The following is a 106011-nucleotide window of genomic DNA, read 5'->3' as shown; positions in this document are numbered from 1 at the left end:
TCAAGAGTATTTTCTCTTGAGTAGCAAGCAGCTCAGCTACCATGAGCAAGGCCCTGAGTTTGAACCCCAGCACCACAAATAACTGGCCTAGTGGCACATACCTATAATTCAGCATTCGGGAGGTAGAAGCGGGAGGATCAGAAGTTCAAGGTCATCCTCAGCTACATAGAGAGTTCAAAGCCAGTCTAGGCCATGAGCAGGGTCAAAGAAGAAGAAGGAGAAGAAAGAAAAGAAATGAAGCTAAATATTTAAAAAAAAAAAAAAAAAAATCTACGGGTTGGAAAGATGGCTCAGTGGTTAAGAACACTGACTGCTCTGCCAGAGGTCCTGAGTTCAAGTCCCAGCAATCACATGGTGTCTCACAGTCGTCTTTAATGGGGTCTGATGTCCTAAATAAATAAATCTTTAGAAAGGAAGGAAGGAAGGAAGGAAGGAAGGAAGGAAGGAAGGAAGGAAGGAAGAAAATCTACAAGTTCAAGGCCAGCCTAAGTTCAAAGCCAGCTCTGGCAATTTAGTGAGACCCTGTCCCAACCTTTAAAAGTAGAAATTAAAGAAAAGGCAGGGGAGGAGGGATCTAGGGGTAGAGCTCAGGGGTAGAGCACTCGCCAAGCAAGCATGCAAACCCCTGAGTTCAGTTCCCAGTCCTGCAACAACAAAGGCACAGCCCACAGGAGGCCGAAGTCCTCACTAAGAACTGGTCTCACTGTTCCTGCCACTGCTCTGCGCAGTCCTTGCCCTTCAAGCCAGAGCCTCGCTTGGCAGTGTCATCTTCAGCTCTGACTCTCTGTGCCAGGTAGAAGGAAGCAGCCCTGGTGCTGTGGTACCCAAGGAAAGTGCTAACGATTGCTTTCGTGTGCATATTCATATTCTCATTCTCTCTCTCTCTCTCTCTCTCTCTCTCTCTCTCTCTCACACACACACACACACACACACACACACACACACCACATCGTTCTTCACAGATGCGTGGTTGAGGTGGAGGCAGAGAACCTAGCATCCATCCTTCCCTCTGTTTATCATTCACATACTCGGGGTGCACTGGCTGAACACACTCACTACTCCAGGCCAGCAACTCTGGTCCATGCAATTAAAACGAGTGGGTGTTAGAGGGCCACAGTGAACATGTGTGAGGAATTAGCACCCCACTGACCAGATGGGTCACAAGGCTCTGTTGGGCTTGCAGAAAGGTTTTCAGGTTTTGCTGACTCGGCACCAACATCTCGAAACCAGAACTTTGTACGGAACATCTAAGTTTTCGCTTTCTTGGGTGTTTTCAAAATCGGGGGCTAACAGCTGCAGCTAAGGGGTTGTCAGGCCCAGTCCATCTTGGGCAGGCAGACAAGCCCCTGGCACTTGGCTCTAGGCTTCTCTGCTCCTAGTCACACTAGGATGTCCTTTGCATTTCTGTCTGCTGCCTGCTAGGCTCCTCATTTCTCTAGGGCGTGCAGTCCTTAATTTTCAACTCTTCCTGGTTTGATGAGCGAAGCCTGTGGCCCCCACAGATCTCACACCCTAGTAGAGAGTTCTATGAAGAAAAAAAATGCAAAGAGATAAGAGAATAACAAAAAAAATTTTTTTATATATTATGGGATTGTGGTAGATCGGAATTCACAGCCTGGAGGAGGTGTGGTCTGCCGTGCACACACAGTGTTTGCCAGAGAACCGGCTGTCCCTGTGGGTCATGGAAAGGGGACCCTGGCTTGCATAACTGCTTACTTCCTGGGAAGGACCCGAGGTGAGGTGGGGGATGGGGCAGGAAGCCACTCTCCTTGAGAAGACCTCCGCAGGTCATATGGGAGGATCCTGCTGCTCCTGGGAGATTCAGTCAAGAGTGACTGGTTCAAGTTCGGAGACCCTGGGATTCCAGATTCTTATCAAAATAAAGCTGAGTTGAGCTGACTGAGTCCACGCTGCAAAGCTCGCCCTGGTTAATTCTCATCTTCCTTACACAGCCCATCCCCCTGTCCGACTTGACGTCCCCATCTGTGTGTGGCCATCAGCCCCTCTGCCCCGTGGGGTGGGGTGGGGTTATGCCCGGAAACTGTTCAGCCTGAGAACAATGCCTGCCCTTGGACTGAGTCTGCAGAATCCTGCCTTAATCTCTACAACCCGTGAGACCTGCGCAAGATTCCATCACTTGGGATTTTACACTCTTGACCCCAGCCTGGAAGTGGGGGGGGCCCAAGGAAGCAAGAAGGACATACACAGCGTGTCCCACTGTCCAGAGCCGGAGACACCCATCAGTCCTTTCGGTTATAACCCGACTCACCCAGCCTGGCCCATCCTGCCTGCTTATCTCCCTGCCTGCTGTGCTTGCAGTTCCAGAGTTTCAGCATCTCCTCAGAGAGGCAGTTCACAGGGTGGTCAGCAGCTGGACCAGCCTGCCCCACCCTAGCTTGAGGCCCCAGCAGGAAACATCTCTCTGTGCTGCAGAGCCTCCCCCCCCACCCCCCACCCCCACCCCCGTGTAAAATGAGCCACCGCTGGCATCCGCCTATGACAATGTTCGTAAAACATCACATACAGTGGCCTCTATGTGAGAAGAACTTTCTAAGTGTGCCACATGCTTCTGAAATTGGATGTCACTTTGTCATGCCTCCTGCAACCATCACAGCTGCCGTAAACCCATTTACCGCATACTTGACTTTAAACCGGACACCGCGAGGGCGCTTTGCTTACAGGCTCTCATTTGCTCCTCCAAATCCAACAGGGTAGATGCTAGCACTCAAACTCAGAGAGGTTAAGTAATTTGCCCAAGGTCACACAGCTAGTTATAACAAGGCCAAATTTTTCATTTGTTCTGGACACTTTGCATGTGACTCTTTGTAAGTAGCCGACGCTCATGATCTTGGCATGTCCTTCTTTCTCTTAGACCCCCTATCTCCTTTCCTCTGTGTTCCAAGCTTGTATTAAAACATCACCAACAAAATTTCCAGGTATGGGCCAGTGTGGTGGATCAGTGGGTAAAGGCACTTGCCGCCAAAGACTGGAGACCTCAGTTTGACCCCCAGAAACCACAGAAGAGTATGAAAACTGACTACAGAGGGATTCTCTGACTGCCACTCTGACTGACACATACCCACATGGACACCCACAATCGAGATAAACTGAAACAGCAAATCCCCAACTCTCCTTTAGGGTAGGGTAAACTTTTCAGAAACAAATCCTGGTCTGGCCCCTGACCTCTTGAGAAAGCCCTGGGAACTCCTCGGGCCTCTGAGGGTGGCAGGCGGAGCTGCCTAGACCCTTCGCTGCGAACAGAACAATGGGAGACCACATGTACTCTTGGGGTGGCGATCGCTCTTCCTGGATGGGTTCGATTTGGGTGGGGTAGCATCCTCAACTCAGTGGGGAACAAAGATGATAGTGACTGGAAGATGGCCCAGAAACAATGCCATAGATTCCTCAAAGGGACTTGAAAAAAATGTACTGCAGGTCCCCCCTGCAACTGGCTCAAGTTCTCCTTGATGTCTAAGTCTTGATTCTTCGTTTGCTTTGACAGCTGAAGAAATATATACAGGGGTCAGGAGGGCAGACTCCATAGAGGATTCCAGATGCTGGCTCTGCCACTTGACAGCTGTGCAGCTTTGAACGAATTACTTCTCTGTCCTGAAAAAGACTCATCTGCAAAATGGGGCAATAGAGGTGCCAAACCCTGCTCAGTTGGCTGGCTGGAGACACACCGTGGCCTCCGTGACCCATTCTGCCCCGTGTGAGCTGTAGTGGCATTACCTTAGGGCAGGGCTGTGAGGAGCAGAAAGAACAATGCAGAAAGGGTAATGAGACAAAAGATGGGAAAGGTGCACTCGTCAGATACAATCATTAAAAAGCCTATTTTGGGGCAGGCAAGATGGATGGGCCAGTAAAGGTGCTTGCTGCCCAGCCTGGCCTAAATCAACCCTCAGTCTGTGTCTCTCTCCTCTTCCTCTCTCCTGCACCCTCTCCCCCTCTCTCATCGGATTGGCCCTTTGAAGCCTGTCAGAGACTAGGCAAGGCCCTATACCAGGTCTGACGCCTGTGACAACCTGCAGCCACTTCTGAGAGCCTCAGGGCTGCTTTTCCTAGGGTGCAGGAAAAACCTGCAGAGGTGGCAGTAGGGTCCTCTACTTCTGCTGTGGGCCCCCGCAGATCTCCCTCCAGCATGCAGTCTTGACAAGAGTGTGTGGCCCCAGGCGTTTGCCCCAGCTGTTTCCTAGCAAGGTCTGGGGTTGCACTGGGGGTTGCAGAGCTATGTGGGTAGCGGAGGACCGGCTGGCTGGGGTAAAGCTGAAGTTCTGTTCAGAAAGAGGAAGGGAGGACTGCAGGGGAGGCAGAGGAGGCCCAGGAGGGAGTCCCACACACCCCACTCTTCCTCCCAGTTACTTCCCAGAGTCTCCAAGCCTTCACCAAACAAGCCTGGGAAGCAACTGTGAACAGAGAGGGGGCAGTTTCTGCACCAAAGGGCGGGGCAGCCGACTGCTGAACAGTCAGCATCCTGCCAGACAGGGAGTTCACTTCCATGGGCTCTACAGGAAAGTGGTCACTGAAATTGCTCTCGGGGGACGATGGGTGGCAGCAGTTCAGCTGTGGTCTTGGGAACAAAGCTATTGAATGACTTCCGGGGCCGGGGCAGGACTGGGTCTGAGGCTTCTCTCTGGCCTTCACACTTTTGTTGCTCATATCCCCAAGTCTGCCTTTTTTTTCTTTTTAAGATGGGATCTCTGGAAACAGGATGGTATCTGAAGTGTAAATGAAAGATCTAATAAAAAAAAAAAAAAAAAAAGATGGGATCTCACCGGTTCCAAGTTGGCTTGGAACTTCCTGTGTGGCTGAGAAGGACGGTCCTAAGGGCACAGGTCTGGGAGCACGGTGATCAGTTCGTGCAATGTTGGGGATAAGACACCTCGGGCCTTCTGTGTGCCAGGGAAGCAGTGTGCCAACTGAACTTTATCCCAGGCTGCCCTCTGCCAGTCTGCACGGCTAGGCTGGAAAAGGAGGAAAAGTTAATGCAAGATTATCCCACATGTGGTGCAAGGCATGCTGGGAAGCTTTTCTGCTGCCCAACAAAACTAGAGCTAGGCCTCCTTGGGAAGTCAAGAGAGAGCTCTCATCCCTGTATCTGACCCCTGGGTGACTCAAGTGCCATGCCAGTCCCTGCAGATCGACAGTAGAAAGAGCCTTGTCTAGGCTCATCAACAGACAGTCACAGTGGCTGATGTCTTAGTCTGTGTTTAATTGCTGTGACAAGACACCATGACCAAGGCAACTCTTGTGAAAGAAAGCACTTAACTGGGCCTGGCTTACAGTTTCAGAGGTTTAGTCCATCATCCTCATGGTAAGGAGCATGGCAGCAGGCAGGCAGACACGGTAGCTGAGAGTCGGAGCTACATCCCTAGCAGCAGGAAGAGAGAGCACTGGGGCCTGGCTTAGGCTCTTGAAATCTCAAAGGTGGTGGCACACGCCTTTAATCCCAGCACTTGGGAGGCAGAGGCAGGCAGATTTCTGAATTCAAGGCCAGCCTGGTCTACAGAGTGAGTTCCAGGATAGCCAGGACTACACAGAGAAACCCTGTCTCGAAAAAACAGAAACAACAAAAAAAAGAAATCTCAAAGCCCACCCCCCAGTGACACACTTTCTCCAGCAAGGCCACACCCACCCCAAAAGCCACACCTCCTAATCCTTCCAAGTAGTGCCATTCCCTGGTGGCCAAGCATTCAAATAGATGAGCCTATGGGGGCCATTCTTTTTTTTGGGGGGGGGGTGGGTTTTGGGTTTTGGGTTTTGGGTTTTGGGTTTTGGGTTTTGGAGACAGAGTTTCTCTATATAGCCTTGGCTGTCCTGGAACTCACTCTGTAGACCAGGCTGGCCTCAAACTCAGAAATCCACCTGCCTCTGCCTCCCAAGTGCTGGGATCAAAGGCGTGCGCCACCACTGCCTGGCGAGGGGCCATTCTTATTCATCCCAGCGGAGCTGATTAGAGATGTCTACTATGAGTACAAGAATGTATGTTTCAAGAATTCCTTCTCCCGGGAGACATAATACCTCCCCTGCCCTCATGAGGTCCCAGAGACAAGTATGATTCCATGAAAGATCTTTCTGCCCTAGTGTGTTTATTGGTCTCACATACAGAGCATGGTAAAGGGATACTGGAAGGAACTTGAAATGACCCCAAAGCAGCCACATGGAAAAGTCTTTACCCAGCATGAATGGCAGCTTTCCCCTAGCTACATAGATGGGAGGTCCCTTCCCATAACCTTCTCCAGCCTGTATATCAGCACCCAAGGCTGTCGGCAATGAGGACAGAACTGCATACCAATGACTAAAAGGAGCAGCTAGCATCTGAGGTGAGAAGCAGTGACTGACATCCTCATCACCTCCTAGGAGGGGACATTGACAATCAGGGCACTTGGCTATGAGGAGCATATGCCATAGGCAGTCTGAGGAAGACGGTGGCCATTTTGCTCAGAGGGCTTCCTTCCATTCTGCAATAGAGGTGCGTGGGGGTAGGAGAGGGGTGGGAGACAGACACTGCACCTGCTGTCCATGTCTCCCAGGCCCCTGGTGTTCCCTTTCACCTGGACCGTCTGGAAATGTTTGTGCCTGAAGAGATCATGACAGATGTGAGCTGTGGTGCACTAAGATGTTTAACAACTGGTTTGTGGGGGTGGAAGGATGCTTTGTCACGTTTACCAATTTCTATAGAGTAAACTCGTTCTGAGGCCAGTTTTCAGCTGTCAACGCATGTGGTTATAAAGTGCCAAGCTAAGGAGAGCGTGCATGTGGGTGGGCTCACGGGAAACCTAATGTGCTGATTTGAACAGGTGTTGGATTTTCTAAAGCCTCCTGCCACTCCCCTAGAGCTCTTCCAGGTCTGAGGGGTTCCAAAGTAGGGTTCAGGCTCCTTCTCCATCTGTGAACATTTGGCCACAGCCAGAGGTTTGTTCATCCATAGACTGGGGTTTACTGTGTCAGACATAAAGCATGGTTTGCCCAGTGTGTTCCTAGGGCAACTGATTCACATGCTTTAACCAGAAATTGACCTCAGTCCTTCCTAACAAGGTCCCCATGGTGTCTCTAGACATGGCCAACTGTCCCTGGAAAGTAAAGACACCCCCAGTTGAGATGGCCCAGCTCTGCAGACAGAGTAGGACATATTATAAATAATTTAAGGTCTCTGGAGAGTCTGGGGTACCCAGTGTCTGTCCTGGTAGAGAGGGGCAGGCAGTGGGAGCAGGAAACAGGATTCAGATTTTAGTTTCTTGGCGCCCAACAGTCAAGCAGGCTCAGAACATGGCTTGGGTAACCTTGAATTCAGAACACTGTGACTCTGTACTAGCTCTGCCCAGGACCAGGACCAGATCTGGAGAGGGCAGACCCTTCCACCCTTAAGGACCTCCTGATTCCAGCATGGAAAACACAAGATTCATAGAGGCCAGGTTGAAAGCCAGGCTAGGCAATATAGAGTTAAAGCTTAAAAAGTAAGACTCCCTAAGATTTTGTATGCCTTTAAACCCAGCACTCTCGAGGCAGAAGCAGGTGGATCTCCAAGCTAGAGGCTAGCCTGCTCTATAGAGAAAGGTCCAGGACAGCCAGGGCTACATGGAAAGACCCTGTCTTAAAAGAAGAACAAAAACAAAAGGAGCCTAGGTGCTGTCTAAGGTGTCTAAGGTGACAAGTCACCATTGCCTTCAGTGGCTGGCTTTGAATGCAGCCCAAGTTTCTCCCAACATCATGAGACTTTTATTTCAGCTTAAGTGTTTCGTAACTTGATTGCCTAGTGCTCCCTTCTAATGATGTCAACATTGTGATGTGCTCTCAGGGGAGTAAACAAAAGGTTTGGAGGCTCAGATACCACCTCAGTGAAAAGGTCTAAGCCTGCCACTCCCACCCGAGGCTTGCCCTAAGCGTGGATGTGATGTCACAGAAGTCTAATTAGTGCTATGCCTTGTGCACCCTGTGTAATGTTGATTAGAATAATTAGTGATTTGGTGAATGAATGAAGGGCCCTGAGAACTTGCTAAGTGTTGATGGAATGAATGAATGAATAAATGAATGTCTTTTCCTACCACAGGCATCTTCCCAAGCTCCTCCCGGTCCAAGGCTCTTTGGATCTTCCCCAGCTTTCTCACATCGTATACTTTAACTTCTCAGCAAGAGGGAAGGAGCTATTCATCTCTAAGTCAGTCAGCAGAGATTAGCATCAGGCATCTAGATAACACATAGGTCTGGGTCTTGTTGCTGTTTTTGTTTAATGCAATTTTCCCTCCAAGGGCCTGTCTGTGTGTTCTTCATCTTTATATAGCCATAGCCTGGTAAGAATTTATGGAAAAAAGGCCACTCAGAATTCTGGCTGCCCCAGGTTTCTTCACAGGGTCTGGTTCTGCTTGTCTATTTAGAAGAGGCAAGACTGCCTTGTTCAAAGAAGCCCAGGTGACAGGTGACAAATATGAGGAGCACTGTCTTAGGTTTCTACTCTGGATGTCTGCTGTGGACCATCCCTGAGCGTCCTGTTACAGGCCACTCCATCCTTCCTGGGTGACCTAGAACAATCTACATCATTCTCCCATCAGTGTACTGTCCTCATGGCCTGCAGTAGGCACAGGTGCCTTCTTCCTTCTTCAGATGGAGTGAGTGGATAGTCGATCACAGAGTCCTCACCCAACCTCCTAGGCCCTTTTGTCCCTAGTCTGTCTAAAGTGGAGTTGATGACCCTTTGAAGTAGCTGTCCTCTGAGTTCCTGGATGGAGACATGGCCCAGTCGTGAGTCACGTGACAGACTGAGCACAGACACGCGACATGGCAGCCCTAGCACACTTTGCAAAAGGATCAGCTGCCCATGCACTGTTCAATGAGGACAGCCCCAGTCAGGGGCTCTGCTGTAAAATCCAGGGGTCCCCACTGCAGGCCTGGGCAGTGGTAGGGGGCAGGAGGTAGGAGGGCAACTGTTAGATTCTCCCTTGACTTTCCAGAAGGATCCATCGGAATGATGGCAATCTTCCCCACTGACAGAAAAGTGTTTGTCGAGAACAAAGCCTCATCTGTCAGCTTTTCTGAGTCTATTCCACGCCAGTTCTCTCCAGCCACTGTACGCATCCCAGAAATCAAACTCAGGTTATCAGCATTTACCCACTGAGCCACCCTATCCTCCCACGAAGTGCTAGTTACTTTCCTTGGTGCTGTGACAAGAACCCTGAGCTAGCAACCTCAGGAAGGAAAAACTTGATTTTGGCTCACGGTTTTGGGTCATCATTCATTGGGGGGGGGGGGGGGGGGCAGACATGGCAGCAAGAGTTTCCTGTCAGTGGTAACACGGTGTCTGTGATCGGGATGCGGAAGCAGAGGATGAATCCTGAAACCTTCTCCTAGACATGCTCGGAGAGGTGTGTCTCCTAGGTGATTCTAGATTCTGTCAGTACTAACCCCGCCCCCCAAGGTCCCCATTCTCTTACCACACAGCAGCACCTTAGGGGCTTCCCCCTCACTCAAGTCCCTGTGAGTGACAGGTTGGGAGATGGTGAGAGCTTGGCAAAGCAGGGTCCCCTGGGAGCTGTAGAGAAGCCCTACAGAGAGCTAGCTACAGGTGGCCCTGCAGGAGGTTAAGCGCAATCTACTTGAGAGGTACATCATGGAGATGAGTCAGAGGCATTCCTGGTTTACTAGTACCAGGCAAGGTCCCCCACCAGAGCTTGTCACCCTGTATCATGAGGGGCATCCTCCAATCTTGTGAACTGGGAGTCAGGGCCCTGTCAGACCTGATAGGCTCAGCATAGCTGCCCTCCATATGGCCAAACCATCGGAAAATTCCCAGAGCTCTCTTCTGTCATTGTTGAATACTTGTCCCCCAACTGGGAGATGCAGACTACCCAGGCAGTCTATGTTTTTTGAGATAGTTGCAGGTTCTGGATGACATTCCCCTGTCCCTCGGCCTGATAGGTCCCAGATGCTCTCCTTCCCTGACCCACACTGCCCCCAGCCTGATCTGGAACCCTGCCATCTGGCACAGGGTTTCCCAGCCTGCCACTAAACTTTTTTTTGTTGTTGTTGTTGTTTTGTTTTGTTCACTGGAACATGATGGCTTGACAGAAGCCAGCATGAGATGGGCTGGTTCTTCCTGGATGGGGACCAGAACATAAAATGATACTGGTAGAGGAGAGAAGAGACAAGAACATGGCTTTGGGGTCATAGGAACTGGGGGGTCGGGGGGGGGAGAACATCAGGCAACCATCTTGGCAGAACATGAAAGACAACAAAGTAGCTTCTAAGCTGATATGGTCAGGTCAGCAGGGGCTGAGGGAACACACAGCTGGGCCCCCTCCCCTTGGGGCTGTGGGGCTTCTACAGAAATTCTACAGAAATGCCATTTAGACTGCCTCCCTTTTCTGCCCTCTTGGCTCCCACCTTCATGCTGCTTGGACTTGTTACTAATGAGACAGGGCTGTTGAAGTCCCAGTGCAGGAGGAGGGAAAGTGGACGGGGGAGGGGGGCGGGGAGTCCCGTGGAAACAGAGAAGTGGGAGTCAGGAAAGCAGCAGTGGGCGGCAGACTCAGGAGGGCAAGACATCTGACTCAATGCCTAACAGAAACCAGGCCAGGCTGATAGACATCAGGCTGGGAGGGGGGAGCTGGAGTGCCCCCACCCCATCCCCCTTGTTCCTTCTGCCAGTTTTTCCATTGCATGTCCTGGGAAAGCCTGCAGGAGTAGTGAGCAGGCAACACTGTCCACCCCTTTCTCCAACACCTCCTCTGGCCTCTCCAAAATGCTGGCAAGTCCCCAAGAATGCAATTTGACAGGCAGGAAGGTAAGGGGTGGCAACCAGTTAGACCCCTCTCAGGGCTTGGCCTGGGGTCCAGACCCCTGCGTTTCTCATCCAATAATAAAAATACGGAGAGAAAATAAAGAGGAAGTGGATTACGCCGGCAAGAGAGAGAGCCAGGAAAAGACAAACTTTGAAGACCAGATGGAGACCTCTTTGCCAGAAAAATTCTTGGATGTTGTTTCTAAGGTGACCTCCCCACCCCCTCCCTCTGGCAGCAGTGACACTGACCAGCCCTTTTCTCTCTCTTTCAGGACCTCCTGTAAGTACAGGCTGCAGCTGGTCCCCGTGTGTGCGCCTCAAAGGCCTGTGTCGTCTCTGGTAACAGGGCCCTGGGTGGAGAGCTGACAGCCAGCCCCCTGCTGTCCTCCAGGGGAGTACCTCTACACTCAATCAAGGATGCCCTGAGGGATGTCTGTCTGTCTGTCTGTCCATCATGTCATTCTAGAAGGCTGGCTTGCCCCTTATTGGCCTGGCTATTTTGTCTCCCCTCCCCCCCCAAATACACACACACACACACACACACACACACACACACACCACCACCACCACCACCACCACCACAAAAACAACAGTCAAAGACATGACTGAGATCAGAAAGAGGAAAGATCACCCTGCTAGGTTCTACCTTCCTACCCCAATGTCTTTGTCCCATACAGAAAGCAGGTCAGGGCACAGGTCCAAGCTGGGGAGACTCAGCAATGCCATCCACACCCCTGCGTGGGCAGCTCCATTCTGGCCTGGCCCCAAGGGGGCAGCTGAGGCTGGTGGTGGCAATGGCACTAGAGGCCACATGTCCTGCTTTCTGGGCCTTAGTCCCAGGGTGGGCAGGGAGCTGGACCTTTTCCAGTCCTGGAAAAGAACCCAAGGAAACACCTCCCTAAGGTAAAGGACCCAACCCCAGAATCACATGCTCTTTGAGGGACAGCATTTGATAGTTCTACAAAAGACACGAGGATACTGGGGGGACCTGGGGACTGGCTCTGAAAGGGCCCAGCCCCTTCACATCAGATCTTTCTCAAGGTTACTGAAATCTACCCTACCTCCCCATTTTCACCCTCCCTCCTGAGTTACTAGGAGGTTGCTTTGGGGCTGTGAGGACCCAGAGGAAGCCGGAAGAAGAGAGTCTCCTGCTTGTGAAAGCAGTGCACCTGACTCTTAAAGAGACAGTTATTTAATATTCTGTGGTTACCCTGAAGTTCCAACCCCTACCCCCCAAGAATCCTGCCACCGCCTCATCTGGTAGGACTTGGATAGCAGAGCAGCCAGGGAGGAAGGTCATTGTCATGGTAACATCATGGGGACATCAAATGGCTATTTCTGTCACCCATCTTCCAAAATAAGTGGCATTGCCTGTGGATATGGCTGAGTTGGTAGTGGGCTCACCTAGCATTCACGGAGCTCTGGGTTCAATCCCCGAGTCAACTCCAGCACTTTGGAAGTGGAAGGGACAGGAAGATCCAGAATTCAAGGTCGCCCTCAGCAACACGGGGTTCAAGGCCAGCCTGGAGCTACCTAAGACTTTGTCTTTTTTTTTTTTTTTTTAAAGGAACTATGACAGGCCACCTGTTGGAATGGGGCCATGTGTCCACTTTTTGAAGGCAAAAATCCATACCTGCCCTATCCTGAGGACACTCCAGAGGTGTTGTTAACTCTGTATCCCTCAACAGAACTTTAGCATGTGTCTTAGTCAGGGTTTTATTGCTGTGACAAACCACCAGGACCAGAACGCACGCTGGGGAGGAACAGGCTTACATTTACAGATCACAGGCCGTCACTGGAGGAAGTCGGGACAGGAACTCACACAGGGCAGGAACCTGGAGGCAGGAGCTGATGCAGAGGCCATGGAGGGGTGCTGCTTACTGGCTTGCTCCCCCTGGCTTGCTCAGCCTGCTTTCTTATAGAACCCAGGACCATTTTCTTATACAGCCCAGGGATGGCCCCACCCACAATGAGCTGGGCTTCCCCCATTAATCACTAATTGAGAAAATGCCTTATAGCTGGATCTCATGGAGGCGTTTCCTCATCTGAGGCTCCTCCCTCGCTGATGACTCAGCCAGTGCAGCATCCTGAGAATCGGGCCAGTTTGCCTGTTCCCAGCCAGAGTAGTTCTCTTTGCTTTCTGTAAAGTAAGGATGTTGGTGGCCAGAGGTGAGGGCTGGACAGAAGACCATCTGCTGCCCTGTGGGCAGTCTCTCAGGGGCTAGCTCCATATTCCAGTGGGAATACCCAGGTTCCTGTGGCCACAGGGTTGTCACTCACTGTGGAGGATACATGGATGTGGTAGAAGGAATCAGCAAAGAGGAGCGGATTGTCCTTTCCCACTGTCCCCACCCTAGTGTCTGCCCCGCCCTCCCCACCCATTCCCATCATTTGAGTTATAAGAACACACAACACCCTCTGGTTGTTTTGTGTTTGTTTGTTTAACTCTGTGATTCTCGTTGATTAATTTATTCATTTATTTCTATCCTACCTCATTTTGGGGGAAAGGGATTTAAAGCTATGTCCTAGTTAAGTTTTTGTCAATTTGACACAAGCTAGGGTCATCTGGGAAGAGGCTCCTCTGTTGAAAAAAATACCTCCATCAGCTTGACCTGTAGGCAGGTTATTGCCTTGGTTAGTGGTTGGCGTGGGAGAGAACCCAGCCCACTGTGGGCGGTGCTACCCGTGGACAGGAGACAAACCGAGCAAGCCAGTCGGCAGTGCCCTCCTGTGGCCTCTGCCTCAGTTCCTACCTTGAGTTCCTGCCCTGATTTCATGATGGACTGAGATCTCCATGTGTAAGCAAATAAACCCTCTCCACTTGGTCACGTGTTCACGACAGCAACAGAAAGCAAACCAGCACAAAGTAGGTATGGATATAGGAGTGAGAAATAGAACAGAGGAGGTAGAAAAACAGACTGGCTCCCCCTGTTGGTTGGAGCGAAAAATGCAAAACTCAGTCTACAGTTAGGTAGGCAAGCATTGGCAAGTTCAGTGAAGCAAGTTCAGTGAGGCAAGTTCAGTGAAGCATGGCTCTTCCTGGTCCTGTGCCCCTCCCCGCCCGCCCCCCAACTTGTTCCCTTCTAATAGTGGCTCATACCAGTGTACGCTTAGCACTTGCTGTATCTGGGTCCCTAAGCTCAGTGCTTGTGATACACTAATTTCGTCATAAAAGACAGGTGTTACTCGGTTCCTGCTCTCCCATTTTCAAGCTGAGGAAACTGAGGCACAAGGGCACCAAGGCCTCTTACTTACCATCACCCTTACTACTCACGAAGTGCAGAGCCAAGGTTATGCACAGATAGGCTGGCTACACAGTGCTTGCCTTCTCATCCAGAAGATTCCATCTCTGCTGCTGAAACACCTCCCCATGTACCATGGCTCAGGCTCAGCTCTCTTTGTTGTAACTTAAAAAACTGTTTTCACATACTATATCTTAATCATGTTTCCCGTAATTCCTCCCAGATCCACCCCTCCTCCACCATCTACCCACACAACTTTATGTTCTTTTCTCTCTCGCTTGCTCTCAAAAACAGACGAGAAACAAAAATAAAAACAAGCAAGAAACACATACAAAAAACCCACAAAAATGAAAGTCAAACAAGCAGAAGACCCACAAGACAAAAGAGAAATGCCAGAAAAAAGCGAGACAAAACAAAAGAGCCACAAACAATGCCACTGAGTTTGTTTTGCGTGGGCCAACTACTCCTGGGCACGAGGCCTGTGCTGAAGTGTGCTTCATACAACCAGTGACGCTCCAGTGGAGAAAAACTGATTTTCCCTTTGCCACTGGGTATAATAAATATTTAAAATCCTGGTACAGGGTTTCTTCCCTGCTGTAGACCATTTATGTTCCCAGATGAAAGACACACACACACACATACACACACACACACACACACACACACACGGCCTTAATATGTCAATAAGCCTTATATTTTAATATGCCTTTATATTTTAATATGCCTTAGGCAGTACACTGGCTGGGCAGCTGCCTACCCTCCATGCTGTTAGAATCCACTTTCCTATGAACAATCCCAAATTACCACTTTTTATTTACTATCTTCCATCTGGGCTGCTCTTAACTTCAATTGGGCAGCTCTTTGGGCCCTGTTCTCTGGGCCCTTAGCCTATGGCAGCTCTTCATCTCCCTCCTGCAAGTTCTCCCATGGTGGCTTCTTCCTCTTCCCGGCCCTCCTCTCTCTCTCCAAGCCTGAGAAACCTAAGCTCCACCTATGTCTCTTCTGCCCAGCTAATGGCTGCCAGCATCTTTATTTATCCATCACAATTAACCGTGGGGGGGGGGGGCGCTGGAGGGGGGGAGGGTTCCTCAGTGTCTCACCAGTGTGCGACTCTCCTGCAGACAGTTTTGGAGGATCCAAATTAGCATTCGAACACAAGCATCATTGAGCCAACCCACTACAATTGGGTATCAATTGCAGACAGCTTCTTGGTTGGGACTCTGAGTGGGACTCTGAATCTACTTCCCTTCCCAGTTCCGGGACCCCATCTCATCTGGCTTGAGCCTGTGCAGATTCTGTGAATGTTGCCACAGTCTCAGAGAGTCTGTATACATTGGTGCTGTTTTATCTAGGAGACTGTTTCCTTGGAGTCAGCCATTACCTGTGGCTTAAGAGTCTTTGTCTCCTCTTGTGTATAGATTCCCAAGCCCTGAGGGGAAGAGTTTGATAGATGTTCCAGAGTCTCTCAGTCTATGCAAGTTGTCCAGTTGGGGGTCTCTGTGTTAGTTACAAACTCCTGCAAGAGGAAGCTTCTCTGACGTGGGCTGAGCTGATCTATGGCTATAGCTGTGTGATATTTTATTGCTGTATTCCTTTATATCAGAATAACAGTAGTAGGGTTTTGTCTCAGGCCCATGACCTATCTACTCTCAGGTTCTGGGTCACCTGAGCAGTGTCAGGTGTCCCATCTCATGGGGTGGGTCTTAAATCCAGTAAAAAAAAAAAAAAAAAAAAAAAAGTGGTTGGTTACTCCCATAGCCTTTATACCACTGTTGCTCAAGTATATCTTGCAGGCAGGGTGTTGTGGGTGTCAGGGTTTCTAGCTGGGTTGATGTTTACCTTTCTCCTCTGGTAATGTGCCTTCCAGTATTGTGAACACTAGTCAGTAGGGTGAAGAGTCTAGTTAGGAACCAGCTTGACTTCTCTGTTTTTAATGGTATAAGTAAGTGTTGTCCTCAGCAGCCGGTTCTTACCATCAGGTTGGGGAGAGCAACTGAGCCTTGGCTGCCCCTCCCCCCAGAGGCTCTTCTCTGTATAATCCAGACATTTTGATCTCTCCCTCTCTTCTCCTTCTCCTCTTCCTCCTCCTCCCTTCCCCTCCCTCTCCCCCCTCTCTCTGAGCACCCCTTCTCTCTTTCTCTTCTCCTCTCTCCCCTCTCTCCCCAAAGCAACTACCCAGCCTCAATCCTTGGGACCAGTGAACTCTCACCCAAGAGCAACTTCCCAATAAACTCTCATTTAATATAATCTAATCTGGCTTGAAATGGCTCAGTTCACCAGTGGAGAAATAACCTATCATATGGCAGCAGGCTTCCGGATGGCTTTTCAAATAGTCTTTAGTATCCCCCACCCATCCCCTTCCTATCTAATTTCCCTATTCCAGTTTTCCTTTTGCCCTCTCCGCATGACACTATATTCTGTCTCCCCTCTCTTGAGAGATCCTCGCTTCCCTGCTGGTTCCTTACAAGGTACCTAACCTCTGTGGTTATTCAGATTAAATCACACATATTGAACACGAAAAAGCTAACATCCACATATAAGAGAAATCATTCAATATTTGTCTTTGGGGGTCTGGGTTACTTTACTCAGGATGACTGTTTTTTGTTTTATCCAGTCACCTGTAAATTTGATAATTTTATTTTTCTTAACAGCTGAGCAGTAGTCCATTGTGTAAATATGCCATATATTATTTGGTGACTACACCACAGTTTCATTATCCGTTCATCAGCTGATGAACATCTAGGCTGTTTCCAATTTCTGGGTGTTATGACTAGAGCGACAGTGAGCCTGGATGAGCAAGTGTCTCTGTAGTAGGATGTCGAGCCCTTTGGGTAGATGCCCAAGAGTGGTCTCGCTGGATCTTGGAGGAGATCAATTCCCATATTCCCCAGGAACTGCCACATTGATCTCCATAGTGACTGTACAAGTCTGTACTACTACCCACAATGAATGGATGGATGTTCCCTTTACCCCACATCCTCACCAGCATAAACGGCCATTTGTTTTATTGATCATGGCCATTTTGACTGGGATAAGATGAAATCTCAAAGTAATTTTAATTTGCATTTCCCTGATGACTAATGGTGTCTAATATTTCTTTGTTTCTTAGACATTTGTGTTTCATCTTTTGAGATTTTAAAAAAAGTTTATCTATTTATTTATTTATTTATTTATTTATTTATTTAATGTATGTGAGTACATTGTCACTGTCTTCAGACACACCAGAAGAGGACATCAGATCCCATTACAGATGGTTGTGAGCTACCATGTGGTTGCTGGGACTTGAATTCAGGACCTCTGGAAGAGCAGTCAGTGAGTGCTCTTAACCACTGAGCCATCTCTCTAGCTTTTGAGATCATTTTTTTTAAAGTGGGTTGTTTCCTGATGTTTAGGTTGTTTTGTTTGTTTTTAGTTCTTTATATATTTCAGACAGTAGCCCTCTATCAGGTATACAGTTGGTAAGGGCCTTTTCCCTACTCTAGGCTTCCCACTTTTCTCAACTGAAGGTATCCTTTGCCATATAAAAATGTATCCGCCTTATAAGGTCCTATTCATTAACTGTTGGTCTTACTCTTGTGTCAGACTCAGGGTGTCTGGTCCTATGTTAAGGTCCTAGATGCATTTGGAGCTGAGTTTTGTGGTGGGGTGATAGGTGTGGATCTATTTGAATTCTTCTACAAGGACGTATCCAGTTTGACCAGCACCATTTGTTGAGGATACTATCTTCTTCAATGTGTATTTCTGAGATTTTTGTGAAGAATCAAGTGTCCATAGGTGTGTGAAATTGTGTCTGGATATTCAGTTCAATTCCATTGATCAACTCAATTCCATTGTCAACCTGTCTGTTTTTATGCCAGTAACATACTAGTTTTATTTCTATAGCTTTGTAATATAGTTTGAAATCTATGATAGGGATACCTCCAGCAGTTCTTTTATCGTTTGGAATTGTCTTAGCTATCCTGGGTTTTGTTGTTGTTGGTGGTGATGGTGTGGGGTGTGTTTTGGGGGGATTGTTTTAGCTATCCTGGATTTTTGGTGGTGGTGGTGGTATGTGTGTATGTGTGGACACTCACATGCATGCTTGCATGCACATATCTTTTCGTAGGAAGTAGATGGTTTGTTTGTTTTTTGCAATGTCTATATTATATTGGTATTCTGATAGGGATTGCATTAAATCTATAGATTGCTTTTGGTAGGATGGCCATTTTTACAATATTCGTTTGACTGATCCATGCAAGCTCAGCTCCTAAGAGTATCCCAGAAGTCTCTCCCTTCTTGGCATCTGTCAGTGTAGAAGCTAAGCATCCTTCTTGGGTCAGACCCATCTGAGGTCAGGGTCCAGATGTAGAAAGACACCCTCTCAGGATTTTGCAGGTTCCTAAGGGGTTTCCAGGATGTGTTGCTATGACGGAAAACATAATTGATAGAATAGTCACTGGATATTTCTATTTATTTATGCATTCACTTATTTTGTGACCGTCTTCCTCTGCAGCCCCTGTTAGCCTAGACTTCATTTTCCTCATGCCTCAGCCTCCCAAGTACCAGGATGAATCCAGGCTGATGCACGCCTAGCTGGTGTGCTTGGAGACTTTCATCTGTTAGGTTCTAGGAAGCAGGAAGGCAAGACAGCCTCCACCCCCACCCCAGTGCTGTGACTCGTCAAGGACTGGTTGGTCAAGGACTGGGTGATCTTACGAGTTCTTATGCCCCCAAGTAATTCCCACTGTCTCCCTCAGAATCCTCTGTGGGTTTTCCCCTTCTCTGCTCCCATGCTATCAGTATAGATGGAGTCTGTGCACCAGGGGCATCATAGCCAATTGCAGGCTCTGCCCTACCTGTCTTCTCTTCTGTGATGGAATAAGTAACACAGGTTCTGGCTGCCTCTCATCCCTGCCCTTTCCCAGTCAGGTCCAGTAGGCAGAAGTGGTACACAGGAGCTGAAGGGCTCAGAAATGGAGTGGGGTGGGGGAGGGAGCTGCGCTAATGAGATCCCAAGGCCTAGTGACCCTTGAGTCATGGGAGGGGACATATCAGCTTTCTGTCTCCTGTTCCTATTCCTGGGCCTGGCATATAGGAGATCCTACTTCCATGATTTTATGGATAGATGGCTGACCGAAAGGAAGCTCCCATCCCTGTTTAGTTATTAAAATAACGAGCTCCTACAGTGCAGAAGAATTCCCTGAGGTCACAGCTAACAGGGGAATGTTACCCCATTAACTGTTTATAACTCTGACCCAGAGAAATTAACTCTGGGTTAATTTCTCTCTCTGTCTCTTTGTTTCAGGGTCCCACTGGAAGACCTGGACTCCCAGTAAGTAACTCATTTCTTCTCTCTCTGCTCCCCTTTCAGTGAGCACTGATCCCAGGACCCATGGGCATTTCAAGTGCTCTCCCGCTGACCACACCCCAGTCCCCATTACCTACTCTTTCTCAGTCCATTGGCTGTCTAGGTTGAGTAGCCAGTTCTCACAGTTCTCCGCGCATGACCTTTCTCTGGAGTCTCTAATCCGTGGTTGAGCGTGAAATCACACCTGTGTCTCCACAGTAGAACACTGGAGAGTATCTGGGGTCTGTGGCTGTAGCTCTTGGCATCTCTCCTGGGGTATTGTACATGCAGACTCAGCAGCAGACCCTCCCAACATAGGAGCTGCTGTTCAGATAGCTCTGTAATGAAAGACTGGAGCAACTAGCCAGTCCTTGGGTCATTCCCAGCCTTCTTCATGGCAGATGACATTCAAACTACTTTTTCTAGTCTTCCTGTGCCTTCTAGGAAATGGTGGATTCAAAAACCTTTGTTTCTCCCCAGTAACCACAGGGACTTTGGGCAAAAGTGGGTAGAAGTCATGTGACTAGCCATCTTGTCACCTGATGACTAGTCACTTGAAGCTTTAACAGGTGCCGGGCATTCTGGGTATCCCCAGCCTTGATTTCTTGATAACTCAGAGGAAAAATAGTAATTGCTTAGAGAAGAGGGTATTCTCAGCTTCATTTTAGTGATGGGGAAAAAAGGGCTCAGCCTTAGCAGGATAAAATGCATACCCGTCTGAGTTTTAGTAGTGTATCTATCCCACCCCACTGAGCACAACAGCTTCTGTGGCCCATGACTGGCATTTATTTGAGTGCCATCTTTAAAGTCTTCTAAGACATTGTTCTGTGGGGTCCAGCTTCAATAAATAAGATGAAAATTGATTATAAATTCTGTGGGCTTTGGAGCAGGGCGTGGCTCAGGCAAGATGTTATAGCCAACTAGGGGGTTAAGATCACAGATGGTGTTTTGAGGTAGGGCACAGAGAAATCATCGAGGTAGGGTGTGGAAGAGATGCAGGAATTGAGGTGGCAGCTTTCAGGGGACACCTGTTGATACCTGTCTTCTCTTGGCTAAAGGCCACTTTGCACTGGATTCTAGAACCTTCTGAGGGTGCATTATACTTTAACTTTTGACCAGTCCAACAGCTTTTCAAATCAATGGCCAGTGACTTTTTTAGTAAAATACACATGCAAGAAGGCTCAGCCCCGAAAGCAGAGATTTTTTTTCCCAGTGCTGCACTCAGGAGAACGGTGACTGGGTCCGTGAAATCTAAGCAGGGGGATAGTCAGATGACCGAGAAGAATGTGGGCAGGTTTTTGTTTGTTTTTTTTTTTTTTCTTATAGCCTCCACCTTTAAAAGGCATTTAGGGGGCAATTCACAGAGCGGGGATGCGGCTGAGATTCCAGCTGCTGGCCTTTCCATGCTTGTCCCCAACATGAGCATTTTATGGTTAGGGCTGCAAAGAACATTACTTTCCAAGTGAAAGGAAAAATAATCCAACCAACACACACACACACACACACACAGAGAGAGAGAGAGAGAGAGAGAGAGACAGACACCCTGGAATATCATTCAGAAGCTCAAGCGTGAGTGGACAGTGAGGTTGCTGGAGCCAGGGCTGACAACAGGCATGGGCCTGGCACACCCATGATGGGAGGGGCAGATCCACTCTCTGAGGGTCTGAGCTTCCATGTGAAGGGTCGGGAGGTGACCCATGGCAGGTGCATGAGTGTTGGCTGGCCCTTTGTTAGGATCTAAAGGACGAGAAGTGTAAACATGTACATAGAACCAAGGTGCTGTGGGTTCCAGCTCTAGTCAATACCATTTTGCTTAACATTTACTAAATGCCAGGTTCTTGGCGTGAAACAGAAGCATCCCACGGGGAACTCGGCAACCTCAAAGCTCTCTTCCTGCATCTTCCATTCAATAGGCTGGTGTTCAGGGAGGACAGGGAAGCAGTCGGTGCTTACCACCAGCACTGCGCCATTCTTAGCAAAGGCACAGTGCTCTGCTCAAAGATGCCCTGGATCTTGACAATGCGAGCCTAACAGAAACTGACGGCGTTTCTCCTGCATCCCACATATGTCTTGGGACACCATTTGTTCCTTGATGCTTTTGGCCTCTTCGGGATCAGCAGATCCAGAGTCATCCCCAGGACTCCCCCCACCCCATACACATCCCAGGGGGATGTCACTGCAGCCAGGCATCACCTTACCTTCTACAGCCTGTTGTTCCCCATCCACTGCGGCTCCACCCCAGATTTTTATGATGCCTGCATGTCTATGATTACAAAAAAATATTTTCTGCTGAATGCGGAACGAGTGAAACTTTGTAAGCAGATTTCCAGAGCTAGAGGATGTAACCCTGGCTACAAAACAAAGTATCCAAATCCACATGCTGGAGCAGCCTGGGGTGGGGAGGGGGCAGGGCGGGACACCAGAGCAGGAGAGGGAGGAGCCGGGGAGCATGGGCATTACTTCCCTGGCTCTGGCAGACAGACCTCAGGCAGTCATTGGCCCTTCTGTCTTGCTCTGTGTCTTAAAGCAAGGATAATGACTCCTAGGTCCCTCCTGGCTATCACTGATGGGCCGAACAAAACAAGCCTAAGAGAGAAAGGGCCTCGGAGACAACTCCAGATTGAGATTGAGGTCCAGAATAACAACCTCCACCTACTGCAACTGTTTTCCCACAGCACTACACTTGAGTGCAGAAAACATAGGTGAAAGATGAAAGTCTGACTGGGCATTGAAGTCCTGGCTGGCCTTAGTGATGTCTCCTGGCAGGTCCATCAGTCACATCCACGTGACACTTGGTGCCACTCTAAATGTTACCCTACCTGCTCCAACAAAGCTGGCTAGCCATGTCCTCGAGTTAGGTATGCACAAGTTCGAGGGACACTCTGCCAGGTGGCAACCAGACTGACTATTTACACCTTCTTCATCAGGGGGACAAAGGTGCCATCGGGATGCCTGGGCGCGTGGTGAGTTGCCTCACATGTCCCTGCTTGGGGCGCCATCACTTGCTTCTCCAAGCTGGCTTGTCCTCCATGCATGGTGAAGTGCTGCATAGAGCTACTTCAGGAGAGCCAAGGAAGGGAAAGGGAAAACATCTTATTCCAGTCTCCAGACTAAAACACACCAGCATCTTGCAGTTCATCTGCACACACAGCTTCAGTTACTGTGGTCAGATATTTCAAAAGAGACCAACCACATCTTAAATTAAAATTTGTCATAGGTACAGATAGGAAAGACAGGTAGTACACATAGGGTCCCATACAAACCAGTGTTTCTGGCACCTACTGGGGGCTTAAGAGTGTGTTCTCCTTGGAGACACAGGAACTAAGTAAGTACTCTGTAGAAATTCACCGGATGTACAGGGGGATGGAGTAAGGCCTGAGTATCTCAAGGCATCAGCTGCCTCTGCAACCATCACCAGAGCAGCCACTGTCTCCTGTGGCTGTCCTCTATGGGTGGACACTAAACTAGAGACAATGAAGGCAAGGCTTGGTCCCAGGCAGTTCCTCCAGGTCTTCATAAGGATGAATTGCAGTTAATATTTCCTTTTGTGAAAGAGATGAGAGTGCTTGGTCGGAAGCTATGAGAAGGCTAGCTCCAGGCATTGAGTCCCTGGCACCTGGGCTGTCCTGTTAGCCTCAGGTTGAAGGGTGTCAGGGTTTGGACCAGTGGTTCTCAACCTGTGGGTCGCGACCCCCTCGTGGGTTGAATGACCTTTTCAGGGGTCACTTAAGACCCTGCACATCAGATATTTGCATCACAATTTATAATGGTAGCAAAATTATAGTTATGAAGCAGCAATGAAAGCAATTATTCGCCATCACCGCAACATGAACGGTATAAAAGTTCAGAGCATTAGGAAGGTTGAGAACCACTGGTCTAGACAGACAGAAGGCTGAGTTAGCAAAGAGCATCCGTACTTAGGATGGATATGGACATAGCGCTGCCCTCCCCGCATTACCGCTAACTTCCCACCTCCAGCATGAGCCCACCACCGTCTTTGCTAGCTTTGCCTGACCCTCACCGCTGTGCTGGCATTGGCCTTAAGCATGACTCTGACATCTGTGTATAAATCTGCGTGGCTGGAGCAAGCATGGAGTTGGGGTATGCAAAGTTCAGTTAGGCAGCACTTGCTAGTGCCGACATCTGCTGGGCAGTGAACCACAGGGCCTTCACGTCCCAGCTCATTCAGTCCTCCAGCGACTGCCTGGGCAGAGGCACGACCTCCATCCCACCCCCCAGCCCTCCAGGTGAGAAAGCCAAGGCTGGGAAGGTAAATGTCTTTCTCAAGGCTCCCCACTAGGAAATGAGTAGGCAGACACTTGGGCACAGGAAACCAGGCTGCAAACTTGTATCCTTGACCCCGGAAGTCCACCCCTAGCATCAGAGCTGAAAGTAGGAGCTGACCTTAAACGGATGCCTCAGAGGCCTAGAGTTTGGTCCAAGAGCTACGTGCAACCTGTGAGTTGTGAGGCCACCTGTGTGGTGCTGGAGGGTGGTGGTGGCGTGTTTCACACTAGTTGATGTCATTTTGCCCAACAGTTACCAGATTGGCATAGGCTTTCTCTAAGTGGTATCTCACAGGCACCTCAGCAACCTCAAGGCTCTTGTCCCCTGCCCTCATCTGCCCCTCCATACACACACTCAGCAAGGCTTGGTACCCAGGGAAACTAGTCAGTACACACAGCCAGCAGTGTGCCAGTCTTCAGTAAGACCTAACAGAGTGTGGGAGTCCTGATCCCCTCCACAGAGTCTCCACACTGATTCCATACGAGGACACTGGGCACTTTGCCTCCCGTATCTGCTCCATCAGTCTACCCGTTAGACCCTGGGTCTGTATATGTTGTCACTGGGTCCCACCCAGAGATTGCAACGTTACCTTAACCATCCTTCCTGGAGCCATCCTTTTGAATGCACTTAAGTCTTTGCTATTGCCTTAATGATCCCGTTTAGTGGGCAAAATCTACCCAGGAAGAGGGTGGAGTTGCTTTTGTACCCAAGCCAACTGGCCCTCCGACCTTGCTCCCTAGGTGACTGTTGGGAGCTTTTCCCTGCTGGGTGCAGCAGCTGGCCTGCAGGAAGTTCTGCTGAGTGCAAAATGTACTTCCGGCTCCTCCTTCCTGCCCTCCCCCATCAGAGCTTCCTGTGTGGTGGCAACCAGGATAGGTAGGGGGGCCACCGGAAGCCTCCCACCTCCTGTGTAGAGCTCTGCTCCAGCCACTTTGGAACTTCTCACTTTTGGTGCTATTTTAAACTTGGGATGGCCCATTTGGCTGCTCACTAGGGAGCCTGGCATAAGCCACTTGATAAGGATTGTAGTGTTCAATGACCAGGTGTGAAATTCCTGAGTCATTCCCATACATCACCAGAGGTGGCGCCACTGGCCTGTTGGGAGCTGCATAGAGTGAGGCTGCCTACCACTGGCCACCGTACTGATAAAGGATCCAGCTTTCTTCGTACTCTTGACTTATCCAGCATCCTTGCATCTCCCACCTCCTACCACCTCTGCCCCCTTTTTTTTATTTCATAGTTCTGGTGACTCAGTGTAAGAGTTTGAGCATAGGAGGCAAGCATCCTACCCCTGACTTTGGTCCTCAGCCCTCTTTAGACTTTATCTTTGAGACAGGATCTCACTGAGTTGTCCCTAGCTGGCCTTGAACTCAGCCTCTAGCTCAGACAGGCCTTGAACTTGTATCCTTCCTGCTTCAGTCTCCCAAGCCGCTGGGATTACATGCCTGAGCCATCCAAGCCCAGTAACCTCTTTCCGGTTGTCCCGTGTCATCCTGTGTCATGTCCCCCAATCGGCCTCCCCCGCCCCATGCCTCAAGCTTTCTCTCTACCAGGAATGGGTACCCTTAATGGTTCCAGTCTCACCTCATTTCACAAGTCTCTGTACTTGGGACATAGAGGGACCTTCAGAGCTCCTGGGGTTCATGATCACTGACCTTGGGGACTTCTTTCCAACCCCACCCATGGCCCTTTGGATGTGGCTACTCAGGAAGATTTTTCTAACTGAGTTAGGAATCTCCCTCCCTCTCTTCTTCCCTCCCTCCCTTCCTTCCTCTCTTCTTCCCTTCCCCTCCCCTCACACACGCACCACTTGGACAGGGTCCCTTGTTTCTCTCCTAATGATGGAGAACAGCTGGCGGTGCTTGCTGGCCGAGATGGTTGTCGCGTGTCTGCATCCCTGTCTTGTGCTGTGTTTCTTATTTCACAGTGATTTCTTTTGTTCAGTTGCTGTGCCATTAACATGGATCCTTGTGTCTGTGTCTGTCTCTCATCCTCTTTTTTCTCTCCCTGTCTCTCTTTTCCCTGTGCCCTGTGTTTCACGGGGCTGCCTGCCCAGGGTGTCAAAGGTCAACCAGGCGAGAAGGTGAGTCTTTGCTGCCCCCTCCACCTTTAAACCAGCCTTCTCTCTCTCTCTGGGAGGCTTTTAAGCTAACATTCTCTGAGCCCTGGGATGGAGCCCTGGGATTCCTAGACAAGGCCTCAGCTGTCCCAGCTCAGTAAGTCTGTCCTCCTTACCTTAACCGCATGCAAAGGGCCCCACCGCTCTGATTCCTAGTTGTGGGCTGTCACCCACTCCCATGAAAAAGAAACTGGCTTATCACTGCTATGTAGCTGGGACTACCTAGGGGGAAGCCCAGAGTCACAGAGAGGTCTCTCTACCCTGTCTGGGAAGCCAGAAGCCAGGTTGGGGGAGGAGACATCCTGAAAGAGCAACCTGGTGAGTTCTGGAGATTTCAGAGCCTATCCAATCAGAAGAGAAAGTATGGGGTTTGTCTGGAGTCCCCAGTAGTAACATGAGCAGGTTCCTAGTCCTCAGCTTTTCTTCCCTCCTCAAAGACACTGGCCATGTCAGTGTTGTCACTGTTGTGGATTTTTTTGTTCTGCCTTTAAAAAAAAAATGGGAAAGGGTTTTGGTTTGTAACCTAGGCTAGCCTAGGAGCCATTGCGTAGCCAAAACTGACATTAAATTAACAAAGATCTTCCCACCTCTATGAGCTGAGAGCTGGAATTTTCGGCAGGAACCCCCACCCCAAAACACACACACACACACACACACACACACACACACACACACACACACACACAGAGTTACTGCCCAGATATTGCAACTGAGTATCCTGTCTTTAAAGTAGCAAATGCTGACAGTAGTGGCAGCTCCCCAGCGGTGGGCAGGCTGTGAGCATTCTTTTCTATAGGCTCAGGTAATGCTGACGGCCCTTCCTGGAAGCTTTACTGTTCCTCTGTGCATTAGGCCCAGAGAAGGAAAGTCACATGGGCATGGTCACACAGAAGGTGGCAGAGCTGGAGAGGAGCCCTGAGTGCCAAGGCTGAAACTACTGATCATAGGACAGGGCGATTTTCCAAGTGGATATTTGTCCCATCCTATAGGGTGAGACACATCACTTTCCTCAGACCACACGTGATTTTAAGCACCCAAGTCTTATCCCATGAAATTTCCATATGATAGGAATGTTTTCCCTGCCATAGTTTAAGAAATGAACAAAGAAATTAGTAAGCTTGTCCCAACTCATGCAGTTGCTAAGGAGCAGGGTTTCCCTTCAAAGTATCCATTTGCCTTCAGCCATGTCTACTTCACAGTGCTACAGTTACTAGTTCCAGATTACAGCTACCTGTATATGAGGCAGGACATTTTGAAGGACTGCAGACATTCCAAGCTCCAGCTCTCTCGGGCAGGCTGTGTGAGCTCAGAAAGCTGCCATGACTTTAACTCAGGGCCCTGGGCTTTTTCATTCCCTGCCTGCCTGCCTGCCTCTGCCCCAGATTCTTACACATCCACACCCTTCACTTATCCAGCTGGCTCAGCCACCTGTTATAGCCCCCAGGGCTTCCAGCCAACTAGCTCCAGGCCATGCTATATGGGCGCAGCATAGGCTCAGCCTTCATCCTTTTGGAGCGTTCCTTAGGGCATCCAAGAGTATCCGCCTTTGGCCTCAAGGCTGCTGGCCCCATATAGCCAGGATGTTGTATGTCCTGATCATTCATTCATTCGTAAGGCGAGCTGCCAGGTGAACTGGCTGGAATGTCACTACTGAGCCTGCCTTTCCTTGCTTCTCAATGTCATGGATGCTGCTCTCTTGGACTTCCAAAGCCCACTGTCCTTTCCCGTCTGCAACTCTTCTCAGCTCCCCTGTGATGTTCCAATGACTGTCTTTGTGTTCCCCACTTCCTGCTGATCTCTGGCCTCCCTTTGGTCTATGGGGGTTGGCATCCCTCTTCCTGACTGCCAGCTCCCCCACCCCCTTTTACATCAGTCCACCCCCCTCTATCTACCCTTCCACACATTCTCTGTCTCCCCACAGGGTGCCCCTGGAGATGCGGGGATGTCCATCATCGGGCCTCGAGGCCCCCCTGTAAGTTGCTGATGTTATGGGGCTGGAGGGGGCGGGTATAGAGGTTGGAAGAGTTAATGAAAAGAGCTTTGGGGGAATAAGGGTGAGCCTTGGCAGGGGCCTCTGGGTGTGGCCATCCCATGTCCTGTGGTCATTCTTGTTGGTTCTCAGCATTGCTGTTGATGTTAAGAATTGGGCTGACTAAATAGACCTAAATTATTGCCTCCCCCGCGGGCTCCAGAACCTAGCCTTTAGCCACAAAGCTCCGGCAGCTGGGAGGCAGGAAGGTGGTTGCTTCTGTTTACAAGAGGGAAAAGTGCCGCCTGCTTTGAGCAAGCACCCCGGCTTTTCTTTGGAACTAATCTTGGCCTCCCGAAACCAGGAGCAGATGGCAAAGTCCAGGTTCACTGACCCCAGCACCCACTCCTGGTTCTGGTGAAGCCCCAACCCACCCTCCCCATCCTCACTGTCAGTACCAGGTCCTCTGAGTTACCTAGCACACCTCCTGACTTCCCTCTGGCTTGCTTCCTTAGGGACTGCCTGGGATGTGGGTGATGGATCCAGCAAGATAGTGCAGCTTTGCATAGGAGGACAAGTGGGGTCCCCAGGTACCTGGTCACACAGCTTCAGTGAAGCCAGTGCCAGCAAGGGAGCTAGAATTATTCAGCATAGCCTAGCTGGTCTCTCCCCATAGAGGAGAAGGGGTTTGGACAGGCTCCTGTGTGGCCGTGGACCTCTCTTGTTCTGATGAGGACTATGTGGAACCTGTCACAGGGAGCACAGTGAAACAGTGGGATGCTGGGAGAGTGTAGTAAGGTATCATCTACATCGGTGGCTCTCAACCTTCCTAACGCTGCGACCCTTTAATACAGTTCCTCATGCTGGGCTGACCCCCCAACCATAACATTAATTCCGTTGTTACTTGATAACTGCAGTTTTGCTACTGTTATGAAGAGTAATGTGAATATATGATATGCAAGATACCTATATGTGACCCCCAAGAGTTCGCAACCCACCGGTTGAGAATAGTTGGCGTAGAGGACCAGGAGGTCACGGTGACAGGCACTAACTACATGCTAGGCCTCCAGCACAGGCAGGAGGTGTCCTCCCCCAACTCCAGAGCACATCATAGGAGGAACCTGGGACTCTCATGACTGTTTTGATTACCAGGCTCTTAAGTGAGAAGTGCAATTTTGTCCCAGTAGCCCCTTTCAACTTGAAGTATCACAGTATATAAAGGGTATATACATCTTTAGGGGGAGATGATGGTCCTTGTTGGTGTCTCCAATGATTCATGACACTTGGTGTCCTCGCCATGCCCAGAGTCCTCTGACATTGGCCACTGATCATCAGGCATATGGTCAAACCACCCTAGCTGAGTGACACCAAGCTACCCCTCAGTTGCCCCTGCTGCCGCAGCCTGGTGGGAGTGGGAGATAGACAAAAGGTCTGCTTGACACGGTAAGAGCTGAGGTCAAGTAGGCAAGCCCTCCGTGGCAGCCAGACACGTCTTCTGTAGCAGCCGGACACACGGGAATGTGTAGCCTGGCTGAGAATAAACATTGCTCACCAGAGCCAGCCTTGTTGTCCTCAAGGGCCACCTGCCCACCACTCTTCTGGAGCCTGATCAATAGTCCAAGCAACAGGGGCCATCCAGGTACCTGGAGAAGGATAACTCCCATTCCAGTGGCACAGGGCGTTGGGACCCAGTGTCTGGGTGTCCTCATGGGAGCCCCATGAAGCAGAGTGGGAGGCTGGACCCCCAAGGGGCACTAGGCAGGTCATGGCTAAACAAGGGATACCTGCATGTCGAGCTGCCCCGCCCCCAGCTGCTCTTCAGAGACTGATAGGAGGAATCTGAACTCCCTCCCTTCAGGTAGCTACACCTGCTGAGTGTGTCAGGAACCTAGAGCCTGCCAGGCACAAGGGAGATGATAGAAACCTGACTGTTTGCCCTCCAGGCTCACGATGGCAATCTCATTGGCCCTGACAGTACAGATAATGGGTGCTGTGACAAGGAGTAGTGGGGACATGGGGGAAGGGAACCACTGGGCTCAGACCATGTTCGGATGGAGAGGCTGCAGGAAGAAGGGATAACTGGCCTGCTTTCAAGGTTGGAGCCCACCCAAGAAAGGAGGATGGGGGTGGGGTGCCAAGCTCCTTAATTGGGAGAAGCACCTGGAAAGGACTGGACCAGAAAGAAAGGGTAAGGCTGGAAAGGCCAGGGAGGGCTTTGTGTGATGGACTCGACAAGATATCCAGAACCGTATCCCTAGGTGTGCAGGCCTTAGGGTTGTGTTGAGTCGATGAGGGACATAAGGATGTGCAGCTTAGGGAGAGGCTGCCCCCTGTGCTCAGCCAGGAGCACATTGAAGGGACGTGACTGGTGGGTGCTCTTTAAATGCCCAGGGCCACAAAATATACGTTACTGTGTTCATGTTAGCACATGCATGCACACATGCATGTGTGTGTGTAGGTGTGTATACGAGTGCAAGTATGCAGGTGTGCGTGTGTGTGTGTGTGTGTTTGTGTGCATGCACACCATTTGGAGGTGACCACGGGTGAGTTTTGGTGACGATAAAGATAAACTTTAGAAGAGAGAAGTCATCATAGACACCCCACACTCGTGAGTCACATAGTACATGGCGGTGCCCTGCCCAGGAGGAGGAGCAGGTGCTGCCAGGGGAGGGAGGTGCCTTAGAACAAGATGAATTTCAGAAATGGGTGGATGAAGTTTATTTTCCCTTTTCATATATAGATCCTTTATCCATCAATGTAATGTGTGTCTCATCCTGGTGAACGCTAGTGGGTTGTCCATCAAATACTGAACTTCATTCAGGAAAGAAGTAAGTTCATGACTAAAGGACAGGGCAGTGGAGACAAACAGCTAGATCAGGAGAGAAGGACCAGGAACAAAGCCAGGGGCCGTGGGAAGATGGTTTGTGAGAATAAGCTTCATTTAAGAGTAGAAAGAAAACCAGGTAGCGGTGGTACACGCCTTTAATCCCAGCACTCAAGAGGCAGAGGCAGTCAGATCTCTGGGTTTGAGGGGTTTGAGGCCAGCCTGGTCTACAGAGCCAGTTTGAGGATAGTCAGGGCTACATGAAGAAACCCTGTCTGGAAAGACATAAACAAAGAGAAAATAATAGAAAAAGAAAGGTGGATTGTTCTGGAATGGGACAGGGCCTGTGGGAAAAGGTAAATGGAAGGTTTGATTCTATGTAGTGTGTGTGTGTGTGTGTGTGTGTGTGTGTGTGTGTGTGTGTGTGCGCACACGTGTGCACGCATATATCGTGTGAAGATCAGAAGACAACTTCATGGAATCCACTCTCCCTTCCACCTTTACGCGGATTCCAGGGATCTAATTCAGGCAATCAGTTGCATGCCGCGAGGGCTTTACCCACTGAGCTACCTCCCCTGCCCTCGATTTTTTTCCTGATCCTGAATCTATCCATCCACTCTATCAAGACAGATTGTCAGTGAATAAGATACTAGGTGTAATCTGGGAGTGGTCGTGTGCACTTAGGAGATAGAGACAGGCAGTTCAGGAGTTCAAGGCCAGCCCCAGCTATATAGTTGATTCCAGGCAACTTGAGCCACTTAAGACCCTGTCTCCAAAATCCAAACCAAAACAAAAGGAAAGAATAGCAACAGAAGACTAAGGTGTCAAAGGCGAAGCCACAAATAGTGGGAGTAGACTACGAGCAAGTGTTTTATCACTCCCGGTGAGAAGGCCCCTTTGAACATGGCAGGAAACCCAGAAGCCACAGGGAAAGTTTCTCTGTATAATAAACATGACCATCCTAGGTGAGTGAAAACACTATGAACCCTTCAAAGACAAAGGGTGAGTTGTGTGCCCTCTGCAGGGGACCGGATCAGAAAGGATAACCTAACAGAGAATAGGAAAAGCCAGACATTGCCTACCATCCCAGCTACTCAGAGGCTGAGGAAGGAGGACCACTGGAACTCAGCACGAGTTCAGGGCTAGCCTGAACAACATAGATCCTGTCTCAAATGTATTTGCCTGTTTATAATCTTTACATAACGCACTGTTACATAAATAATACATAATACTAGGATAGCATATTAAATATACGCCATAATAATATGTTACCTCGAACAGCCAGCTCCCCAGCTGGAATCGGCTTGACCAGTGAGCACTGGGAGAGGCCATAAGCTCAGCATAAATTGAGATGTAAATTACAGTCCAGTTTCAAGACTCCGCAACTGCCTTCTCCCCAACCTCTCCAGGAAGCAGAGTCCCATTTCCTTGTGGTCGATGACAACATCCCCCTAACCCCATCCCCATCCCTCCAGTCTTGAAAAAGCCCTGGTTAGTCCTGGACTTGGCCCTGGCTTGGAAGGATGCACCCTGCTTACCGGAGCAGGCACTGTAATTAGTGGACCATGTGATTATCTTAGCCACGTAAATATCAGCTGAGATGGCTATGAAGATGCTTCTTGGAACCGTTCTCTCCTGACCTCTTCCCTGGGCCTCTCCATGTCCAGAACAGTTACAGAAAAGTTTACATTGGGAGGTTTCAGAGATTACATTGCAATGGTTTCCGGGTTTCTCCTTAGGCCTATTCTTAGCACCACTTACCCTTGAGAGGAGAGAGGCCAGAGCCCTCTGACATTTGAGTGGTGTCTCCGAGCTTTTGCCTTTGGATACTTGCCACGAGTCCATCCTGAGCCTGCAGCTGACTTTAGGCAGTTTCCCTGTGGACCAGCACCCTACCCTCACATGGCAAAAGGTCCCATACCACCCGGCCAAAAGGGTGACATGGTTTCTGTGCTGAGCTTTCTGGATACTTCCATCCACAGGTCCAGAAAGGATCCAGTGAGCCTAGAAATATGTCAGGGTCACAGCACGTGAGTCAAGAGAAATTGTCCCCTGAACGGGACCTTGTTCCTGACCTTAACTAAGATGTCCAGGGATCCCAAGACACCCTGGGGAAATGACTCAGAGAGTAAAAGCAAACAGTGAGCCCCTGAGTTCAGGTCTCCAGCACGCACATTTAAAACCAGGTCTCTGACCACAGCACCGAAGATGGAGACAGGAAGATCCCCGGAAGTCACTGGCTAGCCCAGCCAAATCAGTGAGCTCTGGGTTCAGCAAAGAGATACTCTGTTCTTAAAACTTACAAGAAGAACAATGGAATAAGCATTTGGCATTGGACTCTGGCTTCTAGGTTTATACCTACATATACATGGGCACACACACATGAACATGTACACTCCTGCATACAATACATACAAGCAATCTAGCTGGTTTCTGGTACCTCCTCTGGTCATCTTAATTGAACACACACCCAGTAGTGGAGTTTCTCTTTCAAGGGGCATTACAAGCATAACTGACGGTAGTTCCCTAGCCTGATGAGATTACATAGTTATTCCCATTCCAGGGATGTGGAAGCTGAGGAGTGGGTATGGGGAGTTTGGACAATGGCTTAATGTCACACAGTTATTGATGAAGGCAGGATTAGAACTCAGCCTGCCAGACTCAACAGTCCACACTTGCAAAGAGGCTCTGTCATGTAAACTGAAGGTATCTCAAGCTGAGAGCTGACGTGTCTATCAGGAAAATTAGGTAAGCCACTATTCCTGAGCAGACAACAGAGGCATAGAAGAGACAGTAAGAGAGATAACCAGGTCTGTACAGCGATGCAGGAGAGGATGGCTTTCTCTTTGTTAAAAAATTATGGAGGTGTACTTGTGTGCCCCTTTAATTTCAGCACCTAGGAGGCTGAGGCAGGTGGATTTCTGTGAGTCTGGGGCTAGCCTGGTCTACATAGTGAGTTCTAGAACAGTCAGTTATATGGTGAGACCCTGTCTGGAAAAAAAAAAAAGCAAAAAACAAATTTTTATTACATGGTGTGTGTGTGTGTGTGTGTGTGTGTGTGTGTGTGTGAAAGTCAGATGATATTTGCAGAGGTCAGTTTTCTCCTCCCAGTGTGTGAGTCCCGGGGATCAAACTAAAGTCATCAAGCTTGGAAGTAAGGGTTTTTACCTGCTGAGCCATCTTGCTGGAGCCTTGGCTGGTTATGAGTGTCAGGGAATTCTTACTGGATCCCGAGGGGCATGATGGGGCTTTAGGCTTCTCCTCTTGTTTCCCCTTGGCCTTCGGGTTATCCTCGCAGACCTGCAGCCACAGTGTGTTGTTGCTTGGGAACCTAATTGATAGCCCCTGGGCTGTGACCAGGAAATACACTTCTAGTCTCCAACTGCCTCCCCCAGTCTGCAGTCTAAGGAAATGAACCTAGATGTCTCTCCTCCCCGCGAGACATGGGGATCCAGAGAATGCTCAGCTGCTGGGAGAAGCCCGAGGAGCAGGAGCAATCTGACCCGTTCTAGCTTGAAAACATACATGTTGGCGGTCTCGTCCTACAGACTTTGAAGCCATCCTTAGAGTGGTGGCCATGAGAAACGCCTGTAATTAAAGAAATGGACCCAGTTTTGTTCCAGGACTTCTGTGCAGTTGAGTAAACCGCTCATTGTTTTGGCAGTCCCATTGGTCTGGGGTCTATTTACATGTCAAGGCTCAGCATGCCCAAGCACAGAGGAGCATCCCAGGCCACATCTAGAAGTAGGCTCAAAGGATGCAGGCTGTTTCCATCCCTCTCTCCAGCCTGGTTCCTGCAGAAGCTCTGCTACATGTTCCCTTTCTGTCCTCTCCATCCTAGCCAGCTCACAGGTGATAACAGAGAGTCAGGGATGGGCTTGGCTCCACCCTTCCTCCCTCATCCTCTATGCTGTGTTCTTTTCAGGGCCAGCCTGGTACCAGAGGCTTCCCTGGATTCCCGGTAAGTGAAGAGAGCTTAGGTTAGCAGAGATAGGTAGGTCCTAAGCCTGGTTGGGTTAAAGTGTATCGCCAAGATAATCTGAGGCCACATTTCCCCTCCTGATTCCCAGCCACTGAGGACCAACTCTATAACCTTTCATGGGCCAGTAGCTCAGGGCTGGGATCCTGCTACAAGAAAGGACAGAGACACCCATATAGATAATAGTGGTGGCCAGGCAGGAGCTGAATGAGTGAGCTGATACATCCCATTTGATGCCAGGATACGAACATAGGCTGGTCCTAGAAAGTGAGCTGATTGACTTCTGGTCAGGCTCTGAAGAGAGGGAGGCCTGTCATGGAAGCAGTAGTACAGTGGCCACTGTGGCCACCGGAGTATCCTTTTACCCTTGCCAATGGAGCCTTCAGCTGCTTCAGTGCTGACCAACATTAACTTTCAAGAAACACTGTGGAGACAGGAGGTGGTGGCACATGCCTTTAATCCCAGCACTCAGGAGGCAGAGGCAGGTGAAGCTCTGAGTTCGAGGCCAGCCTGGTCTACAGAGGGAATTCCAGGACAGCCAGGGCTACACAGAGAAACCCTGTCTTGCAAAACAAACAACAACAGAAAGAAAGAAAGAAAGAAAGAAAGAAAGAAAGAAAGAAAGAAAGAAAGATACATACATACATACATACATACATACATACATACATACATACAACGATTAATTCTGTGCCCAGGCTGCCTCCTGGGCAGGGGTCCTGGGAAGCTTGGTTTTTGCATCCAGTCTTTGTATTTACAGGGTCCCATTGGTCTTGACGGCAGGCCGGTAAGTGGACTCTTGGGGTAAGTAGACCCTTGTGATGGGCACTGTCCCACCTCTGACCAGCTCAGTCACCTGGGGTTCCTGGTCCTCCTATACCTCAGATTATTGGAGGGTATTTCCCATAGAAAGAAAACTTTCCAGGAGGGCATTGTTAATGGGAAGGGGAAGAGGAGCTATTTGAATAAGTCATCCCTGACCCCAAGTAGGCAATCACTGTAGTCAAGCTGGGTATTCAGTGTCCAGAGCAAAAGTCACCCATAGACTTTGGTGGTTCTGAGTGGCTCCGTGAGATCAGGGGTCCAGAAGGACAAGGAGGAAGCAGGAATAGCAGAAAGGTAGACTGAACCAGGCTGTCTCAGGACCACCAAAGCGCCCAGGTATCTCCTATTCTCCTCAAAGTTGGGGTCCCCTCCACAGCTGAGGCTCCATATGCATACCTGGGTCCCCCTCTGGTCACTATACCCCTTTGGCCTTGGTGTCCTGGTCCTAGCATTCAGAGGAGTTGGAAGATGGCTGCCCCTCCAAAACTCTTGGAGTCCCCACAAATGCAGGCACTGGAGATGTAATGTACATCTCTCAACTCTTCCTCAGATAGAGGGTACCATCTCAACTGGGCACCTGGGCACCTGCCCAGCAAGCCACATGTAGGCCAGAGGCTACAGTGGTAATGTCTTCTCACCAGAAGGCCAGGTATTGCCCCCACAAGCTGTCCTGGGTATATGGAGTGGATGTAGCTGGAGTCCAGGGAGACACTGTCACCTGTGCTTGCCTTTGAAGAGCAGGTGATTACAAGTGTGGCTGGGAAGGTGAAAGGGGAAATGGTCCCACCTCTGGCTCAGCCAGCTTGAAGCTCTAAGTGAGAGGTGATCATGTGACCACGTGAGAGAGGAGAGAAGCTAACCTCAAAGATTAGAGAAGAGCATGCTGGAGCAGGCAGGGTGAGGGACTTGTTGTTTAAACAATGTACATGAAACCCTTTTCCTTCCAGGGCCACCCCGGACCTAAAGGGGAGACGGTAAGCCCCCCTACTTCCTTTCCTTCACACGATAGGTAGGGGACAGCCTTGTCTCTCCTACAAAGGGATAGAGCCTGCCTGTCACAGACAGCAGGCCCTAGATCCTCACGCCATACAGGGAGAAGTGGCAAGCTTTGTCTCTCCTGCACAGGAGACATCCAGGGTATCAGGCAAGCAAGCCTTTTCCAACAAGATGATCTAATACTCTCCAGGTTGGAGGTTGGGGGGTGTCCTAGGAGATGGTGGCCTTTTACTTTTCCACAGTGGCTTCCCCTGAGCTGTTCTCAGACTCTCCAGCCCTGCCACTGTGAGCCCACTCAGAGTGTCCTAGTTTCAAGGTAGATCCAGTTAAGTCGGAAGCAGGAGAAGGACCCTTCTCTACATTTTACCTTACTGAGGTCACACGCACAGATGCCCAGGGACCCAGAGGACTGGCACTCAGGTGGTTCCCCACAGGCCAGCATAGGCCTAACAGCTACCTCAGAAGCTCAGGCAAGGGTTCAAATTTACAGTGTGTTAGACTGGAAGTGACCAGCCTTCTGTGGCCTCACCCTGAGCGATGTGTGAACACTGCTCTTCTCTTGGCACTGGGAGGCAGAGGTGATACCCAGCCCCTTCTCCTCTGGCCCAGCAAAGGTCTGCAGAGCCTGCCCTAGAGGGGACAGCCCACACATGCTTCTGTCCTGTACATCAGCATGGGCCTCCTTACCCAGGACTTTGGAGCAGTCTCCTGAAAGCTTATCAGTCGCTGAACCCTACTCTTCCAACAGATAAGAACAACCTTGACAGAAATGCCAAGTCCCATCGTGCCTCCAGGGAGCTCAAAACATGGGTTAGGGAATCTGTCTTGGCTTCCTGTCTGTACCACAGACCTCACACAGTGTGTCTGCAGCACTGGCCTAACCCACCTATGCCCCCACCCCTTTCTGGTTCAGTGACCAGGAGAACAGGAAGCAGGCTGTGCTGGGGTCTCCTGAGACCCTAGGTGAAGTATACAAGTAAGGTCCTTCAGAGCAAAACACCCCAACACCCACGCCTCCCATGTAGAGGGGTCTTTGAGATGTCAATGACTGGAGGAAAAGGCGAGGGGACCAAGGAGCGATTGGCCACACCCACTGAGGCTTGGCATAGACGGTCATCCCATCTGGACTTAGGTCGTCATGACCTGTAGGACTTTGGGACAGTCTGAGAAGCTCCTAGAAGCCCAGGATCTACCCCCAACCCAACCAGGCATGTGTCTGTGATCTACCTACCCACTGACACCTGTTTTTTTTTCTTCTCCCGCAGGGCCTGGTGGGTCCTCGAGGACAGCCGGTTTGTAGATCCTCTTCCTTGTCCCCAGCAGGGAGGTTGGGGACCATGTGGCCCAGGAATGAGCCCTAACAGTCATTTCCTTCTCTTTGTAGGGACCTCAGGGACAAAAGGGAGAAAAGGTATGTGCCATTGAGGTACCTAGACCTGAGCCTGGGCCAAGCCTTCTGTCAGGCAGAAAGAGGTCACAGTGGCCAGAAAGGGGTCGTGGTAGGCACTTGCAGACCTGAGGCTTTGGGGTTTTTTTTTTCCCAAAAGATTTATTTATTTATTTTCTGTGTATTAGTGCTTTCTCTGTGTACATGGGTACCTGGGTGCCAGAAGAGGGCATCAGATCCCATTACAGATGGTTGTGAGCCACCATGTCATTGCTGGGAATTGAACTCAGGACCTCTGGAAGAGCAGCCAGTGCTCCTAACTGCTGAGCCATCTCTCCAGCCCCCATACCAGACCTGAGTTTTACATAAAGCCCATAGGTGCCCAGTGTGTAAGAGAAAAACGGTGACACTCCCCTCCCAAACCTGTCAGTCTTAAGTTTGGTTCCCACCTGCCGCCCAGCAGGGCCCTTCACTCTACGGTATGAACTTATGACCTCACTGGTCTGACTTTTTCCCAACCTCCTCCATATGCTGTCATTCACTTTCTGGCCAAGATTGGTAGCTTTACCCCTGGGCAGTGGTGCAGGAGCCTGGGACTGTTGGCATAGAGGAGGTATTCCCAGAGCCCTGCTAGCCATAAGCCATCATAGAGTCTGTGCCCCCCCCCCCCCAAATCAGGACTCCTCTCTAGAGCTGCTGGGTACTAACCCAGGGTTTGGGCTGACAACGGGGCTGGATATAATTCCTAGTCCTACCATCATGGTAGAGGGCCTGTTGTGGGGGGTCCTATCCCTGAACCCCATGGAGCCTCCTCTGGTCAGACCCTAGGGGGTTCCTCCTATTGCCTACTAGATACAAGGGAAGGGGGACCACTATATCTGCCTCAAGAGGGCCAAGGCAGAGCAGTGGTACCAACCAGTGAGGAGATACATGGTGTGCTATGGGTGTACAGATGCCCCCAATGAACGCCTAACACCTCTCTCCTCCTCTCTCCTCCCTAGGGTCAGTGTGGAGAGTACCCACACAGGGTAAGTGATACTTCAAGCCAAGGGTGCTCTGTGGTCCATCCTGAAGCCCAGCCACTACTAGGGTTGGAGGGTGGGAGAGTTGGGGGTTGGAGAGTTGGGGGAGGAACCTGCAACCCTGTGTAAGGCGTTGTCTGCTCTGCCCTACAGCTAACCATGACTTGGTTTCAGTACTGTGTCTGGAGGTCATTGTGTCCATTTGCAATGGCCTTGTTTGTCTGCTGAACAAGTGTCCGAGAGTCTCTTGAATGTGTGTGTCACTTTGCCCTCTGTTGGCCAGGAGGGGTGCCTGGGTCTGTGTGTGCCTCTGCCCTGTGTGTGGTGTGTGTGTGTGTGTGTGTGTGTGTGTGTGTGTGTGTGTGTGTTGTATGCGCGCGCGTGTGTGTGGTGTATGCGTGTGTCTGTGTATTCGTGTGTGTGTGTGTGTGTGTGTGTGTGCGTGTGTGTGTGTGTGTTGTATGTGTGTGTGTGAGGGGGTGGGGGGTCAGTAACGAACAATATGAGGGACTTCTGAGTTAGCCGTGGTTTCAGATGCCCCACATCTCCAGGAGGGGAGATCATCTGGTATCCTTTGGGGCAGTGTGCATTTTCCCTGTTAAGAATACAGGAAGCCTGTCTCAGCAGGAACATTATGGTGGGGGTAGGGTGTTTCTGGACTGAGATGGCTCCTCCCCGACCCCTCCTGACCCTGACTGTTCCTGGCTTCATCTAAGTAAAGGGAACTCAAGGTTCACTTGTGTACTGACAGCAGAGCTCTTGCTGGGGACAGAGAGGGACAGAGCCCTGTCCTTCCCTGTCCCTGATTCCTCCCTGAAGCCTCAGTGGAACACAGTGAAACAGTCTGTAGACCACATGTATCACGCTCAGGCCTGGGCAGCAAGTATGGAGAAGAGCATCTTAGGTGACCTTCCATCCACGGGACCTCAGTGTACCAGAAACATACAATCTGTTGTCCTGGCTGCTGCTACAATTGGGCAGGGAGATCTTAAGGGTGGAGTCTACCACAGACCCCCTCACTCTACCCCTACCCCCAACACAGAACAGGCTCAGGGTCTCTGGGAAGTTGTGGCTATTATGGCCAGCCTCTGCCCAGCCTCTCAGAACACAGAAAACTATGACAAGTCTCTGACATCTGGGTCCTTGGATCAGAGAGAGGCTATGCTAGGTTTGGTGTATAAGAGGCCTCACAGGCAGAACTGGTTTGTCAATGGGATGTGCTTCGGGGCTGCAGGACCCTGCTGTTCAGACCGGTCCAATCCCGAGACAGCACCAGAAGGCCAGCTGTGTTTATTTGAAATGATAGTCTCGCAAGATGGTTTTACTATCCAAAAGAAATACAGCATCCCCCATCCCTATCCCCTTCCCCACCCACCCAGCACAGAGACAATACAACTGCTGGAGCTTCTGCAGGGTGCCATCAAGCTTGGAGGAATGCTCAGGTTGGGGAGAGCCGGCTCTCTGCCCCTCAACCCTGCACAAGAACAGAGGAGACAGTGATAGAAGGTTCCAGAAGCATAGTCTGAGAACTGCATTCAGGCAGGGATAGAAGATGTAAATACCCAACTGGCAGGCAAGTTGACTTAGAAGAAACTGTGAGTGGGGAAGCTAGCAGGTATGCAGAGGTGGGGGGATAGATAGAAGGGTTGATAGATCTCAAAAGAGACTGGCCAGCCCCTACCTCTTGTCTAGCAGGAAAGGAAAGGGCTGGGCAATGGATGGGAAGCCCCCTGGTATCAGGCAGGGTTACTAGGAGGGCCTGTGGGCTTTCTCTTGTTCCATGTGACTTCATCTTTGCTGCCTCCCAAACCAGGAGTACCCAAGCGGCACGCTTGCAGCTCTGCGCTCCAACCCGATAATTCCCCTAAAGGTTTGTCGGTTCTCGATGGGCTCCAGCCCCTCTTGGCTGAGACGCTTCCTGGACACAGAGCTCAACACTGCACATCTCTGGGCCCCAGCATGGGAGGATGGGGCTCTGCATGGCTCAGTGTGTGGCAGCTGCCCCTAGAGGGTAGAGCAGGTATAACCTCTGGAGGACCCCCAGATGGGCTCCTCGCTGTGTTCTCAGCAGAGATGGATGGTAGTTCTTAACATCCAGCCCTCCCCCAAAGCCTCCCGTGAACTGGGGGACGGCCCTTAAACATGGGTGGTTGAGCCCAAGGTCTTCATATGGGTTCTAACCTTCAAGCCATTTCCTCAAGTTCCGCCTACCTGAATAGGAAGACAGACGGCAGCAGAAATCACCGCAAATGAAAGGCCGTTAGATAGTGTGATCAAAAGCTGCCTGTCCCCCTAGAAGTGGCTGGTCGTTCCCAAGGCATCTTTTACTGAGTGTGCCAGTCCCCAAGTGAAGCCTCAGCAGCACTTACTGTGTGCTACACCAACCACACCCTCAGCCAACCCAGCCCCGGGAGCCAGGCTTAGCCTCCCTTGACCATGGGCCTCAGATTTGCTGACATCAGCCTTTTTTTTTCCCCCACCAAAAAGGAACCCACAGGGGACCACACGCCAGCCTGGCTCCACGCACCAATTTAGCTCATTCTGTGGGCTCTCAGTGCCCAGCCCAGTAGCCGCTGTCCACCCAGCAGGCCCCGGGTGGGGCAGTGCAGTGTTGGGTGGTATATCACCCGGCCTTGAGTAGCCTGGTGTGGTTCCAGAGGTGGGCTTGGCCAGGGAGAGACCCTCTTCTGGAACTCACAGGGGCTGAGAGCCAGTCTCCAGAGCTGAGGAAGGATGCTTATAAGAGAGCCAAAGGCAGGATCAGCATTGTGGTGTCTGTCACTTGAGCTGAGGCTCAAGGGTGCCCTTCACCTAATCTATCCTACTGCCATGTTTACACTGATCTCTCCTCTTCTTCTCTTCTCTCTACTTGACCTTCTTGGTGACTTCCTGCATCGTTCTGAATACCTGCGACCTCTGGCCTTTGCCCTCTGGCCTTCCAACTCATATCTCTCCTCAGCTGTTGCCTCTCCTCAATTCAGTGCGGCTGGCTCCACCCCCAGTCATTAAAAGGCGGACCTTTCAGGTAGATACCATATGGGGCTTCCCCAGGGGCTTGGCACAAACTGGGGGTCCTGACAGGCCAGTTGGGCTATCCATATTATTAGAACCTTCTGCATCTAACAGTTATAGTAAGTTAGACTGACATCACCCGGGTGATGCCTTAAATGTGGGAATGAATACACAGCACACATCACAACATGACGCCTGACGGGCACCAACTACAGGCATTCCGACATCCATTTTGCAGGCCGACTTTAAGTCTTTCAGTGGGTCGTGAGGCAAACGCCACTGACTTTATTCTACAGACACAGAAATAAAGGCTCAGAAAGGTTCAGTACGTTGCCTGAGGTCACGGCCCATAAACAGAAGAGTGAGGATTTACACCCAGGTTCTCTATCTCTTCCCAGTGTGCCTCAGCTCTGGAAAATAAGAATAGGCACAGTGACTGTGATAAAACTGAGGCTCACAGAACGACTCCCCCAAAGTTACAGGAATGGCAAGAGGAGCCAGGTCTCTGGTGCCTACGCTCACACTCTCGGTGGGACCTTGGACACACAGCCTGCTAACTGACCATGCAGAACCTGGGTGTGAGGAAGGAGAGTGTTTGGAGAGCAGGCTTGACCCACACCCAACACAACGCCTGCTTTCCTATCTTCCTGCCTTGCTGCCTCCAAGGTGGGTTAGCCAGGAGCAGGTCCCCAGGGACAACGGGCAGCTTTGTCCCTACAGTCTGAGGTCACATGAGGCCAGGGGCTGCCTGTCTTACTTTTCATCTGCCTTCTTTGGCTCAGGTGTCTCCAGGGCCCAGGGAGCAGGGAGTGGCAGGGTCTTGAGCTACTTGCCTGTTGAGTGCCATAGCTCAGGAGCATGGATGCTCACGTACCTGACTGAATAAGACTGAAAACTCACACCAACGATCAGCTAAAAATACAGGGTCACATGGGCCACGTGCAGCCTGTTAAGTATTCGGCCCATTCCTGTGGGCTACGGATCACATTACCCACCAAATCCTCGAGAGCCTCCCAGGACTCCCAGGGCTGCTCAGGAGGCTGCTAGCTGGCCAGGCCCGCTGACTGCCGCTCATCCTGCTGCAGACAGGCCCTGCTTTTAGGGAAGCTAAGGTGGTGCTTCTAAACACGCCCACCCCACACCCCCGAGCACAGCTATCGTATAGCCCTGCGTGCACTAGCCATTCTTTGTTGGACATTTACCGAGGACTCTGCCTAATGGGTTGTAAGGGGTGGCTCAGCTGGTAAATTGCTTGTCTGACAAGCAGGAAGAGCCAAGTTTGGATCCGTAGGCACATGCTGGTAATGGAAGCCCTAGGATAGGAAAGACTGGAGAATCCCTGGGACATTCTGACCAAGCCACTTTGGCCTAACTAGTCATCTCCAGGTCCCAGAGAGAGAGAGAGAGAGAGAGAGAGAGACCGACCCTGTCTCAAAAGAAATGACGACACCCAAGACTGATGTCTGTCTTACACACATACACACGCACGCACGCACGCACGCACACACATACATACACACAAGAACCATGCATGATTAATCACATAAACTGTATACCAGCTCCCTGTGGGGCCACAGTTTTCATTTCCAGTTAGTAGAGGAAGACCCTAGAGCGGTGGTTCTCAACGCGCCTGACGCTCTGATTACTTATTAATACAGTTCCTTGTGTGGTGGTGACCCCAACCATAAGATTATTTTTACTGCTACTTCATAAATGTAATTTTGCTAGTTATGAATCGTAATACGAATAGCTGATGTGCAGATAGTCTTAGGCAGCTCCTGTGAAAGGGCCATGCAGTCCTCGTGAAAGAGTCATTCGACCCCCAAAGGGACCATGACCCCACAGGTTCAGAACCACTGCCCTAGAGGGTCATGCCAAAATTTTCTGTACTGCCCTGACCTGGTTTCCAAAGCAGAGCCAGCAGGAGTTGACCTCATGGCTGCTACAGATTCTCTGGGGAGTAAGGGTTTTATACCGCCAGCCATCACGGGACATGAGATGGCTTACCCACTTCCTATTGATAAATCTGTATTGATTGTACACATTATGCAAGATGGTCTCAGGTCAGCAGAAAGGGGAAGCTTGTGTAAGAGCGGATGTGTTTAGCAGATGGTGCTGGAGCCCACTTCCAACGTGTAAGGCGCTGGCTGACGAGCTGCTCCAGTGAGCAGTGAGCCAGATGAAGCTCGTGACCTCTGACCTAGGGTCTCATTTGATCCCCTGAAATAGATAATCAAAACCAGCAAACTCTGAGACAGGAAACAGGGACCCTGTGCTTCTGGGAGGCCCGGGGCTGAGGCGGATGATGGACTTGCTACATTAAGAGAGAGATAGAGGCAGGGTGCAGACCACCTGGGCTGAGCTCTGGCATCAGGCCAGGAACGGGGCTTGGGTGCAGGCTAGGGGTTGTCTCTCACTCACTGTCTCTGCCACTGCTGCCAGGGTCCCTGTCCTGGTGACCATGTGCCCTAGAAGGCCCACAGCTCAGTAACTCCGTGCCTTGATCCTCTTCCTGCTGCCATTAGCCGCTGCATGCATTCACCGTCAGTCACCGCAGCAGCAACATCCGATCACCGCCCCACCGCCTTCCGAGGCCTCAGCAGATGCATGGCACGGGGGCCGGGGGCGGCGGAGGGGGGGGCCACGGGGACAATGTGACTGCTGCTCCCAGATCTCCTCTCTAACGCATGTTTTCTCTAACTTCAGGGGGAACAAAGCCAGGCTGGCATCCAAGGCCCTCCAGGACCACCGGGTCCCCCAGGACCAAGTGGTCCTCTAGGACACCCAGGACTGCCAGGGCCTATAGGGCCACCTGTAAGTATCCCTCTCTCTCTTCTTCAAGATTTGCTCCCTAGAAATCTCCAGAACCCTCTAAATCTTGAATAGCAACCCAATGACAGACACATTTTGTCAAGGACCTGAACATGAGTACCCTATGCAAGAAGCTATCCATAGCACAGACTCTACTCACCTGTTGGCCCTCCCAACTCTACCAGCACACCTGCAGGGATATGTCAGTCATGGCCTCTAGGAGACAGTCTAATAAGCTACCATGTCACTGCAGAGTACTTGGGAGAAGTCTCAAGGGACTCTGGCAACTGTTCCTGGCCCTGGCATAGGAAAACGGGAGTCAAGGCAGTGAATTCTGAAAAGGTTTCAGGGGTGTGGCCTCTGATGACTGTGTCTATCAAGGTAAATGCAGGATCCATGCTACTGTGCCCAGTCAGTGGGGTCCTGCATCCTGGGTCCTGAGGATTGGCAGCCATGCTGGGGATGGGTGCCATAGACACCCCCTTCCAGTGACAGAGCAATCCCCAAGTCCCTCATCTGTAAACTGTGGTCAAGACCATGTCCTCTGCAGCTATAACAGCACAGAAAGAGTGTGCGTAGAAATAGTATGTCTGACAATCTCTCAAGTTCACGCCCAGGTCCCTGAGATGCTCTGACCTTTAGCCATTGTGAGGGGTCCCTGTGACCTGGACCACACACACCTCTACCCACCATAATCTCTGACTCGGCCTGGAGGGTTGCACTGTAGTGACAGCCTGTGTTGCTCAGAACTGGCTATGCTTAGTCCCCAAAAGGCTTATTTACAGAATTCTCCCTCCTAAGGAAAAGGTTAGTCTTGCCTCTATCAGTTGGGAGATGGGAAAGCAGAAGAACTCAAAGGAAATCAATGTAGAAAACCAAGCAAAACCAAGCTTTCAAAGTGCCAACTACTACCCTCCAACCCAGTACTTGGCTCTTACTCTCTGCATGGCAGTTAGCCGGACTTTTGTTCCTATTTTTGTTTGTTTCTTCGTAGTCTGTTTATAAAATGGACCCACAGTGTTTTTTACACCAGTTAAAACAGACTAGACCTAAGCCTCATGGTTTTCTCCAGCCCATTTTTACTGCCCAGACCTCCGCCCAAGACCGCAGGATCCAACTACCCCTGGCCTCTCCCTTGGTGCCCACACCAGCTTACCATGGCCAGCTGCTGTGGTAACCTCCAAGGAGAGGGGGCCAGCAGGCTCTTCTTCAGGGGTTCGGGGCCTTGCTGGGCAAGGTCAGCTTTCCAGCAAGGGTCTTCAATTAGGAGGTACGTGGTGGGTAAAGCCACGTTGCCAGCCCTAGGCCACTGTCCTACTTTCCAGGGGGTGAGCACAGCAGAGTTGCCCACAGTACCCACAGGTTCCGATCAGAGATGTTAGCCTGTTGTCCCCACGTGCCCTCCCTAGGTTTCAGTTACTCTCCAGGACATCCTGGAGCTATGGGGGAGGGGCTCTCTGCTCCAGCTTCCACTGTGAACATGGCTAATCTCAGCTAACCTCACCCACTCACTTGCTTTGTACTTCCACAGGGTTTACCTGGCCCTCCTGGACCAAAGGTAAGTGCTTCCCTGGGTGGGGATGGAAGTGTTCCCGGGGTGTCAGCTGAGGGGGAGCTCAGAGGGACTGAAGCAGAGCGATGGATTAAAAGTGGTCCATTTTTAAAACACCACCTCCTCTTATGAACTGTTTTGGTCCTAGTGACAACTTTTTCTCAGTTGCATTAGGTGTTCAGGCTAACCAAGCTCTGTGGTTGTTGGCATAGGAAGTACAACCATATGGAGATGTAGTGGTTGAGTGTTTGCCTAGGCCCTGGGTTTCAATCCCCAGTGATTCATAAAGTGTGACAGCTTATACCCTGTACCCAGAAAGTAGGGGCAAGAGGAACAGAAGTTCAAGGTTACTTGTAACTACATAACAAGCTAGAGGGCCAGTCTGGGCTACAGGAGACCCTGTCTTTAGTGGTGAAAATTTTTTTAAAAAAAGGAAAGCAGAAAGCACAATCTTGCCAGCCTGGGAGTTTGTGTTCTAGCTGAAAACACAAGGCAGACAGATGCCATGACATGGTCACAGTGTCTCAAAGCTGTCAACTATAGGAAAAAAAAAACCACCAAAACCTCCAAAGTGATCACTTGTAAAATTTTGCCTGGAAGCCGATGATGACAAAGACATCCTCACTTTGAAGTCAGAAACCCTGGGGACCAAAGGACATAAAGCACTGGTGGTGGCTGCCACTTTATAGATGTGAAGGCAGAGCCCTGAGGAGTGGCCACAGAGAAGACTGTTTGCTAGAACCCAAACTGGATGTCCTGGGTCTCTAACAAACTGATCCCTCCCCTCACCCTTCAGCCATCAGAACAGTATCCAGGCCCTTGGCTGGCACTGAGATCTGTCCCTGCAGAAGCTGGGTTTAGGGGCCCTCCAGAGAACAGGGGTGTCAAGGGGAGGCAGAAGGTGGTGTTACATAGCAAAGAGCACCAGCTGGTCTGGCAGGGAAAACCATTTGGCTTTTCTTCCTCCCCACCCCCCAGGGAGACCCAGGGATCCAGGGCTATCATGGCCGCAAGGTAAGCAAGAGGGGCAGGAGGGGACACTACTTCTTCCTTGGGGAACTGAGGAGGGGCCTCATTACAGGGGTGCACACAGGCCAGGGCTGGGTGGAAAGCAGTGCATGTTCACACATGTGCCAGCCATGCAAGCCTCAGTGTTTATAAAGCTGTCTGAATACTCAGGAACAAATGGGAATTGATGGGACAGGGCTTCAGCAGATTGGTGGCCCAACCCAACCTTAAGTAAAAAAAAAAAAGTTCTCTCTTATTGATCTGGATGGCTGTGTCTGGTATCTGGACCGGGTGAGCCAGAATATTGGGCTCCCTCTAACACAAGGTCCATGCTGAACCTCGGGGGGGGGGGGGATATAGACAAACCTAGTTCTGCTCTTGGACAGTTCTCAGGCCAGACAGACAAGTAGTCCTGTACAGATTGCCTTACCCGGCAAAACAAAACAAGTAACTGTTAAGTGCTACCACTACAAAGCATGCTGAAAGCAGGGTGGAAAGATAGACCCCAACTGGCAAGAGTTGGAGACGATTACTGGGGAGAAAACAGCCAAGAGCTCAACCATGTGAGTGGGCATGTGTATCAGCTAGCTAGTACTGTGTAACAAAGTATCCCAAATTGGCTGGCTTATGTTCCTGTGGATTGGTTGGTAGCCTGGTGTTCTGCAGTTCCATCTGGGTTCAGAGGAGTAGCATCTTATCATATGATAGCTAGGAGGCCAGAGATAGCCTATTCAGTCCTGTGGCTGATGCTGGCTGGTGGCTTCCCCTCTCCTGGTGCCTTTCAGCTTCCAGGAGGCTGGATGGGCTTCCCCATGGCAAGGTAGGCCCAGGTCAGCCTTCGAGGTGGGCAGGTTTAAACATAAGAGCACCCTTCCAGTGTCCTCACCTACAGCAATTCCTAAGAACCCTCTGCTCAAATGGGTCACACAGCCAAGTTACCTGCATGGGAAGAGACCTGGTTCTGACTGCTTGACTGGAGGGGAAGAAAAGCTTTGTGGACATTTTCTGTCAGTCTCTGTGGTCCTTTAGCAACTCTAGGAGGAAATGGCATCCTAGACAAGGAAACCATTTGAGCCAAGACCGGGAAGCAGTTACTACAATAGCCATGAGAGGGTAGTACTTTCGACGGCAGCAGTGCTTACTGAGTGCCAGCCGTGGGCCAAGCACTGTCCTGTAACACAACCTGAACTGTTTCCAATCCTATAACCCCTGGGGCTGCTGAAATTTGCTTCCGCCTAGCAAATGGGGAAACTGAGGCTCACCAAAGTCTCAGCTACGAGAAGTCAGAACAAGAATTCAAGTCAGGCCTGGGTCAGTCTCATGGTACCAGTGTTACATGGATCCCAGTCACTGGCTGGGAAGCTCCAGAATCTTCCAGAATGGGAAGTTCAGCAGGAAGGAAAGGTCTGGGCGGGGGCAGGGGTCTCAGAAAGAGATTCACTCAGCCAGGAGTACACACCTCACTCTCTGGGGTCTGGTGGCTGCCATTGCTGTGTGTTTTATGGGTGCCTGGTGGGGGAAGCGGTGAGACATGAGAGATCTTTAATTAGTTCTGCATAAACTGAGAAGCTTGCGCTGTGTCAGGAAGTGGAAATTATAGCCCCCGAGGTTGCTTCCATTCTCTCACCCGGACTCACAAAATTTATTGCCTCCTGATGCAGCAGCACGGTTTTCCCATTAGTAGTCAGATTGGCTTTCATGCTGTGAAGGGGAGGAGACCCTGGCAGAGGAGTCCCTGGGGTCATGGTGATGCCCTTGGCTGGGACTGTGTTGTGACGGTGGCGTCTGCCTCCGCTGCAAACGAGAAGTCCAGTACCTCAAAAACAGTTCAGGGCACTGTTGTCCCGAAGCTGGAGAGGGCCCAGCTGTGGGGTAGGGTGTCCTGATACTGGATCCCTGTGCCACGGTCATCTTCCATGTAAGAAGGTGATAGCAAGGTTCATTCGATCCAGGCATCCCTGAATTTGCAGTACCACTGAGGGAGGGGTGGCTCCTGGGGAGAAGGAGGTGGTAGGCTCAGGCACAGTACTCGCCTGACAGGAAAACAGGACTGTGCTGCTCTCCATGGTGTCCCTCCAGAAAGAGCTCCATCAGTGACTTCCTAAGGCCAGTGCCAGAGAGAGAGACAGAGAGACAGAGAGACAGAGAGAGAGAGAGAGAGAGAGTGCCATAGCACCAGAGGCCTGGAGCTACTGGCCTAGGCCAGTCTACAGGAGTTGAGGTTACAATACCTTCTTGCTCAGGGAAGCCATGGCTTCCTGGGTATAGACTGACCACTCGCACCCCCTGGAGGCCTTTTCGAGCTTTGTGAGGTGTAGTGCTTTGGCACCTCAGGCCCCATCTTTTCATCCTATGTCTAGGACAGCAGAGCCTCCTCAACTGTAGGACTCAGGGGCAGCTCGCTCAGCCCATCCCTTCCACTGAGCCTTGTATCCCTCCTCTCTTTGCTAGACCACACCTCTCTGCTCTTCTCCAGAAGTATCTTCTCATAGTTTCTGATAGTAACAGCCATAGCTGCCCCTTCGACCTCTCTGGGCCTTCACCCCTCCCAGCCACCTCCCTGGTAGCCTCAGTACCCCACATCTGTGCCTGTCCTTCTCTTCTGGTGCCCTCGTCCTATCACCTCAGTGCACCCTAGCTCACTAGCAGATAGGTCCCCTGCAAGGAGACAGACGGGTGCTTCCTTCACAGTCCTGACGTCAGACACTTGTCACTCGTATACCCAAAGTCAAGCACAGCCATGCTTCATGTCTTAGTCTAGCCAGCGCACAATGGCACCCGTCTCGCTCCATCCTTACCACAGCCGGGGCAGAGAGACCTTTATCGCCTGGGTGTTAGCGCTTAACCTAAAGTTGCATAGATGGTGTTAGCCATGCTGGAATCAGAAGGGAGGTCTCACCAGCCTGTCCAAAAGTGCCTTCTCTCTCTGTTGCTTCTCTAGGAGAGGAAGGCTGAATGCCATCCCTGCCCCATTTGTACCCATCAGTCCTCCCTCTCTCTCTTTCCCTCCTCCCACTCTGTGCTTAGTGAAGGCGCAAGGAAGAGAAGTTAATTTGGAGGAGGAATGGATATAAGTGCCAAAAGATGTTCCCCTCCCCCCTGGTGGTGGGGAGGGAGACAACCAGTGATGGTCACGCTGAGCTGAGACAGCTATGCAGCCTCCCCATTGTGGTCACAGTAAAAGGGGGGGGGGGCGTCCTTAATGTAGCAGGTGGACCTGCCATGTGAGCTCCTCTTGCTCTGTCTCCCAGGCGTGGCACATGAAGTGGAGTTTAATTTCTCAGCCTATAAAGTACAAGAAGGAGACACTCCCACCAACACCCCCACTAGCTGCATCTGGTGTCCACTTAGCCAGGCCTGCTGCTCTACTGGCTACTTGAGATCAAAGCCCAGGGTGGTTAGCACCCTTGGGCATCCTGAACCCCTGCCTAGGGGCCAACCCTCCTGCCTAGACTTTCCATGTATTTGTATCCTGGTGTGCTACCACCTGCTTGACCCAGATTTTACAGCGAGCATCTACCTAGCACAATGCAAAACAATGTCTCAAACACCACACATCACAACCTCGGGGCTCCTTCAGACCACTGTGGGTCACACACCCGATGGAGTACTAACTCTGGTTAGTACTGTGTCTGGTGCACCCCATATTATCTGCGAGGTTTTTGTTGTTGATGTTGTTTTGGTTTTTTTGTAGAGGACCACAGCCTAGGTTGTGAAGGAGGCAGAGTTCTGTGGAATGAGGAGCAATGTTGTCATGAACCTCCTGCATGCCAGGACAGAGTACCAGACACTGTCTGCCTCCCTTTCTGAGCCTAGGCTTACCTTAAGTCTATTTGGTAGTTGAGGGTGACTTCGAACATCTGTTCCTTCTGACTTCCCAAGTGCTGGCATCATAGCAGTGCACCCCCACACCCAGGTTATGTGGTGCTAGGGATTGAACCTAGCATTGTATCGTCTCCTGTTCAAGTCCCCCTCAGAAAGATTTTGTGGGGGGAGTGGCATCTCTAGCAAAGTTTGTCTCCTCCTAGCCTAGAGCTGAAAGGGGGTGACACCTGCTCTGTCTGACTCCAAAGCCTTAGTCTGAATGACTTTGCTACCTGTGTGTTAGTGTGTCTCCAAGGGAAGAACTTAGTATTCCGAAAGGCTTCCTCTTCTTTCTTCGCTGGAAAGAAATGAAGTTGTTGTTGAGATGTTCTCTTTGTGGAAAGAAAGATCACGGCTGGATTCAGACCTTGCAGGTCAGAGGATATAGGTACATGGGTACCTCATTTATGTGAACTGAGAGCATGCTTTTGCCCAGTGAAATGGGCCTCAATAGTTGAGCTGGCGCTTGCTTCTACAACAACCTATCTCGGACCTCAACTATTCCTGTCAAATCCCTGTGGCCCCGGGCCCACAGAGGGTCCAAGTGACCTGTGGCATTCCCAAGCAGCAGAGGGCACACAGCATTTTCTGTCAATGTTAGGAAGTCTCATCGAGGACATTCAGACTCCTGAAAAGGATACAGATAAAAACAGGGAGACATGAGCTCCAGATCTGTGGCCTCAAGGGGACTGGCCTCACCCCAGCCCCCACTCCATGACCTCTGGGCTCTGTTCTGCCCTCCATAGACCACAGACTAATGAGAACTGACTTCTCCTTTGGGACTGAGTACATATCAACAGATCTCAAATTTCGATTACAAGCCAGCCGCCCTTCCAAAGCCCCAAGCCTTCAATGGGGCACCGGACCCAGGAATTCCCTGGATCACTTCCTGCCAGCCTTAATTACCGGAGACCTAGGATTTCCAGGGTTCCGGTCCTTGCTTCTGGGCAGGGAAGCAGGAACTCAACCACCTTTTTCCAGGAAGGACAGACCAAGAACTCTTGCCTGGAACAAAATGTTGTGTCTCCTACCCTAGTCCCTCCAGCTTTTCCAACCCAGACCTCTCAGTCATTCAGCCAGGCAATTCCCCCCACCCCCACCCCCACCCCCATACACACACACAGAGAACAAAGATGGTGTTTCACTGACCCCTTGTAGTAAAGCCCTGGCTTCAAGTTAGGAAAACCCATTCATCTCCACAGCCTGCAGGGCCCTTTCCTTGGCTGCGGAGCTGACACTGAAGCCCCACCCCTACTCCTTCCAGACAGACCTCTTGCCAAGTCCCCGTGCAGCTTGTTCAACGAACAGTAAATCACCAATTAGGAAGCCACACCCTCCAGCCAAGCTTGTACTATCCTGTCATCTCTAGAAAGAATGGGTCCTCCCACTAAGAAACTTCAAAGGACAGGGGACCTGTTGATACTGGGGGTAGGGACACATGAAGGGGCTCTAGAAGCTGGGGCAGTCCTTCAAGGTCATTTAGTGCAGCCCCTTCCACCCATTTGTCTCCTGAGCCACAGTGACAGCGGTGTCCTTCCCCCCCACCCCTCCCCACCACCACCTGAGGCTTCTGTTCATTGTTTCCTGTCACTTGTGTTAAAGAGCCAGTATCCCCCTTCAAGGGTGGCTGACTGAAAGCCACATCCTTTGCCATCATATGCTGGACAGAGAGGCTATGACCCCTTTGGGACACTTGGAGTACCCACTTGCCCAGCCACAAGATGGTCCAGAGGAGTTGTGGAAAGCCCCTCTAGGATCCCCACTGGGAAGGCAGAGGCAGACAGGAATCACAGCCATTCTGATCGGCTTGGATAGCTGAGATCCGAGCCACAAAGCCAAGGGTGGTACCCAGCCAGCAGGGCTAAGCTGAGCACAGTTCCACCTGCGCCTTTGGAACTGAAAACCTGGAGAGGGCCATAGACGAGAAGGCCCCAGATCACACAGAGGCACGCCACAGCCTCGGTGTGGCGTTCTCCTTCACCCATGGCCACGCCAGCCCGAGAGAATGTCTTGTGTCCCGAAGGGTGCCTCACCCCCGTCCAGGAAGCAGTGCTCTCTGGCCTATCCAGAGGTCAGACAGGGGCAAGCCCCTAGGCTGGAGCTGAGTAGTGAGGCTAATGAGAGCGGAGAGAGCCCTGGTGTGGGGTCAGCCAGGCGCCCCTGCTTCCTGCCCAGCAAAAGGGCAGGAGGGCAGCAAGTCCCGAGACCAAGATCAAGTGAGGGGGGTGGGGGCAGAGATAAGGGAGCTCAGGCGCCCTACAGAGGACTCCTCCTGGTGTGTGTTTCACCTAAAGCTAAGACTCCCTACAGAGATACAGAGAGCTCTTTTTCTGGAACTATGGACAGAGCATCGCCTCTCCAGTTCTGGCTAATCTGCCTCCCAAGAGCCATGCAGGCAGCCAGGGCATGGCTGTGGGGGTGGGGGGTGGGGGGTGGGGGGGGTTGCAGGAGAATAGATCTAGGCTCAGCTCACTGTACTGCACCAACTCAGAGAGGGAAACAGTCACGCTGACGCCTAGCCCAGCTCCACACAAGGGAGACAGGAGGGAGTTCAGAGACCTTGCAGAAAGCTAAGGAACCACCACCAACAAAAACCAGGAGAGAGAGACAAACCGAAGCCTCTGAGCTGCCAGGACCTTCCAAGGTAACTTCCTTCCAACATCCCTCTGCACACACCAGGGGACTCTGTCTGGGGACTTCTAGCTGGGTCAGCGTGGTGGAGTCCAGTGGACTGTTATCAGGGGACCTGCTCTTCTCGAGATACTTGCCACCTAGGATGCTGACGTGACTTTAGGACCACTGCGGCCAAGATGGTAAAGTTCAGAGTAGGTCCTCCTGCACCCTCTGCTGGCCACAGAGCAGACCTGCCTGTGCTGGCTGGACCCCTCAGGCACCCTGAGCAGGCCAGGGTGGAAGAGGATTTACTTGGTGTCTGGACATAACGATTGGGGCCTTGTGTAGAACTCAAGTGCTTGGCTCTAGGAAGGCGAGCATGTTGTAATGTCTGTCACAGACGGGCGTGAGCATGTGTACAGATGCCGAGTGCAAAGTGGCTGAGGCAGGAGGATCCTGATCCTGTCTGGGCTACAAAGTGAGCTCACGGGTGAGCCTGCAGTGCTTGGTGAGAAGCCTGTCTCAGAATTAAAAGTAAAGGCATCTCATGAAGTTCAAGAGTTCAACAATTGCCTAGCATGCATGAAAGCCCTGGGTTGGATCACTAGGGGTTCAGGATACAAAGTGGTCCCTGCTGGGTGGGAGACCCAGCACCGGGACATGGGGACAGTAAATCGTCTCATGGAGGTATAAATATGGCTTTGCACTAAGGAAGTGGCAGAGAGCCATGCGGAAGTGGCTAGCGTGTTTAAGAACACGGCGGTTTGTCTGCACGTGGGACCTAGGATGGAGGCAGACTTCAGAGCCCAGCATCCCCGAGTCTTTTATCTATGGGCAGCGAAGACTGTGAAGTCGGGAGCCTCATTATCTCACTGCTGTGCTGGGAGACTAGACATGGAGACTGCAGTGAGGAGGCCGAGCATAGAGGAAGAGGGTGGGAGTCACTCCAGCCTTTGTCTGGAGAAGGGACGGCAAAGTAGTCTTCTGAGATAGCAGGGAAGAGTCTGGGCATACGGAGCATACAGGTCAGGTGGGAGTCAGTGAATCTGGGCTCTGGATTACCGCCTGCAACATCATCGGCTGAGACAAGCGACTGCAGGCTGGCAGGACACTGCTGCATCTTTATACTGGGGTACTGTGTGGGGTTCAGTGCATGAGGCAAGACAATTGGAGTCTAGCCTTGACTCACATTCTCTTTGCCCCCTTTTGTCTACTGTGACAAGCGATGGTATGACTGCCTTCCCTGTGCCCCTTCCTCCTGTAGATCTAGGATTGCAGGGGAGAGGAAGACATTGAACGTTAAGATGGACAGAGTTGAGAGGCACAGTCCTGCCCACAAATCCCAGAAAAGCCAGTATGCTTCTGTGTCTGGCCAGGCAGGATCAGAAAGAAAAACAAACAACTCACAAGCCCAGGGAGCTTGGGAAAAGGAGGCCCCTGAATAAAAGTAGAGAGAAGCTCATGTCTGGCCCAAGTCACTAAGTGCCACGTTAGCAAACCTAACTAAAAATGGGGGTAAAATGGGGCACAGGTGGGAGGAGAGGCCCATAGTAGCAGGTAGGTAGTCACATGGCTGTTCTTGCCACAGCCTGACTCAAGGCCCAGCATGGTGGAGGTAGGAGGGTTAGTTCAAGGTCCTCCTTAGTGGCATACGTAGTTCAAGGCTAGCCCCCTGACTAGGTTCTAACACCACTGGTGCATGCATACGTGTGCATGTGTGCATGCTTGTGTGTGTGCGCGTGTGTGTGTGCTTGCTATTTTAAACCCTCCAACCCCATCTCTTTGTCTCTCTTCCTTTCTGCTCTACACCTGTGACCTAGGACTTCCTGCAAGATGATGTCACGGAAGTGAGGGGAACGGCCCATGTCACCGCTGCTATGACAGGGTCCTCAGAACTCACAGGGGGCTTAATGCTCAAGCCCAGGCCCTAACTCTGAGTCTGGTCCTTTCCTCATGGTTTCTCTTGTTTCATTTTCCAGGGAGAGCGGGGCATGCCGGGAATGCCAGGCAAGCACGGAGCCAAGGTACCCATGCCTCCCCTGTGCCTAGTCCTCTCCCCAACCTGGGAATCTTCGTTCCTTCCTGGGTCTCTCCCTTCTCACAGCCTGTAGGAAACATGGGACACACACTTCCTCCTTCAACCCTCCCCTTCCTGTATCTGTCTGTCCTTCCTGACATGAGCAGTCGGGGTAGTGTGATGTGACTCCCATCGCATCCTGGCCTTTCTGGATCATAAAATCCTTCTCGGCCATCAGCTCTTCGTGTGATCCTGAAACCAAAGAAAATTCGAGAACCCTATGAGTCCCCTCTAGGGCTTTTCTAAGTGATGCTTTGAGCAACATTTTTACCTCAAAGTATTCGGTCTTGAAGTAGGGGGGTGGGGTGGGAATGAATTTCATACACCAGATAATAGAGGTACACACATGTAATCCTGGCACTTGGGAGGTGGAGGTAGAAGGATCAGGAGTTCAAGGCCATCCTGGAATATATACCCAGTTCAAGGCTAGTCTGTGCTACAGGAGATCCCATCTAAAAAAGGGGGGTGGGGGTGGCTCAGCAAAGAGCTTACCGTGCAACAGTGCAAGTGTGAGGACCTGAGTTCGAATCCCCAGCATCCACATAAATGAGATGGCGTGTGCTTATAATCCCAGCACTGGAAAGAAGAAACAGGAGGCTCCTGTGGGCTTGCTGTCAAGCCTGTGTAGACAATCAGTGAGTCCTGAGATCAGTGAAAGACCCTGACTCAAAAGATAAGGTAGAAAGCAATGGAGGGTGGACCTGACCTTGACCTCTGGATTCCACATGTGTAGACATGGTTATAGACCCCTACCAACACATGTGCATGCACACATATACCACATACAAGAAGAGAAGGGGTGGGGTTTACTCCCAGTTCATGAGGGCAGGTCTAGAGAGCTGCCTAGGCATAACCCCACCTACCCACAGGGGTGCACTCTGCTTTGCTGAAACCAACCCCTTCATACGGGGTTGTCTGCTAGTCCCCTTTCACTGTCTTACAGTTTTATTGCTGTGAAGAGACCCCTTGACCACGGCAGCTCTTATAAAGGAAAACATTTCATTGGGATTGGCCTAGAGGCTCAGAGGTTCAGTCCATTATCATCATGGCGGGAAGCATGGTAGCATGCAGGCAGACATGGTGCTGGAGGAAGAACTAAAAGTTCTATATCTTGATTTGAAGCCAGCCAGGAGACTTGTCTTCTACAGGCAGCCAGGAAGAGGGTCTGGATTACACTGGCTAGAATTGTCCGCACAAGCACATGCGTGCATGCGTGCTTGTATGAGTGAGACCTCAAAGCCCCGCCTCCACCACAGTGACAAGGCCACACCTCCTAATAGTGTCACTCAGTTTGTCTCATTCTCCCACACTCTGGGGAGTTGCCAGCTCTCAGTCAGCAGAAATGAGTGGACCTTAAAGCCAGGCAGAGCTGGGCTGGCTCAGCCAGATTCCTCTGACCTCAGAGACCTTCATGCCTTTCTTTTCTCTACCAGGGGGTTCCTGGGATTGCCGTGGCTGGGATGAAGGTAGGTAAACCCTGTCACTGTGTCATGGGCAGGATAAGAGGGTGTCAGGAGACCACAAAGCAGGGACCCGGGCTCAGCAGCACTGTAGCTGGATCTTGTTTCAGCCAGGTCTCCAGACTCCACTCAGAGTCTCCCTAGTCTGCCACTGAGAGAAGCCAGCTCTTTCCCAGACTCCAGAATGAGCTGCCATGGACTTCCAAAAACTCTGAAAAGCCAACATCCTTTCCTTGAACACCTAACCAGGACACAGGGTACCCCGGCAGGACAGATGCCCAATGTTGATCTTTGCAGCAGCTCTGCTCACTGGGAGCACCACCCCTGAAGTGCTCTGAACCTTCCCATCCTTCTAGGACAATGTTTCTCAACCTGTGAGTTGTGACCCCCTTTGGAGGGGAGTTAAACAACCCTTTCACAGGGGTCCGCCCAGAAAACACAGATACTTACATTACGATTACACTAGCAAACTTGCAGTTATGAAGTAGTAGCAAAACGAATTCTCCGGTCGGGGAGTCGGCACAGCACGGAGAACTGTATTAAAGGGCTGCGGCACTAGGAAGGTTGAGAACCATTGGTCTAGGGGGAGAAATGAGACCCTCAGGAGCCTCTGTCCTGGGGTTTCCCCTAAGCAGAGGATGTGTCCCTCTTGGAAAGCAGATGGCCCTTGTTCCTGCTTTGTCTCTCTCTGTTCTTCATTGCTGTCTTCTTTCCCACACAGGGTGAGCCAGGGACACCAGGAGCCAAGGTACTGGTGGAAAGGGAACCCTGTGGTGGCCATAGAGAAATAAGATTGGCTGGGGGTGAGACTGACAGGGATCACCATTTTGCTTCTGTTCCCCCCTGGGGTCAGATGTGCATGTGTGCACGCATGTGCGTGCATGCATACGTCCATGTATGTTGGGGGAGCTGGCTGAGTCCTTTCATCAGGAGCACACTGCAAAGACTTGCCTCCTTCCTGGTGCTGCCCCTATGGATGGCAGCTGTGAGAGATGGGAGGGGACAGGCACGACACTGTCCCCTGCTCTTCCAAGTGTCTCTTCTTATCTACAACAGTAAAGGATGCAGTATGACAGAAATGTCAAACAAACTTGAAAAACATTTCCATGGAGCCAGGCCAGGTAGCACAGGCCTAGCATCTTGCCTACTTAGAGGTCCAAGGCAAGAAAGTGGCAAATCAGGTCAAGCCTGTTGGACTTAGCGTGATCTTTTTCTCCAAGGAAATGGTGTAAAAGGGGCAAAGATAGAGCTCAGTGGTAGTACTTACCTCGCCCACAGGAGGCCTTAAGTTCAATCTCCGGTACACAGATTTATTTGATGTGAGCCTTGGAGAGTGGGGAAGGGGAATTGGCTACATGTGCACTGGGAAACCCTTAAGATCCGATATAGTAACATCTGTATATTTACCTGAATGCCTCTGTTTCAAAGGAGCCTGAGAACAGCTGTCTGGGAACTCTGACCTCTGATTGACCCTCATCCTCCCTGCCCTGTCTGTCTATCAGTGACTTTCTCCTCTTATCTCTAAGAGAGAGGCCAGGGCTCGAGGTGTGCTGGGAAAGAAAAACAGAGGAGAGGACAGGTCGCCTCAAGGGACACTGGTCCCCGGGGCTCTACCATGTAGCTACTGTGCTGAATATGCATGTTGTGAAAGAAAGGAATATGGCATGGACCAGCAAACCTGGGGACACCCCCCCCCCAGAAGTCTTTGGCTCTCAATGAAAAGCCAGGGGACAAGGATCCTACCTCAGCATCTTTGTTACCAAGCATCCCTGTAGATGGGACCTGTATCTTTTGCTCTTTTGCTGTTGCTACTGGGGATGCCTTGCTAAAGCCCACTCCAGGTGCAGCCATTTTCCCCATCCTGACTCTACTTACCAGGCTCCTGCCTGGCTCCCTCTGCCTCTTTACCTGTCTCCATGGCCATGTTACCAGGCAGCCTATACCCAAGGGCAAGCGGCAGGGACATGACACCTAGAGCCACCATGGTATCGTTCATGGCTCCAGATGGAAAGACCATTGATATTGTGGCCATAGAACCCCCAGATCATTTTCTTGTATGTAGGAATGGCATTCCCACGCTCAGCACTGTGGAGGCAAGGGTTCTAACAGCAGCCCGAATCAGACTCCCTGCTGGTGGGGTGCACTATCCACTGCTGTGGACTGAACTGCCCCCTCCCAACTTCATATGCTAAAGCCCAGAGCCCCAAGGGGCCTGCCTTAGAGGGTAGGGCTTTTAGGCGATAACGGAGGTTAAGTGAGGTCACATGGGGGAAGACCCATGTCTGACGGTGTTAGTGGCTTCATCAGCAGAAGATAGTGTTCCTCTTTGACAAGTGAGAGCCCTGACAGAAGGCAGCCGTCTACAAACCAGGAAAGCCCTTCACTTCTCCCTGGCACAGTCACCCAGATGGCAGACTGGCACTGTAAGAGACTGGACCTCTGTTGTCTCAGCCACCCAGGTGTGGTACTTGGTTACAACACCCGTGCCAACCCATGCACACAACTGTGGAGGCAAAGGGGGGACTGTGCCCTAATAGGACGACTATGGGAGACCTCCGTGAGACTGGCTGTGCCATTAGTTCAGTAAGGGCCCGTCTACTGCCACCTGGCTCATGTGGCAGGCCAGCTCCAGCTGTGAAGGGAAGCTTGGGTTCATCCAACCCTTCCGGGACTCAGTGATTCATGCCTTAGGGACCAATAGCTGAGTTCCTCAGTATTGGACAGAGCTGGGGCAGGGAGCGCTGCACCAGCGAGCCACAGAACAGTAAGACTTGCATCCTCTCTCAGCCCCAGAGGCCAGAAGCCCAAAGGCGGGGAAGGAGGGGAGCACAGTCTGAGGGCTTTGGCTTCTCGAGTGGTTTATGACCATCATCATGTTCCCTTGGCTTGCAGAAGCCTCACCTCATCTGCTTCACATAGCCTCTGTGTGTCTGAGTCTGTGTGTCCGCCTGCTGCCGGTCTCCAGACTTCCCTGCCCTATAATGTCCTGGGAACACTGAGTTCTGTCTACTCCAGCATGATCGATTTCATATTTGATCTTAACTGATCATCAATGACCCTGTTTCAAAAAAACAAAAAAAAAAAGGAAAAAGGTCATTTTTCTGACGTACTAGAAGTTAGGACTTCAACACCAAACTTTGCTGGAACACAATTTGACCCATGCAAATTTCTCAGAAAGGATGTTCGGGTGGGTGGGTTCTGTCCAAAGGCAGGAAGAGGTGGACAAAAGAGACAATGCACAATGCAGGGGGCCAGATGTGAATAGCAGAGTGGATTCAAGGGGGAGTTCCCAAGCTCTGGCTTTCCATACTGTTCTTTCTGTCCCCACCCCCAACCCCAGGAAAGCAGGACTCAGCTGTGGACTGTGGCCAGTGTTTCTTCTCCATCCAGGGGAGCCATGTGCTAAGAGGGTAGGGGTGCTGCCTCCCAGATGTCCTGATGAGGTTGTTCTTAACCCTGTTCTCCCCGTTCCCTGCAGGGTGAGAAGGGCACTGCAGGCTCCCCTGGCCCCCTGGGGCAGAAGGTAAGCAGATACACGTTTTCAGTGGTGGATGGTGGGCTCTCGGATGTCCTGGACCGACTGAGGTCGGCTTCCCACAAGAAGGGCCCATGAGTGCACCGATTTGTAGAATTCAGTAGCTAGGACCTGGCTTGGATTTCTTCATGCAGCTTCTGAAAGCCTACCACCTGGAGCTCTGAAAGTCAGCTCATTTAAAGCCATTTAATTTTTTTTTAAAATTGTACATTTATAAGGGTGTGTGTTACTATATATGCTCCTGTGCCTGGTCCACATGTGTGCATGATATGTGGAGGCTGGAGGTTGACCTTGGTTACCATTCCTCAAAGGGTTGCCTACCTTGTTTTGAGACAATGTTTCTCTATCAGTTGATAAACTAAGCTGGTTGGCTAGTGAGCCTCAGGATCTGCCTGCCTCTGCCTCCCCAGCCCTGGGATTATAAATGCGTGGTACCACACCCGGCTTTTTAGTCCAGTGGGGGATGGGCAGCAGGTGCTGGGAATCTGAATTCTCATCCTTGAGCTTGTGGGCCAAGCACTTTACTAAGTTATATCTGATGAGGTCCCTCTATGTTATCATTAACAGTTAAGTAATTTTTTTTTAAAGGCTGGAGGTCCAGTTATGTCTGGGGAGAGTTACAGAAAAGGTATTCCTAGGAGAGCCAAGGCCAGAGGCAGTGAGCATTCAGGACTGAAGGGACAGGCAGAGCTTGCTGTCACAGGGCATATTTTCTTCCCACCCAGGAGTGCTCACTCCTTGAGACCCCTGTCTCAGTCACCCATATTATGTTGGTCCCACAGCAGGGCTGACCCAGAAACCCCCCAGCTTCTTAGTGGCCTTTCTGTGGTCAGCCTGGCCTCAGGACTGCATCCTGCCTGTTACTCTTCTTCCTTGGATGGGGGTCAATCAACCAGCTCACCCAGTTTGGGGAGCCAGTGATAGAATTCTACTTTCTATCCCCAGGGAGAAAAAGGTGATGCCGGCAATGCCATTGGAGGAGGCAGGGGGGAGCCTGGCCCCCCGGGGCTCCCTGGGCCCCCTGGGCCAAAGGTGAGTTTTTGCTGGTATCTGTATCAAGAGAGATATGGAGCCTCAAAGAGGCACAGACAGATAGCACCAGAAGACCAAGGGGCTAAGTGTGTTTCTGCCTTCCCAGCATCCTAGAGAAACAGCTCCAGCCTAACCCAGCAGGGGCTGCCGAGTTGCCAGAGACAACCACAGCAGTACTCCACCACTCAAGCTGTCCCCTGGGCCTGGGGTCTTAGGTCATGAGGTTGTCACAGCTTGGGTCTCAATGGGGACTTAAGAGATTCCTGGCCACCATGGAAAGGAGAGTTAGAAGGCTGTGTCCACAAACTGGTCCACCTTCCAGGACCACTAAGGGATCCTTACCAGGTTGACCTTTACCTTCATTCTTCTCTCCACACATCCTATCCTAGACTCCTGGGGACTCTCTTCCCCCAGTTCCCAGGGCCTGTGTCCCCTTCTGGTGCCCAGGCAGGCAGGAAGGACCTGGTATAAGTGTCTTGCCGATGAGATTCCTGGCCACCATGGAAAGGAGAGTTAGAAGGCTGTGTCCACAAACTGGTCCACCTTCCAGGACCACTAAGGGATCCTTACCAGGTTGACCTTTACCTTCATTCTTCTCTCCACACATCCTATCCTAGACTCCTGGGGACTCTCTTCCCCCAGTTCCCAGGGCCTGTGTCCCCTTCTGGTGCCCAGGCAGGCAGGAAGGACCTGGTATAAGTGTCTTGCCGATGAACTCCTGGCTCTCTAGCAGCTGACCAGGCTGCTCTGTGTGCCTTCACCTCATCTCTCTTCTTCCTAGGGAGAAGCTGGTGTCGATGGCCAGGCTGGGCCCCCAGGACAGCAAGGAGACAAGGTAGGATGTCCCACAGTCAGGAGCTACAGGATGATGGTGACCTTGGGTGTTTAAACACAGCTCAGAAAGCCAACCATCCCTAGTCTGACAGGACCCCAGTGCTGACCCCAAGCTAGCTAGCTACACCTCCTACATTCAGAGACAGCGGGCACAAAAAGCCTGTCTGGAGACTGGGACATTTAGCTGAGGGAGGAGTCTAAACTCTGGCTTCTAGTAGCTTCCCACACCACAGATCCAGACAGAGAACTCCCTTCTGTCCCTGCCTCCAACACAGGCACATGATAACCAAACTCCTGAGGTGGAAGGGACACAGGGCGGATCCTCGGAGAGACAGTGGCAGGGCCATCTGAGTCGGGGCTGACATAGCATTCAGATTCCCTTCAGCTTTGACTAGGTGTGTGAGCCGGGGTTCTCTAGATTCACAGAACTTATGGATATCTACATACGAAAGGAGATTATTGAAAGAACAGTCTGTAGTCCACCTAACCCAACAATGGTCAGCTGTGAAGGGGAAGTCCAAGAATCTAGTAGTTGCTCAGCCCACAAGGCTGGGTGTTTCAGCTGGTCTTCTGTGTAAGCTGGGATCCTGAAGAAGTAGGTTCCAACAGATGTGCTGGCAAGTCAGTGCAAGCAGGCAGAGACGGAGGAAGCTTCCTTCTCCCATGCTCTTATGTCGGCCTCCAGCAGACGGTATGGCCCGGATAAGAGGTGTGTGCCACATGCCTCGACCTAAGCTGTTCTTTAGTTAGAACTTGCTCTGTGCCAGGCTGGCCTTGAACTCAGAGATCTGCTTCCCTCTCTCTCCTGGGATTAAGGCATGTACCACCACGCCTGGGCCTAAGCTTTTCGAGGTCATATGCCTCAAGATCTAGATTAAAAGCCCGTGTCTTCCAGCCTCAAGATGTCCTCTCCATTTCTGGAGTGTAGTTCATTCCAGATACAGTCAAGGTGGCTCTGGGAATAGCCTTCACAATGTGGTGTTTTGTCTACAGAATTCACATTATCCCAGAAAACTGAGATGTGTGGTTTGTACTTCAATTGATAACGCCACTATCCCACCTACTCCATGTTACCTGGTCCTGTTTCCATAGGAACAACCTCCAGCCCCTGGCCCACCCTCTAGCTGCTCCCTCCTGACACCCCTGGCCTCTGGGTTGCACCCTGTGCTCCCTTCTGTCTCAGGGACAGTGGTCCCTGAAAGGACCACATGGGCTCCCTGTGGCCATCACTGAACAGGGGGCAGTGAGCCCTGTTGGCGGTACAGAACAGGAATCAGATGAAGCAAGGGCTAGGTCCCTACTACCAAGAATGAGACTGGTTTGGGGAACTGGGAAAAGGTGGCCAAGGGGACAGACAGGAGTCACCAACAACTAACACAGCAGAAAAGAAGGGACATCATTAAGTGTAAAAATGAGTAGAAAGGACCCCAAGGATCTCAAACTCAGAGGAAGGAGAGCGAGGGCAGGTGTTAGGGATGTTTCTGGAAGGGAGAGGAACTGGCACCGAAACCAGCAGGGAAGCTTCTGTTCTGGTGGCTTGAGCCAAGATGAGCTCCTTGGCCTCTCTGTGGCCCTTAGGGTGTAGATCCCCGAGGACATTGGGTGTTCTTGCATCCGGTCTTACCAACCCATTTCACTGTTATCAATGCAACAGGGACAGCCAGGAGCAGCTGGGGAACAGGGACCCGCTGGCCCCAAGGTATGTTCATCTCTCACCTGGAGTTGTAGCATGAAGGGGCTTGACTCTGAGCTCTTAGAGGGGTGGGAAGGGAAGGGTGGGCTGAACCCTAGGAGGGATGTCTGCATGGCCATGGTGATTGGACTCTGCCATCTCTGGGCCTGGCTAGTCCCGTTCGGTCTGCAAAGCCTTGAGCATCCTGACAGACAGCCCTAGATGCTCTATGCTACTCTGGGTTCCGGCTTCAGGCCCTCAGGCACCTCCTGTCCCAGGCTCTGGCTGAGACTTTCTCTGCTTTCTAGGGTTCCAAGGGTGAACCCGGCAAGGGAGAGTTGGTGGATTATAATGGCAGCATCAACGAGGCGCTTCAGGTGAGTGGGCTCTACTCTGGAGGCTGGGGATCTGCAGGTTCTGCTGGGCCTCAGCCTGTACCTTTGCCGATGCCATTTCCAGTTAAACTTCCAGATAAGGAGTATCCCCTTGCTTTCTATTAGCCTCTGTGGAGCCTCCAGGCAAATGGTCCCATTATTTGGCATCATGTGGCTCGATGTCTTGTCCCATCTGGTTAATACACAGGGGGTTGGGGGGGAAGGCTCTAACTAAGCCAGGTGCCACTGGGAGTACCCTGATTTTCACAAAGTGCCACTTATCAAGGCTCTGGGGACACACCACTCCAGGGCACCCCCCCTTCACCTGGTAGGGGCTGCCTCCCTGAAAGGTGTCAACTTTTTGTCATATTCTCCAGTCTCAAGACCGTGAGCCCTCATCTTTTAAACAGGTGACTCGACCTTGGGCACAAGTCATTGCTGGACCGTGGTGGTAGTAAGTGGAGAGGCCACCCCATGTTCTAAAGGATTTTTCTAGCACATCTCTGACCTCTAGACTGGCAGCACCCCGTTCTTGGTGAGGCCTGCCAGGCAGTTCCAGAATTCCCCTCAAGGGCAAAACCACACTGGATTGGGAGTCGCTCCTTCAAACCATCCAAGTTTGTGAGGCTGTGTAGTGTGGGGGTCTCTGTTAGAGCCAAGGGGTCATCTGCCTGCTGAGCTTTAAGGGCACAATTTGCCAGCCGCCTTCTCCGGGTTCTGGGAGAAGAAGAAAAAAAAAGGGGAAGCCCCCTCAGTGCCGAGGAAGAGAAGGGGTGCTATGTCCTTCTCGCCTGTGGCTAAGAGGTCACACCCTACAGTAAGCAGGCCTAGGCTGACAAGAGTAGCCTGGAACAGCATCAGGCTTTGGAGAGACCTCATCCAGGTGTCCTCCATCCAGTTAGCAAACCTTTGGTCGGTGTGGGAGTGACATAGAGCTGAGAGCCACAGAGCGCATCTGGGAGGGTCTTCCTCCACACCGCCCCTCCAGAGGGACAGCACTGCAGAGGGGACCTGGCAGCTGGAGACCGTCACTCTCCAGCTAATTGTATTGTATTGTTGTTTTCAGGAGATCAGGACACTGGCCTTGATGGTAAGTCACCCTCCTCCCTGGTTTCCCTCAGGCACTGGGTGTGGAGAGCACAGTCTAGAGTTCTGACCTCTGGAAGGCCTGTGTTAAGCTCCTGAGCCATCATGCCAGGCAGAGTGGGGTCTAAGCCAGAGTAGGGGCAGGAGCTGCATGTCCCTGTATCGGGGCTATCAGTGGTGACAGCCCATCTACCAAGGATCACTGGAGCACAACATGAACTCTGGGTTGTATTTACAGAATCTCCAGAGGCACAGCCAGCCCGCAACCCCCCGCCCCCCCCCCCCTGAAAAAAATGGGTAACAGCTGTCTATGCAATCTCAGTATCTGTTCCTGGAAAAACCCTGGAATTCCATGCTGGGTTCTGCACATGTGCTGACCAGTGACAAACACGAAGAAAACATTTGTAGTTACAACAACTGTTTCCAACTTCAGTCCCCACAGTGAAGGGCAAAGGGGTCCTAAAGTTCTGGTTTAGAAGGAGTCTCACTTCCTATAATATTGGGGACCTGTACACAGCAGGATGACACACAGGTGGCTCACATCCATAGACCCATCACTCAGAAGGCAGAGGCAGGAAAGTCAGGAGGCAGAGGTAGGAGGGTCACCCCAAGTTCAAGGCCAGCCTGGTCTATGTAGTAAGTTCTGGCCCAGCTCGAGCCACCTACAGGACCTTGTCTCAAAAAACAAACTATTTCCAGGGACATTTCATCCCTGGACACTGGTATAAACCACAAGGTTCTGGAACCAATGAACTTCATTTGGGAACATTAAAATAAGTGATATTTAAAGGGACATCAGGGTGAAGCCCAAAGCTTTGTCAGTAATGTGCTTGCTGGACTTTTGAAAATGAGGACCAAAGTTTGATCACCAGAGCCCAAGTGCTGGACCAGAAAGATGGCTGGGGAGGTAAAGGTGCTTACTGTGTAAACCTGGTGACCTGAATTTCATCCATGGAACTATGGGAGGAGGGGAATAAATTCCATAAAGTTGTCTCTACATTCATGCTGTTGCTTGTGTGCATACACAAGTACACACATACACACACACACACACACACACATCTTTTTTTGAAGTCAGACATGGTGGCATAAACTTATGAATGACCTTAAACTCTCCCAGCTCTGGGGAGGAGGAGACAAGCTTTCCTGTTGGTTTGAGAATCCCTGAGGGTTTCTGGCCAGTCAGCCTAGCCTGCTAGATGAACTCCAGGCCAATGAGAGATGACAACAAAACAAAACAAAAAAAAACCCCACAAGCTGGATAGCAAAGACACCCAGGCTTATCCCCTGCCTCCTTACACACACACACACACACACACACACACACACACACGCATGCACGCACGCACGCACGCACGCACACATGCACACACGCACGCACCCACCCAGACACCCATCCCCCACCACAGTGGACACAACAGCTGTTAGAAAGAAAAAGTTACCCGGAAGTAGCATATTTTCTGAGATAGCTTCCAGGAAAATGTACCAGTTTCAGTGTGTAGGTGTCATGCAGGAGCCACAGAAAATTCTCCAGGAGCCACGAGAGTCATCTTGCACACACCATAAATGGCTTTCTGTCAGTGTAGAGGAGACTTGTGCTTTCTATAATTTCACAGAATGGAATCACAGTGTAGGCATGTAACTCTGGTTTCTTTTCACAACATAATGTGCCTAATAATTGTTCCTGTCATTGCCTGGGTCAGAACTGGTACTTTCCCCTGCTTTTTGGAATGCCATCATGTAGACAATTGGACCGTTACGGATACTTATGCTGTTGACTCTAACCTGCCAGGAAAAGTCACATTCTCTCTCTGTACTCCTAGAGAAAAAGCTGTTTGGCATAGCTCTCTGCACCCCACAGCTACAACCCAATACCCCAGTGCTCATCTGTTTGCCTTTTGGGGTTCCCCATGTTATTTGCCTTGTCAAAACCCTAGAGGCTTATGGGATATAGTACAGTTGGTTGAAATCTCACCTACTGTGCACAGAGCCCTAGGTTAATCTCCAGTACCACATAAAAGCAGGATACACATATGGAACCCCAGTACTCAGGAGGTATAGGCAGTAGGATCAGAAGTTCAAAACCAGCCTCAACTATATAATGAGTTCAAGGCTGGTCTAGACTGTATGAGACCTTATCATTCAGACATACACATGCACCAAACACATACACACACACATACACACACACCCCTGAGGAAATTCTGTTTGAAAGTGATTGACCCCTGTAAACTAGCCACACATACAGCCCTCTGGTGACAGCCACCCCTCTTGCTAGGAAGTTCTTCCTTTCCTTTTTAGGGGCCTCCTGGTCTTCCTGGACAAACAGGCCCGCCCGGACCTCCAGGGACTCCAGGTCAAAGGGTAAAACTTGCCCCAGTGGAGGGTGGGAACTGGGAAAGTGCCTGCAGGGGATCGTTGGGTGGGAGCACGGACAGGGTAAGGTATTTAAAATGCTGAAGGGATGATGCATTCTGAGCACATAACCCTAGGGTTTCCCATATTCTATGGCCCGCTTATCTTCCCAGGACCATCACATTTGCCTGCCAGTCATTCCTCTTTGTATCTTAGGCCCTTCCTCCCACTCCAATCCCCTTCCTCCCAGCCTTAAGCTCTCCCATAATTCCCCAGTAGTTAGACTTGGGTCTTGTGCTTCAGCGAATCCCTCAGATACAGTGAGATCTGGAACATACCTTTGGTCACAGCAGACCAGGTTACCCCTTTCCAACTCTGAACGGCCTCACTCTGTGCCTTTGCCATTATCCTAATCCTCCACCAACCCTTTCCTCTGCTTTTCTTAGAAGAAACCTTGTGTTTTCCCCTCTGCCCTCTACCTCTGAGAGCTTGCCCTCTTCCAGGTATCCTTCTCTAGGAAGTCATTCCAGACCCATCCAGCAGAACTGGAAGCCTCTGTTTCCACACCCTTGCCCACCCCACTCCTGATGTAATTGAGGAAGGTTCTGAGATCGTTGTAAAGTGGATAGGAGCCCTGCATAGGCAGTGAGGACAGGATGGTTGGGCTAAGGTGACCAGGAGCCATGGGATGTGTAATGCTCTCAGAGATGCCATGTTGAGACCATGGCTAAGACATGGTGACATGATACTCGGCTCCCCTTACCACTTTACTTTGGGATCCTCATCTGTGACACCAAGGCAACCAAAGGCATGCCTTCCAGAAGCCCTGGGGGCAGGGTACCAAGGAAGTGGGCATTGGTGTCTCTGCTCTAAACCATTTCTGTTGCTGCTGCTGCAGGGGGAGATTGGACTGCCAGGCCCTCCAGGACATGATGGAGACAAGGTAAGCAACAGTGTCTACAGCAAGGATTCTGCAAGGGGTTCTCACCCTGGGAGTGTGGGCAGGAGGGCTTAGGAGCAGGCCCAGCAGGGCCAGGAAGAGGGGTTTCAGCTGTACCCTGGCAGAGCCAGCCCTGGGGATATCTGTATTAGCTTTCATCCAGTACCAGTGAGCCCAGTCCTTGGATCACCAAGCTTTTTCTGATCGCTCTCCCTCCTCTTTTTTCCATTACTATCCCTAAGAAGTACCACTGATGTTTCTATAGGGGCCTCGAGGAAAGCCAGGAGATATGGGGCCTGCTGGTCCTCAAGGACCCCCAGGAAAGGATGGACCTCCAGGAATGAAGGGAGAGGTCGGGCCCCCAGGAAGTCCAGGGGAGAAAGGAGAGACAGGACAAGCAGGCCCCCCGGTAAGTGCCTGGGTGTCTGGCATCCTGCATGCACCACCTCCATCCCAACCCAGCCTCTGCATGCCGCCAGCTGCTCCAGAGTTCAGAGAACCAAGAGTCGCTTGCAGCTAGCTGCCATGCTGCTCACTTGATGAGGGCTGGTATCCTATAGTGTCCCCAACCAGGAGACCTCATCTGTGTCCTTGGGAAAGTCACTGAGCCTTGCAGAGCCTCTATTTCTCATGGCCTATGGAAAAGACACAGGTGGGACTGTAAGCCTGCCTCTTCAGAAGCATGTGGAAGCCCTACATCAGAAGACTTTGCATGAATGGAAAGAACCCCTTGCCTTTTCCAGCCAGGCTGCTGACTTTCTGGGTCTTTCTCAGCTTTCTCTGAGCCTCAGTAGTGCCATCTGTGAAATGGCACCACCCTCGGATACCCACCCATGGAGGAAGGGAGTCGAGCATGTATGCATGCCATAGATGGCACGTTTTCTCAGTATGTTGACTAGGAGCTTCACTGACAAGAGCTCTTTGTCGATCTATAGGGTCTAGACGGCCCAACTGGGGAGAAAGGAGAACCAGGTGACGAAGGGAGGCCTGGAGCGGCAGGATTGCCTGGGCCCATCGGGCTCCCGGGATTCACAGTAAGGCGAGAGGACCGGGTGTCAAGGGTGTCCATGGGCAGGTGCAGATGAGAGCCCAGGAACAAGGGGCTCCTCACTGGGGCCAACAGCCTAAGAGTACCCAGCACCATGCCAGGCTTATACTTACCTAGGTCTGTCAGCTGCTCTGGGCTCCTGATTGGGTCCAGGGCTCTAGCCTCTTCAGCGCACAATGCGGTGGCTTCTATCTCCAGGTGCTACTTAGCTGGAGTGGTGGACTCAGACTTGGAATTTCCCACCTTAGACCTAGAAAGAGACAGGCATGCATGCATGCCACAGAGGGACACATTTCCTCATGGGGTGTGCAGTTCAGCCAGCCTAATCCTGTCAGTGAGCCCCAGGTCCCAAAAAACGGAGAAACAGAAAGTGAACAAGCAAACAAGGCAAGCAGCTGGGGAACACTTGAGGTTGCCATCCTGCCTCTACCCACACAAAAACGCCCCCACAGAAACAACACACACAGAGAGAAACACACCAGCATACCCCACACACAGAAACAACACCCGTACAGAAACACCAACACAGAAATACACCCGTACAGAAACACACCAACCTCCCACATACCAACAAACACACAAATACACCCTCACATCAACATACCAGCCACTCCCACACCAACACACACACAAACATACCCTCATACCAACATACACCGGCACCAACATACTAGCCACCCCCACACCAACATACCCACACATACAAACACACAAAAAAATAAATAAAAAAGAACCTCAGAGGTCAGATGCATGACTCAGTAGACCCCCGAGAGTAGACTATCTACCCAGCTGGCTCAAGCCAGTTGGTGGTTTGCCTTTCCATGTGTCTACTTTCAAGATGAAAGCTGAGCCTCTTGGTTGGGTGTGGTCTCTTCCTTATCCACCTCCACCACTGTCCCCACCCCCCAGGCTCTGAGATCTGAGCTATATTCACATTCTAGCAATATACCATAAACCATCACCACCAGCAGCTTAAAATGACCTACCTTTATCACTATATATTCTGTGGCTCAGGAACCGAGGCCTGCCATAGGTGAGTTCCCCATCCAGGGTTTCCTAAGGCCTCAGGAAATCAGTGGTCATCTGTGTTCTTACTGAAGCCTAGGATCCTCTCCCAAACCACATGCCACAGTAGGACCAAGTTCCCAAGCACCTACAATCTGACACATGGCCCTCCCCACAATGGACAGTTCACCTCATAATAGCTTACTTCTTAAAGAAAGGGCCTTTCTAGAATCTAGAACTAACAAGACAGAGTCATGTGTATGCATGTGTCTACGTGTGTGTATATATCTACAAGTCTTAGCATGTGTTATATTTTCCTATGTATAACACATGCATGTGATGTGTAATATAGTCACAGGAGTAGCAGGCATCATGACGCCACAAAGTCCCTTTCAAGACTGAGAAACAACACAACCTGTCAGTTACCACCCAACAGCCTGTCAGTCACAGAACCCACAGTACTAGCCCCTCCCCCCCACCACTAGAGCCTGAGCTCTGTGAAGATGGTTGTCACATGGCCATCTTGGTCTGCTGTCCTGCAGGCTGGCTACCTAGGTAGTCTCTCCAGGAGCACTGTAGTCCTTGTAGCTTGTCACAGATATGAGGGTGAACCTGTGGCCAACCTCCTGGCTACCAGCTCTCACAATGGGATGGTTTTGTCCCCACAGGGAGAGAAAGGAGAAGTTGGGGAGAAAGGCGACCCGGGAGCAGAGGTAGGTCAACCCAACTCTTCTATGTGATTGTCTGACAAGGGCATCACTAGAAATACCAATTTTTCTCTGAGTTGCTTAGCATCTATGCCTGGTGAAGGCCAGAAGCTGGGCAGTCTTCGGGTTCCAAGCCCCAGGGTCACGCAGTTTCTGCAGGACTCAGAGAACATCCCGGGGCTACAGTAGACACAGGAAGATAAATACAACTGCCTGGCCCAGGCCACAGAGGTTGACACTGGGCAAGTTCTGAACAGACATGTAGGACTCTGTCATGAAGTGTCAGGGGAACGCCTTCCCACGAGGCAGGATTCTTCGAGAGACAGGGGAGAAGGAAGGAGACAGGAGGAAGGGGAGAAGGTTGAAGTTGCTATGGACGTGGGCCGTGCAGAAGATGGATAGCCCTGTGCATATTTACACAGGGGAAGCAACAGAGATGTTGGAGATGGGAGGAGGGGGAGATGTTTGGTAAGAAGGCCTGGCAAGTCCAGTAGCCACCCGAGAGCAAAGCAAGGGACCACCAAGCTTCATAGTCCCCCACGAGCTCTCCTGGCCCGTCACCCTTTAATGTCACCAAGCCCCATCTGAATCAAGTGAAACGGACTTAATTGTACGCTACCACTGTTCCTTATTAAGAATGCGTTGTACCCTGAAGAACTGATCCTAGGTTCTGGAAAAGCATTATACACACAAATGTTCCTCCCAGAAGTATTTCAAGTCCAAATTGGAAACAGACAGTGTCCCTAACAAGAAGGAAGGGACAACAGCCCTTAGGCTAACAAGCCAGTCAGAACAGGTTTGTCCACTGCTGAGGGCTTTTCTCATGCCAAGAGCGGCTTTCAGCCCTCTCCAAGTAGAGGGCTGCTCTCCTGCAGAGCAGCCAGTGTTTCCTCCAGGAAGATGGCTCATAGAGGAACACACCCAAAAATAGAAAAATCAGTTTTACATCAAACAGAAAAGACTAGAAAATCAAATTATAATTCTTGTAAGTACGTAACTGTATTCAGCAGTAGCTAAGATGCCCAAAAAGCTAGGGGGGAAACCAGGCACAAAAAAAATGTGAGCACTCTTCTCAATTAAATATGACAGAAATATATTGCTTTTCCTCCTTTTAATTCTCTTTCATTTATAAACAAAGTCTGTGTTCATTTTAAACATTTTAAGTTGCTAGACAGGTAAAATGGACTATGGGAGAGATGGGAGAGTATACAGACGCTTAAAACACATTAAACCAGCAGTTCTCATAAACTGGAACCACATCCAGCACACGCCTTTAATCCCAGCACTGGAGAGGCAGAGGCAGGTGGATCTCTGTCAGTTCGAGGCCAGCCTGGTCAACAGTTCCGGACAGGCAAGGGCTGTTACACAGAGAAACTCTGTCTCAAAAAAAAAAAAAAAAAAAAAAAAAAAAAAAAAAAAAAAAAAAAAAAAACAACAACAAACAAAAGTACTTTAGTACTTTGGTACTGTTTTTGTTTCTTGTTTTGTTTTGAGGCACAGTCTCACTATGTGACTCAGGCTGGCCTTGAACTCACAGAGATCTGCCTGCCTCCCAAGGGCATCACCACGTTCAGTGGAGTGTGGATTTCTATATGCACCCTTACGATCAGATCTGTACATTATTTATTTATAATAAGAACTCTGTGTGTGTGTGTGTGTGTGTGTGTGTGTGTGCATGCATGTGTGCTTGAGTTTTGCTGAAGAGAAAATCTAGAGCTTTTATGCATGCTAGCCCAGTGCTCTACCACTAAGCTACAGCCCCAGTCCAAGTGCCCTAGTTTCATTTCTGTTGCTGTGATAAAAATACCCTGACCCCCTACAAAAAAAACAAAACAACCAAAAAAAAAAAAAAAAAAAAAAAAAAAAAAAAACTTGGGGATAAGAGGGTTGGTTCCATTTAGCTCCCAATTGCAGGCTCTTTGTCCACTGATGCAGGGAAGTCAAGGCGGTGGTAACCTGAATCAGCTAGTCATGTCACATTCATAATCAAGAACAGAGAGCAATGAATTGTGCATGCTCACTCACTCACCCATGCAGTTCAGGTACCCCAGCTTAGGGAATGGCGCTGCCCACAGTGGGCTGACTCTTCTCGCATCAATTCTCCTATTACCCTACCACAGATATGGTCACAGGCCGACCCAAGGGAGGACAAAGGCTGTGTTCTCTACAAGGAGATCACATGGAGCAGAACCACCACAGTCCAAGAGACATTGGTGTTTTCTTATCCAACCTAAATCCTGTTTGCTGCACCTGCCCTCAAAGGAAATACAACTATCACTGGCCTATCCATTACAAACCTGGAGCAGAGCTAGTATTAAAGAATATTCTTCAGGGACATCTCAGCCTCCTCTGACTTCAGATAACCAGTCTCAGCTCCCCTAAGCCAAGGATCTCAAACTCACATGTCTACTGGGTCCAGGCGACAGATGAATGGAGAGGCCAGAGTTGAAGACAGCAGGGGGTGGAGCCTGGGCAGATTGGAGATCCGTTCTTACCTAATGGGCAGGGCTCTTACTCCTTTCCTTGCCATATGCAGCATGGTACAAATCCAGTGCTAAGTGGTGTCCCGGGGCAGCCTGGAGGATTAGGTGATCCAGAAACATTTCCTGAAAATGTTTTCTGGTCAGCACCGTGGGATGCCAACAGTTTGCCCTGAGTTCCTGTCCTAAGTCTCCTATAGGGTGTGTACTGTCCTGATCTGTGGTGGCAATGCCATCCTCCTGTGACCTTAGCTGGACCAGGACCTTAACAGAGCATAACACAACTTCCCTTTGGCTTCCAGGTTCCTGGGCCACCAGGGCCAGAGGGTCCTCCAGGACCTCCGGTAAGTGCCAAGGACTCTGTAGCTTTTCAGCCATCGTGGTTGGACCGATAGTGTCCCCTTCCTTGGCAATCACTGAGGTCAACCTCATCCTCCCCCTGCCATGCTCCCACCCCAGAGAGATTTTCACTTCCAGAAAATCCCCCCCCCATCCCTCATTGCTCTTCCTTCTCATTGTAAACATGTCATCCCAGTAGGTGACACACCAGGGATCCCAGACACTGCCTGGTTGACTGGCACAGAAGCCACAGGCTTGCTCTGTCATGCCCACTGCTCAACATTTAACCCTTTCTATCAGATGTTTGTCCTTACCCCTTCCTCCTGTTACCAAGAGGATGCTATTTTAAGAAAGTGGCCCATTAGAACTTTTCCAACTGGATGCAAGTAGAAGGTCCCAGAAAGCTCGAATGAGCAGGTGATGGTCTGCACCTCTTTATGGTCCACGATGCCTCTTACATTCTGGGTCATCCATTGTACTAATAGCAATACTGATAGTGGACGCTATTTAATGAACGTTCCGGGTCCCACATACTAAGTGCGTTGCATAGTTGCACTTCCACTGATACCTCCTCTTCCCTTCATGAGACTCCGAGTCAGCCACACAGAGGTTTTGTACCAGCCCCTGGCTGGGCAGATGGTTCTGACTCCACCCCCAGAAAGTCCAAACTTAAGCCACACCTACATTCCCTTCTACCCCCTTGAGAGTTAAGACTCCACATCTCCAACCCTTGTTCGCCTGTAGGCACCTACACATGCCATTCTAATATTCCTTGTTCTGATTCCAAACACAGGGCCTCCAAGGTGTTCCTGGACCAAAGGTAAGGAAAGGTCATGTGACATATTGTGGGTGGGACACACTTCTGAGACCTAGCTGATCCTTCTCCCTAAATGGCACCACCCGATAGGTGCAGCTAGGCCTTCAGGGCAGAATGAAGTCCAATAGTCCCTCTGACATCCACTACTGACACCTAACTTGCTTTGGGATGTGAAGTTCCCCATTGGCCTCTTGAATTCCATGGAGTAGCTTGCTTAGCAAATGATCAGATTCTTGCCCCATCTCTCCAGACACTTCCCTCACCCCAAAGTATCGCAAGATGGCCACCCTTAGCCTCCAAGACCCCAGGGCAAAAGAAGGCTGTCGGCAGCAGACCCCTTCACTGACACCTCCTAACGCCTTTTCCATACAGGGAGAAGCAGGTCTAGATGGCAGTAAAGGAGAGAAGGGCTCCCAGGGAGAAAAAGGAGACCGGGGGCCTCTGGGATTGCCTGTAAGTACCTTGGAACCACTAGTCTTCTGGGAGGAGCTTCACAGGGTAGCCCTCCCCGGGCTTTGCTGCTGAGCAGAGAAAAGGAACAGGGGCCTGGGAGGACACCGCTCTGCACCTAAAGTTCTGAGCATTCCAGTATGCTGGGTTCTTCATTTCATAGTGGGGAAGGAGTTCAGGCCCTCAGCGTCTTGCCCAAGTCTAGTCTTAGTGCGACAACGAAGTGAAGCTAACTGAGGTAGAACCCGCACCTGAGGAACAATCTGATGGAGAACCAGAAAGGCCTGAGGCCAGCTGGTTTCTGACTTGAAGCCATAAAGGTGTGCTCTGAGCTGGTAAGCAGAGAAGACTCTTGAGGTCATTGGTGCCATGAAGGTGGGCAATAGCTAGTCTCCTCTCCCCTATCTTCCCTGAATAACCCCATGGAAGACCTTAGCTCTGTTCCCTTATAGCTAGTCACAGCACCCAGGCATGCACAGAGTCAGCCCTGTGGTCCTAGCAGGCCAAAGCTCTTCCCACAGCCCTGTGCTCTGAGCCCTCCAGAGCCGGAGGCCCCCCTCATCAGCATCTGAGGGCTGCTTCCAAGCTTCTGCTGTCTGAGTCTCCGTTGCATCCTCCTGGTGGCCTGGTGACTCTCTCATCAGCAAACAAACCATCTTCTCATTTGCTGGCTGTCACTTGAGGTCACAGATGGTTAGTAGCCAGACTGAGCCTGAAGGTTGTTCATCCATTGAAGCTACAGGGGGCTTCCTCTGTCTCCAGCTTCAGGCCAGTCCCTAACTCCAGGCAGTTGTAAACAGCGGAGGAACCAATACTGTCACAGCAAACTCACAGAGGAGGCTAGAGGGACAGTTTCTCTTTCACTGGTGCAGCGAGCATAGGAAGCGCTGAAGAGCTGACTCGCTCGACAGACCACGGAAAAGTGATGGCTTTAGCAGATAGATGTTTTCCCACATCAGGAGCCATGTCTGGAATGACTTAAGTACACATGGAAGCACCTCCCGACCCCTTCAACCACAGGTCACCTGGTGTGCACCTTCATGGCGCCAACAACCCCAATAAATATGAGAGGCTTCAGCTAGAGGTACCCAGCAAAATCTACAAAACAAACAAACAAACAAACAAACAAAAAAACAACCAAGCTTGTTCCTAGAAGGCAGTTCAGTTGGGATTGGCAGTGATTGTGGTATCCTGGAGATCAAATAGCCCTTCCCAGGGGGAGCAGTCTCTTAGCTCAGGTGACCTTAGCCTTGAAGGGGAGAAGAGCCCAACAAGTTTGAATCTTTCAGCTGGATGCCTGGCATTTTATAGGCAGTTGCCCCATCTTCTGGGTGGGTATTGATGCCAGTGGCTCACCAAGGGCAGGAGTGCTTTGGTCCATGCCCCTGACTCAAACCCCTGAAGTGCATTTGGTAGCAACATTGTATCTATAGCCAGGCTGCTTCTAGGCTGCACCTGGATGTCAGCATCTGTGTGGTAGCGGGTAGCAGCCTCATCTTCAGGCCTGTCCTGCCAACATCCCCCTCCCCCAACCCATTTAGGCAGTACACTGTGAAGCCTGTCGGGCGCTTTCCAAATATGCTTTGACCTGGGCCCCACTCTTGGAGAGTTATGCAACTGAGCCAGCGTGGAACTTGGGCATCTGTATTGAGAACAGAACCCCAGGAGAGACCGCATGAGTATAGCCAGAGTTCAGCCCCTCAGCTCTAGCTTTGGGGTCAAAGTCGGTTCCCAAATCAGTGGTCTCAACCCTGAGAACAAGGTCACCTGAGCCTTGGAGCTACATCCTACCTAATAATACCTTTTCCCAGGATGAGCACCAGGCACTCCGTCTTCCGGTCTCCCCCCTCACCTACCCAACCCTGAGGCTTGTTTCTGAGTCTCAGTTGGAAGCAGTTTTCAAGAGGTCCATGCTTGCTGGCTAGGTGTACCCTGCTGCCAACCCCAGAGACCACTTTAGACCCTGGCACTAGGGGGAAAAAAAGTCCCCATTTCCACCAAGTGCTTCATTGGTCAGCAGGGAGTGGGGAGGCCACAGGGCACATAGGCTGAGTTATGTCACAGACTGGCAGCTGTAGACCTCTGGTCCTGCTAGCCCCTAAGCCCCTCTCTGTCTGTCAAAGGACACATGTGAGTGGACTAAGTTTGTGTGTGAGCTGTAAAGTGCTAGCGAAATGTCAAGCGTGGTCAGTATCGTCATTCAAGGGCTAGTTCTGCCTGCCCAGATGGAGCAGAACTGGTTTAAAGCCAGTGCTGGAGTCAGAGAGGGTTAAGTGGGTGAAAAATAGTCGCTGCCGAGCCTACAAACCCGAGTTCAGTTTCTGGAACCCACATGATAGGAGGAGAGAACCAGCTCCTGTAAATTGTACACACACACACACACACAAATATGAAAGCAATTCTAACTACTACTAAGGCTTCTAAGGTGCAGAACGCCCTGTCTCTATAGGGGAGCAAAGGAAGCTGGGATAGCATCCCTCCAGGCCCCCTCCATGCAGTATGCCCTAAGAAGGGAACATAGCTCTGGACCCACACGCACCTCCAGGAATGCCTTTCTGCGCCCCCTTCCTGGAGCACCAAAGCACCCTGGGAAGGGGGCTTCCTGTGAGGTGAAGGGACAGAGGGGGACAAGAGCTGTGGAGGGTCAGAGCATCTGTCCTCCGTGGTGTGTGCCAACTCAGCAGCCAGCCACAGCCCTCGGTGTCTCCGTGTTCCTGTCCGTCTCCGTGTAAACACCCACTGTCCTCCCCGTTGTTTACGGCATTTGTGTCTGTCCAGAGTCACCGCTTTACTCACCTCCCCTCCCCCATTGTCTCCTTTTTCTCCTCCCGTCCCCTCCCTTTCTTTTGGTCAAACTGTGCCCTTCGTCCAGGGAGCTTCAGGTTTGGACGGCAGGCCTGGGCCACCGGTGAGTGTCATTACTCCATCACCCCACCCCCACCCCACCCCTGTCTGGCCGAAGATCCCTCTTGTCTATCCTGCTGTGGCCTTGTTCGCTCCCCAACCGCACCCCAACCCCTCCCCCCCAGCAGTGATAGGGACTGTGTTTTGTCCTGCCATAGACACCAGAAAGTCCCCTCTATGTCCACACCAGAAATGCCCTTTCAGCCATCTTGGTGGCCACCGTGGATGAGCATTCAGGGACCCCAGGACATGCCAAGCACACACGGGGCAGTAAAAGTCACTCTAGCAACAGTGACCCTGATGCTGAGACCAGCCTGGAAACCCTACCCTGGGGCTTGAGCCAAGATGTGTCCCCGGCAAACACAAGTGTCTGTGTGTGACCTTCACGCTGTACTGTTGTCATACTGTGACGTCTGTCCATCTCCTGTCTGCCTGTGAGCCTCCCGGTCACAAGGTGTCACCTTTCCCAGAGTATTTGCGTGGGAGCATAGAAGGGTCAGTATGGGAGTAACATGTAGGAGCCTGGAGCCCCCGTAATGGCTCATTGTCCTGTGGGTGTGTTTTAACCACATCTTTCACGGTGGGTGGCATCCAAGCCACCCTGCAAGCACAATAAAAGGTCTGTGACAGAGCAGCTGAAAGACACCTGGACCCTCTATTCCTCTGTCCCTCCTGATTCCAGACAAGAGTTCTAGCTATCTCATCTGCAGACACAAAGCCCTGAAGGGCCACAGGAAACGCCCCTCCACTTTACCTGCACAGAATACCCTGTGGGGTTGCCAGCATTGGTTTTGGGTGGGATCAGGGCACAGGATTTCCCAGCTTGGAAGCCATGCCAGGGCTGTATGCCTGGCGACTTGTAGCCAACCAGCTATGCCTTGATGACTGTTTCTAAGGCCCATTACCCAGGAGTCAAGGCTATTTATTGTTAGCTGGCTAGAACACCACATGGGAGAGAAGAAATTCAGACAGGTTGTGGGGCAGGGCCTAGAACTCTCAGAAGTAGGAGAACACCCAGGTGACCATGCAGAACTTCATCTTGCTGAATGCCAATTCTGTCTCCTGGTAAGAGGGAGCCACAAAGCATCCTGTCCTGACAGTAGCTGGAGGTCACTTACAGCATTTGCACATTTATCCATGGAGGCCTTGAGACAGACTCCTTAGTTGATCTTCTAGATTTACAGAGGGGAACTGAAGCCTGGGTCAGTCCGTGGAGGCCTTTCAGTACTGAGGAGTCTGGGACATGGAGCCTGCCCGAGGCCTGCTCCGAGTGAGCTGCCACTGTGGTCAGAGTTCTGTTCTCTTCCTCTTCACTGCACAGAGGACACAAAGAACCTCTCCTGGCTCTGTTTGTTTTCTGTGACAATTCTTCCATGTGCTAATGTCCTGCCCTCCCCAGCCATGCTCAGAGTACCAGAGTACCGGACAGTATCCTCCTAGGCCCAGCCCCACAGTCTCATCCGAGTAGAGACACGTAAACAGTGACAGGCCAATAGACAGGAGGCTGTGAACCAGAGATTTGGTCTTGTTTGGATGTGCAGATGGGAGCTTGGGAAAAATGCTTGCTGATTCTGTAGTAAGCCAAGCTGACTCCCAAGTAAACACCAGTGTGCCACAGTGCCTCCCAGCTCCCTGGGACCCTCAAGTTAGGAGAGAACCTGCTCCTACTCCCTAAAGGCCAGTGTGGCCCTGACATTGGAAGATACTAACTCATGACCCTGTCCCTCGGGCCTGGGAATCTGTGGGGTCTGCAGTGGGTCGGGGGAGGGGTGCTGGATGGCCCTCCCGCCTGCCTCTAAGTGTGTCTCCGCATCAGTCTCTGTGGCATGAAGACCCTCCCGCTGCATGTGGAGCTGTAACGTCAAGGGGGTGCCGGCTCTAAGTCCCCCCACTCCTGGGATGGGGTCACCTCCCTCTCCAGTGCTTGTTGGTGGCAAACTAAGCTACCGATCTTCTGGTTTCAGCCTTGGCAGGCTTGGCTGCGATGTAGGTTTTCCTTCATGAATCTGGCTCTGAGGATGGAGAAGGAACTCTCCTTCAAGGCCCCTAAATCCAAAATGGATCATGGCCCAGCCAAACGGCCTCCTTGAACGAAGCCTGGCTTTGCCAATCCTGAAAACTGGGGTTCAGGCTTTGCACATCTTCAGGTCCTGGGTGGGATACTCGGGGCCTCCCCAAGCAAATGGCCCTTTACCTCTGCTTTCTTCCACCTCCCCAGGGTACTCCAGGACCAATCGGGGTTCCAGGCCCAGCCGGACCAAAGGGGGAAAGGGTGAGTGCTCTGTGGACTGGGAGCTTGGGAAGCCAGGAAGGAGGACTACACTAGGCTTGTTCATCCCTTGCGCCTAAGACCCAGCCCCAGGGTCTTCTTCTCCTTCACTCATGGTTGCCCTCATAGCATCCTGGAGGAGAGGAACCCCCTTGGGGAGACGGAAGCTTAGGTGAGATGGAAAAGCTCCGTCTCCACTGGTACCTTGCTTCCTTGCTTGGCGTGGTGTCACTCAGGGATACAGGTCTGTTATGCTCATTTAAAGAAACAGTACGGAACAGAAGGGGTTTTAGAATGTCCCCAGAGGGACACCCATTAGTCAAAAAGTCAGGGTGTTGGGCAGAGTTCTCACCATTAGTGTTTAAGTTGCTACGGCCAAGTCACAGGGTATCGGAAGTCCGACCACACCCCCTCACAGAATGGGTAAGAGGATGAAGCAAGAATCAGCTTGGTGTGGGAGGATTCTGTTCCCCTCCGCCAGCCAGGTTCCCACACACCAAGCAGGATCAGTCATCCCTAGTGAGGCTCCACGCTGATCCACCCCCACGGAGCATCTGTGACAGTTTTCTGGCTGTCCACACCTCCTCCCTTTGCCCTCTGCTATCCCAAGAGAGGCTTGTGGTGAGGAAGCGGGTGGCTTCTGCAGAGATCAAGAGCCCCTCTGAGATCACAGGTCCCCTGGGGAAAACCAGGATAGCCACTCCAGGATGACGACATGGGCTTCAGAGAGGAAATCAAAGCTCTTCTCTTGCTATCTCTGGGCCCACTGTCTGGTCTCCTTCTCCTGCTGCCTAGTCCTGTCAGGAAGCAGGCTGTACTGGAGAGCCAACAGAAGGATGCTTAGACCACACCTCTCACACACTTCAGTTCCCTGGGGCTCCTGCAAGGATCCAGGAGACCTTCCCATAGGGAATAGAAGGTGGGAAGGGAGTCAGCATGTCGGGGAGGGCTCACAGGGCATCTTTCTTTCTTTCAGGGCAGCAAAGGCGACCCAGGGATGACAGGACCAACAGGAGCAGCTGGGCTGCCTGTGAGTCTACAAGAACTAGAGCACCCCGTTTCCCCTCCGCCCATCTCTCCTCCCAACTAGAAGCAGGGTCAAAGCACACAGCCCATATTCTGGAGCCCATACATGGGGCTAAAGGAGACGCTGCCCAGAACTAACTGGGGATGAGCTAGAAGTTCCTGAGGGACATTGCAGGGGGCACGTGCTCATCACAGGGACCATCACCTGTGTAACAGCATGTCTGGAACCTTCCACCATAGCCCATGTGCTGTGCAGTAGGTTCCCAAGTGGCTATGCCTGTACTTCTGCCATCCAGGATAGACAGCCTCAGATCCAGTTCCCCCACAACCCAGAAAGGAGGTTCTGGCCTTGAAGAGCGAGCTCGGTTTTCCATCTGCAGTGCATTTGCCTGTAGCTTCGTTACAGAAGCCAAGCAGCTGTCTCACGGAGCCTGGATTTTGTTTCCCGTCCACCCAAGGTTCATGTGTGGAGTGACTGAATAAGCGTATCTGTGCCGGTCCACGCTTAACACTTACTCCCCTAGGGTATTCTGCACCTTAAAAGATGCTCAAAGACCCCGTGAATCAAGGGCCTGGCGAGAGAGCCATGGGAGTATTCAGCCCATGCCAGAAGAACACAGCTACCAGGCAGGACATGGGAACCTTGTCCATGGGTTTGCTCATAAAGCCAGTGTGCCTCTTGGTCAAATTCCTTGGTGCATTGGCTTCTCCTGCCCTTCTGTAAGATGGGAGTAATGAAACCCATCTCCACTGGCCTGAAGCTCATCAGCGGCATTTTCTGAGCCCAAAGGGAGGACCATATGGCCGTTTGCATGTCCCCTCATTAACACGTCTCCCTTTCTCTGATTTAACGCAGGGTTTACATGGACCACCCGGGGACAAAGGAAACCGGGTAAGTCCGAGCCCTCGCACTCTGGATCTGGTTACTAATGTCTTCATGATGGGATGGCATGATCAGTTGGAGACTCCTGACCTAACGGGACAAATAGTCTTTCCCTATAAATCACCCTAAATTGAAAGGCTCTCTAGCGAGGGGCTCCATGCCATACACGCAGGGAGCCTGAGGCCCAGTGCTGCGGTTGAAGCCAGTGTTTCTCCTCGTTCCCAGGGATGGCCAAATGAATCCCTCAGCAGCCATCAGATTAGCATGGTCATCCAGTAACAGGAGCCTCTTGTCCAGCCCTCTCTCTGTTGCCCTGATAACCGGCCCCTTAGGGATATTTTTAGTTCTAGCGTCACCTCATCTTTGCCTCCTGAAGCTGAGATTTGTCAGGCATTCCAGGCCACTGGTGACTGAGAAAATAAATTCCAGCTCCGACAACAGACAGCCAAGCCCCTCCCCCACCAAAAAAAAAAAAAAAGAGTATCCCAGCTGCTGTTTCTTTTGGAGACCTGGCAGGGAACAGAACGGACTGCACCCTCCAAATCCTTCCTCCTCCCCTTGGCTCCTGTGGTCCTCAGAAGAATGCATTAAGTGTCCCTAGCACCGTAGGCATATAACGATCATGGCCATTTGGGTCCAGCAGCAATAATCTAACTACATCTGGCCAAGAGATAGCCCTTTCCATCACCGCCTCCAATGGCCACCTGTGTGCAATGCACACACCTTAGGTAATGGTTCTCAACCTGTGGGCCGAGACCATTTGGAGGTCAGATGACCCTTTCAGAGAGGTCGTCTAGGACCAGCAGAAAATACAGATACTCACATCACGATGCATAACAGTAGTAAATGAAAGAGAGTAGAAATGAAAATAATTTTATGGCTAGGGGTCACCACAGCATGAAGAACCGTATGAAAGAGCCTATGACAGTGGTCAGAACATGCTGCAGGAACAGAATGTATCAGAATCTGTATGCTTCTCTCTGGCCCCAATTAAATCCATCCTTCTTGATTTAAGAAGTATTACTGGGCACTTCTAAACCCCTAAAGCCTCCTCAGTGGCAGCCACCCCAAAACAAGTCAACTTATCCCCTAAAGCCTACGAAGAACTGAGAGGAAGCAGGGCCACCCCTACCAAACTGTCAATGGTGAGACTGAGTGGAATCCACTACAATGAACTGATCCACTGTCAGCTGTGTGGCTGGTCTCTGAGTCTACCAAACCTGATCATTCCGTTTCTTCATTGGTATACAGACCTTCCTAACTCCTAATTTCTAAAACTTCCTAATGAGTTCCAGCTTTCTTTATTACACTCATTTCACATTTTTCAAACCCATTTCTTAAGACTTTTTTCTCTGTTGGCTGAAGGCATTGGGTCACTTGAAACGAAGGTAATACTTCTGCCATAGAGAGGAGGTAGGGTCAGTGAGGGATTCTTGTCATGGAATGCGGGAGGATGAAAAAAATGGACCAGGCTGCTGTCTCTGATGCTAAGCCATCTTCTATAGAGGCCCAAGGAATTGTGGGAAAATCTTTCTTCTCCACTTCCCCTTCCTGCCCTTTGATAGCTTCCCGCAATCCTAGATATAATTCAGAATATGTCTCTTCATCAGAGTCAAATTCAGGCTGAGTTCAGGGGCTGAGGGTATAGTTCAGTTGGTAGAATTGTTTGCTTTGAGCCCTAGGTTCCAGCTTAATATTGCACAAAGCCTGGCAGGTGGCACGCACCTGCCATCTTGGCGCCCAAGGCGGGATACAAAGCAGGAGGAGCAAGGAGTCACACTCATCTCTGGCTATATATCGTCTAAGGCCCTACCTCAGAGATCCAAGAAACAGAAGGTCAAGTTCAGAAGAGCAGTGAGGCACAGCTCGGAGGGTCAGATGAACTGTCCCAGACAGCAGGCTTCAAATCAAAGAGCAACTATAGTTTCTCACCCAAGAGTCAGGTCTCAGGATACCAGATGGACTGGAAAAAGGACACTCAGAACCTCAGCCACCTCAGCCACCTCACCCAGGCCTCTGAGCCACCAGCCCTAATGGGGCCTAGAGGGAGGTGTCAGATACACTTTGATCCAGGCGACATGTCAGAGGCTGAGGCAAGGTTCAAAACGTCACTGTTACTACCTGGGAGGTGATGCTGGAGATATCCTCCCCATTCACCTGAGTTTTGGAGAGCAGCTGCCACAGGAAGCCCTCCGCACTTGCCCTCCTTGACCTTTGTCTTGATCGTGCCTGAGGACTCCATTAGAAACCTGTTCCACCTGACATGAACCAAGACACAACCTTATGAATTTACTGTTGGGCTGGCAACATGGCCTCGCAGGCAGAGGTGCTTGCCACCGAGCCTGACACTCTGAGTTCAATTCCCCATGTGGTAGAAGGAGAGAACTGACACACACACACACACACACACACACACACACACACACACACACGAGAAGGGGGGGGGAAGGAGAGAGAGATCTATTATTACTTGACATGCCCAAAACTGTCCTATACCTCTTTCCTGTTCATGGAATGAGGAAAGTCCTTGGGCAAAGACAGAATCCAAAACTTGCTAAGGACACACAAGTCAGTGTCTTACTCTTGTCTCTACCCTTGTCTCTAAGTGTACCCTTCCCCTCCCCATGCTCTACCTTGTCTCTAAGTGGCTCAGTGAACTTGGCCCCAGAATCATATTGACAACAAAAGCACTGGTCAGCACCAGACATGGCCCCTCAGGCCTGTGATCCCAGCATTTAGGAGGTAGAGGCAGAAGGATCAGATGTTCACAGTCCCCAATTACTTATCAAATGAGAGGCTAGTCTTGGTTATAGAAGGTTCAGTTGAAACAACAAGGAAAAGGGGGTCAAAGAGTAAGGTACCATCCGTCTGGCAACGCAATTACCAGGACATGGGTTGATTGGTTGTTACCACAGAGCTGCCTGCAAGCCGGCCAGCGGAAAAAGTCCCAGCATGCCGAGCCCACTTCCACCTCTGCCTTGTCTGGGGATGGGGGAGTGTGTCTAGGTGCATGCATGTCTTGCTTCCTGGGTCCTTCGGCCTATCCTTTCTCTCTCTCTCCAGCCTCTCTAGCCTCAGCCTGTCTCTCTTCTGTTATTTTCTCCACCTTCCCCTCAACATGTGCACCCACTAAAACCCCACAGCCCTCATCCTTCCCTCGCCTTCTAGCTTATGTCTCCTGAAGTCAGTCCCCCACATTCATCAGGAAAGTGGGTCACTGTCTGCCCCTCCCCTCTTACCAGCTGGAGCTGTTGGGGTGGGGGCATCTCTCGTATGTTCCACTCTGGAGTGGGCAGGAGGGGACATGTAGGTAAAGCAGTAGCTCTAGAATCTTCCAGAACACATGATGTGTGTGTGTGTGTGGGGGGGGTGATGCCTTATAGTGTGGGTGGCCCACACTCTGACCTTCAGACAAATCCTCTAAGGCCTGGAACCAACCCCTTAGCAACCCCACCCATATTCTTCATTGGGAAACTACTCCTGACTCAGAGGATGAGGGCCACACTCCTATGGACATATACCTCTAAGGACAGGGACCTGGGTCTTCCCATTCCAAAGAGCTGGTGCCCCAGCTTGTCCACACTAAAAGGAACTTTCATGCCCTGCCCTTTTTATTGGTGGGTGTGTCTGTGATCCATGGATTTCACTGCCTACCCACACACTCAATAACACTCATCACTCTGAAAAGCCATTCAGAGTAATATGTGGACAAACTATAGGCAACCACTGGAATAAAAAACAAAGCAAAAAACAAACACACACACACACTTGGGTTCATGTTCAAAGATCTGGAGAAACAGAACTACAGCCACCTATGGATGCAGAAACACCACAGACAGGACAAGACCCTCTCCGGGAGCATTTATTCCCATACTAGGTAGGAGAGGGTCATCACCACAGTTGGCTGAAACCACCCTCCACTACTAATACAACATCCATCTAACCACCAGTGACCATCTCTTATACACAAAATCATGCAATAATTTTGGGAGCAAGTGTAATACACCCATTTTACAGGTGAAGAAACTGAAGCTTGGAGGAGTTCAAAGTTAGGAACTGGCAGAGCTCGCTGAGCCTTGGCCTCTCCATGGTGGAGCAGTCATATACAAGTCCCCAGGCATGAGACAATCCATTTCCACAGAGGAGAGTGTCTGGGGAGACCCCTAGGGACACACATGGCCCATTTTTAAAGGACAGAGACATATGATAATTTAACTGCAAGGTCATTTCCAGATGATGACATTTCCAGAGGCCCCAGAGCCCTTCTTCAGATGAACCCCAACACATAAAGACAGGGTTCATTTAGGAGGAGGATTTTCAGAAACAGATGGACTCCCCGAGCTAGCTGGAGCAGTGTGCCAAGATGCTCTTACAGAGGTCAGAAGACAACCAGGAAATCACTGCTCTCCTCCTGCCGCTTGGGGATTGAACTCCAGTCGTCAGGCTAAGTGGCAAGCACCTTTACCTGCTGTCCACCCGCCAGGCCGTCATGATGGCCCAGCAGGACATTTTTAAGTAGTGATGGATGGCGTGAGACAATAATAAATCAGACACAGACACAGCATATGGGAGGATCAGCCTGAGAAGCTACACATGTGCACACATGTGCACACACATCCCCATCCGGCTCACATGTGTGCAGGCTGCAGTCATGTATGCACATGCCTATAGCGGGCTCTGACCACAGTCACCTTGCCGCCTAAGGAAACGGCATGCAAATGAGAGCTGATGTGTACTGCTCTTCCACAGGACCCAAGTCTGGCTCCCCTCATCCCTGTGAGGCAGACTACCACCATTGTGACTCCAGTTCCAGGAGGCTATAACACCTCTGGCCTCCAAGGACACTTGGCGCTCACGTGCACACACATACACGTATTTAGAAAGAAAATAAATCTTTATTGGGACAGGAGGTTCTCAGCCCAAAGCTCTTCAAGATTAAATGCTCAAAGAGATAGAAGGTATAAACACAACACACACACACACACACACACACACACACACACACACACACACACACACCATCCTTTGCTGGGCTTAAGATCAGCAAAATTGGGCACTATGGTCCTAAGAGGTCTCTTCCACTTCATCTGAGAGATGCCCCTGCTCTCTCCTTCCTCTCCTCCCTCTCCTTTATCCTCCTCCTCTGCCAAAATCCTAGGTACTCTGGGAGGTGGGTGTGTCCCATAATCCTACTGGAATGCTAATGACCTTTTATGTATCATTTTTTCTCTCTAATGTTAACATGTGAATGATCCTAAAGTTTTGATGATGTGTTGTTGTTACCCCCCCCCTTCTTACCTCCGACTAAACCATTGCTCACAGGGGGAAAGGGGAAAGAAGGGCTCTAGAGGGCCTAAAGGGGACAAGGGGGACCAAGGAGCACCTGGACTGGATGCCCCCTGCCCACTGGTACGTTTTCCGTTTCTTGCTCGCATTGTTCTGAGTTTTTTTTTCCACAGGATTGCAGGTTGGAAACAAAGAAACCCAAGAGCTCTGAGGAGCCTCGCTCCACAGATGCCACCAAGCCTGTCTGTGCCTTGGCAGTCCTGCCTGCAGAGGCTGGGCCTCAAAGCCACAGCTGCAAGCCATTCTGCTAAATCCCTAGTCTTTGAGTCCCCATCCTTTGAAGATTCAGAACAATGGATAGGTGGAAAGAAGGGAACCCGCAGGGTTCGGGTAGACGGTCTCAGGCTCTGTCCCCAGTGAGCTTTGCAAACCCACCCTAGTGTTTTATGGCGTGCAGATTTTAGACCTTTGTTGCATGGCCACCTCTGTGGCCTACAGGTCCAGCTGTCCTGAATCCTCGCTCAGGTCAGGATGCAAAACCCAGGTTAGTCTCCTGAGTTCTATACTGTGCAGAATAAGATCAGACAGGGGGCTTTTCATGCACTGCCCAGCTAAGCATGGACCAGTATGCCCATGATCTTATCATGCCCAGTAGCCCAGCTCAGACCCAGGAAGCTGCAGACCCCAAATCAGTAGATAGCCCCAAGCAGTCTTCTCAACAAGCCAGCAACTGATGACTGTGGCACAGCAGCCTGGCTTCTCAAGGGACCTTTCAAAGCACTGGAAGCTCTGAAAGGCGTACTGCTGTCAAGCTGTGGTTGTGCCCGGAAGGGCTTGCAGTGCAGAAGATGGCTGTGTTCTATCGATGCACTTTCGCTTACATGTAATAGCCTCCGGGTCTGCATCCTGGCCAGGGTAGGACTGGGCCTGTCCCACTCCACAGCTGGAGATGGCTGACTTTGACCTCAGTAATCACCACGGTTGGTTTTATGAACAGGGCCACCGAGGTTTTAAAGGAGAAAAAGGGGAGCCGGGGCTACCAGGGCTGGACGGACTGGATGCCCCATGCCCACTGGTATGGCGTTCCCCTCCCCCTTGCCTGTGTGGCCAGTTTGGGCTACCCCATGTGTGTGTGGTGTGCACCCGTGTGCCTCCTGATCCTCTTGCTCTTCTCTCCCAGCTCCTCGCTGCTTCTTCCTGACCAAGAGTCACCATGCCTAGAACGTTAGTGGCCCCCAACCATGCCACTCTCTTGCATGTGATGTGCCCAGTAGCATCTTCTTGGCATCCTCCTGCAACTGCTTCTGAAGCACCACCCCATCATCCCACCCACCCCAAAGCTAGTCCTGGCTGCATATCATCCTCATTGCCTGATGATTGCTTCTAGAACATTCTGGAAGCTAGGGAAGCGAGTGAGTTGGGTGGATTTTGTAGAACTGATTGCTTTGCCCCTACACAGTGCACTTAGCCCTGAATATACAAGCTCAGCAAACTAACAAAACACTGGAGTGAGCTGCCAGTCACCTGCCTCCCCCGCCCAGACCCAGGCCCATGGCTAGAGAAGGTGGTGGGAGATACCACCTTGTCTATTCTTTTGGACTAGATCCCCTGTGTCACGGCCCAGGTGTCACCATCAGAACTAGATTATGGTCCAGCATCAGATATTAGATGCTAAAGACCCAGAAGGCTCTACTTGGTGTGCTGTCTTTCATCTTAAGGTAGCGTACTATGAAGTGGGAAGTGGAAAGGTATAGAATGTAGTTAGTAGGAGGTAGGTGGTATCCAAGTATCCCTGAGATGCCTGGAACTAAAACTCAGGGGCTGCTTTCCCCACACCTAGTCTTGCTCTGGATGGTGACTTCCAAAGTACCTATATGATCCTCCCAGCTAACTGTAAAAGCAGAAGGCAACACTTGACCTTGCAGGCATGGGTCCAGACATTCCTGCTTGCCTTCCATTGCCCCAGAGATTCAGGGGCTGCTGTCACCAACAAATTCCCAGCCTCAAATCCCCACCCTATCACTCAGGAATTCCCTTTGGGTGAAAGATGTCGGGAGAGAGTAAGGATGATGATACAGTTCCTTGAAGGGCCACAGAGATCTTAGGTCACAAGCACAACAGAGCCAGCGCAGGTCACGCGCATGAAGTAGTGAGCCTGCTGACACTGCTGGCCCTGCCCGACTTCACATCCCCAGTGTGCATGGCTGCCTTTCTCAACCATGGCTTCCAAAGCACTTCCATTAATTAAAACTGGGTCTTTCCAGGACTATGGTTGTGCTCCACTCCCACCCCCACCCTCCCAGTTCTGCAAAGGCACCTTGGCCTTTCTGCCCTCTGCCTACTTTCTCACTGAGCCCTGCCACCATCGTGTCCCAGTGGAAATGCCCGCAAAGGCCTCATTCCTTCCCAGAGTTTGTGTGCAGTGTGCCGTACCGTGGCAATGGAGTGACTTGGCATGGCATGGTGGACGGCGAAGGAGACAGAGGCTCACCATGAAACTGAAATGCATGCCCCTTACAGAGCCCAGAGGGGACATTATCATTTGACTATTCAAAATTAAATCTTTTCCAAAAATGATGTGTTGTCTCCGGCTGGCAGAAACGGTACCGGAGCTATTGACATAACTTTAGCACGTGCTAGGTTTGTTTGGGCTGGGGCAATAGTTGTGGCATGGGCATGCTGGGGGATTGGGAGGTTCCCTGCTGGGTGGGTGGAGGAGACCCTAGAGACTGTAATTCTAGGATGGGGCTGAAACCTAGAACTCTGAGGCGCCACCTGGCCTCTGGAAGATGCCTGGGCAGCCTCAAGATGTACTAGAAAGGCCAGAATGTCAGGTCCAAGAAGCATTGTGAAGGTCCCCTCACAAAGACAGTAGTACCCTGAGGCTGCTGCTGCCTTGCCTCAGAGAACACATAACCAATTCCCACCCTGATGCTCCATTTCCCCATTTCCCTCCAGATTCCAGAATGCATCAGAGGCAGGGCCAGAAAGACAACTCCAAATCATGTTGCAATCCCCCCCCCCCCAGACTGTCCCTTACCACCCCATTTCCACCCACTACTGACCATTATCTGGGACTGTTTGGATGACACCTCCTGTTGCTTAGGAAGAGAAACAAGCTAAGGCAGGCGGGGGAGGGGCACAGAAACGCCATCTCGTCCCCACAGAAGGCCAGGAGCCCTACATGCTGAGTGTCCTAAGTTCTTAGCACTCCAAGTCCAAGCCGTGGGCATCTGTGCTGGCCAGTCCCACAGGCCACAGTAGACCCTCTTAGCCTTGCCCTGCAGCTACACTGGGCATTAGCCGAAGGGAAAAACGATAGCATCTAAACGCTTCCCTCATCCAAGATTCTGACCCAGAGCAGGAATGGAAGCAGGCAACAGTGGGTAGGCCATGTCCCACCAAGGCTATAGAAATGTTTATGTCCTTGTCTGCTCAGACAACCATCTCAAGAGCCTACCCATTCTCTGTCTCCTTGCAGGGAGAAGACGGCTTACCAGTCCAAGGCTGCTGGAACAAGGTAAGACTCCCAGAGGGCCATGCAGCTCGGGGTCAAAGGTGCCGTAAAGTTGGCAGTTTCTTACCTGCTTTTCTGCAGATGAGACAGGAAGATGTGGGTGGGTCAAAAAAAATAAAAAAGGTGCTACCTCACCAGCAGTTGGCTGGTGAGCAGGGTGGGGGCGGGGCATTAAACATCTCACTGCACATACCTGCAGAACACTTAGAGACATTTTAAGGGACTAGGTATATAGATCAATTGATAAGAGTGTTTGCTTAGCAAAAGCCCTGGGTCTGATCCCCAACGCTGCATAAATCCTGCATAGCGATACGTGTACGTAATCTCAGTACTGAGCACCAAGATATCACCGGGTTTAAAATGCTATTGTCGCTTACCATTGTTAAAGCTGTCAGCCTAATACCATAAGGGCAGACGCCTACCTCAGTCCCTAGCATGATCTGCCACTACATGGTGGGCAGCTACGCATGTGTGCCATCTCCCTGCGTCTCCCCTCCCCCTCTGCATCTTCTCAGCCCGCACCACCATTGGCTATAAAGTTATCAGTGTGTCCTCATGGTAGGGTTCAAGTCCCTGCACTCACAAGACTTTGTACTCAGCCAGTCCAGCCCTGTGCCTGTAACTCAGAATCGCAGTGAGATAGCTAGGCAACGGCACGTCCCAACACTCGAAATCTTGTTGCTGTACAAGTCTGGGGCAAGTAGGGAGACCAACAAGCCGTCAGGCCTAGACTGAACACCTAGTACCGAAAGCACCCACAAGCCAAAGAAAGGAAAAATTCAGCATTGAAGGCGCCATTACTACCCCATGAATCTGCACTCACTCAGCACTTTCTCCATTAAATAAGACCCGCCCCTGTCCCCAAAGAAAGATACTCCTGGCAGGCAGGACATGGAACATGTTAAGCTTGGCAAGGGAGCCACAGCTGCTGCCCAGGGTATACAACATACCAGCTCCGGTATGTTGGAGGAGCATCTAAAGAAGCCTAGGTCTGCTGGTTAACACCAGAAACGACTTCTGGGCAGATGTAGTGACTAGAATGGTTTCCAAGACAGCATAGAGAGATTGCCCTCTAGTGGCCAGAGGAAGGAGTAGCTTCAAGGTGAAAGTCGGAGGTTTCCATCCTGGGGGTGGGCGTGTCTGACATTCCAGATGAGGGTCTTCCTTCTAGCGAGTTTAAAGTTCCACACTTCCCTATCAGAGGTTCTGAAGAACCAAAGACAGATCCACCTCCTCTCCTCCATGGGAGTCAGCATTCAGGGCTCCTGAAACTAACTGTCCATTGTTCTGGTTTTGTTTTGCAGTGATGCCTCTAACCTCGGACTGGCCTGTGTGTGTTTGTATATAGGATATTTATTTTTATACAGTTTTCACCTTTTGAAAAATGCCCAAACTATGATGCATCTTACAGATCATTAAAAGAGAAAGAAGAAAAGCCTGCATATTTTGTACAGGAAATAACCCCTTTCCCTTTTGTTTACAAGACATGTTTGTATAAATCTGTTTCTAATACACTTTTTGTCTGTGTGTCTGCTCCTAATGTTGCATGATATTTGTGCACACTTATTAAATATCACAGCTTAATAAATTATTGTGTTCCGGTGCCAAAGGGGGCCAGCCAGCCCAGAGATGCTGCGAACTTACGTGTGAATTCACAAAAACATGGAGGTCTGTGGTGTTTGCCAGACTATATGTGTCTGACAATATTTTAAACTTTAACTGACTTTCATTATTATAAGAAAAAAATAAAACGTGGCAATTCATGATCCTGGTTAATCTCTAAATTAAATCCATTCTGTCTTGTGCAAGCAGGAAATCTCAAAAGCAGGAACCCTCAGAAGTATGGAGCAATATTGGGAAATTTTAGTTTCAACAAAAGGACTTGGTTAGGACATTTTCCATATGTCGTGGCCCAATCTCACTTGAGTACTAAGGGTTCATCAATACCAGGACCCAGGGGCTACAAAGCGGACTTCAGGTTTGGGTAGGGTTTCCGGTCGTTTGTTTTGGTTTCTCTACCCCCTGTGCCCTCTGAACTATTTCTGTTTCTGAGGTAAAATACCACAACCCGGCTTAGAGCAGCCAAGGGGTTGATTTGGACTAACAGTTCCCTAGAGAGAGAGCCCATCATGTCAGGGAGCGACAGGAGCGGGAAGCTGTTCATATTTCAGCCATACACGGGACAGAGAAGAACAGAAAGTGGGGCCAGGCTACAAAACCTCTCCAGAGCCCGCTCCAGTGAGCATGCTCCCTCAGCATGGCTCTACCTCCCAAAGGTTCCATAACCTCTCCAAACAGCGCCACCAACTGGAGACGAAGGGTTCTGGCCTATGGAGGACATGTCCCATTCAAACTTTGAGCTATGGTTTGACTTCACAGACTGCAGATCGAAGCACAGCTAGCCGGAGGAGGGGTTTTTGCCATTCTATTCGGGCTAAGGAGAAATCACCCCCTTAGCCCCCCCCCACACACACACACCTGCTTGACCTCAGTCGTATCCAACAAACCTCTAGTTGTTTTGTAGGAAATGGGGGTGGCTAGAAAGATGACTCAGTGGCTTAGAGCCCCCCCACAGTGCACAACCATCTATAACTCACATTCCAAGGGACCTGATGCCTCTTCTGACCACTGTGGGAACCAAGCATGTATGTAGTTCCCATACATACATGCACATGTATGATTACACATAAAGTAAATGAGTGTTTTAAAATTTCTTTTTAAAAGAAATAGAGTCGTTGGGCTTAAAGATGGATCTGTCGGTAATGTGCCTGCCACACAAGCCCGCGTACCTGAGTTCAAACCCATGTTAAAAAGCTAAGTATTGAGGTATATGTTTGGATGTCCAATGCTCAGATGTAGATCCCCCAGCCTTACTAGCCAGCCAACTAGCTTAGCCCAATCAGAAAGCCTCAGGCTGGTGAGAGACCCTGACTCAAAAAACAATGTGGATGGGTCCTGAGGATCAGTGTCTGAGGTTGTCTGCTGGTACAACACCTGTGTTCATACACACACATATACATATATGCATATACATACATATATATACATGTACATACATATATAAATACATACACATAGGTATACAGACATATATACACAAATACACATATACAGAACACATACATGCACATATGTATATAAATATACACATATGTATATGTATACAGACATATACAAATACATATACAGACAAACATGCACATACATATACACAGATATATAAATACATATATACATATATACACAGATATACATATACATATATACAACATATACATGCACACACATACATAAATATATAGACATGTATACAGACATATACACAAATATATACACAACATATACATGCACATATGTAAATAAGTATACACACATACATATATGTATATAGACATAAACAAATACATATGCATACATATACAGAAATATACATATGCACACAGATATACAAATACATATATACATATACACATATATATATACAAATACATATATATACAACATATACATATATATATACATGCACATATGTATATAGACCTGTATACACATACACACAACATATACATGCACATACATATATAAATATACACATACACATACGTATATAGATATATATACACACATATATACACAAATACACACAAAAATAGAGCTGTTAAGAGACTGAAGCAAAAAAATTCAAATCTAGGGCTAACTTGGGCTGCATAGTAAAACCCTGTTTTAAAAGAGAGAGAAGAGAGAGAGAGAGAGAGAGAGAGAGAGAGAGAGAGAGAAGAGAAAATTACACTGTTTTCCTACCATAGTGTCTGCTTGGTAAAGATCTCAGGAAACTGCTTCCTTTTTTTTCCCCCTTAGTTTCTCCATTCTCATATCTGTGTGTAGTGTGTGTATATGTGCATGTTTGCATGTGTGTGGGTACATGTGTAGGTGCCTGTGCACGTAGTAGGTGTGTGGGCATGTGGAGGCTCCAGGTGGATGTCAGGAATCATTTTCCAGCCCTCCTCCCTCATATTCAAAGGCAGAGTCTCTCCATAGAACCCAGAGCTTGCCAATATGGCTGGCTTCTGTAGCTAGGCTGCTCTCATGGCTCCACTTTGAGTCTGAAAGCCTTTATGTGCTTTCTGGGGACCTGAACTCAGATCCTCACACTTGCTCAGCAAACGCCTTAATCAGCCTCCAGCTGGTCTGATGAGCCCTCTCAGGATAGCCCATGACCCCACCCCAGCATCTTCCCCAGTGACAGAGACTCCGGACACATTTTAATTTCACTGTGCTTACACTCAGCAGCGAAATGGAACAAAGACTCCAGCCAGCCACACATCTGTCCTTCTACCAGCAGCCAGAAAACAGAATCTTCTACGTTTTTATGGAGGAAGGAACCCACATAGCAAAAGTGCCCAGCCCTCCAAAGTCACACAGCCCTTCTCAGCTTGTCCTTTATTGAAACTGGCCCTCACCCTGACTTGGGAGTTACCCAGTTCCAGCACCAACTTCCTCACTTTCCAGTGAGGACCTGGGAACTCAGAATGCCACCGGGTTCTCAAAAGGTCACTGTCTGAATGGAGTCACAGCTCAGCAATGACATCATCAGAATTAGAGAGGACCCACACAGGAACACACCCCTCCCATTACCACTGATCAGAGCATTAGGGAGACCGGGGCCTGAAGACAGAGAATCTAAGGACGACATTGATTACAGTCTCTTGTCTCAAAGATAAAAGAACAAATATATACATACTATAGTTATTAATATATTTTAATTATTTTGATTAAATAGTTTAATTTTAAGAAATGTATATAAAATTAATTAAACTAATAATTAGATTTAATTAAGATTAGAATAATTTAATAATATAACTAATATAATAATATATAAATGAATATATATAAATAACATTAAAAATAAATATATAAAGAAAATGGAACTATATGTAAAGGAAGTGGGGCAGGTGCTATAGCTCAATGATAGGACAGTTGCCTAGCGCTTGAGAGGCCCAGGGTTCAATCCCCAGTACCACAGAAAGAATTAGAGAAAAACATGAGCAACAGTGACTGGAGAGCAGAGCAGCGTCATCCCTGTTACTAACGCGGGGCCCCACATGCCATTTCCAGCTTAGCTCTGGAGTCTCCTCCTTCCTGGCCTGTGACACAGGTCACAGCCCTGTGTGCATACGCACACTGCCTTTCCATGTCATTGCGCGCGTGCGCGCGCACACACACACACACCAGCCTCCCCCCGCCGCCCCCCCACCCCGCAAGAACCCCTTGATCACTCCCAGGCCACTGAACTACACCTGAACCCTGACCTCAGCCTGCTTCTCATCTGAGCTTCTCTATTTGAATCTTAACCGGGTTGAGTGAAAAGCCCTGACTCGGAGCAGGTGGGCACAGTCAGGAGAAGGGCGGGTGTGGTTTCAGGGAGACTCTGGCGCTCTGCAGGAGTCATCAGAAAAGGGTGATTCCGAGCCTCGGGTGTAGCTCACTTGTGGAGAGTTTGTCTAGCCCGGGCAACGCTCTGGTGCCTTAGTTACGGTTCTATTACTGTGAGGAGACACCATGACCAAGGCAGCTCCTATAAAGGAAAACATTAAATTGGGGCTGGCTTACTGTTTCAGAGGTTCAGTCCATTATTATAATGGCAGGAAGCATGGCAGAGTTCAGGCAGGTATGGTGCAGGAGGAGTTGAGAGTGCTACACCTTTCACCTGAAGGCAGCCAGAAGACGACCTGTCCTCTCACAGGGAGCCAGGAAAGACTCTTACACTGGGTGGAACTTGAGCATAAGACCTCAAACCCCCCCCCACACACACACACACAGTGACGCACTTCCTCCAACAAAGCCACGCCTACTCCAACAAGGACACGCCTCCTAACTAGTGCCAATTCCCATGGACCAATTATATTCAAATCACCACACCTGGGTTCCGTCCTCAACACTGTCTAAACCCAAGACTGGAATCCTAGCGCTTGGGAGCATGGAGGCAGAAAAGGAACTCAGAAACTCAGGGTCATCTTCAGCTATGTAGTATGTTTAGAATAGCCTGGGCTACATGAGACCCTGTCCAAAAAATACAAGGAAAGGGAAAAAGCAGCACCTGAGGTACTCTATTCTTGGGGCTGAAGAGCAGCTCCAGTGGTTGCCCGCCCAGTGCCTTTGCTCTGTGCTCCCTCCGCCACAGTGGACATATTATCCGGAATCATCTACATCAACGGTTCTCAACCTTCCGAATGCTGAGACCCTTTAATACAGTTCCTTGTGTTGTGACCCGCAACCATAAAATTATTTAGTTGCTACTCCATAGCTGTAGTTTTGCTTCTGACATATATATATCTGACATATATATGTATATGTATACGTATACATATATGTATATGTATATCACGACCCTTTCGTGGGCCAAATATCAGGTATCCTGCATATCCGATATATCCACGAAAGAGTCATGACCCACAGGTTGAGAACCACTGGTCTACATGGAGCTGTACAGGAAGCTCCACAAAGACCCAAGTAATGGCTCTCCCCATGACTGATGACTTAAGCAGAAAGCTGAAAGAAGCCACACCTTGCTCTAGGAATGGCTAGCCCCTTCCCACAGGCCCACCTGACCCCATCTCTGACTCATCCTGCATCCCACTCTTCCCAGCATCTTGAATGACAGATAGAACATGGCAAGATGGTGACATGACCCAGCTTATATGGAACTGGCCCACAGACTAGGCTTCTGGTCCTTTTCTCTAACCATCACTGTCCGGTCTTGAGTAGCTCTAAGCCATGATATGTTCAAGTTTCAGATGAGGAAGTTAAGTTTGGGTTATCTCCAATGGTTCTGTCATCTCTGATAGCCCAGAGCCCTCTGATTCCAGTTCTGGGTTAGCCCTGGGATGACTGCAGATACTGGGGCATCCTGTGCTCCCCTACTGCCTGGAGTCCTTTTGGCTGCAATAGCATCATGCATGGAGCTGGTTTTGTAAGCTTGAGGCATGCATGTGTTCATAACCCTGGGTAGGGACAGGCCACTGTGGAAGACACAGCCCCATTCTCCAGGTGGTAAGGACAGTCCTCAAGGCAAGAGCACAGTGCTAAGTGCCCAGTGAGGGTCACATCCAGCCAGGGCTCATGGGTCCTGAGGACAGAGGACACTAGGGGCCAACATGGTCTGAAGAAAAGGCTGAGGTCTTTAGCAGGGATTTAAAAAGCGGAGAGGCAGGAGCTAGTGGCTGCCTGAAGGTAGTCCCCCTCCACTGCGGCTTATTTCTACGGCAGAATCTTCAAATGAGCTCAATGCCTCTTGGTTCTAAGTCTGAGAACACACGTGTGATTGCAGTTGAAGAGCGAGGCAGAGAGGGTCCATTCCAGATGTGAGGAGCTGGTGGTCTGGCTACAGCTATGTGGGCGCTGGGCTGGGGAGATCTCTGGGCCATAAAATCTGGCAATGTTCAGCAAGTCTCCTTCTCAAATACCCCCTTCTCTATACCTTCTCAAGGGTCAGAGTCCTTGGCTAGTGGCCAAGAAGTGAAGGCAGCCCTGAGCCATGGGGAAAGCGCCTAGCCTTGGCGGAGGCCCAAGATGGAGGATCTATCCTTGCACAGAGGTTATCTGCAGAAGCCTTCCTAAAGGCCTGGTTTGAGGAGCTGGCCGGAGTGTGGGGTGACCAGGAGAGCAAGGCGCCCCCTCCACACAAGGGAGCTCGGCTAGACCACCTCAGGCCACCAGACTGGCTCCCTGCAGCGGTTCCTGGTGCTCTCTGCAGCCAGATGGGCTGGGGTAGCTCTGATTTCAAGGGCACCCAGATTCTCCTTTCCTACAAGGACTTCTGGTTCTTTGAGCAACCTGTCTACATGAAGGGGCAGCTGGCAGCTTCCTGTCCTGACCCTGGGAACCCTTCCCAGGAGGCTGTGGCCCGAGTCCTATCATTTTTCCCAGCTCCTTCAGCTCCTTCGGCTCCACGTGGCTCTTCATATGTCTTTTGGAGCTGCCGCCATTAACCCTGTCAGAGCACTAGGCTCAGGAAAGAAGCCGCAGGAAGTGATTGCACTCTTGAGCAATCACGGCAGCTGCCTGGCCTGGCCCTCAGAGCCAATCGACACACACACACACACACACACACACACACACACACACACACACATCTGTGGGACAGGGTACAAAGCCTGCTACTGAGCCAACACGGAAGGATCGAGGCCACGATATCGATAAAGTTTCAAGACGGTCTGGAATTAACTCCATTCCTCTGGCAAAACTGTTAGAAGCAACGAACCACCTCACATCCACCATCACCTGCCTGCTTCACCAACGTGCAAACACGCTTTCCAGTGAGGGAGGGCAGCCATGCTACCTGTGCTGTGACAACAGATGTGGAAGTCACACTGACAACAACCCAGACGCTAAGCTCAGCCTTCAGTCCTCGGCACTTCCTCTTATTCACAGAATTGCCGGCCTCGAGTATCCAGGCAGCAGGTGGACATTGTATAGGGGACAAAGGCCCCCTCACCTTTGACAGGGAGGTCAAGCTAGAATACGTTCCCAAGGCATGAAGTGAAGACCACTGGAAGGCCATTGAAGGGGCAACAGCACTCAAATGGAAAAGACCCATCTGGAATAAATTACCATCTCAAAGGAGTCTTGCCCCAAGACAACCAAGATGGAGCCTCTGAGGCACAGGGGAGTTCTAACTTTGAACCCTAAATAGCATCTTTCTTTGATGCTTTTGAACAGTTAGGGGGTTTCCCCCACACTCATAATGTCTGAACTTGAGGGGTGCCGCTCTGATCTTCATGTGGCAGCTTCCTTCCTTTCCCCTTTTTCGGGGGATCTATTTGTCCAGTAGAAACAGTGGCCATTTTTTTTTTCCACCACTAGGGCTACAGACAAACCGCATGGAGTCGTCTTAGATTCCTTTTGGGGTCAAGGGTACATGCGTATGTAACTGGGCATGGCAAAGGTCCCACATAGTGGATCTAGACATGACATGGGGCTTAGTGGGTATGCTAGGATTGCCAAGGCCAAAACACCGGCTATCCATCCCTCCCGCCATTCCCAGGGCATGTGAGAAATGAAAGACTCCAGTATCATTTGCAAATGGGTTTGAGGGTTAAGGATGGCTTGCGGGATCCTAGACATTTGTACACAGTTGGACAGTCTCTACCACCTGCCATCAGACCACTTGCTCAGCATCAGTACCAGTGGAAAAAGATACATACCGTCTTGGTCACCTTTTCTGCTGGGTCCCACGGCTCCTTGTAAGAAAGACTGTGAAACCATCTTAAAAGAGACATTTTTACTTGCATTCCATTCATTCCAAAGACTGTTTTCACAGAGGCGGCTGCCAAAGTAAGCGTCCCGTGACTCCTGCAGCCAATGAGAATGTGTCCCCGCCCTCTGGTAAGGTGCAGCCAATGAGAATTGTCACCCATAAGCTGCAGCCAATGAAAATGTGTCCCCCCCAACAGTCCCCCCCCCCCCAGGATGTCTCTGTGTTTGCCCTGGGCAGCAGCTTGCTATCTAGGGGACGCTGGCCAACAGCCTTCATAGTCTGAGTACCAACTTCATTATCTCACAGGCTTCTTGCCTTCAAGTGACAAACTAGCTCTGGAAAAGCTTGTGGAAGATGGAAAGATCCGTAGTGGGGGTGGGGGGCAGTAAATACTCATATTTAGAAGAAAAAAACAGCTTCCGTTTTGCAGACAAACTTGACTTAATTTGAATCTTCAAGGAAGGGTCATTAAATTTTCTAGTGAAACTGGACTCAAAAGAGGTTCTCCTCACGTGCACACTGAAGCTTGAGGGAGGAGCCATTTGGATGCTAAGTAACCTGGGCAATGGAAATAACAGGGCCGGTTCTAGATCGGACATGAGGATGAACTGGCCCCTATGAACTTGCTTTCTCAAACTAAATTCCATAAACGTCCGTAGGGTTCCTTTTCCTGAAAGAGAAAAGTAAACAACTTACAAAGTGAATATCTCTTGCTTTAAAATTCTAGTTACCCAGTTAAATGATGTTCTCTCCTTCCCTGGCTACCCAAATGCTACCCTCACCCACACACCAGTGCCAACTCACTACCCACGCACGCCGCCACCACACCCCCCACTCCCCACGAATGCTGCTTCCTGCGCGCCAGCAGCCTTCCTCCTTTCAGCTGCCCATCTGTGTCCTTTTTAGATACCTGGGCACATTCTCCATGTGACCACCCTGATGTCTTAAGCCTGAAAAAATCACCACAGAGTGTCAGTAGGTCAGGTTCCATCCCCTCTCCCCCACCCCTCCCCGCCCCCGTGTCTTGCACTGCAATGCTAATAAGAGTTGGGTGTGTTTTCTAAAAAATCAGAAATTAATTTTCAGAATGGCACCAAGAAAGCAAGAGGCTTACCTTGGCTGGCTCTGAAATGTCAGCTTGTGGTAATAAGAAGGTTTTGAGAAAGTCACAAGCAGGTCCAAATTTCTGACATTATGACACGTTGTTATTGACTATAAAATTCAAACATGAGAATCATTTGTCAGTTACCAAAAACAAAAAGCAAAATTTCTTATAATATTTTAAATACATTTACGATTTTGCATTGGGCAAAACTCAAAACCATCCTGGGCCACAAGCTGCCCGGGAAGCTGCAGGTTGGACCCTGATGAAGATGAATTATTCGTTATTTTTTTCTTGTGGATCCACTCACACTGCAGGCAGCAGGTCTCTTATGTAAATGAAAAGGACATTCTCTTGAATCCTATTTGCTGGCACCTTCTCTGTGCCTGTGATGTCTATATTGACACTCACGCAAAATAACCTTTTTGTTTGTGCTTTGAATGGTTTTTCCTCTGATCCTCCGTTTTTCATCCACGAAACCACCTTTGAGACCACTTGGTACTGAGTCCCCTGGAGGGAAACCTGGCACTTTCTCATCGATGGCATCCCAGAATCTACAGCTGTTGCCTGCAGAACTGCGTGGACCCCTACCACCACCCCCAGTGTTTTACCACAAAAAAAGTTCACTTGCCAACACCCAGAACCCCTCCTGCCTGACAGGTACCTGGACACCATCGTTTGTTTTAACATCCATACGGATCCCTGTGGCTTTCTTCTTGTTTTGAGGAAATGGATAGTCAGATTGTTGAGAGGGTTTGTATCTTCCATGCTGTTCTGGGTTTTCACCAACTGGTTTCAGAAACCCTCAGCAGTCTCCTTCCCGTCACCACATCCTCCAAAGAAGGTGGCCCCCAGGCCCTCAATTCAGATGGTCCCTTCGCCCTTGCTCTCTCTAGCTCTGCCCCTGCTCCCATCAGCCCCTAGTGGTTTCTTGCCTCATCCTAGCACTCCCCACCCTTTTCATTTTCCAATTTTCTCCCCCACCCCTGCCCAGATCACCTATCGGCTGCCTCCATCCCCATCACGCTGGGCCCCTACCCCTATTCTCCTCCCCACTCCCCCTCAGCTCTGCTAGGTTCCCCTGTGGAGGAAGAAGATATGCTGTCTGAAAGTTATCTGACCTTGACCTTTTCCCCTGGTCCCTGGCTCTTAGACTCTGACAGATCTATTGCTATCTGTTCCCCACCAGAAAGACATCTAGATGCTTGTGTTTGCTTTTCCATTCTATGTCTGATCTGTTGCGATTGGGGAAGAGTCGCTCCACCTTGTCTTTCTTTTGGCCTCGTGATTAAAACCAGAGTTTAGAGTCTTCCTGTAGGTTTTTAATTTAGTGACACTATCTCCGTAGAGGAGGGTGGCCAACTTCAGAGCTTCAATGAAAAAGGAACACTGGTTGTTAGATCCAGGAACTTTTTCTGTTAATTTCCTTCATATTTGTCCTTGCGCCTGCGAGTTTCGCTGTTCAGAACCACGCAATCACCTGGGCTTTCAGATTTAAAGCTGAGCCCTGCTCAGGCCGGGCGCTGGTGGCCGCCCACTTGCCCACCAAAGCACGGTGGAAGACTGTGAACAAAGGCCGATTGACTATACCCCATACTGGAAAAGCCTCGCAGAACGCTTCCAGATGTGTCTTTGTTTTTCTTTGGGAATGCACCCAGTTTCCCTCCGGTGCACGGTGCACGGGCTGTTGGGATTTGGAATTGCGTCTCTAATAGAAAAGACTTAAAAGGCAAGTCTCTGGTTTACGATTTGACTAAAAACAAACAATCAAACTCTAGCCATCGAGCCCCTTATGAAGTGTCCCCAGTGTCTCCCATGAACCACTGGGATTCTGCAGAGATCCTGGCCTCACCGGCATAAGTGCTCAGCACATGCGCTCTACAGAGGAAGAAAATAGTCTGTAAGCGGTTTGATGAAAGAGGAGCCAAGGAGAGATGTTATCATCAGTTCATGTGGGTCTATCCGTGGGTGACGTCTCTGGAAATATGGTTGGATTTAGACCATGTCATAATGCAGGTGTCATGTGAGCCTTCGCCCAGCAGCAATATTGACAGCGAAAGCTGCTGGCTGGTAACTTAGAGCCTGGTGGCTTTTGTTGGCATCCCATGGCCCTGGGCTCAAACTCATCCTCATGATACTGGAAAATGTGGCCCTCCTGGGCAGAAGTCCTGTGCCTTCCACCATGGCTCTTCTCCATCAACTAGGGTCTACAAGCCTGTGTGACTAGACTAGAGCTCGCCAGGCGCAAAGTCACCTTTCACCTCTCTAGCTAAAGACATTTCACGATTCCGTGTGTCTGGGAGTTTGGTTTCTAAGAAAGACGTAGTGCACCACAGCCTACTTAAATGAGATAGCGAAAATGCCATTCCACCAGGCAAACAGTACCAAGAGAAAAAGCTGATGGTTTCCAAAAATCCCTCTGCAAACTGCACATGCATGACCCGGCGCCCCAGGCGGGTCTTCCCAGCTGCAATTGAAGCATCCGGTGGCTACACAGCTTCTCCCTGGACCGTCCTGTCGAAACGTTCGTTTTCCTATTTGGTGCATTTGGTACAGTATTTAAACCAGCATTTCGCTTCATTGGTGAACTTGACTGTGAATTGACTTTCTGCTGTTTCTCACGGACTTGGCGAGCTGCGATTTTGACTCTGTCGGTGTCCAGTGTATGTCTGTCGCTCTGCTTGCTGCCAGCTTCCCACCTGCCAGCACCTTTTCTCCTGTCTTGATGTTTTCAGTTCCGTTTCTTTCTTTTATTTTTTTTTATTCTGATCCTCTTCTGTGTGGTTTTATTATATTCGTCATTTTGATGCCCCTCCCCACCTCCCACCCCCAGGTCTGGTACATTTCACTTTTCTTTTAATCCCCTGGGATACCCAGAGAGTCTGTTCATTTTTGTGCTGACACAGGAAAGCGCTTTGCTCATAGATGCTGATTTCCAGGACTGACCCTTTTCAAGGACTCAGATGGTCCTCCCCACTACCAGGTGCTGTTTCAAAAAAACCTGGACCTTTTGCTGGGTTTTCCCTTTCTGTTTCTGACTTGATTTCCGGTTATCAGTGGTTCCATTGGCCAGAACTTCATGCTCCAGGTCAGAGACAGGCACTTCCCTTTCTTCGTCCAGTAAGTTCCAGATTAAATGGCCAGAGGGGCAAAACACCGCCAAGTGGCCAGGGTCAGCACTTCACAAGTGCAGGGGACACTGTGCCCCCAGCTAATACAAAACCTTGACTATTTAAAATACCCAGCTCTTTCTCTTCTTCATGGATTAGAAGTCTATTGCCTGCCACACAGCAGGCCCTGCTGTGTGGTCTCTCCCCAGCTGTAGAAGTGCCGTAGGGGTCTAAGGTCTTCCCAGAGAACAGAGGTCTGTGTCTCCGACCCTGTTCCAACCCTCAGTTTTACAAAGTACAGGAATCAAAGTTCAGTGCAACTGGAATGTTCCAAATTGGGGGGGGGGGGAACTTACCATGAAAATTAACTTGTTCTTTGAAATATGACTTTGGCATGTTGCCCAGAGAAGTGTACCACTCTTTTAAGTAAGTGGATTCTTCTGGAAGAAAAGAAGAAAAACAATTAACCATGTTTGTAGCTCGGTATGTAGCTCGGTAGTTGAGCGCTTGCCTACCCCGCGAAAGGCCCTGGGTTCAAACCCATACACTGTCAAAAGGAGAGAGAGATTGAACTCAGAAACCCACTGCCCCCACAGGATAAAGCTGTAGAAAGGCATTGGTTCCAACTGTACCCATGTCATCAGTGTCCCAAATGTCATACCTCCAGATGTCAATCAAATGTCAACCTGTGGGTCTCAACCACTCTGGGAGGTAGCACATCCGATCTCCTGCATATCAGGTATCCACATACTGTTATGATTCATAACAGTAGCAAAATTACAGCTATGAAGCAACAACGAAATAATTTTATGGCTGGGGTTGGGGGAGTCGCCACCA

The 106011-nt window shown here is 50.5% G+C and overlaps 1 protein-coding gene across 1 annotated transcript; it reads left to right on the top strand.

Annotated features, from left to right (window-relative positions):
- Positions 1-11049: 11049 nt before the first annotated feature.
- Col13a1 (collagen type XIII alpha 1 chain) lies at positions 11050-93469 on the top strand. Its single transcript, XM_076917092.1, has 40 exons — positions 11050-11054; positions 19301-19327; positions 22270-22305; positions 25686-25712; positions 27670-27720; positions 34467-34502; positions 35281-35307; positions 36293-36319; positions 37607-37633; positions 37726-37752; positions 38730-38756; positions 41710-41775; positions 44469-44576; positions 46105-46131; positions 47104-47139; positions 55590-55634; positions 57121-57153; positions 57869-57895; positions 60626-60670; positions 61628-61714; positions 62496-62549; positions 64203-64247; positions 64529-64597; positions 65661-65684; positions 67982-68044; positions 68934-68978; positions 69241-69384; positions 69911-70009; positions 71697-71741; positions 74518-74559; positions 75348-75374; positions 75744-75824; positions 78694-78729; positions 80944-80997; positions 81971-82024; positions 82877-82912; positions 88226-88312; positions 89187-89264; positions 91671-91709; positions 93011-93469. Exons 3-40 carry the CDS (start codon positions 22291-22293, stop codon positions 93011-93013), a joined length of 1863 nt encoding a protein of 620 aa, XP_076773207.1. The 5' UTR covers positions 11050-11054; positions 19301-19327; positions 22270-22290; the 3' UTR covers positions 93014-93469.
- The last annotated feature ends 12542 nt before the right edge of the window (positions 93470-106011 follow it).

This window comes from Arvicanthis niloticus, chromosome 20 (genome assembly GCF_011762505.2).
Source record: "Arvicanthis niloticus isolate mArvNil1 chromosome 20, mArvNil1.pat.X, whole genome shotgun sequence".
Classification (NCBI taxonomy): Eukaryota; Metazoa; Chordata; class Mammalia; order Rodentia; family Muridae; genus Arvicanthis; species Arvicanthis niloticus.
Note: the sequence above shows the minus strand (reverse complement) of the source record. Positions and strands in the feature narration are given on the sequence as shown.

Excerpts from the sequence above, each read along its gene's own strand:
- Col13a1 (XM_076917092.1), top strand. Across the intron at positions 65,685-67,981 it reads TCAGGACACTGGCCTTGATG|GGGCCTCCTGGTCTTCCTGG; the intron begins GTAAGTCACCCT and ends TTTCCTTTTTAG. Across the intron at positions 82,025-82,876 it reads CAGGAGCAGCTGGGCTGCCT|GGTTTACATGGACCACCCGG; the intron begins GTGAGTCTACAA and ends GATTTAACGCAG.